General features: G+C 41.5%; 2 protein-coding genes and 2 pseudogenes across 4 annotated transcripts; 1 reads left to right on the top strand and 3 right to left on the bottom strand.

Annotated features, from left to right (window-relative positions):
• Positions 1 to 13570: 13570 nt before the first annotated feature.
• Positions 13571 to 35712, bottom strand: LOC141502145 (uncharacterized). Its single transcript, XM_074206740.1, has 6 exons — positions 35650 to 35712; positions 34590 to 34850; positions 33750 to 33817; positions 30402 to 30528; positions 28685 to 28780; positions 13571 to 17566 (listed from the first exon to the last, which is right to left on the bottom strand). The coding sequence occupies exons 2-6, from the start codon at positions 34621 to 34623 to the stop codon at positions 15477 to 15479; spliced, it is 2415 nt and encodes an 804-aa protein (XP_074062841.1). The 5' UTR covers positions 34624 to 34850; positions 35650 to 35712; the 3' UTR covers positions 13571 to 15476.
• Positions 35713 to 77068: 41356 nt separating this feature from the next.
• On the bottom strand, positions 77069 to 78678 carry LOC141498656 (DET1 homolog pseudogene; annotated as a pseudogene).
• Positions 78679 to 88214: 9536 nt separating this feature from the next.
• Positions 88215 to 136390, bottom strand: ZNF185 (zinc finger protein 185 with LIM domain). Of its 3 annotated transcripts, XM_074202679.1 has the most exons (19): positions 136284 to 136390; positions 118870 to 118922; positions 117684 to 117804; positions 116951 to 117019; positions 115262 to 115300; positions 114086 to 114160; positions 112854 to 112940; positions 112335 to 112403; positions 110704 to 110787; positions 110416 to 110496; positions 109371 to 109448; positions 108704 to 108796; positions 104011 to 104103; positions 101708 to 101806; positions 95333 to 95482; positions 92548 to 92652; positions 91756 to 91855; positions 90888 to 90986; positions 88215 to 89898 (listed from the first exon to the last, which is right to left on the bottom strand). In XM_074202679.1, exons 2-18 carry the CDS (start codon positions 118895 to 118897, stop codon positions 90888 to 90890), a joined length of 1470 nt encoding a protein of 489 aa, XP_074058780.1. In that variant the 5' UTR covers positions 118898 to 118922; positions 136284 to 136390; the 3' UTR covers positions 88215 to 89898. The 3 variants fall into 3 exon arrangements, with proteins under 3 accessions (XP_074058780.1, XP_074058782.1, XP_074058781.1); XM_074202681.1 differs by lacking the exon at positions 92548 to 92652; XM_074202680.1 differs by lacking the exon at positions 112335 to 112403.
• Positions 136391 to 139490: 3100 nt separating this feature from the next.
• LOC141498655 (small integral membrane protein 20-like) lies at positions 139491 to 139716 on the top strand (annotated as a pseudogene).
• Positions 139717 to 144179: the final 4463 nt, after the last annotated feature.

Raw genomic sequence — 144179 nt, 5'->3', positions numbered from 1 at the left:
GTGGAAAAATATGGAAGTCACTTTTATGATGGACTTATCATAAAGAATGGGATCCACCCGAGACAGAGCAGATGGTATCAGAACACAGACTGAAACACATTTTTTTTCTCTTTCTTTTACTTTATTTCTCATGAGAGTCTATATTTTTTGGGGGGGAGGGAGTATTATGTTTACTCTTAAGCAAGAATATTTTAGTAATGCATAAAAAATCACTTGTACAAAAATTAAGAAATTAATTTATAAAAAGTCAAAAGTCCCGGATCTATCTCTTGAGGTTAATTTTACTTCAATCCCGGGTTTCTTTAATAGTGGGTTTTTTAAAGGGAGCAAAAGAATCTATAGAATTGAATAGTACCATTTCTATATTGGGCTCTGAAGAATAGATGTGATAGAGGGGAATGAATATATATACAAATTAAGATATATATATATATATATATATATGTGTATGTATGTATGGCTATACCTAATTTTTAAGACCTTAGAAAACATGATTTAGGACAATATTAGAAAATTTCAGATGACCTGATAAAAATATTCTTTTTTCCAAGGTAATCAGATGAGAAGAATTTGAGCAGACAATTGGAGAGACAGCACTTTGGTATTTGGTAGACATTAGAAGGCATCTGATATATTAAAATTCACTAAGAAAAAGGTCAAATATTTTTAAAACTCACATAGATCACATAGATCTTAAAAAAATCAAAATGAAAAGGTGCTGATAACTTCAGTTTCTTGTTAGTTTGGTCAAACCTATTTTCTATTATGATGGCATGGGGGGGGGGGGCTGGGAATTACACTTGGGACAGGGTTAGAAGCAAGGCTGTCATGGAAATCTAAACCATTACAAATAACTCTGTCTCTGCCATCCTGTGCCCATATTGTGATTGCATTCTACTCCATTGATGCCGAATGTCTGACTTCTAAAATAAAATGAGATATTAGAGATTACCTTTGGTATGTAGGCTTCCCTGCTTCCTTCTGCTACCTGAGATCCTAGGTTTTGCAATAGCAGGGATATTAAGTGGCACTTAGGATTTCTTCTGTATAAACTGACAGTCTCCTGGGCTGACTGATTTGTGGTTTCCTCCTGTGTGATTTTTCTTTCAGGTTAAAGTTCAAATTGCCTACGTTTTCTTGATCACTGGAAGGTAGGTTCCCAGTTCTACTATATTTATAACAAATCCTTTTATAAATTACTTTTAATAAAAGTTCCTGTTGGAAGTTTGAACACTTAACAAGAATGATCACAACAATAGTTGCTAGAGATTATAGATATTTTATTGCAAATCAAATTTAGTGATTGATAAAATCACAGGTACCTTAGACATTTGCAGATCATAGGTTCCATAAGTCTGGAAATAGGGACTTTTCAAGTACCTATAACAAAGGAGTGGGAAGAATTGGGAGGAGGCCAACCTAAGGAGTGACACAAAAGTATAAATCTGGCTTATTCTGGGGTTGGGCAGCTAGGTGACACATTGATTAGAACACCAGGCCTAGAATTGGGAAGACCTGAGTTCAAATCTGTGTGACCCATGCCAAGTTACTTTACGCTGTTTACCTCAGTTTCTTCACCTGTAAAATGAACTGGAGAGAGAAAAAACAAACTTCTCCAGGATCTTTGCCAAGAAAACCCCAAATGAAGTCACAAAAAGTCGGACGTGACTGAATAACCACAAGTCATCTGGAGCATGTTCTTTCTCTTTCCCATCTCCCTAATTCCTGTTCATTGCATAGTGAATAACCCTTCAATGTGCCTGACATGAAGGTATAAAATAGGGCTTACTTGAACTAGATGCCTCATCTCAAAGAATGATTTGGAAGAGATTTCCAAGTGGAGTGTGAGGGTGAGCCATTTAGGAGCAGAAGTTGGTTTGTTGCTCCTAGTGTATCCAATTTGGGAATGAGAAATCAGAATTCTTGGAAGTTTCCTGAAATCACAAGTCATTCTGCATTTTTCATAACATTTAATAATAGTGACTATGATAATAAACACTGATAGTCTTAGTGAAAGTTTCAGCTGTTTCCTATTAAAAATTAATAAATAGAAAGCTGAATTTGAAGATAAAATATGGTGTAAAATGGAGTCAATAGAAAAAAGGGAAATGTAATGGGAGAAAGAAAAAGGAGAGGGGGGATAGGCCAAGATATTTCATATAATAAGATTTTTCTTTATTACAATGAGCTATTGCAATGATATGGAAGGGGGAGGCAAGGGGGAATGAAGGAACCTTTGCTCTCATCAGAGGTGGCTAGGAGAGGAAACAGCATATATGCTCAATGGGGTATAGACATCTGGAGTAAGAAGGAGGGGGGAGCAGGGGGAAGGGGTGGGGATGTGAATAAAGGAGGAGAGGATGGACCATGGGGGGAGAGTGCTCAGATATAACACATTTTCTTTTTTACTTCTTGCAAGGGGCTGGGATCGGATGGCCTGTCCGGGACCATAGGACCAGGTGGATGCTGGGCCTAAGGGGTGGTATGGGGGCTCAGGGCTTCTTGGCCCCAGGACTAGGGATCTGTCTGCTACGCCACTCAGCAACCCTACAGCAGAGTCAGAGTGAAAGGAGAGAGAAAATATAGTACACGGTAGTGGAGAAATAAGAAAGGAGGGAGTTGCGATCAGCAATGGCAACGGTGGAAAAATATGGAAGCAACTTTTGCGATGGACTTATCATAAAGAATGTGATCCACCCGCGACAGAGTTGGTGGTGTTGGAACAAAGACTGAAGCACATTTTATTATTATTATTATTATTTTTTGGGGGAGGGTGCAGGGCAAATGGGGCTGGGTGGCCTGCCTGGGGCCACATAGCAGGGTGATCTTTGGGTGTCTGAGGCCGGATTTGGACCCGAGGGCTCCTGGCTCAAGGGCCAATGCTCTGTCCGCCACCCAGCCACCCCTACTATTATTACTATTTTATTTTATTTTGGGTCTTTTTTTTCTTATTTTTTGGTTTTTGCAGGGCAGTGGCGTTGGGGTGGCTTGCATGTCACATGGCTGGGTGATTGTTGGGTGTACAGGGCTGGATATCAGCTTGGGTGCTCCTGGCTCCAGGGCTGGTGCTCCGTCCACTGTGCCACCTGGCCATGCCTACAATTATTACTATTATTTTTTTTCTCTCCCATATATATATATATATATATATATATATATATATATATATACTTTTCTCTTCCGTTTACAGTCTATGTTTTTTTGGGGGAGGGGGTATTTTGTTTACTCTTAAACAAGAATATTTTATTAATGTATAAAAATTATTTGTACAAAATGAGAATAAATATTAAAAATAAATAAAATATAAAAATTGAATAAATACCTGATTTATTATGATTAATAATCAATGCATTGTACCAATGATCTAAAACATCTGGTAAAGAATTGACTGATTGCTTTTATCTTTCCAAGATTCTTCATACTCTACTCATCATCATGGATATAAATAGTGAGTTTAGTAGTATTTACAAACTGTAGCCTTATAGAGAATTCTCAAACATTACAAAACATCAGAAAACATTAGTGGGTTTAGTATTTTAATAATGTAACATTCAGATTTAGCAGGATTAACAGCATTACGAAGAATCATCACCAATCAAAGGGCTTATTCTACTTCTAAAACATTTCTTTTAATACCACCCATAGGATTTGCATAAAGTAAGGATATTATATGTATTAACTGATTAATTTATATATTTTATTTGGAAGAATGACTCCGGGGCAGCTAGGTGGCACAGTGAATAGAGCGCCTTGGAGTCAGGAGGACCTGGGTTCAAATCCAACCTCAGAGACTTAATTACCTAGCTGTGTGGCCTTGGGCAAGCCACTTAACCCCATTGCCTTGAAAAAAAAAATCTAAAAATCTGGAAGAATGATTCCTCAGAGCCATGAACACACCAATGATATGACAACAGTTCTGAGCCAGACCTATTACATGACTTCTCTCCTGGAATTGTTTACCTTAACTTTTGACTCTGCATGGCAGAATTTCCTGCTAATGCTTTTAACATGTATTCCTTTGAACCAGTAATATTTCTAAGCTGATGAGCCTTTAATTGTCTTGGGAGAATCACAATACTTTCCCCTAATTTCTTAACTGATTTTTTTTCAGAAATTGAGATTCAGAAAAACAGGAATTTTCCAAGAAATTCTGGGGAGGAATTCCCACACTAGTTGCTCCTTGCTTAATTCAGCAACACTTGACATCCATCTGTTTCATGCAAATTCAATCCAAACCCAAATCCATGTTTGGAATCAGTATGGCTCAGCAGTAGGACAGAGTAGTTCCCATTCATCTATGCTTCCTCATCCTTTTTTTAAGGTTTTTGCAAGGCAAATGGGGTTAAGTGACTTGCCCAAGACCACACAGCTAGGTCATTATGAAGTATCTGAGGTTGGATTTGAACCCAGGTCCTCCTGACTCCAGGGCCGGTGCTCTATCCACTGCACCACCTAGCTGCCCCAAGTCATATCTTTTCACTCAACACTGTTCAAAAATTCTGAGGTCATGTCATTTGTAGGATATAGGACTGTATTGTTCCATCTTTCAGAGCCTGTTTCCAATACAAATGGCATATGGGAATTCTGTGTCACACCCAGAGATTCCGCTAGCAACAGTAAAGTACAACATGAACTTTAGTGGAGGGCATTAGGAAGATAATTGCTGTAAAAGCAAAATTTAAAATATTTGGAGTTGGCCATTATAATGCCATTTCCTATGTCATGAACCAGTCTGTGCTCAGTTTTGGACAGATAGTGCAGTGTCCTTTTTTTCCTTCATGAGATGAAAAAATTCATCTTCTAGGACTACAACCTGCCATATTCCCAGACCCTTGAGTGCCTTTGGCTGACTTACCAACCTACTTAAGTGTGCAGCTCATTTAAGTATCTGGACACAACTTTTCACACAGACACATTGTTCAGAATCAAAAAAAAATATTCTTGGGCTGAACCAGGAACAAGAGGTGGAAGTTCCAAAGAGGTAAGTTTGGGCTTGATGTTAGGAAAAACTTTCTAACGATTAGTCTATAAGACAAATGGACTCAGGAAGTGGTGGGTTTCCCCCACATGGATGTCTTCAAGAAGAGGCTGGATATGTTGAATGGGGGTTTATATGGGATGGATTACATTATCCACTGAGACCCCCTATAAGTCTAAAATTCTGTGATTCCCTTATTTGGTGAACTGAAATTAGATTGTGATTAGTATTTATTTGCAAAAACTTAGCTCCCTTACTTTGAACAAAGACCAAAGACTATTACCATCAAATTAGAAAAAACCCATTATTTTATTATTTAATTTGACTGTATCATAATTTATTTTTCTTCCTTAACGATATGATTTCTCTCTCATCACATTCAATTCGGATCAATGTATACCGTGGAAACAATGTAAATACTGGCAAATTGCCTTCTGGGGGGAAGCAAGATTAGGGGGAAAAAATTGTAAAACTCAAAATAAATAAAAGCTTTCTTGAAAAAACAACTCCTTATATAAAGTTTCAAACCTTCGACAGTGCACTTCTGAGAAGGAATAACTACATCCAATATACTTTTGAACATGAATATCACTTAAGAAGGATGAAAAATATAATGGTGACTTCTACCCAGTAGCATTTCTCATTTCTGTAGTAGACCTCTCAGAAAGGTATATGAGCTGAAGAAGCCATCATCAGCTTTTGGTCTGAACCTCTGCTTCAGGAGAAAAGTTTGGTGCTATAGGTGACATACTGCTGTGAGTCCCTCTGGATGTCTGTCTGAGAGTCCATCTGTGTTTGTGTGTGTGTGTGTGTGTGTGTGTGTGTGTGTGTGTGTGTGTGTGTGTCTGTGTGTCCCTGTGAGTGAGAGAGGGACTCACAGACAGACAGAAACAGAGGGACACACAGAGGAACGCACAGACAGACATCCAGAGGGACACACAGACAGACACACACAGAGGGACGCACAGACAGACAGAAACAGAGGGACAGACACACACACACAGATGGACACATAGACAGAAACAGAGAGACACACAGACAGACACACACAAAGGGACTCATAACCACACAAAGGGATATATAGGCTGACAGAAAGAGAGGACAATCAGACAAACATCAAGAGGGACTCACAGACAGACACCACACAGAGGGATACACAGAGACAGAAACAGAGGGACAGACAGCCAGAAACAGAGGGATACACAGACAGTCATACACAAAGGGACACACAGACACATAATTGCCTTAAATAAATAACATTTTTAAATTTATTTTTATTAAAGATATTATTTGAGTTTTACAATTTCCCCCCAACCTTACTTCCCTCCCCCCCCCCCCATGGAAAGCACTCTGTCAGTCTTTACTTTGTTTCCATGTTGTACCTTGATCCAAATTGGGTGTGATGAGAGAGAAATCATATCCTTAAAGAAAAGAAGTCTAAGAGGTAACAAGATCAGACAATAAGATATCTGTTTTTTTCTAAATTAAAGGGAATAGTCCTTGCACTTTGTTCAAACTCCACAGCTCCTTATCTGGATACAGATGGCACTCTCCTTTACAGACAGCCCATAATTGTTCCCGATTGTTGCAAATAAATAACATTTTAAAAAATATGAAGGGGTTGGGTGGAATCACCTCTAGGGCCCTGGATGCCAGTTCTGTCTGTTGATTACTTGTAGAAGTCACCCTCTTTTCCACATTCATGAAAAACTGAGCAATTCCCAGTAATCTCAGTGACACTCCCAGGTCTAGTTATTCAAGCAATGAGGAAAGGATGAGTCGAGAATCAGCAGATGCTATAAATAGCTCCCTTTAGATTTTAGAAATTATATTCTTCACAATCTTGCAAGGTCGAGTCGTACAAGAAACTGAGTGAGAGAACACTTAAGTTACTTGCCCATGGTCACATGCTAATAAATGTCAGAGGTGGTCTCCTGACTCCAAGTCAACATTTTGCTGCCCCTTAGTATCTACATACTCTGGCCATTTTATGTAAACTACCAAGTGATCTGAATATAAGCCGAAATCCCACCCCCCCAAAAGACCAAAAAAACCCCAAACCTGATTGATATTGTCTTGGTCACCTATCTTCCTATATTCAGGAAAGCTACCATTGCCAGAAGCTTCTGTGATCATCCTAGGTTCCTCATGAATACCCACAAGCAAAGAGCTTGGTGATTCCTACAGATAGACTGAACCAGAGCTGGGGCACCAGGGAGCAGAGAAGGCTTCCAAAATTGCCCTCCAAATGTCCACTAGGGAATAGAGGAGGCTTCCAAAATTGCCCTCCAAATGTCCTTGGGCAGAAGTCAGTTTAAAAAGGGGGGTGGCTATCAGGGGAACTTCTGGTGAGAGGAATAGAGCCCTGGGTGTAGGATTTCAAGGACCAAGATTCAAAGGCCACAGTCAGTTCTCCCCTCCTCCTCGATGCTGCTTTACTTGTCTGTAAAATGAGCATGGTGATTATATTCTATGTTATATTCTACAATCCATTCCCCCTTCTTCTCAGACATTGCACCCATCATCTTGTGTCTTGATTTTCGCAATAGCTTCTGGGAAAGGTCTGCCTGCCTCAAGTCTCTCCTCACTCCAGTTCACTCTCTACTCAGCTGCCAAAGGGTTCTTACTACTAAGGCCAAAGGCTGACCATGTCACGTTACTTCCCTTTGTCACTCCACAACCAATCTGCAGTGGATCCTTATTACTGGCTGATCCTTTCCAGCCTGATTAAGCACATTATTTCCCTTTGCATATTATCCTTTATGCTGTTCTTGAACCAAGACACTTCATCTCCTTTTTCATGCCCTTGCTTGCCCTAAATATCTCTATTTGTGTGCAGACTCGAGATGAATGGGAATCATTTGTTGAGCAGTCCCACCAAGTTGTGTTAGGTGAGGTGTTATTATTTTTAAGGTTTTAAATATTTGTTAATATGAACTTAGGCTTTTATATTTTTAGCATTTTGTTTGTGGTAGAGGAAATAAAGTATAGATTTCCTATACTTAAGATCTACTTGGTCATTCAGTAGCTTTTTTTTTTAGTTTTTGCAAGGCACAATGGGATGAAGTGACTTGCCCAAGGCCACACAGCTAGGCCATTATTAAGTGTCTGAGTCCGGATTTGAACTCAGATCCTCCTGACTCCCGGGTCGGTGCTCTATTCACTGTGCCACCTAGCTCTCCCTCAATATCTTTTCTTGAAGAAAGCCTGATTTGAGCAGCTAGATGGTACATTGCATAGACCAGCCTTGGAGTCAGGAGGACCCGAGTTCAAATTCAGTCTCAGACACTTAACACTTACTAACTGTGTGAAGCTGGGCAAATCACAATCCCGATTGCCTCATCAAAAGAGAGAGAGAGACATTTCTAAAATATACAGAGAATTGAGTCATATTTTTTATTAAAAAAAAGCCATTCCCCAGTGGACAAATGGTCAAAGGATATGCAAAGGCAATTTACAGATGAGGAGATCAAAGGAATCCATAGCCATATGAAAAATTGCTCTAAATCATTAATTGTCAGAGAAATGCAAATTAAAGCTTCTCTGAGGTACCACCTCACACCGCTCAGACTGGCCAATATGACCAGAAGGGATAATGATCATTGCTGGAAATGGTTGTGGGAAATCTGGCACACTATTACACTGTTGGTGGAGCTGTGAACTCATCCAACCTTTCTGGAGAGAAAAATGAGTATACCCTTTGATCCAGCAATACCACTACTGGGTCTATACCCTGAAGAGATGATGAAAAAGGTTAAGTGGCAAAGAACTGGAAATCAAGTAAATGTTCTTCAATTGGGGAATGGCTTAGCAAACTATGGTATATGTATGTCATGGAACACTATTGTTCTATTAGAAACCAGGAGGGATGGGATTTCAGGGAAGCCTGGAGGGATTTGTGTGGACTGATGCTGAGTGAGATGAGCAGAGCCAGAAAAAACACTATACATCCTAACAGCAACAGGGGGATGATGATCAACCTTGATGGACTTGCTCATTCCATCAGTGCAACAACCAGGGACAATTTGGGCGCATCTGCAATGGAGAATACTATCTGCATCCACATAAAGAGCCGTGGAGTTTGAACAAAGACCAAGGACTATTCCCTTTAATTTAGAAAACAAACAGATATCTTGTCTGATCTTGTTCTCTCTTATACTTTATTTTTCTTCCTTAAGGATATGATTTCTCTCTCATCACACTCAATTTGTATCAATGTACAACATGGAAACAATGTAAAGACTGACAGATTGTCTTCTGTGGGGGGGTGGGGGAGGGAAGTATGATGGGGAAAAATTGTAAAACTCAAAATAAATAAAATCTTTAATTAAAAAATTAAACAAGATTTGGCAGCTAGAGAGAGAGAGAGAGAGAGAGAGACCTGTTCATTCATTTTAGGGGAGACCCTAGACACAAACCATAATTAAACTTTAAGATTGTCCCAGTGGGGTACAATGAATCACAGTGTAAGGTGGGGAAGAAGTTGACTGCCCTTTTCTAGGGTTCAGGATCTCCCCCAGGATTGGACTCAGTTTGTTTGAGCCCAAAGCTATAGCCTCGTTTTTGGGGAAACAGTCAAATGGGCTTCAGGCTAACATCTGGAGAAAAATCCCCTGCTCACATCATTCAAAAGAGAAAAAACCAGAACCTTAGTTTTCTCCTTTTATAGCCTGTTGAGTGGGTGGCTCTTTCTGATTCGGTCACCATATACACCTTTGGCACAGTTTCCTAGTCACAAGGACCCCAAAATGCAAAGTCCTTAAGGGATGAGCCAGAGCTTGTTTTACATCACCCAGAGCCAGAGAAAATGCCTATGCCCATGCCCATGGAAAGTCTCTGCAACTACCTGTTAAATGCTCTAAAATTTTCATTGTTATCCTTTGTTTTTACATCACTCTTATTTTTATAATTTTTTAAGCCATAAAAATCTTCCTCTTCCCCTCACCTTTCTCCTGCTCCCCACCCACTCCCTACCAAGTGAAAAAGAAAAAAAATTACAAAACAAATCCCAAGATTGGCCATGACTAAAAGTATTTGTAACAAACTGTACTCTGAGTCAAGAGGCAACCCCTTTACGAATATATCCCTTCCTATTCCTCCCCAGCAAGTCATCCTTTGTAGTATTTTTAAAAGGAAATGGAAAAAAATAACAGTTTAACAAAAGCAGTCAACAATAACATGCTTATCTTCCATCTCTGCAAAGAAAGCAAACTCATTCTTTCAGTACTTCCAGGGCCACATTTCTTGGTCATTATGATTCCAGTCTTCAGGGGTTTTTTTTCCCCATTTTTCGAGGCAATGGGGTTAAGTGGCTTGCCCAAGGCCACACAGCTAAGTAATTATTAAGTGTTTGAAGCCGGATTTGAACCCAGGTACTCCTGACTCCAGGGCCGGTGCTCTATCTACTGTGCCACCTAGCCACCCCCTAGGTAATAGTCTTCTAATGCATCTCTGAATTCTTCATAGTTGTTTCTTTTTAACTTTTTTATGGCCTAGTAATGTTTGACAATTTGTTCAGTCATTTCCCAATTGCTGGGCATTGGCTTTGTTTCTAGTTCTGTTCTCCAAAAAAAAAAAAAAAATTGTTGCTGTGAATACTTCTACAAAAATGGATCTTTCTGTTTGCTTTTGATCTCCTTGGAGTATATTTCTATTAGTGTGATTTCTGGGTCAGAGGATATGAATATTTTCGTTACTTTTCTTTTAGGTTTTTGCAAGGAAAATGGGGTTAAGTGGCTTGCCCAAGGCCACACAGCTAGGTCATTATTAAGTGTCTGAGGCTGGATTTGAACTCAGGTACTCCTGACTCCAAGGCCGATGCTCTATCCACTGCACCACCTAGCCGCCCCAACCCCTTATTTCTAGTTCCTTCTCTGTTAATTACTTCCTATTTATCTCGTATAGAACTTATTTGATTTTGTCTCCCCTATTAGACTGTAAGCTCATTGAGGTTGATGACTGTCTTTTGCCTCTTTTTGTATCCTCAGAGTGTAGCATGATGCCTGGTCCCTAGTAGTGGATTGATGATTTCACCAGACTGCTAAATTAGAGGGTCATTATACAAAAAGAAAGACCCCCCTGTGCTAGGAGGATGTGAACCTTTGAGAGCAGGACCTACTTTGTTTTTCTGTTTTCATTTCCAGCATTTAACACTACCTGCTGGAAGGGCCAAACTGCACCAGCACTGCCCATCCATTGGGCCTGCCTCACATCTCCTCATCTCTCCACATGAAGAACAGAAGCAGCAAAAGGACCAGGATGATCCAGATCTAGTGCCATCTCAGCTGTAGCATCACTTGTTTCCCACTCCACACATACATTATAGGTAGAGCAGGGGAGGGTGATCCTTCACTGGAGATTCTGAGCTTTACTTGCCATCTGTCACCCATTACTACAACTATGGCTACCAATTCCCCACTCCAGATCTCTGTATTTAATCAGTCGCCGACCACACAAGAACCAGCTACCTCTAATCTCTCATCTCCATCCTTCCCAATCCTACCCCACCCATATCTTACTCCAACCCTGTCCAGCCCTTCATTGTGCCCTGTGGAATTCATGTTCCATAATAATTTTCTGCGTTCCTGGACCTTTCTTTTAGTCTCCTTCTACCTGCCAACCCTCACTTCAAGCTGGCTCCTTTCTCTCACCTGCCCCTCCTTTCCATCACTAGCTGGACCTTTTCTTCTTCCCACCTCCCTTCTCTCCCCCTAACACACAGATACATATCCTAGAAGAGTTGTAATGCTTCTTACTGTGGGTATATTTGTTCTTTTTCAGAGGCAGTGTGGTACAAAGGATAGATAGCTGGCCTTGATGCTGGAAAGCTCTAAGATCAAATCCTGACTCTGACAAATAATGGCTGTGTATCTCAGGGGTTGGACAACTCTCAAAAATGATACATTGCATCAAAGGTGGAGGTAGTTTCCTTACCTGAGAATGTTCTAGTCTAAATCAATGACATTGCAGGTCAGTTTCTAACTCTATCTCTCTTGATATTTATTCCATAAATATGTCTACCAGCAAGAATGTAATCTACTTGGGAGTAAGGATTGTTTCATTCATTGTATTTGATTCTCAAGCTGTTATTGTAGTCCCTTGCAGAGACAATGCTGGTTTAATATATATTTATTCATTCATCTTTTGCCCATTTGCTAGTTTTGATGTTAATTTTTCCAATTATGAGTGCTTTGGAGCCACTTTTCATATGGTTACTGAAGGTTTGCAATTCTTTTGAGAACCAGCAGCAATGGATGGAGATTGCAGAGGCAGATCTAGGTTTGATAAAAGGCAAAGCTTTCTAACTATTAGTGCTGCCCCAAAATGAAACAGTTCATTTCTCATATCCTTTCCTACTGTGAGATTGGGATGCCTAAAGGGACAAGGGAGGAAGTAGGTTGACAATTTCTGTTTTGCTATGCTTTTTTTTTCCTATTGCCAATGACATATACAAAACCTATTTTCATTTTCTTTCCTTCTCTTACTTTTTGAAAATCTCTTCATGTTGTTGAGGTGGGAATAGCTTTTTTTAAAAAACTGTAATTGGGGTCCAGGAAGGCATGAGGTAAGATGAAAGGTTGGTGGTTTGGGAGCCCAGAGAAATGTGAGTGGAGAGAATCAAGAGATTCCCTCAATACTTTCTTTTCTCATTCACTGTCATCAAAAATATCAAAGGTATATATACTCCCTCAGGATGAGTATATCTATCTGTCAATATCAGAGGTATGGGATCTGAAATATTTCTGGTGGTCACATTTTATAAATGGAATAATAGTAATACAAGAGAAAGGGATGCAGTTTGAAGTACAGATTTTGTTCTGCTTATTTGAAATGGTGAGAGCCTAGAAGTGGTTGAGTCTGAATGGCACCAGGACATTCTGTGGAAGTCAAAGACAATGTTGCACCAAACAACATCCAAGGGAATTCGACTTAGGCAAAAAGCCTAAAAAAAGGCAAGAAAGGGTATTTACAAGGAGTAGATCTGGACAGGTGAAAATCAGAGGTACACAGACATGGTGTGTAAGAAAAGCAAAGCTGGGCAGACAAAAGTCATGTCACTAGGAGTATCAGTGGCTTTGAAAAGTTATAGCCAGGACCTGGAGAGAAAAGAAGCTTATGGCTTTCATATGGGATGGCAGTTCAGCAAGGGACGTTCAGGTCATCATCATTTAACTTGATTTTCATCTGATAGTGCAATGCATCTGCACCCTCTGAGGCAGAATTAGTCTCATATTCCTACCACTTCCCCTTCACTCACCTGCAAAATGGCTGGCTGTAAATACCTCCATTAATGCTGAAGGAAGATGTGATGTAAAATTCCTACATTGTCTTATCCTCAAGAGGATGTTCTTTCTCGGAACTCAATTGCAATTCTGCTTTGGTCAGAGACAAATTATAATTTCATAAAATCCCATGATAGACAGGTAAGAGAAATCCACTGAATAGGTGTTATGGGATTGTTTCTGGTGTCAAGATCTCTGGCCCAAACATGCAGGGAAGATCTGAAGCTAATTCACAGACACCTTCAACTATCTAGAAGCTCAAAACTGCTAAGGAAAAATCAGGTCAACCCAACTGCCGTCCAAAGTTCCTTGTGTATCACCAGAATATGTTGCCCTCAGGGAGTTCAAACTTCAATACTACTGATACTTCATTAAGCAGGATAGATTCAAGCTTATCCTTTTGGAGTCCCTTAAAAACCAGCCAAGTCTTCCATGTTCCTCCCCTTCCAGCTCAACAAGGCAACTCATTCCCTGATCCGTGTTTCCCTCCTCATGTTCAATGATATAATTCTGGGTAAGAAGGACTCTTAGTCTGGTGGATTTTCGGCACTAAAATTGTTTGGGGATGATACCATCTGTTGAGTGACTAGGAGAATCAAGGAGACAAAGACTGGTTATGGAAGCTGAGGCACTAACCCTTTGCAAAAATCTGAGCCTTCTCCAAAAGGGTATGGAGAACAGATCCTGTTAAAAAATATTCATTATCGATTCTCAGGAGGGTCCATTCTTTCTTCCTGCTACAACCAAGAGCAGATTAACAGGCAACTCACACCTGATAACCCTTGTTTCCTCACCCTGAGCCAGGGACATAAAACCAGGGCAGGGGGTATGTGACCTCTGCTCTAGGGTCAATGATCGCCAGCCTGTCTTTAATACAGCTTGTCCTGTCTGGGCCAAACTCCTGCTCCAGCTAGCCAGTCCCATGATTCTCGGGCTCCTGGCTCCTGCTGACTAATCTTTCTGAGCCTGGGTTCAGGTCCCTTACATATATATGTATTCTCAATCTGATCTCCTTATCCCTTCAGATCCTAAACAAGTCTATTTGCACTTGCTATCTGCCTACTCCTAAGCTTGGGGTCATTCTAGTTTCCTAGATTTCTGGACCAAACCTTTCTACTCCTTTTCCACCTTGCCTGCAGGGATATGTAGAATTCTGTTGCTTCACTTGGGACTTCAGAGTATGCATATAAATACTCTCCATATCCTGTGAGACCCATCAGAGTCCTTTAATCTAACTGGTTACCTAGTCTCAATCTCCCCTACCTTGCTTCATCCTGTTGCCATCCCAAACCCGGCACCAGAGTACACTGAGCTGACACACTGGAAGGCAATGGAAAGATAATTGGAATCAAGTGCTCTGGATGCCAAATGAAAGAAACACACTGTTTATGTGAGTGAATCTCAACAAAGTTTACTTCAAAAGGTGAGTTTCAAAAATACACATGTAGCAGATTTTCCACTAGTTAGTATTAAACTTAGAATACAAGGGGAACTTATATCTGTTTGAACACGATTCAAGTTAAGGAACATAAAGATATTCAATAACAAATCCCCAAATTTCCATTCTCAGTGTTACTAATATTTACATGATTTAAACTGTACCACTTGAATCAAGGTTCCATAATTTTTTTTTAATATAAAGTTTCTGTGAGTTCAAAAAGTGTGAAAATCCCTGAACTTAAAGTTCCTTCTCAAAGCTTAGAATTATGATTTTCTCCACGCTCCCTTGAGTCTCCTCAAAAGTGCCCTTAGAGTTTCACCAACTCTGCTCCATGAGCACAAGCCCACTTGGTAGAACCTCTTGGCAGTTCCCTCTCCTTTGCAAGGGATTCCCAGGGATTCAGAAGTTCAAATACACATTAGTATGGAAAGGATACACTGCTTTTGGAAATTCCCACTGTCTTCCATTACAATATTCAGAAATATACTTAAGACTCCACATTTACAACATTTAATTTTTTTAACCACCTAACTCCAATCCCCCCTCCCCCCACCCATCTAGGGTCATCCCTCAGTCCACAAGAACTTTTGGAGGAAGGACATATTTTTGTAAGAGTGCCTAACATTTCCCTGTGTAAATTAACTATGTAACTTTATGTACATAGTAGGTGCTCAATCCCCATCTGTATTAACTGAACTCGTAAAGCAAGACTTCTGATGCTGAATAAAGACTGAAGGGTCATCCAATCATGAAACTGAAGGCTTGGCCACATTCTTTACATACAGTATTCCTCTCCAAGATGAATCTTCTGGTGTTGAATAAGAGATGAACTCTGGCTGAAGGCTCTCTCACAATAGCAACATTTATAGGGTTTCTCTCCAGTATGAGTTCTCTGATGTTTTGTAAGATGTGAGCTCTGACTGAAAGCTTTCCCACATTCTTTGCATTTGTATGGTTTCTCTCCAGTATGAGTTCCCCTGTGTTCAATAAGGTGAGCACTCCGGCTAAAGGCTTTGCCACATTCATTACATTCATAGGGTTTCTCCCCTGTATGAGTTCGCTGATGTTGAATAAGGCCGGAGAGGCCACTAAAGGCTTTCCCACATTCGTCACATTTAAAGGGTTTCTCCCCAGTATGAATGAACTTATGTCTAGTAAGGGACGAAGTGTCACTGAAAGCTTTTCCACATTCATCACATTTATAGGGCTTCTCCCCAGTATGAACTCGAAGATGTTGGGTAAGGTGTGTGCTCCTGGTGAATGCTTTCCCACATTCGTTGCATTCATAAGGTTTCTCTCCAGTGTGAATTCTCTGGTGCTGAGTGAGGTGTGTGCTCTTGTTGAATGCTTTCCCACATTCATTGCATTCATAGGGTTTCTCTCCAGTGTGAATCCTCTGGTGTTGCGTGAGGGACGAGCTCTTGCTAAATGCTTTCCCACATTCGTTACATTCATAGGGTTTTTCTCCAGTATGAGTTCGTTGATGTTTCGTAAGGGATGAGCTCTGGCTGAAGGCTTTCCCACACACGTTACATTCATAGGGTCTCTCTCCAGTGTGGATTCTTTGATGGTCAATAAGGGATGAAGTTCGACTAAACGCTTTCCCACATTCTTTACACTTGTAGAGTTTTTCTCCAGTATGAATTCGTTGATGTTCAGTAAGGTGTATGCTCTGGCTGAAAGCTTTTCCACATTCATTACATTTGAAGGGTTTCTCTCCTGTATGAGTTTTTTGGTGATGAATTAAGGATGAGCTCTGGCTAAAGGCTCTATCACATGCATTACATTTAAAAGGTCTCTCTCCAGTATGGAATCTCTGATGTTTTGTAAGGGATGAACTCTGGCTGAAGGCTTTCCCACATTCCTTACATCCATATGGTTTCTCCCCTGTATGAATTCTCTTATGCTGAATAAGGCTTGAGAGGCCACTGAAGGCCTTATCACAATCACCACATTTATAGGGTCTCTCTCCAGTATGAATGAACTGGTGTCGATTAAGAGATGAAGCATCCTTGAAGGCTTTCCCACATTCGATGCATTTATAGGGTTTTTCCCCAGTATGAATCCTTTGATGCTGAGTAAGATGTGTGCTCCGAGTAAAGGCTTTGCCACATTCAATGCATTCATACGGTTTTTCTCCAGTATGAGTTCTTTGATGTTGTGTAAGATGCGTACTTTTGTTGAAGGCTTTCCCACATTCAGTGCATTCATAAGGTTTCTCTCCAGTGTGAATTCTCAGATGGTCAATGAGGGATGAGCTCTGGCTAAAGGCTCTATCACATTCATTACATTTAAAGGGTTTCTCTCCAGTGTGTGATCGCTGATGTTTCAAAAGGGATGAGTTCTGCCTAAAGGCGCTCCCACATTCTGTACACTTGAAGGGTCTATCTGAACTATGAATTCCCACATGTACAATAAGAGCTGAGCGGTTCCTAAAGCCTTTCCCACATTCACTACATTTCCAAGCTTTCTTTACTCCATACAGTTTCTGAAGTTTAGCTAGGTCTGAATTCTTTTTGAGGTTTTTTCCACGTGCATCACAATTAAGAAGGTTGTCTTCTGTAGGAGCTTTCTGCTGTGTAACAAGGATTGACTTCAGACTGAAAGTTCCTTCAAATTCGTTACATTCGTGGCTTTTGTCTCCACTGGAGGTTTTCATGTGTGTGATTGTCATTTGTCTCATGTGGTTCTCCTGATGGCCCTGTTCTCTCTCGAGCTGTCCTTTACAGTCCCAGCTTTCTAGAAACATAGAATCCCAGGGACCATCCCTTGTGAATCTCTCCATTATCTCCCCATGGGATGATCCTTCTTCAGAAAAGTCATGCTTTGGAGAAGACTGTTTCATCTCAGGCTTGGGCTCCCAGTCTGAAAGACATACAAAATAGAAAGATTTCTTATTTCTCCAATTTTTTTTTGCAAGACATTGGGATTAAGTGATTTTCCTGAGGTCACACAGCTAAGTAATTATTAAGTGTCTGAGGCTGGATTTTGAACTCTGGTCCTCTTGGCTCCAGGGGCAGTGCTCTATCCACAAGGTCTATAAGCAATAGCTTATAATAGAAGACAGAAACTGTTAGAGTGAAAATGAGATAATGAATTTGAAAAAAAAAACCTTCACAATGTAGACAGCTTTAATATCTCTAAGTATAGCACTGAAATTAGAAGGAGAAACAAGTGAGCAGGAAAACAGCAGTTGCAGAAGGCAAAAATGGTCCAATATACACAGTGAATAAAGAAAATGAAAATAGCTTATCCAAAATTATGGGAACTGGGAATACTAACTTGGTGAAAAGGCAAGGCTCCAATTCTGTCTCTGACACTCACTAGCTGTGTGACTTTAGAATTCATTTGAACTCTCTTGGCCTCTATTTCCTAACCTGCAAAATAGGGATACTATCTATAGAACTCAAAGACTTTTGGGAGGCTTAAATGAGGATCTATTTAAAACACTTTACCAACTTGAAAACTGAAAGTCAGAATGAGAAGAATGAACATCTGGTCATAGAGACTTCATATCAAACAGGAGGATATGTTCACTGTTTCCCACATCTCAGAAACAAGAAAATATGTGTTTGGCAAGAGCGCTGATCTGAATAAGAAGGTTTTAGACTGAATTATGAGCTGGAGAGAAGGAAAAAAACTTAGTAAAACCAGAAAGAAAATGAAGAATGGTTATGAATGTAAAGCCTATTTCAGATTGTTTTCTGTTAGAGGGAGGAGAAAGGAAAGGAGAAAAATTGTAAAAACTCAAAACTTTGTAAAAAAAAAAAAAGACTGGTTAAAAACTACCATTGTATGTAGTTGGAAAAACAAAATATTTCTTTAAAAATTGCAGAAAGAAAAAAAGAAATCGGATGAAGCAGCATAATGGCGGTGGTGTCCAGAATTTGGAGATGATGATAGCAGGGAGGCAGACTGATAACTATACATAATATGTCAGGTGTACATACCAAAGCAAAAGTCAAATGATTAGCAAAACGAGGTTTAAAAATTGTAATAGAATTTAAATATGATTTCATAGATATCTTTGAAACTGAGGGTTATAGACTAGGCTATAGAAATAGAAGCAAATAGTTCAAAACAAATGATTCTAATAGAAGGGGTGGGTAGTATTGATATACATTTGAAGGGTATACATGTGAACAGAAATCCATGAACCTGGGTATACAAAAATGATAAAAAGCTTTGGTGGATCTTTCCAATATAATCAGGGATAGAGTAAGAAGGTCTATTATCACTATTTCTATTCAATACAGTGCAAGAAATGCTAGTTCTAAAGTAAGACGAGAAAAAGAAATTGAGAGGACAATCTCAAAAAGGAAACAAAAAGATTGCTTTTTTCAGATAATAAGATGGTTTATTTAGAAAACTCTAAAGGTTCAACTTAAAAACAATATCAAACAGCTAAAACAGTAACTACAGCAAAGTTGTATGACATAATACGAACCCATATAAAACATCAACATTACTGTACATTGCCAACAAAGTCTATCAGGAAAAAAAACAGAAAGAGAAATTTCATTCAAAATTAACTACAAACAGGGGCAGCTAGGTGGCACAGTGGATAGAGTACCGGCCCTGGAGTCAGGAGGACCTGAGTTCAAATCCAGACTCAGACACTTAATAATTACCTAGCTGTGTGGCCTTGGGCAAGCCACTTAACTCCATTTGCCTTGCAAAAACCTAAAAAAAAATGAACTACAAACAGTATAAAATCTTGGGAGGCTACCTGACAAGATACACATAGGAACTTGAGGAATGCAATTATAAAACTCCCTGTATACAAATAAAGACAGATTGAAATAATTGGACAAATATTAATTGCTCATGGGAAGACTGAGGCAATATAATAAAAAATGGCAATACTACTTAAATTAATTTACTTACTCATTCCAAACCAATCAAATTACCAAAGTATTACTTTATAAACTAAAAAAAAATAATCTAAGAAAATTCCTATGGAAGAACAAAAAGTCAAGAATCTTAAGGGGAAATGAAAAAAAGAGTGAAGAAAGGGGATCAAGTAGTACACCAAATCTCAAATTATTCTACAAAGCAGTAATCATCAAGATAATTTGATGCTGGTTAAGAAATAGATAAATCAGTGGAACAGATCAGGTATACAACATACAGAGAAAAACAACCACAATAGCCTAGTGCTTGATAAACCCAAAGATTAGGCCTAGCTACTGGGATAAGAACACTTTCTTACAAAAGCTGTTGAGAAAAACAGGAAGCAGTGTACTAGAAACTAAGTATAGACCAACATCTCACACAATATACTAGATAAGCTCCAAATGGGTATGTGACTGAGACCTATAGAGTGACATCCTAAACAAATGAGAAGAATCAGGTTGAAACTACCTGTCAGATCTATGGACAGGGGAAGAGCTCATGTCCAAACAAAGGCTAGAAAGGATCCCAGAAAGTAAAATGGGCAATTTAAACTACATAATAGTAAAGAGGTTTTACACAAATGAAATCAGAACAGCTAAAATCAGAAGAGAAGTACAAAACCGAAGAAATCTTTGCAGCAAGTTTCTCTGACAAAGGTCTTATTTCTAAGAGATACCAGGAAGGGATTCAAATTTCTAAGAATAACAGCCATTCTTTAATTAGTCAGGGGTCAAAGGATTTAAAGAGGCAGTTTTCAGAGGAAGAAAACCAGGCTATAGCTACATGAAAAAAATGCTCTCACTTGGGGGGATCAAACTCAAATAGAAACAGATCCCTATGAACTACATGCTGACTGAGAAAAATCACACATCAACATTACCTATGTTGTGAGATGTATTTTTATTTATTTTGTTAAACATTTCTCAATTACATTTACATACCATTTGTGCTGCATTGCACCTTTGCTCCTAATTACTAATAATTAGAGAAATGAAAATCAAGCAAGTCTGAGGTATCACCTTACAACCATCAGATTGGCAAAACTGGCAAAAAGGACAATGACATGCTAGAGGGATTGTGGGTAAACAGGGACATTTTGTTGCTATTGATGGAGATATGAATTGGTCAAGTCATTTTGAAAATCAATTTGGGACAACACCCCAAAAGTTCTTAGAATTGCATGCATACTTTTTTACTCAGAAATAACATTACTAAGTCTCTATCCAAAAGAAAAGGACTCATATATCAACAATGTTTATGGGAGCTCTTTTGGTGGTGACAAAGACCTGGAAATTAAGGGATGCCTATCCATTGAGGAATGACGAAGCAAGTTCTCACATATTAATGTTATGGAATACTATAATGCTAAGAAATGAAGGGGTCTAAAAGAAAGGGGGTAGCTAGGTGGCACAATGGATAGAGCATTGGCCCTGGAGTCAGGAGGACCTGAGTCCAAATCTGACCTCAGACACTGACTAGCTGAGTGCCCCTGAACAAGTCACTTAACCCTAATTGCTCTCCTCAACCCCCCCCACACCCTCCCACCCCCAAAACAAAACATATGCAGAATAACAAGATTGATATTACTACTCAGATTGTTCAGAGGAAGGATACAGGTGACATTTTCCTTAATATAGATGATCAAAATGGCTTCAAAAGACAAAGTGACTTAATGGATAGCCTTGGTAACTTGAAGAACAATGTTTTTGAAGAATGACAACTGTGTGACTGTAATTAAATCACTTAACTTTGGGGGGGGGGCGCCAGGCAACTCTCTTTAATTTACAATTCTGTCAAAGCAGGTAATTAAAGGTAATCTGTATTAGAGGAGGGAATTTTGATACTGGGAATTCCCTAGGTGGATGAACTCAAAAGGCCAGAACCTCCTCTCTCAAAGCAACAAAACAAACAACATCATCCCAACCACCACCATAACTAAAACAAACTGGTGCAGAGGCAAGGAAGAGGGATGGGAGTTTCAATTCTGACCATCTTCTAGGAGTCTCATTCTGCAAAAGATAGTTATCTCAAAGTCTCCCTTGCTGACAACTTCATCTCTTAAAGACAGAAGAATCGGGGAGAGGAACTAATACCCTGGATCTAATTCCTACTAACAAGGAATCAGTCTTTGTTAATGATGTGAAAGTAACTCAGAACTTTTGTGGGTGATCTCAGTGAATGGGGGGGCAGGAGGGCTTTTCTCTCATGCCCCTTTCATTTCCCTCACCCTTTCCCCCATAACTCTACATTCTTGGTGCTTTCCTGTGCTATACCTGCTCTCATACCTCCCCTTGCCAATGATTCTGGGGGGGGGGGAGGGGTATAACTCTTTCAAATTCCATCCAACAGGGCAACTCCTTGAGGGGTCTGTTGTCTTGTGGCCACCCCCTCAATTTCACCCTTCTTTCTCAAGGAGTCTAGTTCTGTTTTACTCTTTATCCCAACTTCTGCCCTCATACCAGATGGTTAGGGTTACATTACTAAAGCTCTGTCCTGGGTCCTCTTCTCTTTCTATACTTTCTCCCTTGGTGGGGGGGATGGGGAATAAAGGAACAAGCCTTTATTAAGGGCCTTCTATGTGTCAGCTGCTGTGTAACTGCTCCTCTTGACCCTGGGAGGTAGGTGCTATCATCACCCCCATTTTCTTGTAAAGTGAGGCTGACTGAGATGAAGTGACCTTAGTTCTATGGTCACCAGTAAGTAGGTGAATTTGAACTCAGTTCTTCCTGACTCCAGGCTCAGCACTCTACCTACTGTAACAGCACCTAGCTTACCTCCATGGTGAGCCCATCAGCTCCCAAGCTTAATGATCATCTTCACACAGAGGATCCCTTGAGCTCTATGGCCAACCTAAGTCTCTCTCCTTAATAAGAACCACCTCATGAACACCATGAAATGACTAATCTATAGGCACCTCAAAGTTACCATATCTAAAACTTCTCCTTCCCCCAAACAGACTCATCTTAATGAATTGTTCATTTCTGTTGAGGGTCTTTCCACCTTTCTAGTCTCCAAGGTTCAACAACTTGGGTTTTTCTTGCCTCACACTCTCCCTCACCCTACAAAGCTACTTGTGAAAGGCACATTTTGCTCTTTCTATCTTCCCAGCAACTTTATCTCCTTCTCTTCACCACTCACAATTACCACCTTAATTCTTAGTTCATCACCTTTTTTTTGGCAAGGCAATTGGTAGTTAACTGACTTGCCCAGGGTCACAGAGCTAATAAGTGTCTGAGGTTAGATTTGAACTCAGGTCCTCCTGACTTCAGAGCTGGTGCTCTTTTCTCAGCACCGCCAAACTTCCCCCCCAGTCTATCAAATTCTTTTTTTTTAGTTTTTTTTTTTGCAAGGCAAATGGGGTTAAGTGGCTTGCCCAAGGCCACACAGCTAAATAATGCTTTGGCAGACAAGTAGACAAGTCTGATTGTAGCTGTTAGATGAAATGCATCCTACCTAATCAGCATGGCATTTTGTAAACACAGAAAAAAATGAAAGCATACGAAAGTCAGGATAAAACTGAGAACTGAAATGTAACTTCTGATATTGGTATTTAATATGCATGGAACAGAGAAGAAGAGTCTGTTCAGTCAATGATCTAAGAGTATATAGGATTAAGAGTGAACATTGAAGACTATGTACTTCCTTCTGAATGATGCTAAATTGACTCCCTAATAGCAGCAAGGTTTTGCTCCCATTTCACTGGAAAAACTCCACCTTGGTAAGATTCTTTGACATGACCACAAATAGCAGAGGCCAACTGAGAAAGAATATTGAGCATACTAGGAATGTTCCTGCTTGAGCAGAGGGTGGGTGGCTTAAGGTCTTCCTTGCAATACTATGAGTAGTCCCCCAATAAAGGAGGTTTAGCCTGATCATGCAAGACTCGCAGCTTCTGACTATTCCATTCTCCACTCCCAGAATTCGCTTTTGCCTTTTCTTCATCTAAACTCATCCTTCAAGGTCAAGGTCAAATCCCATCATTTGCACCAAGTCTTCCCCAACTACTCCAGTTGACACTGTTCTCCTTCAAAATCTTTTCCTACTAGCTGCCTTTTTCACTTTGATACTTACATATATCATTTTGCACCATTATTAATTCTCTTTTTAAGAAAAATTTTATTTATTTTTGAGTTTTACAATTTTCCCCCTATTCTTGCTTCCCTCCCCATTATTAATTCTCTTTACTATATGTTTCCTGTCTATATAAAAAACTATAAACTTCTGGAGGACAGAGACCACATCTTAAGATTAATTCTGTCTCTGTCATAATTGTTGGTTTGGAAAGATGAGACAGAATAACTGGTGGACAATATATAATAACAAAACAAATGGGAAACAGCAACGTTCTTTCATCTGTCTGACACCTTAGAAATCAAACAGACAAGTATTTCCTGAAAGCCTGTTTTTGGGAGAGGTCTTATGCTCTCTCTAAGTTTGTATTATATGGGAAAGAGTGCTACATTGAAGTTAAAGGACACAGTTCTAATGTCTGTTCTGCTGACCTCTTATATGGCCTTGGGCCAGTAACTAACTTCACTGGGCCTCCGTTTCCTCTCTTATAAAATGGAGTGGCACCAGATGATCTCTAAAGGTCCTTTCCAACCCCAAATCATGATCTGATAAGAATAAATGTTGGAGAAGCTTTCAATGTAAACAAGAACATAGATCTCATACATGAAACAATTATGGAACACCCCAATGAAACAGGTAATTGCAGCATTCTATGTATACACAAGTGCAACAGGAGCATGGGGAAAGGTACACTCACTGTGTTTGGGGGAGTAGGCTCAATATGGAGGAAAAGGAAGCATTGAAATGACTTTGACATAAAGACAAAAGGCATTAGTAAGACATTTTTTTAAAAACCTGACAAAGTTGGGGCAGCTGGGTGGCACAGTGGATAGAGCACTGACCCTAGAGTCAGGAGGACCTGAGTTCAAATCCAACTTCAGACACTTAATTAGTAAATAAGAGAACCTAGGAGGCTGTTACAAGCAATCTAAACCTGTAGTAATATTGGTCTCCACTGAGTGTTATCAATGAAAGTGGAGAAGAAATGCCAAATCAAACATTTCAAAGGAAGAATCAACAAGACTCAATAGATGATTTTATCAGGAGAGAAAGAGAGGAAAGAGCCAAAGGGAACTCACAGTTTCCTTGCTGAGAAAATGAGAACAACAAATGGAAGGAAAATTAGTTTGGCTACAAAGATGAGCACAGCTTTGAATGTGAAGAGTATGAGGTAAGTGTGAGTTATCCAAAGATCTCTAAATAGATAGAAATATAGGACTGGAATGCAAATGAGAGGTGAGAACTGGAGACCTAGATTTGAAAGCATGAGAAAAAGCCACTTGATTTTTCTAGATTATAAAAATATAATTGATGATATGGTCACTTTGATAGTTAGTTTTGCTAAGCTGTCTTTCTTTATTGCAAGGGAGGGTCCTGTAGGCTGGAATTAGGGGATTGAGGGAAGGAAGAATAGTATACAGGAAAACTGTGGAGTGTAAAAAACAAAAAAGCATTAATAAACCTTTTTTTTCCCCTAAAGTATCTAATTCCTTTGAGAAATAGGCTACTAACTAGAAAGTCCGTTCAGACACATGTGCCTTATTTATCATATCAAGTAAAGGAGAACCAGAGTGAGGAAGATTGCTGAACAAGAGAAATGGCAAGGCCAAGCAGAGGCTAGTTATTGTGATAAAGAAGAAAAAAAGTCCTCAATGAGTTCAGAGTCAGAAGAAAAGAGGCTCTTATGGAGTAGCAAAATGTTTCTTCGCTTATGAACTGAGGGTAAGCAGAGCAAGAGGATCAAAGGGCATGATGAGGCCAGAAGGAAGCTGTAAACTAGTAGGAAGAAATAACAACATCCACTTTTTTAAATTCGAAATTTTTTCTTGGTTCTATTTGATATCATATAATTTATCCTTTATTTCAAGTGAGTCATTTTTTCTTTTGCTTCTGGAAATCCTTTTTATACATGAGCATAAGTGTGAAGTTGTATACTCTTGCCACTTAATTTTTTTTTAGTTGTTTTTTTTTTGCAAGGCAAACGGGGTTAAGTGGCTTGCCCGAGGCCACACAGCTAGGTAATTATTAAGTGTCTGAGACCGGATTTGAACCCAGGTACTCCTGACTCCAAGGCCGGTGCTTTATCCACTGCACCACCTAGCCGCCCCTCTTGCCACTTAATTTGTAAAGTTCTGTGCCAACTTTGGTGGCAAAGAGGTCATTGTAACTATTTGGTGAGAGGGTGTCATCAGCATCTATGAGAACAAAGGTGGTGAAGAATGAGAGCAGAATAAAGAGACTAGTTTTGAGGAATATGGCGATGAAATGAATGAAAAAGCTCCATCATAACTACTGCTCTAGCTTTCAGAGCATAAGCACAATGGGATTCAGGCTAGAGGAGCCAGTGTCTGGGCTGCTGTTCTTTCCCTGGGTAACTTGGCACGGGACCAGTGGGTAGCCACAGCCATTGCCTTCATCTGAGTAAAAGTGAATGTTGGAGTTTCCCAAGATGAGTAAAAGCCAAATACCAGAGCAAAGAGCAACAATGGTATGTGGCTAACATTTGCATCTGGGGTTGGCTTGCTTTCTGTTGTCTTGCTCATTGTTCCCTTCCTTAGAATTCCTGTTGCTCGGAGCTTAAGCAATCTACATCAGCTGGGAAGATATGTCCCACTGCAAGAAGTAAAAAGGAGGAATGCCTTTTGGAAAGAGTGAGCCTTGTGGGGCGGATAGGTGGTGCAGTGGATAAAGCACGGGCCCTGGAGTCAGGAGTACCTGGGTTCAAATCCAGTCTCAGACGCTTAATAATTACCTAGCTGTGTGGCCTTGGGCAAACCACTTAACCCCGTTTGCCTTGCAAAAAAAAAGAAAGAGTGAGCCTGGCTGTTAACAACTTGGGAACAGCTACCCTACTTTGGAGCAATTTCTAGAACAAGCACAGTCTTACCCACTTCATCTCAAACAGTTTCTCTCCCAAGAACGCTGATGGCCCCAAGCACTCCAACCGCATAGTGTTTGCATCTGTGGTCTAAATAAATGCTAAGCTAAAAATGGAAAACAGATCCGTCCTGACCACAACTTTAGGCAGTCACTGCTTCTTCTCTGATACAAGCATAAACAATATAATCTATGCCATTTATACTGTACTGTACAATGGGAAGCTTTGCCATTCAAGGTTTAATGATTGCCTCATTGTCTGCTACCTGGAAAAGCAGGTAGCTTTTTTGTTGTTTTTTTAAAACAAGAAAATGTCCCTAAGTATTTGGCATGTCTGGAAAATGTCTTTTTTTTTCTTTTTTTTAAAAAAATCTGTATGCCTCTTGTTGTTTATATAACGATAATAGCTACAGCTCATCTCTCTCACAATATGCCCCCCCAGTCATGTGATACGGTGATCAATAACACAGGAGTCTGAAGAAGTCACTTACTTTATAATGAATGTGTGCTATCCTCGAAAGAATTATCCAATCATTCACAGTAAAACTGAAAAACATTTCGATATGGATCAAAATAATTATGCTTTTTTGAAAAGAGATCTGATATCCTATTCTGGAGGCCTCCTGTGGCATTAGAAGTGTTGTATTTGTTTTCTTGGCTCGGTGTTCTTTATCTTTATGTGATTAACTTCAGGTATTTCAGAGTAAGGATATACTTTCAGGTCTCATCAGGCACAACTTCTTCCCACAGTTTCCTATTTAATCTCCTCAAGCTTCCAATATTGATTTGGGACCCAAGAAGTATTCTGATTTTCTAGATAAAAGGCTATCAGTCATTTTAAAATAATGCTATTCTAAGAAGTCAGATGTAAATTGCAATGCATAGTTCTGGTATGTAACTTTAATCATTTTTTTTGTAGATGTAAAATAAGTATGTAAACTTAAGACACATGTCTGAAAGGACAGAGTTCTATTTTGTGACTATGGTACTCTACTGTTGACAGCATTTAAAAACTTTAGGAATAGTGACTTAAACTTTTGAAAAAACCCTATAATGTCTTTACGTGTGATTGGAAAAAAAAGTATTATTAAATAAAACAGAAAAAGAAATGTAGCAAAAGTCATAACATAATTACTTAATAGAAGTGTTATGGTGTTATGAAGTTACTTCCACTGGGGGTGGAGGGAAGAAGAGGAGTCACTAAAGTAGACAGAGAAGTGGCTGGAGGAGGATCAAGCGAAGCAGAAGAGTCTGAATGAGGAGGGCTGAGCTGGGCACGATGGCACATGCCTATAATCCCAGCTCTGGCCGGCTGATCAAGAGCTTGGACATTCTGAGCTGCAGTAGGTTATGCCAAGATGTCGGCACTGAATGAGGCCTCAATATGGCAAGTTCGTGGCAGTGAGAGTCACCTGCTCAAGAGAGGGTCAGATTGGCAATGGAGCACGTCAAATGGCCTTTCCAAGGGCAGTGGAAATCAGGTCCATGAAGAGCTTTTGTACATCCAGTCTGGGTGAGATAGGGAGACCCAGTCTTTCAATAAATAAAAGGAGGGGGTGGTCCATAATCTCAAATAAAATGGAGGAAAGACACTGGACTGATTAACAGGAAGTCAATGATGTACAAGAGTGCCATTTCACAAGATAGGAGGACAAGAGGCAGCTTTTAGGCATTTCTTAGGTCAGAGTATATGCAGTAGGTATAAAGCAATGTTTGAAGAGTCCTCAATGAAAACAGACATTTGACAAAAAGTCAGAAGAGGGAGCAGGGTTTTTTTTAAAAGGAGTTTGAATGATTTCAAATAGAAGAAATCTAGGTAAGTTTGAAGGAAAAAGAGAATATCTGTGAGAAGGTGGGAAGGGTTGGAATCTAGAATACAAGTATAGGGATTAGCTTTAGGGAGAAAACTCTACAGTCCTTTGAAATGGGAGGCCAGGTGCCAAATCACTAACATGTCAAAGTAGTCTGAATTCTATATGGAAGCTTGTATCAGAAGACCTCAAGACCTCCTCCATAGGCCTATGGGGATTTGAGGTGAGGCCCTTCACCAATACATCGAAGATATCACCTTTCAGTGACCTCTCAACGACCAACAGAAGCTGTCAATGCTTCCAATGATCACTCTCCGTTGTCGCTCACCTGAATAGGGGTCTCCTGAGACTTCTCTTTCCAACATCCATGGGTCTTCTTTTCTCTCCAACTGTGAGATTACATCAGGTTTGGAAATTGGAAGACCTGTTCATAGAGAAATAAATAGGATTTCACTATTTGTTTTTTATTATTGTTTTCTTTTTCTGAGTTTCTATTTTTTTATTTTTATTTTTTAAAGATTTTATTTATTTTGAGTTTTACAATTTGTCCCCTAATCTTACTTCCCTCCCTCCACTCCCCGCACCAGAAGGCAATTTGTTAGTCTTTACATTATGTCCATGGTATACATTGATCCAAATTGAGTGTGATGAGAGAGAGATCATATCCTTAAGGAAGAAACATAAAGTATAAGAGATAGCACGATCAGAAAATAAGACATCAGTTTTTTTTTTCTAAATTAAAGGTAATAGTCCTTGGTCTTTGTTCAAACTCCTCAGTTCTTTCTCTGGATACAGATGGTATTCTCCAATGCAGACTGCCCCAAATTGTCCCTTATTGTTGCACTGATGGAATGAGAGAGTCCATCAAGGTTGATCATCACCCCCCATGTTGCTGTTAGGGGATACAGTGTTTTTCTGGTTCTGCTCATCTCACTCAGCATCAGTTCATGCAAATCTCTCCAGCCTTCCCTGAATTCCCATCCCTCCTGGTTTCTTATAGAACAGTAGTGTTCCATGACATACATAGACCATAGTTTGCTAAGCCATTCACCAATTGAAGGACATTTATTTGATTTCCATGAATTTCTATTTTTTATTATATAAACATTTTAGTTATTTTCCCAACTACATACAGTGGTAGTTTTTACTAATTTTTTTTTTGCAAGGTTTTGAGTTTTACAATTTTTCTCCCTTGCTAAACATAGATTGAAATTGAATGTGTTGTGAGAGAAAAAACAGATTGAAAAGGAAAAAAAAGATTAGAGATAACAAAATGACCTAATACATAAGACAACTTTTAAAAATCGAAGAAAATAAGCTTTGGTTTTCATTTAAACTCCACAGTTCCTTTTCTAGATATGGATGGTTATTTTCCATCACAGGACTTCACTATTTGTGCAGAGAACACAAAGGCATCCTGCACATCAGACTCTAAGAATTATTTATTAAATATAACCAATCACAAATAAAAATTCTTTTTCAGATAAGGACCTAAAGCCCAGATACATTAACCTGAGGCTGCTTGGCTGGTAGGTAACAGAACAGGTGCTAGAACCCCAATTTTCTAACTCATACTCCATGGTTCTTTTAGCTATACCATTCTATCCCAAGCTCTTAATATTCAAGGAAAAGGGGGCACATTGGAAAGACACAGGAGGAAGGAAAATGGCCCCCAAACTCATGCTTAGCAACAAAATCCTACAAAGAGTGAGTGGGAGATGGGTCCATGTGAATTCAGAAAGATCAGTCTTCAGATTGGATGGTTAGGAATTTCCTACTATGTGGCTATAAGGAATTTTCTACTATGTGGCTCTAAGCACTGGGACCTAATAGAAACTATAGCCACCAAAACTACTTATTTTCAATTCAACCAATTGTTGGACTCTTCATTAGCAATAATGAATAGGAATTATGTTTTTTGGGGAAAAAAGGCTTGGAAATGTTGATTCCAGAATGCCAAGTTGAAAGGCCTCATATATACTAAATAAGGAGGTAAAAAGAATCGAACGGGAAAATTCTGAATTATAAAGGGAAATCATTCTTACCCATTGAGACTAAGTGTCTATACTTTTCCAATAACACATCTCTGTATACATCCTTTTGAGTAGAGTCCAGTTGACCCCAGTCCTCCTGGCCAAAGGCCACAGCCACATTCTTGAAGGTCACTGCCTCCTAAAAGAAACAACAGGAGAGACTTTGTTAAGTGCTTCAATGAAACCAAGAATTAATGAATTACTTAATACTTATAATTTAAAAATCACTAATACTTAAAAAAATAAATCTAGGGAATGAAGCAAGCAGAGGCATTCTGGTTTTTCTGGTTTCAGGCTATTTCTTAGAAAAGCAATGTGGTATAAGGTTAATAAACACATTAAACTTGAAGTCATTAAAAAAATGAAGATTGAAAGCCTAGGTTCGAGTCTTAGGTCTACAATCTATTTGCTTTGTGATAATATGAAAATCATTTAACTTTTGTGTCTCAACTTCCTCATCTGTAAAATGGACACAATACTTGCACTACATGCTTCAGAGGGTTGATATGAGAATAAAATGAGATAAAATGTGTATCTTACTTTGCAAATGCTAAAGGGTCACCGGTCAGCCAACAAGTACTTATGAAATACTATGTGCTAAGCATTGTGCTTAGGATAGAAAAGCAAAAATGAAAGTGATTGTCTTCTAATTTTATTGGGGGAGACAACATAGAGGTAGGTATTTAGTACAATAGATTATATATATATATATATATATACATATATATATATATATATGTACACATACAGACATATATATATATCACCTACATAGATACATAGAGATATAAATCTAAGTCAACTGGTATACTCTATGATACATGATATGTCAGATATATACAAGGTATATTGTATTTGTATCACAGATTACTACTCAGATACATAGATAAAGATACAAATCTACAGCATCTGTCGTATTGTATGATACATAATATATCAGATATATGTAATGTATATTATGTATGTATTACACATATACACACACACACACATAAAAAAGCATGTTCAACATGAAGGTAGTCTGGGGAAGGAAGGCACTAGCAGAGGTAGAGATCAGGAAAAAAAGTGGAACTTGAGGTTCAGCCTTGGAGGAAGGTACACCAGAGGTTCTCCCCTTCAGAGGTGAGTAGGAAGCACATTCTAGGGATAGAGAACAGAGCACAAAGGAAAGGGATGGGAGATGAACTGGTGCATTCCAGAAATACCTGTGGCAGTTTGGCTGGACAGAAGAGTGCATATAGTGCATTAATACAGAATGAGGATGGAAAGTGGGTTGGCATAAGATTAAAAAGGGCTTTAACTGACAAACAAGTGTGCATTATTTGAAGGCACAAGGACAAGTACCTTGAAAATATCTAGAGGCAGCATTCTGATTTTCCTAATGGACCCTAAATACACATGAAGAATTTTCCTAGATTTGTGAGGCAGTGCGGTCCAGGGGACTGATAACTTTGGAGTCTGAGATGTATGAGCTCAGGTCGTGCCTCTGACACATGCTGACTCTGTTGCCCTGAGACTTTAACCTCTCTCTACTCCAATTTGTAAAGTACAGAGCAGGGTCGAGGATGTCCTCCAGGAGGGCACCTGCACACCAACAGGAAACCACAGGCCCAGACACACCACATGATGGAATACACATATATATTACTTACACAGATACATGGATATATAAGCGCATCCTTGCTAATGCCTTTCCTGAGCTATGACATTTCTTTTCTTCATATTTATTCTGTTTAGACTTCAATGTGTAATTGTCTCTTCCCTTAGAACATAACACAATGCTTCCTGCAACTACAGAATTTTCATTCATTGTATTTGTATTCCCAGTGGCTATAATAGAGTCTGGCACATAGTAGGAACTTAATATACCATATGATTGATTGAGAGAACTGAACTAAGTAAGATCTTCAAACTAATGGAAACTCACACTAACTTTTCTGATTTTTGCCATGTATTAAAGAACCACTTCCAGAGGCCAGGTGGGCTTAGATTTGCTGTGGGCCCCTACCCTCAATGATCTTATTTAATCTACTATCACAGAAAAGTAGAATGCATAACACTGAATACATTGACTTGAGAAGCAAAACATGTTGTATGTGAAATTTGAAGGGGATTTGAACATTATCAACTAGTCAAGGTGGGAATCAGAGAAGGCTTAAAGGAGGAAATGATATCTGAGTTGGACTCTAAAGATTAGCAAAATAGGATAGTGGTAGTCCTTGGAGAGCCAGGCAGAGGAGTGTGAACTCTGTTGGGCAGACACTGAGAGTCAATGAACATTTGTGAATGACTAAAACCAAACATAAACTTATTGTGGCATTGTTATGAAGAATGGATTGGAGGGAGAGAGCAGAGATGGGCAAACCTTTAAAAAGGACATTAGAGTGGCTCAGGAGTGGTAAGGAGGGCTGATCATTGGGTAGCTGCAGTGGGAAGAGAGTAGGAGCAAGATTACAGAAGTGGAAATAGCAGGGCGTGGCCACTGATTACAGATGAGAAGAGAGAGAAAGCTAGGAGGCTAAGAATTCTAAGGTTATAAAATGAGGGAGTAGGTGACTGCTGGCATTACAGACAGAAACATTTAAGTCAGAAGAAAGAGCAGGTTTCGGAAGGGAAAGACTGAGCTCATTTGTTTTGTGTTGAGTTTTATGATTCTGGTGGAACATCCTGAGGGATCTTAAAGATCAAAGGGGTCAAGCACACCCACAACACTCCAGGGACCTGCTGAACTAGATGAAAATGTAACTGGCAAATATTTAACAAAAGAAATAAAAAGTTCAAGTGGGTAGAATGTTAATATAAGGTTTTATAAATTAATAGGGGTTCCCAAGGATCTTTATGCACAGTGCTGGGGTCTGAGTTGGACACCATGGCTGTAGGAATCTGAATATAGATCTCAGAAATCAGCAGTAGAACTATAGATCTGGGGAGTCAGATTCATGGAGGTGGCAGCTGAAAGCTGTGTAGGATGTGATTGCTGAGAGATGTCAAGAAGGTTCAGGACAGACTTTTAAGGCTGGGGGGGTGGGGGGGGTGGGCAAAAGAGTCCTGGAAACAATTAGGACACAGAGGGAATTATCTGAAAGGTGTGTGTGTGTGTGTGTGTGTGGGGAGAATCTAGAAAGTACAATCTCTTAGGTTAATCTGGTGAGAAGCATAAAGGGAGGAGCTGTTACCTGTATCCCATGGGGCAAAAAAGATGAGGGGGAAAAAAAAGATGACAGAACTTAGCAATCCAGAGCCTAGGCTTTGAGGAGAGTGCAGAGAGGGCTGGGTCACATAGCTGCAGGGTGAGGGAAGGATCAGTATCTGCTGAGAACGAAAACGGTGTTTGAGGAAGGAGAATTGAGTGTGACTCACCTGGGGCCCAGCTGGCAAGACCATAGCAGCCATGTCCTCTGGGTGATTCTCATCCTGAGAAGGCAGAGCTGAGGAATAACAGGGGGCACGAGGGGAATCAGACTTGTCTTGAAGCTCCCAGATCCACCCGTAGGCTAGAAATTCCCACACTCCAGCTGGGTGTGCTCCTCCAGTGGACAATGACTGTGGTAATACGGGCCTGGAGAGGCAGTGTGAGTTCAAATCCTGCTTCTGACACATAGTGACTTTGGGTCACTGGGTGAGTGACTTAATGTCTCCATTCCCCAGGAAACTCTCTAAGACTATAAGCCATAAACATGATACTCATCTCCATCAGTGAAGGGATTCCACACCAGAAATTCCCGTACTAATAAAATCACAGGCCCAGATGCGCACTCCTACAATTCCCAGACCCAACCTGCCTTATTGGCTCTCTTAAGGCTGAATAAGATCCCAAGTTTGAAAAGGGTTTGAGAAATGAACAATGTCAATATAAAAAAGTACAGATTTAAGAACCTTTTGAAGGGAAAAAAATGGTTTGTTAGGGAAATAGGACAGTGCTTCCCACAGGTGCAACAATTGTAGAATGCATTTTTTTGAATTGTGGAACTAAATTCAAGGAGTACCTTGTTGGGTGTAGCAGAACTGGAGGAGAGCATTCATGTGGATGCTGGAGGGGCTTCATGATGAGCTCCCAAAGGGAATCCCGGAGCCTACCATGGTGCCCTAATCCATACCCAAAGTTTTGACCTCCCACCAAGCCTTCCAGATAGCCTTTTCTGCTTTTCCTGCCTTGGGAAGAATGAGACCTCTACTCTCACATCCTTCTGCAATTCTCACCTCTCTCTCCAATCATTTGGGTCAAATCCTCCATGGTTAGCCCTTCCTCACTGTCTTAGAGATGGTCAGGAATTGCCAAGGCGCCAGCAGTCCCAGGATCTGTCCTCTGTCTCAATCTCCAGCCTCAGCCCTGAAGCTCTGGTTGAGAGATCTCTGGTCAGGTTTGTCTCCTGCGAGGCTGGATTCGTACTTACTGGGGTGGGTGGGATTCTTCTCCACTTTCACTCCCAGGAGCCTGGGAGGATCCCGGGGAGCTGGGATCTGGGGAATGGGGAGGGGGGGGGGGGCTCAGGAACCAAGTCCCTTCAGCAGGGAGGGTGGTTCTGGGGCTCCAGTTTCTGTCTCCCTGGTCGGAAGCCCACCTTCTGGAGTCCCAGGGTGGGTGCCTGGAGACTCGGTGGGCAGAGACAGGCTGAAGTCAGCGCGAAGACCCCAGAAGCCTTAGTCCGACCCCAGGGCTCTCCATAGAATGCCCAGCGATCCTGGGACACAGGGCTGGGTGACGGGGCGAGGAGCGTCCGGCCGGCGGTGGTGGGGTTGCCTCCCACCGACAGGGCCACAGGGCTCGTCTCGGAGGCCAAGAGATCTGCGGGACTTGGCCCCCGGCCCGCTAACGGCAGCCAAACCCCAACAGCCCCTGCCTGGCCCTGGCTTCTTAGGGCTCAGCAGGCGGAGGGGAGGCTCTGCCACCCAAAGGAGCTCGTCCCTCCGACAGCCACCCAGCCGCGCCCACGCCCACGCCCCTCCGGCTGCCGGGGTCGGGAGGGGGGAAAGGGAAACCCAGGCGCGGCGCCCCCAGCCGCGGCGCCCCCAGGCGCGGCTCCGGCGGCTCCCGAGGGTGTGGTGGCAGGCGCTCCAGCCGGAGCCGCCCCCTCGCGCTTCCTCGTGCCCCTCGGACTATCCTCCGTCCGAACCGGCACACTCCCCCGAACCCCGGGCTCGGCCGCCTCCGCGCAACGGCCGGGACAGCGGCACGCGACAGGCCGGCGGCTCCCAGGGCGACCTCGAGCCTCAGCCTGAAACGCCCCGGGGTGCCGGGAACCCTTAGCTTCCGCCGTACCTTCCCGAGGTCTGCAAGCCGAACAGCGCTGCCAGCGAAGAGGACGCACCCGCCAGGCCAGGCAGCTTAGTGCGCCTGCGCAGGCGCGGCTTCCGGACCGCCCATTCGAGACGTCCGCGAGTCCGAGACATTCCTGCTCCTAGACTTCATTTCCCAGAATGCCTTCTTCGTCGAAGTTCTTACACCTCGTTTATCGCTACCTTCCTCGCTTCCTCCCCCTTCCTCGGGTGGCCCTGGAGGTCACTGGCAAAGAAGCGCCCCGGCTACTCCAAGGAATTCTGGGAATCGTAGTTCTAACGCCCGCCGAAGGGGAAAAGCGCGGGTCAGAGCCCAGTGCCGGAAATGTCCCTCAGCTTCCAAGCCCCACGCCCAATATCGCTCCCAAGAATTTAGGGGAGCAGGGTCGGGCTGCGCAGGCGCATTTGCCTAGCCTGCCCTCGCGCACCCTGACCGGAGGTGTGAGGTGGCTGAGGGCAGAGGCTGGAGCCTAGGCCGGGAGGGCGAAGAGGGCAAGGTGTTGAGGCACCCAGGAGGCACCTCTCCAACCCCACCTCCCACGCCCCCAGCCCAGGAATGTCGCTGCTGAGCCTCTTTGTGGGGGGTGCCGGCAGGGCCTTGTACCCATCAGTAGCGGGTGGGGAGCACCACACACGCGAAAGTAGCCTTGCTCCCCACCTTCCCACCCGGCCCCTGCCTGCTATTCATCCTAGCCGAGATTTATGAACACCCTTATGTACCAAAGCATCTGACCCTGGCCACCACCCTAGGGCCATTCGAAACCCCTATTGACAGATGAAGAAACTGAGGCAGACAGTGGTAGAGTGACTTGTCCAGATTCCCAGAGCTGCTAAGTGTCTGAGGGGGTGTTGGAGCTCAGGCTCTCCTGATTCAGTCCATGGAGCCTCCAGGCTTCTCACAAGCCCCAGGATCTCTGAAACCCCTTGGTTCAGAGGCTCACAAACGTTGAGCTGGAAGACCAAACAGCCAAAAGTTGGAAAGTACTTGCTTTGGGTCGAGCACTTAGGGGACACAAAGGGGCAAAAAGGAGCAACTTACATACGGGATCAAATGGAAGTAATTCTTAGTAGTAGAAAGGCTCTGCAATCAAGGCAGTTTGGGAATGCCTTCCTGTAGAAGATGGGACTTTAAAATGGGATTTAAAGGAAGCCAGGAGGGCCAGCAGGCAGAACAGGGTATTCCACACACAGCACACAGCCACAGAAAAAGGCATGAGCCCGCACATGGAGGGTCTTGTTCCTGGAACAGCCAGGACACAGCTGTCAAAGAATAGGGGAGGAAGAGCAAGGTGTAAGAAGAATGCAGAAGTAGGAGGGGGCCAGAAGATTTGAATCTGATCCCGGAGCCACTGCAGTTTATTGAGTTGGGGGAGAGAAGGCAAATGAGTGTGGGTGGTGGTGTGTGTATCTGGGTGTCTGTGGGTTTCTGGGTGTTGTTCAGACCTGAGCTGTAGGAAAATCTCACTTTGCTGCCTTGAGAGAAGATGGACTGGAATAGGGAGACACTTGACAAAGGTGCAGACCCATCAGTAGCTACTGCAATAATCAAGACATGAGACGATGAAAACTTGCATTACATTGGAGCAGCTTCAGAGGACAGGAGGAGGCATATTAGAGAAATGGTGGAGAGATGAAAGATATGAGCCTTAGTAACAGATTGGATATGGGGGTCAGGAGGGTGAGAGTGTGAGGAACCCAGAAGAGCCCCCAGGTTGTGAGCCTGACTACTCAGAATGGTGTTGCCCTCTACAGCAGTGAAGCTCAGAGGTGGGGAAGACTTTGGGGAAAAGACAATGAATTCTGGGTTTTGATGTCTACTGGACGTAAGATTTAAGGTGTCTGAAAGGCAACTAGAAATGTGAATTTGAAGGTCAGCAGAGAGTCTGAGAGCAGAATAGCAGATCTGAGATTGGTCAGCACAGATAAGTAATTAAATCCATGTTAGCTGATGACATCCCACAAGTGAAGTACTATAAAGTGAGAGGAGAAAAGGGCACAAGACAGAACCTTGAGGGACACAGCTAGAGAACATGATCTAGATGAGATTCTGGCAAAGAAGATGAAGGAACTCTCAGATAGGCAGAAGGAGAATCAGGAGAGAGAGTTGTCCCAGAAACCTACAGAGAAGAGAGTATCAAGATCAATAGTGTCAAAGACCGCAAAAGGTCAAGTCAAATAAGGATTTTAAAAAAAATATTGGATTTGGAAATTAGATCATCAGTAGTTTGGGAGAGAACAGGTTTAAAAGCATGATGAAGTGAGAAGTAGTTTAGTCAAAAAAGACAGGAGATATAGGACGAGTTAGGGAGACAGAAGGATAAAGTGAGGAGGGTTTTTTTCAGAATGAGGCACACATGAATATTTTGTAGGTAGTAGGGAAAGAATTAGTAGTCAGGGAAATATGGAAGATAAATGGAGGAGTTGGAATGGCAGAGGGAGCAATCTGTTGTAGGAGACTGGATAGAATGAGATCAGTTGAGTAGGTAGACAAGATAGCCTTCTTAAAAAGTAAGGCTTCCTTCTCATGTGAGATGGGCAGAACAAAGAGAAAGTGGTAGAAGGAATCTAAGTGAAATGAGATGAGGAAGAGAGAAGAGAGAGTTCATGCAAATGCTCTTAATTTAGAAGCCAACCCCATTTTATAGAGAAGGAAAGTGAGGTCCAGAGACTGAAGTGATTTACCCTAAGGTAGGAAGGAGTTAAAGTGAGCATTTAAAGCCCAAACCCCTTACTTAGTATTAAGAGACCAGAGGTTCTTAAGCCCTTTAAAAGTCTGAAGGTATTTGTGTATTCTGTTTCCACATCAAAGGTCGGAAATGAGCAGCTTCCTTATGCTTTCTTTAAATTTGCATCTTATGAATGAACTTTGAAAGCCCTGGGGGGGGGGGGGGGAGAAGGACTCTTTCCTTTAAATGTTCAAGTGTAGACTATTCATCTCCCTAATGTAATTGAGGTAGAGGACTTTCTAACCTGCTTTCTGGTCTGCAGTTCTCTAACTTTGGAACATAGTTTTGAGTCTCCTTTATTGGTCTCTCACATCTCCATTTGGTAGTTTCCATCTGGATGTTTTCTTCCTCCCTGTAAACTGTAAAAGCTCAGAATTTAGCCCTCTGGATTAGCACAAATAACTAAATCTCTTCTCCTTTCCACAAATAGGATGAGCTACCACCTGGAGTGAGGGAAAGAGTTTTAGATAGTGGATTTAAACCAAATGGAAAAAAAGAGAAGAAACCCAGAGACTTGTCCAGTTGAGTAACTGATCTACACAAAAGAAAGTCATTAAAAGGAAAAACCTAACCTAACCGATCAGTTTGGTGAGGGTATCCATCCTGTTTAGGGATCCAGTCAAAGCCTCCCACATGGCCTGAGGAGATGTTTGCCATAGAAATGGACATAAGACAGATTCTTTAGATAAGACTGCTTCTTGTGGAGCCATTTCCAGTCTCCTTTCAGTATCCCCAACTACCTAGCCTTCTAAAAGGTTCTTATGATTCCACCTTCTTGACTACCCATCCTTTATTATCTTAACTCTTCCCCATCACTTTCTTTTCCTCATTTAAAATTATTTTATAGCTGTTGCAATAATATTTATATTCTACTTTACAGATTCATAATCTCATTTGACCTTCACATCTATATATGGTAAGGTGTTTAAAATATTTATATATCATTTTTGTTAATACTTTTTGGGTTTTTTTTGCAAGGCAATGGGGTTAAAGTGACTTGCCCAAGGTCACACAGCTAGGTAATTATTAAGTATCTGAGGTCGGATTTGAACTCAGGTACTCCTGACTCCAAGGTCAGTACTTTATCCACTGTGCCATCTAGCTGCCCCAATACCTTTTGTTTTTAATGTGTTACCAATATAATATTTATTTCAAAGATATTCTTTCTCCCTTCCCAACCTAGAGAATTGTCCATTGTAACAAAGATTAAAAAAGAAAAAGAAAAAAAACCCTCCTTCAGCAGAAGTAACCAGTACATTGACCATATACCACAGTATATATGATGTTTCCCATCCATAATTCCCCACTTCTACAAATGAGGGGAGGGAGGTACATTTGCTCTACGTTTTCCTGGGGCCAAGCTCATTAATTCTAGTTAGCCTACCCCCCACCCCACCCCATCAGCTTTCTCTGCCTGGGTAGATTTGCAAGATTCTTTATAGATATTATCTCATTTGATCACCACAACCACAACCCTACAAGATAAATTTTGCTACTGTTACCCATTCTACAAATGAGGAAACAATGAAATTCAGAGAGGTTCAGTGATTTGCCTTGGATCAGATAACTAGTTAGTATCTAAGGATTAGAACTCTGATCACCCTAACTATCAAGCACTATCTTGCTTGCCAGTAGAGATGAGTTTATTACATTGAACTGATATAGTCACTAAAAGAGAGGCCTAAAACTATATGGGAAGTATGTGGAACAGTGAAATAACATATAAGGAAACAGAGGGGATGGGGAAGGGATGGAAATCGAATCACATCACATCACAGTAGTTTGCCATGGGATTTATTGAATTCTCAGTAGAGGAAACCTTAGAACAAACTGAAGTCTCTCTCTCTCTCTCTCTCTCTCTCTCTCTCTCTCTATATATATATATATATATATATATATATATATATATATATATATGTGTGTGTGTGTGTGTGTGTGTGTGTGTGTGTGTGTGTGTGTGTGTATGTATCTGGCAACCTGCTCTCCCTTAATACTCCCTCATACTTCATTGTCCCAGGTAAATCACAGTCACCCCCTTGACCCTCCTCTCCATCCAAACTAACTCAGTAACTGCATGTTCATTAATGACAATATACTCACAGCATTTTAAGTCTTTCTTAAAGCCCTGTCAGAATTCTTTCTTTACACATTCTCGTAGGCTATATGATTGGCATTTTTCATGTACTATTGTTTTTCTTCTGCCTTTTTCACTTTGCATCATTTTTTAAAAAATTTTTGCAGATTTTCTTTGTTTCTCTTACGCTTGTTGGTCTTAAATGTATTATAGTATTTCCTTACAAGAATTTATTTAACTATTCCCCTATCGATGAATGTTTAAGCTGTTTCAGTATAATACTTCTACAGCAAGCTTTGATTTCTTGCTTTCTTTCTTCCTTTCCCCCTTTCTTTTCCCAATACCTCATCCTCTTTCCTTCAGGTTCTATTGTTGTCCCTCCCCGGTTTTCAATTCATTGCTTTGAGGTATGTGTATTTCGAAAAGGGTCTGGGAAAAATAAGAGGGAAGAAAAGAAAGGCATTGGCTCAGCTTCAGCAACAGGTGTCTGAGAGATAGAGGCTATTTTCTTCAAACCAGAGAATTCCGGGAAAGTTGAGCACAGTAAGGTCAGCCCCACCCCCTACAGTTTATTTGAGTGCCCCAGACATCTTGTCATTCCTGAGACCCTTAGCTTTTGCACTATCTGAAAGAGTCTGAATACACAAATAGGTAGAAATCCTTCAAAAAATGAAGGAATAAGATAAAGAGAGTTCAGGTCAATGAAGCTTCTTGAAAGGAAGGAATGAGATAAGCATCTGAAACAGACATAGCCAGGGAGAAGAAAACTAATCTGTAGACAGAGGAACAACACAGTTATTCAGAACAAGACTTAAAGTGGGCTCCTTGACCTTTAGCTGCTGAAGACTGAATGCCCACATTTCCCTTCTTCCCTGGCCCTGCTTCCCTTCTACCTCTGTTTTCTTCTCTGCCAATGTTCATAGTTACAAGAAACTGGAGGACTTGGGCCTTAATTAGTATAATCCCAAGAAGAATTTTAACTAAATCTACTCCAAATTCAAATCAAAGAGACTGTTTTTTCTTTGGACCCAGATGGCAGAGTCCATTGATGGATGTTTCAAAGATCATTTTAGACTCAGTCAGGACAAATTTCCTAACAGAGCTGTCTAACAAAGGAACAGCCTGCTTCAAAAGGTGGGGGTTCCCCTTCAAATGTAGCGGGGACAGTATGTTTTGTGTGAATTGAACTAATCTGCTTCTAACTCTCAAATTCTGCTGTGAAATCAGATTTTCCTGGAAGAGGTGAGTGAGGAGTAGTATAGTGTTCACCCCCAAGAGAAGAGAAGAGAAAAAGTAGCTACAACTCGGTTCTATAAAGACTAGCTCCAGCTTCAGCTGCATCCATTTTCTGACTGGCTGAGGCCTGATCCTATTACCAGTGTCATTAGCCAGTATAGACTTCTTTCATGAGGTTGACTGTGTAAGGAATACTACAGGTAGGTAGAAATTGGGTGGCAGTGGCCTTATCTCCTCACAGATATCAAGTATCCTCCTATTGGCCAGCTAACTATTTGAAATACTTCCCATTAAAGAGCCATCTCTAGTCTTTTCTGTCATCACCTTCTAAATACACTTTTGTTACTTAAGAATAATGAATAACCCATTCTCCCCCATAGCTATACTCTAGTCCTATTTAGTCTCATGGGATCTTAGAATTGTAAGGGACTTTGGAGACCTGTGCCTGAACTGAAATTTCTGTAACATCCCATCACTTCCTGAGGTAGCCTATTCTTTATGGTTCAATTTCTTAGGAAAATTTTCCTTATATTCATCCACAATCTGTCTCCCTGGCTTGCTCATACCAACAGGGCAGCAGTCAGGCACAATTTGGGGGTATCTGTGACTGAGAATGCCATCTGTATCCTGAAAAAGAATTGTGGAGTTTGAACAAAGACCAAGGACCTTTAATTTAAAAAAAAAAGTTATCATTATGTAATTCTGCTACATCTCATACTTTATGTTTCTTCCTTAAGGATATAATTTCTCTCTCATCACATTCAACTGAGATCAATGTATACCATGAAAACAATGTAAAGACTAACAGACTGCCTTCTGTGGGGGGAGGAAGCAAGGTTAGGGGAAAAATTGTAAAATTCAAAATAAATAAAATAAAATAAATAAATAAAATCTTTCTTAAAAAACTCTGCCTCCCTGTAACTTTTACCCACTGCTTCAGGGCAGCTAAGTGGTACGGTGGATAGAGCACTGGCCCTGGAGTCAGGAGTACCTGGGTTCAAATCCGGTCTCAGACACTTAATAATTACCTAGCTGTGTGGCCTTGGGCAAGCCACTTAAAAAAAAAAACAAACTAAAAAAAACCCAGACTCAGATACTTGATGTACTAGCTGTGTGACCTTGGGCAAGTCATTTAACCCTGATTGCCTCACATTCAGGGCCTGCTCCAGTCGTCCTGATTCCTATCCGGCCACTGGATCCAGATGATTCTGGGGGAGAAAGTGAGGCTGGTGACTTAGCAGAGCCCCTCCCCCACACTCAAATTCAATTCACGTGCTTGTCATGGCATCACCTCTCTGGATGTCATGGTCTTCTTTGAGATCAAAGGACAAACATCATCACTCACTGCCCCTAGTTCTGCCCTTTGAAGCCAAATAATGTCTAATTCCTCTGCACATTTAAGTATTTGATCTCTCTTCCAGTACTTAAAGATTGCTATCATTCCTCCCTTCCCCAAATTCTCTCTAATCTAAGCCCTTATATAGTGTGGTTTTGAGTTTTCTCATCATTCTGCTTGTCCTCTTCTTGGAGTGCCTCCAGTTTATCAGGGTTTTGATTGATCTCTTATCTCAACGTTCATGCTTCTCTAGCAATGTTGATTATAGCCCACTTGTAGATTTTAATCTGGAGCCTTTTCAAAGTCTTTCCTAAAATATGGCATCCAGAACTGAACATGACGTTCCAGATGTGACCTGGCCAACAGTGTACAATAGCCCCGGACCTCCCCTGTTCAAGACACTGTGTTTTCATTGCTGTAGGCTGATTACATTCCTGTCTAGTGGAAGGCCTGGGTCTTTTTTCACATGAGCTGCTTTCGTGTATAATTTTAGACTAGTCACTGAACAGAGAGAATGATCACAGAGGGGAAGGGAAAGAGATAAGATATCAGGTTCAGTGAGGGGGGGTGAGGGGGGGGAGCAGAAAAGTTTCCTGCAACAAGACATAGAAGGGAAATAATAGGAGAGTAAGTGACTGTCACCTTCAGCCTCCCTTTATTTCAGTCTCTAGGGAGAGTCCTCAGAATAAGTCATATATGAGCACATTTCTCCAATACCAACAGGCTACATAAAATCCCTGCCCCCCCCCCCCCCGCGCTTTTGTAGTTTCCTTGGGAATTTCCAGAAGTTTCAGCATTACCTGAAATGCAAGATATCGATTCTCTCTCTTCAACCTAGTCTTTCTCGATGTTTGTACCCTATTATTTTTTCCTAAGGGCACAAGGTTTTGCTGGTAAATATTTCACTATTGGCTGCAAAATATACTTTTAACTTTAAATTGGATCTGCACTATTAGCATTTTCTCCATCCTGCTTATGGAGTATGAAGGAGATATTCCATCTCTCCCAATTCCAGACCCAGAGCTAGATCTTATTGTATCTAGCTTAATCCTCTGCTCCGTCCTCTTTGCTTTTGTTTATACTTTTGATTTGTTTTGTATTATAACTATCACTAAAGTTTCTACAATTAATAATTTTTTTCCAATTACATCTAGGTAGTTTTTAACATGCATTTGTGTAAGATTTTGAATTCCAATTTTTTCTTCCTTCCTCCCAAAAAAGTAAGTAATCTATACTAATATTTCTACAACTGGTAGAAGTTGGAAAAGGAATCATCCTTCCTTTACCCCTGTATTTTGGGGAAAAGCTTGTAGTGTTTTCTCATATATATGATACTAGCTCTTCATTTTAGATATATCCCTTTTATCATATAAAAATGGTCCTTTACTTTATGTAGCCTATGCTTTATAGGTTTTTTAAAAGCATAAACGAGCATTGTAATCTGTCAAAGACTTTTCTATCTTTATTAATGTAATCATGTGCTTTTGGATGTTTCCAGTTTTAATATGACTAATTATTTTAATTATTTTCCTACAGTTGAACTATTCCTAATATAAACACGAGCAATTTTTTTGGTATTTTGTTATACTGTTTTGCTATGTTTTTATTTTAAAATTTTGAGTAAATATTTTTAATAATCTTATCTGTCTTGATGTGTTCCCAAATATTTTGTTATTGCAAAGGATATTTCAATCAGTTTCTCTTGATTTCTTTTACTGGCTGTATATAGAAATGCCAATGATTTTTGTGGATTTTAATTGTATTCTTTCTACGATTTTGATAGTTGTTTAGTTCAGGTAATTTTTTTGTTCTGAATGATGAGTTTTCTAGATAAACAGAGATATTGTTATAGCTTTATTGCCAATGCTTATTCCTTAATTTCTTTTTTCATGGCTTATTGATATTGCTAATAGTTAATTGGCAATAATGAAACTGAACACTCTTGCTTTAGTCAAACTACTTCAAATATTTCCCTAATACATTATACATAATAATATTAGTTCATGATTGAGACTATATAAATTTTTATCTTAAAGAGAGATACTTTTAATCTTATATTTTAAGATAAATGAATGCTGTATTTTAACTACACATTTACTGCAACCTTTGTGTTGATTTGTTTGACTGAATTGCTTTTTACTCTTATCTGGAAATGAAGTTGATGCAAGAATAAAAGTTAGCAATACAATTTTTTTTCTTTACTACTCCAAAAAATGTTGCTATAAATAATCAAATGCAGACGGGCCTTTTCTTTTTATTATAATCTTCCTTGGGATATGTGCATAACCATGGGATCTTTGGGTCAAAAGGTATGAACATCTTACCTACTTGCTTAGCATATTTTCAAATTGCTTTCCAGAATGGCTGGATCAATGCATAACTCCACCAATGGAGCATAATTGTCCCTGTTTTTCCATAACCACTCTGCCATTGACTACTCTTATCACTGCCAATTTGTTGAGGAGAAATCTTAGAAATGTTTAGATATGTATTTCCCTTAGGTAAAATTTGGAATATTCATATTCTTTTGAGAGTTATTTATTGGAGAATAGCCTTTGTTATAATTTATTTGTGTTAATTCATTATTAATTTTGAATATTAATCCTTATCAGATATGTGATGCAGTTTTTTGTTTTATTTCATTTTTTGCTATTAATTGATAGCTTACCTTATAGTAGTTCTATTAATCTGATTCATGTGTAATCTTTCCAATTTCATGTAATCAAAATTATCTATTCTATACCAATTTCTCCATTCCAGTCAGTTGCAACATCATTTTTTCAGTCCCTCAGGCTGGAAACCTGTGGCTTTCCCCCCAGTTTAATCCTCAACGCAGCAATGTCAGTGCCAGCTGGCTAGTGGTTTTGGCTGAGTGACACAACACAGGCTTAAGGTCATGAAAATTTAAGTACTAAGTGCATACCCCAACAAACTAGGTTGGTTATTATATATTCCATTTGCATTTAACATAAATGCATGTTGCTCTTATCATTTACGAAACATAATTTGGTGAGGATTACCATTTTTACTGTTTGATTACATCTATCCACAAATATTGAAAACCTTTCTATTTATTTATCTCTTCCTTTAATTCTGTCAATACAGATTTATGATTGTCTTTATAAAGGTGATGTATATGTCTGACTAAGCTAATTCTCAACTAAATAATGTTTCTTCTTGTGTGTGAGATTACTTTTTTCTTTTTTAATTGATCTTTTTCCAATTATATACTATGGTGGTTTCTTAACATTTATCCATTTGCAAATTCATAAGTTACACATTTTTCTACCATCCTCCCTTCCCTCCCTCCATTCCCTTGATGGCAAACAGTGTGGTAAAAATTCTACATATACATTTGGGTTTAACATATTTACATATTAGTCATTTTATGTAAGAGGAATTAGGACTAAGGGTAAAGGAAACCATGAAGTAGAAAGAAAAAATGTAAGAGAAGTTTTTAAAAAGTGAAAACAATATACATTCAGATTCTGTGGTATTTTTCCCCCTCTGGATGTGAATGGCATTGTCCATAATAGTTCTCCCAGGGTTGTCCTTGATCTCTGAATTGCTGAAAGGAGCTGCATCCATCATAGTTGATCAACTCTCAACGTTGCTGTTAAGTATACAATGTTCTCCTGGTTCTGCTCCTTTCCTTCAACATTCATTCATGCAATTCTTTCCATGCTTTTCTAAAGTCCGAGCACTCATGGTTTCTTATAGAACAATAGTACTGCATAACATTCATATGCCATATCTTGTCCAGCCATTCCCCAACTGATAGGCATTTCAGGATGCAATTTCTAATAAATATACATCAGCAATACTCTCAGTAGACATATTACAGTGTAAAGCTAACTTGACAAGCTGCCTCTAAACTATATGCAGGATATAATAAAACATTTGAAGTAGCAATACCTGTATATCCAAAGAACACAGGCAAATATGCAAAGCAGTAAATGTAAATCAATAATATTCCTAGAATACAGAATAACAAAATATGAAGAAATAGAATGTTTGTGCAAATGAACAAGTAATGAAACTATGTGCAGTTTACTAAAGGCATCTATTAAATAATATGTTTGATTAGGATTGGGTTTGGAACTGTGATTTCAATGGCAAAAGGAATTCCCTTGTAAAAAAAAAAACCTACAATTGCAGGATGGTACTTTCTTTGAACAGATAGCCTTTGAAAACTAGGTGGTGCAGTGGCTAGAGCACCAGCCTTGGAGTCAGGAGGACCTGAGTTCAAATCCTATCTTAGGCACTTAATAATTACCTAGCTTTGTGACCTTGGGCAAGTCACTTAACTCCATTGCCATGCAAAAATAAAAAGAAAAGAAAAAAGAAAATTGGCTAAAGGTCTGAAACATTTAGGGACTCGTTCAATGTCACACAGCCAGTATGTTTTAGAGGTGGGATTTGAACCCAGGTCTTCTTGGTTTGGAACTGGATGAGGTTGCTTTTTAATGATGTTTTGTAATTTTTTTGTAAGTATATAAGAATTCAAATGAGTTTTATAGTTTTATCTTAAATCTTCCAATCTTGCTGAGCTCTTTCATTGTTTGATACATCTAGATTTTCTAAGTGTCCTCCTCTGTTAACTGCCAATAATATTTTGAATTTTTTGTTTGCAGTGTTAATCCCTCATCTTTCCCCTTTTATTTTAGTTGCCAACATTTCTAATACAATGTGAAAACAAAAGTGGTGAAAATGGCACCCTTGTTTCTATTTGGAATACTTCAGCTACTACATTTAATGCAGGATCTCGGTTTTGAGCAGATACTTCTTGTATTGAGCGCAAATATTTTTACTCCTATTTTAGTAGTTTTATTGGGAACAAGCATGAATTTGATCAAAGTTCTTTTCTATAGCTATGGATATGTCAGCTCTAGATTTTTAAGGTTTTTGAAATATGTCTGTATGTGTGTATAATCTTTAATGATTTTTCTTATGTCAAATCAACTTTGCATGCCTTGTTTAAATCTTGTTTGTGCAGGATAAATAATTTTAAAAAACTATAGTTATATTCTCTTAGCTACAATTTTATTTAGTATTTTTGCTTCTATATTCATTAGGGAATTTTTTTTCTATCATCTTTTTTAGTATTACCTTTTCAAAATCACTTAAAGTTATTGGGTCACCTTTAATATTGTCACATAAATATATTAAAGGAATTATTTCCCCTTTGAAAGTATGAAAACATTTACTCATGAATCTATATAGTGCAGGTATTTATTTTTTGTTGATTAAATTATTGGAGATTTGGCTTAGACCTGGAAGGGACCTTGGAGACTTGATCAATTCAACAAATATTTCAATTCTCACATTTAAAAAATAGGAAACTGAGAGCTGGAGAGATGAAGTCACACACAAGGATGATTTGTCTAATTTTTATCTCTGAAATTTGTTCCTTTTTTCAGTTCTCAATTTCCTATTGTGACAAATTTTGGTAATTCATAGTTTTGCAAATAACCCTCAATTTCAATGATGTTCTTTAATTTGTTAGCATATTACCATGTATAAACTCTTATTATGATCTTGATTTCTTTTGTTTTTGTTGTGAACTATCCTAATTGACTTCAAATTTTGGTGATTTGTCTTTTCTTTCTCCTTTTTTGATTGCTCCCTAGTTGTCTGTACATTCTGTTGACCTTAAAATCAAAAGCATTAAAAAACTTAATTCTGATTCTTCTCCATTTTTTAATCCATTTGTGCTCTTTCTTTTGTGATTGTGGAAACAGAAATTGAACCTATGCCTTCTCAGATACAAATTGAGCACTCTTTCTACTTCATCACTCACTTTTCTGATATCTTCTTTAACTATTGCTTGCTAGGTTGTTTTTTTAAATGTCCATGTAGTCTTGTATTTTTTACTCAGGTTATTGTTTATCTCTTGTATCACATTATGGTTTAAAAATTCACTATGTGTAATTTTTGCCTTTTGAAATTTACCCTGGGTTTCTCCATACCCAAGTGTTTCACCAATTTGTGTGGAAATTCTCTAAAATCACATTTTCCTTACTTCATTTAGTTAGTTCTCTTTATATAGCTGTTATTTTTTAGCTTTTAAAATATGTATCAATTCAGGCCAATGACTTCTTTATTTGATTGACCATATTAGGATAGCAGAAAGTTGAAAATCACCAACTACTGAATTTTTGTCTACTTCTTACATTGCTTTAACCCTTTGTATGAAATTAGCTGTCATTGTTACATAGAAATTAAAATTTATTAAATATTCATTATTTTTATTCCTTTTACCATTATGTTCATCTGAGTTCCTTTTATGATTAATATTAATTTTGTTGGGTATCATATTATATACTTTTTCATTTTTATCCTTAAATAGTCTTGATATGGCTTTGCATAGTTCCCTCACACCATGCTTTCTTTAAATTTGTTTTATCCTACACTGCTTCTCTTTGTTTTATGAGGCAATAGTGCTCATAAACCATAACCTTTATTCTCTATAAAATCTTACAAATGCGTTAATACTCTAAAGGATGGCTGTCTTTGGCTTTCATATTTCTCCACTTATCAAGTAAGACACTTTTTGTCTTTGCTAAGGTGTATTCTAGGATTCTTTTGGTCAGGGGCAGCTAGGTGGTGCTAGGAGCAGCTAAGTGGCACAGTGGATAGAACACTGGCCCTGCAGTCAGTAGAACCTGAGTTCAAATCTGACCTCAGACACTTAATAATTACTTAGCTGTGTGGCCTTGGGCAAGCCACTTAATCCCATTTGCCTTGCAAAAACCTAAAAAAAAAAAAGGATTCTTTTGGTCTCCAATTTATGGCAATTGAACCACATTGGTTAAACATCTATGTGACATTATTATTTTATAATTATTATTATATTATATTATATTATATTATATTATAGTCTGTACTGTACTATCCAGGTCTCATTTCTCATAATCAGCAATTTTTTCTAGAATTGAGTTGTTTTGATTGCAATGCTATCTTTTCCTCATTTTTATTGTTTTATGTTTCTACTCATTTTTCTCTTTTCTCCAATGAGTTGTTTGTCTGACTGTGAACAAACAACTGATTTAGTAATGATTTCCACATCAGTATCAAGTCATCTGTCTGTTAATATATAATGAATTTCATATTTTAGAAGTTTCCTGGTGCATGCCATGTCAAGTGCCTTTTCACCCCAAACCCATCCCTCTTCCTAATTTTCTGTTTTTGCCCAGGACATAATAATCCTTTCAGTCACCCAGTTTCACAACCTCTGAGCTATCCTTGACTTCACTCTCCCTCATCTCCCATTAAACACCAGCTGCCAAATCCTGTTGATTTTACAATATCTTGAACACATCCCATTCTCTTCTTCTCACATAGGTTCCATCTTAATTCAAGCCCTCATTACTTCTTATCTGAACTTCTGCCAGAGTCTCCTAATAGGATTCCTCTCCTCTAGTCCCTTCTTTTTATACTTTGTTTTCCTCATAGCTATCAAAGTGATAATCCTAAAACCACATAGCCACTCCCCTGCTTAGAAAACTCCAGTGGCTCCCTTATACTTCTAGAGTAAAATACAAATGCATTTAAAACCCTGCACAATCTGGTTCCAGTCTACTATTCTTTATTACCTATTCTCTTTTGTGCACTCTGCATTCCAGCCAGATTGACTTACTCGTTATTCCTAGGACATATGTTCATTTATCTTCTCTAGCTTTGCATAGACTGTCCCCAAGGACCTAGAATATATTTCCTTCTCACCTTTGCCTCTTGAAATGATTTCCTTAAAGCTCAGCTCACCTTCTACAGGAAACGTTTCCAAATCTCTACTCCTTTCACTGCCCTTGACCTTAACGTCTAGTCCCTCTCCTCCTCACCCGAAAAGGTCATTTATTTCCATTGTATGAGCTCGTGTGTACATAGGATGTTCCCCAATAGGACATGAACTTTTCGAGAGCAAAGACTGTTTCATTTTTGTCTTTATATCTCCAGCACCTGCCATAATGACTGGCACGGTAGGTACCCAATAAAATGCTTGTTAATTGACTGAGTCTGAATCTTTTCTTGAAGGAAAAATTCATGAAAAGCATCCTTCATGAGGCTTCTTTGTAAATCTATAAGCCTTTGGTAGCGCACATTCCTTATTCCTAATTCATAGTGTCAATGTCTTTTTTCCATTCCTCATTTATTTTCCCCTTTGCATTGAAATTACTGAGTAAACTTATAATTTATTTTTCTTCCTTAAGGATATGATTTCTCTCTCATCACATTCAGCTGAGATCAATGTATACCATGGAAACAATGTAAAAACTAACAAACTGCCTTTCTGTGGGGGAGGGGGCAGTGAAGCAAGATTAGGGGTAAATTTGTAAAATTCAAAATAAATACAATTTAAAAAAAAGAAATTACTGAGTAAAAACAGTATATATTGATTTAACTTTGAGAGAGACTCAATGAGCACTTCATAGAATTTCTCTTCCTCTTAATCTTCTGCAACTGATATTAGTGCCTAACCTGCACTTAGTTTCATGGTGACCCTTTTGCAAATGCTTTTATGAGTACCACAATGGAAGAGATCCTAGTGGATAAAGCACTGGCCTTGGAGTCAGGAGTACCTGGGTTCAAATCCGGTCTCAGACATTTAATAATTACCTAGCTGTGTGGCCTTGGGCAAGCCACTTAACCCCATTTGCCTTGCAAAAACCTAAAAAACAAAACAAAACCAAAAAAACACAATAGAAGAGATCCAAATATTCCATGAAATATTTCTTATTACTTTTGAGAAAGAAAGAAACCCAATCCCCCCATCTCTTTCATTTGGCTAAGGATAACCTGTGATTTATCTTTCCACTTAACCACAACTTCCTTTTTCTTTCTAGTTTCATTTATAGCAAGAATGTCAATTGTTATGATTTAATTCCTTTAGAAGTGTGTCCACTGGTTGATCACTGGACAAGGACTTCATATTTAGAGTGCTATCAGCTAAGCCAAAATAGAAAGCCAAAGAACTTTATGATTCACAGAGCAGTCTCCTTTCAACTACTCTGCCAATGTCATTGCTTTTTGCCTTTTTGGCATCTCTTTGGCACATAGTAGGAAGCTTAATAAATGAAACGGTCACTGCAGAAGTCAGTGAGGTCATTTTTTATTTTTCCAAATTTCATAGATTCCCATGACCAAAGAATTCATTACATTGTGGCCATCTTTCAGTTGAAGACCTAGGCTGATTCTCAGGAAATAGTTTTAGTATGTTGTCAAGATAACACTCAAAACCTTTCTAGTGTAATATAACATGCTGGAGAATACAGTATGCTGGCATAGCCTTCAAGAACCTGGGATCACCTCCACCAAATTGTAACCCATTTGTATATAATAAACATTTAAGATTCTTTGAGAAATATCTCAATAGAGAACTTGGTTCAACAATTGATTCTCTGTTCATAAATATCATGTAAGGAATAAAATACAGAGACAGGTTTTCTAAAGGTGTTTGTGACTGTCATGAAGGAGAAGCAAATTGAAGGAGCATGCCTATAGAAATTGAGATCTTCCAGATTCTCTCCTTTGAAAATGACATATTATTGGCTGTTTCAGGGTTAGGAGCATTATAGAACCTCATAAAAGATGTTGGTAGTCACTCACCCATTTTCCTGTATGACCATCCCTATAGGAAAAACTAAGTGAATGAAGGATATCTGTGGTTCAGATGATGATATACACATACAGATGTATGTATTCACACACATATATAATCAAGATATATATATATATATACATATATATATGTATGTATGTATTCACACATACACAGATACCAGGACATATACCACAAATGCATAAATTGGTTCCAGAAATAAACAGAAAGAGGAGGAGAGTGAGATGGATTACCTTTAGGAAATTGCAAAACTCATTTAACAACTCCAAACTTTTCCTCAGAAGCAATGACCTATACTTTTAATAGGTGGATAATATAATTTCTATACTAAGTGAAAGGACAGAGAACAGAGATGGTTTTCTAATCTAAATTTGCTATCTCCCACAGTAGGTACTTAATACATACTTAAACTGAATTGGTAATAGGACACAAAGAGCTGTCTTTAAATAACTGAAAAACTGTCATATGGAAAAAGGATTAAATGCTTGCTTTATGCATTTCCTAAGAGCAGAACTAGGACTAGTGGATGGAAGGTCAACAGGAGGATGATTCTGGCTCAACCTAAGGAAGGCAGAGCTATCCAAAGGTAATATGAGTTCTTTGTAAAGTAATATGCATGCATTGCAGTTCGAGTGGTGATCTGATGACCATCTGTCAGGGATCATATGGAGGAGATTCTTCTCTGGGGTTGGACAATTTTCTTTTTAGTGTTAGAGGTTTATTAACCATAAGAAAAAAAACCAGCAAATATATCAGAAATATTAAACATTTTAACTAAAATTAACTAATGATTCACAGAATCTATAAATTAAATAGAGAGACAATTATGTTTTTCTAGTTTCTTAAATTCCATAATCAGATTAGATTATGCAGTAAAAATATTAATCTGAGAATTAGTTGAAGTGGTATAGGCTACTGTTTGTTTACAAAAAAAGCAGAGTTGATTTCTTTCATTGGTTTAAAACAAAACTATATAGAGATACATGTTATTTATTTAATAAGTATGTCTGTGACACATAGACACAGTAATACACGGTTGGTTGGTTAGTTGTCCGTGCTTGAACAGCACCAAAAGGATATCACTATGATAGAGTCAAACTAGAGTGTGTCCAACTGTGGCTGATCAGAACAATACAAATTCAAAATGCTTTACCACAGATCAGGCACAAATAGTTCATGTGAACATTTGGGGTCGATTCTCTAAATTTTCTCATTTCACATTTCTTTTGAGCTTCTACAATTCTGCTTTGCTCATTCAGCACAGTTTCTTCTTTAATGAGGGCATACCATGCTGGATTGTTCTGTTCCAGTATCTTCCATGTCATGCAATCAATTTCAAAGTTCACATGCTGTAGGGTAGTACATAGAGAGGCCTTGGGATCAACTGGACTTCAAGTTTTGCCTCTGAAACATACTGGCTATGTAACTTTAAGCAAGGCATTTTAAGTTTCTCAGAGTTCTAGGTAGCTCTATATGGCTTATATTTAGTTGCAAAGTAGATGCTGATCTGAATTGATAGATGATAATTTTCCCTCAGGTAGGTTGCCATACCAGTGACATCATGTGTCCCAGAAACAATAAAAATACATATGCTTTCCAAAGGTGTTATAGGTTCTAGAGCAACCAGGATAAATAATGGAAGGAATGATGACCCTAGAATCAGGAAGGCTGGGCCAGAAAGCCCTCTTCCCAAGCCTACCATCAGTTTAACACTGGGTAAGCCAATATCCCTAAGCCCCATCCTTCTAGTCTGCAAAATGACAATAACACCACCCATAGTACCCACTTCATAGAGTTTAAGGAGGCTCCAATGAGACCTACAAAACAATTCCTCACAGACACCAAAGCCCACACCAATGGCAGCTATTGTCACTTATTTTCATTGGTTAAAGTCCTCTTAAGGTGGTTTCCAACTTTTCAGTTTCTGTGATTCTTTGAAATCTAAGAGTTGTAAGCAGAATCGATAGCCTGACGACTGACCACATTAGCCTGAAGCATACTATACACTTGTATTAACTTCTGAGATCAGCCTTGCCAACTTTAGATGTTGAAGCCTTCAGATATATAAAAGATCGAAGCATTTTGCTTTACCTGGAGGTTTCAAATCAGCTGAGGCTGAAGGGTATTTATCAGATGATTTTGGGCCAAGTTTTTGAATTCATATGGGTAATACTTCAAAATGTGAATGAGATTCAGATCCCCATTTGGTGCCATTTCCTATTGTTGAAGTCTTCCAGCTGACACACCAGATATATACCACTTGTTGGAAGAATTAGGAAGTGAAGGACTTGCTTTTAACTCAAAAGAGATTCAAGTGAAGATACTTGGTGATATGTTCTGGTCCTACTTTGATTCTTGAAAATTTTGGAAAGTAAAAGGTCCAGATGAAGCTTCTTCCACCTTCATTGTATTTCTAGGATTATTTGCTACTGTGAAGTTGCTAACGTTTGATCGAGGAGCTAAGTTTACATTTTATGTTCTGTAGTCATAAGAATTTACTCTAGCATGAGTTCTCCAGTGTTTCCTGAGGTGTGTGCTTTGGCTGAAGGTTTTTCCATATTCACTGCACATTCCCACAGTTTCCCTTTAGCATGACTTCTCTCATGTTTAGTAGAGGATGAGTTCTGTGGAAGATTCTTCCACACACACACTCTATTAATATTGTTTCCCTCCAAAATAAGTTGTCTGATGTTTAGTAAGGGACAAACTCTGGCTGAAGGTTTTCCCTTAATTTCATTGATTACTTTCATTAGAGTTTTTTTTTTAGTATTCAAGAGGCAATGTGGTATATTGTGAAGAATGCCCTAGTTTCCTCATTTTTAAAATGGGAATAATCATACTAAGACTCAGTTCATAAGGTTATAAAAAGGATCAAATGAGATCCTTTAAATGAATAAATATCTTCCATTGGTAAATCTTGATTGCAATCCTAGCTCCTTTGCCTTCTGGAATATTACAACATGGCCTTCCTAACTGTGGCACCATGGTATTTGAATTATTTCTTTCTGACTGCTTTCAGCCAGAAAGAAATAATTTAAATACTTATAGTATTTTCTACTTGATTTAAAAGCTCTGGAATTTGACTGAATATTTGGGAGTTTCCATTTGGAAATTTCTTTCAGGAGGTAACCAGTAGAATCTTTTGATTACTTCTTTGCCCTCTGGTTCTAAGATATTTAGTTTCTTCATATACATACATATATATATATATATGTATATATATATATATATATATTCACACATACATGAAATGTATTTTTTATTTTATTTAAGGCAGTGGGGTTAAGTGACTTGCCCAAGGTCACACAGCTAGGCAATTTTTAAGTGTCTGAGTCTGGATTTGAACTCTGGCACTCTTGACTCCAGGGTCAGTACTCTGTCTACTGTGCCACCTAGTTGCCCCCATATATTTGGTTTCTAAGATATTCTTTATAATTTATTGACATAATTTCCTAGGCTTTTTTTGATTCACTAGTTTTAGTTAGTCCAATGATTCTTAAATTGTCTCTTCTTTATTTTCCTATGAGATAGTTCACATTTTCTTCTATTGTTTCAGTCTTTTGACTTTATTATTTCTTGATTTTTCATAGAGTCATTAACTTCAGGTCATTTCTAATTTGTAGGAAGTTTTTTCCTTTAGTAATGTTCAGTACCTCTTTTATAAAGTTGTTAATTCTCTTTTCATAATTTTCTTTCTTAGCTCTTATTTCCCATTTTTTCCTCTACAGCTCTTATTTGGTTTTAAAAATAATTGTTTTTCTCTTGAAAAAAGCAAAACCCCTAGGAGGGATGGGTAGGTGGTAGGAAGGGCGGCTAGGTGGCTTAGTGGATAAAGCACTGGCCTTGGAGTCAGAAGTACCTGGGTTCAAATCCAGTCTCAGACACTTAATAATTGCCTAGCTGTGTGGCCTTGGGCAAGCCACTTAACCCCATTTGCCTTGCAAAAAAAAACCCTGAAAAAAATAAAAAAAGAAAAACCCCAAAGCTCTTTCTTTATTTCTTCTAGGAATTCTTGTTGGACTTGCCTCCAGTCTTCATATTACTTTGAGGCTTTGATTGTTCTCAAGACATGGCCTTTTTTTCTGTGTTTGTCTTGAGTTTCCCTGTTATCATAGTAGCTATTTATAGTTGGATTCTTCTTTTGTTTGCTCATTCATGCAGGCTACTTCTAAACTATGGACATTATTTTAGAGTTGGGCTCTGTTCCTCTCTGGGGGGAGATGTCTGGCCTGAGCTTCTGTATTTTTATGTCTTTGTGCTGTTTTCACAGCTCATTCTAGGGGACTGCAAGTTTTTGGTGAATCCAAGGTGGTATGATCTGGGGAGAGGTTTGCTCACTGCCTTCCAGGAATGTATGAGCTCTGCAAATTCCTGTCCCAAGTTTAGATCTATTGGCTTTTGTGCAATTGAGTTTCCATAGATTGTTGCTGAACTCAGTCACAGTAAGCCTGTTGGGAAGTTCTGCAAGTTCAGAATGACTGAGCTACTTTATTCAGGCTAAATGTTGGCCCACTGAGTCACCCCTTTGCTCTTGGGCTGAGAGCCACATTGAACTCAGAGTTCAAACTCAAAGTTAAGTTTTTGGAACTTATTCTTTGCTCTTGAAACAAAAAAGTCTTGAAACAAATCTTGTAATTTTTGTACTGTTAAAGTGTTCTCAATTCTGTCTTGGCTTTTAGAAACCACCTCCAGTATCCCTATGTTTGGACTTGGTGGGTGGTCATGCATTTGACCTTGGTCATGCCCTGATGCCAGCGGCAGTGCAGTGTATACTACCTTATGTCAGGTATTAACCACTTCTGAAAGACCACGTCTGTGGCATGCATAGGAAAACCATGCCTATACTAGGTGTTAACCACTCCTTAAATGCTGCCTTATGTTCCTTCCACCACAAAGTGTATTTAAAGAGGATCTAGCCCTCTGGCCCCCACTTCTTCTCATGTGACTTGGCTGGGCAGCTGCTGCTTGGTTTCTTTTCCACTTCCTTTCTCTAGACTGGATCTATGTGATCCCAGCCCCATGTGGTTGGATCCATGTTGATCTAAGTGCAGTGAATGTCTCTTCTTTCCCTTTTCCCTTTTTTCCCTTTCTTAATTGTCTTTGCTATTCTCCCTCAGCTATCTCTTCTTTGTTTAACCTATTTTCTTTTCTTTCATTTTTTTTTTTAGTTTTTTGCAAGGCAATGGGGTTACATGGCTTGCCCAAGGCCACACAGCTAGGTAATTATTAAGTGTCTGAGGTCGGATTTGAACTCAGGTACTCCTGACTCCAGGGCCAGTGCTCTATCTGCTGTGTCACCTAGCTACCCCTTAACCTATTTTCTTAAAAACTCACTTTCTTTAACCTAGCTTGTACTTTACTATCTTCTAAGAAACTCACCTTCTTTACCTTGTTAATGAACTAAAATGTGATTCCTTACATGATTACTCTTTTTCATTAGGGATCAGTGATTTCCTGCCTTCACTTTAGCCTTTCTCTTTAGCTTATAGCAATAATGAAACTTACTGTCCTGCTGCTGCTTCAAAGAACCTAGCTTGTGAACTTTTTGTAGTAACTTTTAAACCTTTTGTACAACCTGTGAATGGAAGTCTGTCTTTCTTACTTCCCTGAGTCAGAGCTTGGTGATTTTGTCACCCCAAATGAATAACAGGTGTCCCTCTCAGATTTCCCCACCCTAGTTACTCTGGTAGCATTTGGCCTCCAGTGCTTCAAGTCCTGGTGATTGGTCATAGTATCTTTACCTTTCCTGGGCACTAGAATGTTCCTCACTGCTTCCCTCCTGCATCCTCTGCTGCTACTTATAATGCTGTTGTGCTACTCTCTTGGTCAGCCTCCCCCATGTATGCAAAGCTTCTCTGTCTTTCTAAGTTGCCTTAAGTTGGAAAAATGATTCACAGTGACTTTTTTAAAAAAGTTTTTGCAAGGCAAATGGGGTTAAGTGGCTTGCCCACACAGTGACTGTTTCTTGGGTTTCTTGATCAGAATTTGGTAGAGTACATTTTCTAGGTTGCTATGGGGGAATGTGTGTTGGGTAAGCTTAGGGAAAATGCTTGAATCTTGTTCCACCATCTTGACTACCCCCCATTCTTGACTTCTCAATAGGTGTGGAAAGGAGAGGAGGGAAGGAGAAAAGTTGGAACTGAAAATTAAATTAAATTCAATTAAAATTTTAAAATATCTACTATTGTTAATATGGTTTCTTTGATGGTTGGGTAGAGCTGGACAGGGCCTTAGAGGTCACCTAGTCTAGTCTCTCATTTTACAGATCAGGAAACAGATTCAGAAAGGTCATGTGACTTGCCCCAATTTAGTATTTGAGTTGACTGAGGCTGGATTTGAACCCAGCTCTTCTAGATTCCAAGTCCAGTGCTCTATCCACTATTTGATTTGCTCCATTTCCCACATGGGCTGTTTCATTTCTCCTTAAGCAACCTGGTGACTCTTAGCTCCTTTAGCTCACCATATTGTTGCAGGTCTAAGTACAAGCATCCAATCAATTTAGGCCAATGCAGCTTAGAATTCCAAGCTCAAGAGAGCCACCAGACTTCTCTTTCTGGTGGCAGAGACTTCAGGTATGGACTTCCATGCTTGACCTTGTCTTTTCGTTGGTTGTCTTCCATGCCTGGCATACTTTCCTTCCTTACCTCCTCATTCTCTCTCTCTTTCTCTTTTTAGTTTTTTTTAACAAGGCAGTGGAGTTAAGTGACTTGCCCAAGGTCACCCAGCTAGGTAATTATTATGTGCTTGAGACCGAATTTGAACTCAGGTCCTCCTGACTCCAGGACCAGTGCTCTATCCACTGCTCCACCTAGCTTCCCCTACCTTCTCATCTCTGGCTTGCTTCATGTCTTAGCTAAAATGCAACCTTCTTTCCTGGCTCCTGCCACCCCCCCCCCAGTTAGAGCCTTCTCTCTGATATTAACTCCATTTTATCTTATATTTAACTTTCATGCACATTGCTAAATATAAATTATTACTCCCCCATCAAAAAGTGAAATCCTTGAGGAGAGAAGAGAAGAGGCCTGGGTCAGTCTTGGTGAACATCCATATATAATGGCTGGGAGATGTATGATGGTCCAGCAAAGGAAATAAATTAAGACAGAATAATGGGGAACAAAGGAAAGCAGTAGCTCAGAAGCCAGTACAGAAGAGAAGAGGAACTGGGGAAGGCTGCTGGTGGGAGTAACTTGGGGCTGGAATTTGAAAAGGATGATGCAAGACAAAGCATTCAAGAGTAGAAGACAATATATAGTCGAAATGATCAATTATGGTTCAGAACTTCTTTTTCAGGGTGTACTCAAATCCTGGGCAAAATTTATTTGTGATTCATATAAAATATGCAAACGAAGCAGACCTTAAATTCCTCAACGAGCCAAAACCCAACTTTGAGTTTAAGTAGATTTTAAGTCTGGTGGAGGCAGAGGGCATAATCTGCCTACCATCCATTAAGATCATTCAAGTGTTGAGATACTGAAATTCCATGTTCTGGAATTGGATATTCAGGATTTATGCTAAGCATTTCTAGAAGTCATTCATAGGCCCCTGTAGATTTCTCTATCTGTTCCTTTAAAATTAGATACTCTGCTGTTGCTCAGGAGGCAGCATAGCAATTTGGTCTGTAGTCAATTAGAATCCTTGAATAATCAAAGCAACCTTTTCATGATTTTCCTGAGAATTAAATTTTCCAGATTTGCCTCTGCCTCACAGACCAGCTCTCTGCATGCCTAGGTACCATGAGTCAGATGGATGTGTGAGAATAGAGCAGAGTGAAAAGGCTAGAATTCAGTGTCATAGTGAGGATGGAGAGAAGAGGTTTAGGAAAAATGAGACAGAGGAAGAGATTTGGAGGATTGGAAGTTATGATTAGAGAGGGAAATTTCAGAACTCCAAGTCATAGAAGTTTATGAGTGATGGTAGGGTCAAGAGCATGACCAACCCTGTGGGTGTCTGAGTCATGAGAGGGGAGAAGGTTGGTGTCCTGGGAATCCAGGATGCTTGAGTGTGGATGACTTCTCATTGAACATGGCAAGGAGGATTGCCTATTCCTCTGACCAGTATGTCAGGAAACATGAAAAGTTAAGTCCATGAGCATTATTAGGCACCTACTATATGGTAAGTGCTGTGATAAGTACTGGGAAAAGAGGACCTACTACTGAAGAGGGTGGTCAGCACTGCATCTTCTGTTCGTACAACAAATGTTAAGAGTGAAATGAAATTGAGGAAAACATAAAGCAAGTTTTCTAGAGGGCTTGGTGGAACTGGAGAGCAAAGGGGATTCTGGAGGAATAGGACTGAGATGGCTAGAGATGAAAGTCTAGGGTGAGAGAAGGCTGATTTTCTTCTGTGTAGATGCAGACTCTGGTTCACTGTAATTTTGCCTGCCATAGTATGGAAGGAAAACCAGTTGATCCTCCTTCTCTCCCATCCCCAACTCCTCTCATCCCCTGCTACCTATGATGGGTTGTATGCTGACTGAATATAGCATTAACTCAGGGGCAGTGGTGCCAGCTTTCCTGACTGATCACCGCAAACTTGGGAATTGGGAGTAGAGGCAGCAGGGACTTATCTGAATGAGAAAATGACTCTCATTTCTTGTTGGACTGAATTCACAGTGGTACCAACCCCATGTTGCCTCACATGATGGTACATCCACTTAGAAAGCAGTTTTACATGGAAGAAGCATATGTGGATTTTGGGTTCCCGTAATCATAAACTTGCTTTGGTGCCATGAGACAAGATTTATTTTTAAATTTTTAAAAAAAATTTAATTGATTAATTTATTTTTCCAACTACATGTAACAGTAGTTTTCAACAATCTTTTTTTTATATTTTTCTCCCTCCCTTCCCTCCCCCCTCCCCTGACAGAAAGCAATGTAATAGAGGCTCTACATCTATAACTATGCTAAACATAGATCCATATTAATCATATTGGACTCAAAAGATTTCTCACACATACCATTGCCCTTCTAAGAAGCTTTCTCTTGCTCCTGATTCCTGAAGAAGCTCAGGATCTGTCTTACTTCTGAGACAAAAGAGTGACAGATGGTTGCTAAAGTGATTGAATCTGAAGAGGTTGGACTGAACTCATGAGAACTGGGCACCAGCTCTGCTTCCTCATTCCAAGATAGCAAAGGATGAGCTATAGGGGATGAGAGATAGAAGACTTCCTGTGGCTGAATAATAACCTCATTGCTTTAATCTTCAGCAAACTGAACTGAATCACTTGATGACTTCAGTTGTTCCGGAAATTCATGACCTTCAAAGGTTACCACCCCACATACATGAACTCACTGTGATTTTTTCTCTATCCATTATCGCCTCAATAAGATTCCATTTCATTTTCACAAGAACTTTATAAAGACATAACTGCTTTTCAGTTTGAAAGTCACTGCTGTTAGGCCCTCCCTCACCATCATCCTCCTATGGCTATCACAACCCCCACTCCCTCAACTCCCTCCCCTTGTAAATGTAACCTCACCTGAGACACTACCTTGGTACAGTAAAAACCCAGGAGTGACCAGATGGATGTATTAACATACACACTTGCTTATCTATTCTTATTCATGTATTCAAATACTTATACATGTTATTGGAAAGCAAAATTTATCAATAAAAATAAGGAAAGGGAAAATCATGACTAAAATGAATGTATAACATGAATCCACATTCTTAATGGCTTTTCAAACCAACCTTGGAATATGAGAGAAGGATAAAACGTCAAACAGGACAAAGGAATGGAGGAGAATGCTTTCCCAGTGGGTCCATTCAGCAGGGTGGGAAGGGTGACCATGGAAACAGACCAAACAGAGATGGGTATGACTAAATGAGTGGAGGAGCTGGAAATGGTCAGGAGAAACTGTTAAGGAATGTATGGCTAAATGAGGAGGGAAAGAAAAAAACGGCTGGTAAGGGTTGGAGGTGAGCAGGATGACTGTTTATAAGATCATTATTAGGGCAAAGGTGACCCCAAACTCGAGGGGCAGAAAAAATATTTATGACTTAAGATTTCTATCCCAAAATGCATAAAATAAACTATTGTAGAGGGAGCTTGGGTGGGCTCCTGTTGCTATTGCAGCTGTTGTGTCCACAGCTGGTCCTCCCAACCCCTTGGCTCAGCCTTGGCTGGTTTGTTGTACACCTGGTGGTTTGAATTATAAAAAGATTAGCCTGAGGGTGGGGAAAGTGGTCAGAAATCTTTTTCTGAGCTTAAACAGCCTGCAGATCCCCTTCCTTCACTTTCAGACTCCGTGATTGTAGTAGGGGAGTTGTGTTTTAAATCTTATTTTATTCCTGTATTATGTGTTTCTTTTATTAAAGTATATTTAACCTTGAAATTGCTGAACTAATTCAAATTAGATGTCACCCACAATAACTAGACTTCCTGAACTTAGAAGATAATTTTTACGTCACAGATATCTCTTAGACATGGAGGACAATAGTTTGAATGCAGCCTCAGATTCTTACTAGCTGTGTGACCCTGGACAAGTCATTTAACCCTGATTGCCTTGCATCCAGGGTCATCTCCAATAGTCCTGATTCCTATCTGGCCATTGGATCCAGATCACTCTGGAGGAAAAAAGGAGGCTGGAGACTTAGCACAGCACTCCCGCACTCAAATCCAGTTCATATGCTTGTCATGGCATCATCTCCCTGATGTCATGGTCTTCCTTGAGGATGAAGGGCAAAGGGAAAGGATAAGGCTTGTGACTGGAGAATGTTAAATAGAAGGGTATATACTTTGTTCAGATAAAAGGCGTGATAAAATAATATTGCATATTAGTATTGATAGGTATGGGACCTGTGATTTCATCAGCATAGGGAATTCTCAAGAGGGAAAATGACCAATGCAGGTTAGGACCTTTTCTGGCAATTTAGTCTCCGAGGGCTAAGAGCCTTGAAATGGTTTGTGACTTTCTCACAGTCACACATGTAAAACATATCAGAGGTAGGGCTTGAACACAGATCTTCCAAGTTTTGAGGTCAGCTCTCTATCCACTCTATCACACTGCCTCTCTTAGCATTGCAATACTACCATAAAGAAAGTCACAAGGGTGGCTAGGTGGCACAGTGGATAGAGCTTCGGCCCTGGAGTCAGGAGTACCTGGGTTCAAATCCAGCCTCAGACACTTAATAATTACCTAGCTGTGTGGCCTTGGGCAAGCCACTTAACTGCATTTGCCCTGCAAAACCTAAAAAAAAAAGTCACAAAGGGAGAGTGTGTGGCATGAGGGACATAGTGAAGAGTAGTTAAGAATCAATGCACTATATAGTGTTATTTGTAAGTAGTCCAATTGTCTAAAGAGTATGCTCCACAGGCCTTCCCAGGCATGAGGAGGAAAAGGATGAGGAGTTCCAGAAGCCTATCAAAAATTCAGTACAGTATATGGAAACGTTTTGTGAAATTTCATATGTATAATTGATATATTTCTTGCCTTCTCAAGAGGTGGAGGAGAGGCGGTAGGGAGGGAGAGAATTTGAAACTTAAAAATTTTTAAAAAATAGTATCTTTCGGCGTGGCTAGGTGGCGTAGTGGATAAAGCACCGGGCCTGGAGTCAGGAGTACCTGGGTTCAAATCCAGTCTCAGACACTTAATAATTACCTAGCTGTGTGGCCTTAGGCAAGCCACTTAACCCCATTTGCCTTGCAAAAAAAAAAAAAACAACCCTAAAAAAAAAATTATCTTTCAAGACAGACAAATGCTTTGCATAAATCTCAGTATCTTTGTGTATATGTATGCATATATGCACCCACATACTGAAAACTAAAAAAGAGCAACACTCCAGCACAAAAAAATCGCGATCTCAGTGACAAAGGGGACTCAACTATCTGGATTATCTGTTGGGACTTTCTCTTTGCTCAAAGAAGAGTACCTGATAAAAATTGTTGACTTGATCATTTTATTCTTTGAAAGGTGAAGGAAACAATGAGAAATGTTATTCTGGCCCCGATCCAGATCTGTAAGGAAGAACTAGCAGCCAAGGTAGAAATGACTGGAATCTTGAGAAGAGGTGACCACACCTTAGAGTCCAGGAGAAGGAGGAGGAAAGTTAGGAATAGTCTGATACTTGTCCTTGATGTTGAGAAGACAGAGTTGGAAGAATTGAGAGAAAATGAAAGTAGGAGCCTCTTAACCAAATTAGGAGAGAGGATTCTTTCAAGAATGAAATTTTAGGGGAGGCTAGGTGGCACAGTGGATAGAGCACCGGCCCTGGAGTCAGGAGGACCTGAGTTCAAATCCGACCCCAGACACTTAATAATTACCTAGCTGTGTGGCCTTGGGCAAGCTACTTAACCTCCTTTGCCTTGCAAAAACTTAAGAAAAAGAATGAAATTTTGCTGACACAAAATGAATAATTTCAATGAAGAGAGTTAGGAGAAGGCTATGAAGACCCTAATGGGGCCAAACAGATTTCCGGGCATCTAATTTAGATTTTAAAAAGCCATATACAGAGGCTGAGATACAGAATAGTTAAATTCACGTTGAAATAAAGGGTGGTTAACAGAATGAGCTAGTGTTGAGGAAGAGAGCCTTGCATAGGGTTACTTCTAAAGTAACAGCCTCCCCTCTGTCAGTGGCAGTGAGCCCCACTGGAGTGTCATATTTTGTTATTTTTTTCTAATTAACAAGCATTTATTTTATCTATCTTCTACCCCCTCAATAGAATAACAATTTAAGAAAAAACCCCTCATTACAAATATGCAGACTCAAGTGACAAAAATTCCTACTTCAGTCCTGCCCCCAAATAATTTTAAGGTCTTCATTTTAAGTTCACCACCTCTCTGACAGTCAACTAGTCAAACATTTACTATATGCTTATGACTTGCTAAGAACCATGCTAAGTCCTGAGAATATAAACACAAACAGGTTGTGTACTTCATCTTCAATTCTTTGGAAGTGTGGTTTGTCATCGTAGTGTTCAAAGTTCAACGTCTTTCAAAATTGTTGTTCTTTATAATCTCATTGTATAAATTGTAGGTTTTTTCACTTCACTCTGCTTTAGTTCATGGTGATGGTCTTCCTATTTTCTCTGAAACTGTCCATTTTGTTATTCCTTATGGAACATGAATATGTACCTGTTTTTCTACAGCCTTCCAGAATTGCTTATTCCTATCGATTGTCATCTTTACCAATAGAAGGTAGAACCTCAACTGCTTTGATTGGTATTTCTCTTATATTTAGTGAATTGGAACATTCTTTCATATGGGTGATCATAGTTTTCAATCCTTTGGACAACTGTTCATATCTTTTGAACAAGCAATCATCTATTCTGGAATGGTTGTTGGTTTTATATATATCTTGGATATCAGATCCTTACCAGAGATATTTGATACAAATTTTTTACCTGTTTATCTCTTCCTATTTTAGATGTATTAGTTTTGTTTGTGCAAAACCTTTTTAATTTCATTTCATAACAATTATCTACTTTCTTTTATAATTATCTCTAGCCAGAGGTATGCTGGAGACAGCTTCTACATTCTTGTAGAAGCTAATGTTTAAGTTTTCAATGTGAACATTTACATCTTGGTAATCTGACGTTGCACTTAATATAAGAGTTGGGCTTTGCACCCTTCCGGAGAAAAGGTCTTGGCTGGTCTAGGCAGGGGAAATATGAGTGCTGTTTTGTTTCTGGCTCTCAGGGACAGCTCAGACTGGCAACCTGCAAGCTTTTAGTGCCCTGGTCCAAGTGGTTCGATCCAAGGCAAAGTTTGATTACTACTCCCTGGTCTGAGCTCTTCAAGTTCTTGTCCTGTGTTTGGTTCTGAGCAATTTGAGATGATTGCTAGACTCAACCACCCCATCAACTATGTGGAAAGTTCTGCTGATTCCGAGTGACTAAACTGTGGGCTTCTTTTTGGTCTGGGTCTGGGACCTCATCTTGCCTGGGTCTTTGAGTGTTCCACACATGGGCACTCTTGGCCAGACGCCATCCCTGGAATCTAAAGATTTCTCATCTTTCTTCAGATGCTGACCTGAGCTGGAAAAATGACTCACTGAGACATTTTCTTGGATTTTCCCATCAGGATTTGGTCTGATATGTTTTCTAGATCTGAATTGAGAATTTACTTTGAGGGTTTGGGGAGCTCAGTATATTGCTGTTTGCTACGCTGCCATCTTGGCTCCGTTTCTGAGCTTATATTCTAATGGAGGAGGCGAGTCCATATCAAATAATAAATATATAATGTACCTTGTGTCCCATAGCAGTCCATCCTTCTCACTCCAATGCAACCAGAGAGGAAAGAAAGAGAGATCAATTTTCCCTGGTTAATGTATCTTATATGCATACTCAATTCATGTTCAGTATCCAATCAAAAGGATCCTCTTTGCCCCACAGTAAGCAGACAGGAAACAATTATAGAATACCTTTACATGCTCAGAAGTCCACATGAAAGATTCATTGAGTAGAGCATGTTGCATATGGTCATAAGAATTGGGTTTTAATTGCCCAGTCCTCTGTTTCAAATAAAGTATATGTAAAATAATAAGTAATTAACAAATACAGTAAAAATAGTATCCAGAAGGAGGGGTGTTGATGGTCCTCCTGTCCTACTCTGTCTAAAGCATGGTCTTTGGTTCTGTGCCCCACACTTTTTAGTGAGGACATTCAGAAGAGGGCAATGATGCTGGTGACCATGTCAGACAGAAATCAGTGGAAGGAACTGGAGATGTTTAGCCTTGATAAGGAAAACCTCAGAGGACTCATGATAGCTGTCTTTAAGGATTTGAAGGGTTATTATAGAGGAGAGGCTAGGCATGTTTTAATTGACCATAGTAGACCAGATTGCTTTATCTTTAAATTAAGAACTCCTTGAAATACTCTTCCCATCAATGTGTGCTTCTTTTCCACATGTTCCAAGAGTCTGGTGGACTTGGGCAGTAGTGCATCTTGGTCGATTTGACTCAGCACCACATTCTTCCAGGTTTTTCCTTTTGAAATAAAAATATAAAACAGGAAGAACAAAAATCTACACTGGAACAATTTTATCTCAAAGATAAATATAGAAATCATTGTTCATCAAAATAGGATTAGATGCAGTCAGATAGTATAGTGCCTAAGGGACTTGGCTTTAGCAGCCCACATTAAATTAAATACAGACCATCTCTGGCAGAGAAGGGAGATGAACTGGACTAAATGAGAGAAAGAAGATAACTTCCTTGAAATAATGGTGACAGAAATGGAGGCTACAACTTGGAAAAGTGCAATTGAGCATACAGGACAGAGCAGGGAGGAGAGATTTCCTAGCATACCCTTGGATGGTTCTTTATGAACCATGGTGAAGTTCCTGAGTGGTTAGAAATAGCAATCATCTGAGCCTGTCAATCCTTAGAAAGCTACAGAAGGTGAGAGCAGAACAGAAACCCCATTGAGTTCCTCTTCAAGCCAGGAAAAAAAAAAACAAAAGACAAAAACTTTGAAAGACTACCCTTCCCATAACAACAAGCAGTGAACGAGGGAAGAGGAAATAAAGCCTGCTCTTACTCTTCAATTTTCACAACTGCAGAGTCTGCAGATGTCATTGTTACCACCTTCTTTCTCATGGATAGGGACTTTTAGGGAATATATCTTGTACCAGCCACGGTAAGACTCCTCTTTGTTTTTCCAAACATTTGTTTTTTTTTTCTCTACAAATAACATAAATATACAAGATTGAATTATAGGTTGGGTATTTATTGAGGAATGGGGAAAAAAGGACATCCTATGGGGGCATTCTGTAGATAAATCTATCTTTATTTCCTTTATTTCCTCTTCCCTCGTTCACTGCTTGTTGTTATGGGAAGGGTAGTCTTACAAAGTTCTTCATTCTGGTCTGGGAATTACAAATTGACTTTTCATGGTTTTGCTAGGTCTAGTTTCTTAAAATCCTATTTTGATCTTGGGTAAAGTTCGATTCTAGAATTGTCATTTCATTCAGGATGATTTCATTGTTATCCAAGGGATGTAACTGGCAGGTTTCTAGTCAATCCAGTAGGGGCTGCCCATTCCAAAGTTAGAAAACAATAGAGCCTTGAGAAAAATCCTTCCATTACTTTCATGAGGCAGCTCCTCTAAAATTGAATACTACTTCCTAGATAGTCATTTGTGGTTATTCCAGCAGTCAAACATGGCACAGCAAGCCATTATTATGGCTTTAGCTTGATCCACAAGCACTTGGAGCAATGAGAAGAAGTTGCAAAGGCAGATCTCACTCATAATAAGGAAAAACCAGAATAATGAGAGTTTCAGAGTGGGAGGGACCTCAGAGGCCCTCTGGTTCAAACTCCTACCTGAACAAGAACCTCCTCTACAAACATGTCAGCATCTAACCTTTGTCACAAATGGGGAAGGTGGGCAGCTTTGAGGCCTTCAAGTAAAGGTTGAATGATCAATTTTCCATTATCAGTAAGAAATGGGAAAAAGAAGGATCTCTGCTTCTGATTGGCCAGGGCAATAGCAAAAGCCATCTTATCATAACTGGCAGACATTTGAGAGACATCAACCCCTTACTAAACAGTCAGATTGTCACTTCCTCTAAATTTCACCTGCCTAATTCTCACTAGTTCACTTGGACAGATGCTCCTGAGGTGGAGCCAAGATGGCGGCAGGAGTACAACCTTTCTTAGGCTCTCTCTCCAAAATATTTCAAAACCTTAAAATTATGACTCTAGCTAAATTTTCGAGAGACAGAACCCACAGAAAGATCCAGTGGGGCATTCTGCAGTCCAAGGTAACCTGGAAAATAGTGGGAAGACTCTGTTCCATGTGGTTGGAGGGTGGCAGCACACTGGAGGGGAGGAGCTTCAGCCTCCCAGAAACAGCCCCAGGGCACCTAGGAGTGCCTGCTCCCTGCAGCAGAAACAGTTTTCTGACCTGCGACCCAAAGAACACCAAGCACAACTTGGAAGATCAACAGGGAGACCTCTGCCAGAGCGAGCATGAAGCCTAGGCCAGCGTGGCTCTCCCCAGCTCTCAGCACAGCCCAGGTCCCAGAAGGAAGCAGGCCTGTGGAGCTGACCAGCAGGAGCTGCCTGGCAGCCTCGTCCTGAGTGCTCAGTCCACAGAAGGTAAGGGAGTGGAGAGAGACTGCCGAGGTCTGTCCTTTGCCCCTGGGACAGGATTCTGGAGATTTAACCATATTCAGACCCTGGTCGCAGTCTGGGCCCCCTGTTGATCAGGGAACCCTCCTCACAGCCCTGAGTCAGAGGGGTAAGCTAGGGGTCATTCAATAGACCAGGAGAGCAGTCAGAACCTCACATGCTGAGGTTCTTGCGGGAGTGTTCCAATAACACTCAAAAGCTCAGGAAGCACCCCCAAACCAGGCATAGTGTAGGGGAATGAATAAACAGGAAAAAAAAGGAACCTGACCATAGACAATTACTTTGGGCCCAAGGAGGATCAAAACACACAATCTGAAGATGAGAAAGTCCAAGCTTCTGCATCTAAAGACTTCAAGAAATATAGAAGTTGGGCACAGGCTATGACAGAGCTAAAAAAAAGATTTTGAAAATCAAGTAAGGGAGATAGAAGAAAAATTGGAGAAAGAAATGAGAGAGATGTAGGAAAAACATGAAAACGAAGTCAGCAGCTTAGTCAAGGAGATCCAAAAAAAAAAAATGCTGAAGAAAATAACACGTTAAAAACTAGCTTAAGTCAAATAGATAAAAACAGTTCAAAAAGTTATTGAGGAGAAGGATGCTTTAAAAAGCAGAATTGGCCAGATGGAAAAGGAGATAAGAGAGGTCTCTGAGGAAAAAAAAATCCTTCAGATGTAGAATGGAGTTAAAAGAAGCTGATGACTTTGTAAGAACTCAAGATACAATAATTCAACACCAAAAGAATGAAAACTAGACAGATACTCCTTATTCCCTCTTGCTTTTTGGCTCTCTGCAGATTCAATACCCGTGACTCTTATTTGAGATATGTAACTTTGGGTTGGAGAATTAGAAGGCCTGTACTTAATTCAGGAAATGAGACATCCTGGTTATCTCCTTCCAGACAAGGCCAAACAAGCCAGAGCCTTACCACTTGCCTTTGCCTTTACTGAAAAAGTTCAGCCATTAATCAGAATTCCCTTTTCTCCCCACTTCTATTAATTCAATCTTGGGGCCCACTCTCTTCTTTTGTACTAATCTTAGGGAAACAAGGCAATCCCTCCTGACAGATGATGGACTCATGATGTAGAATGAGACATATTTTTTAGATATGGTCAGCTTAGGAATTTGTTATTTATATTTGTTATAACAGTTTGATTTTTCTTTTTCTTTTCAAGGCAGAAGGAAGGGAGGAGAGAAAAGTTGTTAATTATTTCAACAAGTTATTTTTTTAGTTGATTCTCCAACTTTCTCTAACTGTACCATGATATCATTTGCAAAGAATGATAGTTTTGTCTTTTCCTTTTCTTATTACTATAGCTAGAATTTCTAGTATAATATTGAATAATAGTGGTGATAATGGCTATCCTTAATTTACTCCTGGTGTTTTTTGAATGACTTCTAGCTTATCCCAATTATAAATAATGCTTGATGGTTTTAGATAAATATTACTTATCATTTTAAGGAAAGCTCCATTTATTCTTATGCTTTCTAGTGGCTTCAGGAGGAATAAGTACTATAGTTTGTCAAAAACCTTTTCTGTATTTAATGAGATAATCATATGATTTGTGTTGTCTTTGTTATTGATATGACTATTTATGTTGATAGTTTTACTAATATTGAACTAACCTTACATTCCTGATATAAATCCTATGTAGTTATAGTATATGATCTTTGTGATATATTATTGTCATCTCCTTCCTAGTATTTTACTTAAATTTTTGCATCAATATATTCATTAGGGGAGTTGGTCTATAGTCTTTGTTCTCTCTTTTTGCTCTCTATGGCTTAGGTATCAGCACCATATATGTGTTGTAAAAGGAATTTGGTAGGACTCCTTTGTTTTTTCCAAATAGTTTATATAGTTTTGGAATTAATTGTTCTTTAAATGTTTGGTAGAATTCACTTATGAATACATTTGGTCTTGGAGTTTTTCTCCCTTAGTGAACTTATTTATGACTTGTTCAATTCCTTTTTCTTTTTTTCTTTTAAATTTATTTATTTATTTTCATCCATTTGTACATGCATATTTCCAAGTTACAAAATTTCCCTCCACTATCCCTTCCCACCCCCCTACCCCCAGCAGGAAATAGTCAGGTTAGCATTTTACATATATATTTTGTCAAACATATTTATAAATTAGTAATTTTTGGCATGAGGAATTAGGATTAAGGGAAAGAGATATACATAAGAGATAATTTTTATAAAGTTTTCACTTTTAGAAGGGTTATTTTTTATTTCTGTGTGTTTTGTTTTGTTTTGTCAATTCCTTTTTCAAAGATAGGGTTATTTAAGTATTCTATTTAATCTTCTTTTAGTTGGGGTAATTTATATTTTTGCAAATATTCATCCATTTCATTTAGATTGTTAGACTTAATGGCATACAATTAGACAAAATAGCTCCTAATAATTGTTTTAATTTTCTCTTCATTAGTGGTGAATTCACCCTTTTCAATTTTGATACTGGTAATTTGTTTTTCTTCTTTTTTTTCTTTCTTTCTTTTTTAAATCAAATTAACCAATGGTTTGTCTATTTCTCCCCCATAAAACCAGCTCTTACTTTCATTTATTGAGTTCAATAGTTTTTTTTACTTTCAATTTCTTTGAATTCATCTCTTCTTTAATTTTCAAAATTTCCAATTTGGTGTTGAATTGACAATTTAAAATTTGCTCTTTTTCTAGCTTTTTAAAGTTGTATCCCTAATACATTGATATGCTCTTTCTCTATTAATGTAAACATTTAAAGATATAAATTTCTTCTAAGTTTTGCTTTGGTTGTATTCCCTAAATTTTGGTATATTGTCTCATTGTTGTCATTCTCTTTAATGAAATTATTTATTGTTTGTATGCTTTGTTCTTAGACTTATTCATTGTTTAGGATAAAATGATTCTATTTCTAATTAATTTCTGATTTATGTCTCCATGGTACTTTACTGAAAGTAATTTTTATTGCATTATGATTTGAAAAGAATGCACATAATATTTTTGTTTTTCTGTATTTGTGAGGTTTGTGTGCCCTGATATACAGTCAATTTTTCTGAAGTTGCCATGTATCACTAAGGAAAAGATATATTTCTTTCTATACCCATTCAATTTTCTTCAAAGATAAATCATATCCAACTTTTCTAAAATTTTATTCATATCCTTAACTTCTTTCTTCTTCATTTTTTGGCTAGATTTATCTAGCTCTGAGAGGGAAAAGTTGAGGTTTCCCACCAGTAAAGTGTCGCTGCTTATAGAATTATACTACCTTCTATAACTCATCTAACTTTTCCTTTAAGAATTTAGATGCTCTACCATTTGGTGTGTATATATGTTTAATATTGATATTACTTCATTGCCCATGGTTTATTTTAGTAAAATGTAGTTTCCCATCTTATCTCTTTTAATAAGATCTATTTTTGCTTTTGCTTTGTCTGAGATCATGACTGCTACCCTTGCTTTTTTTTTAACTTCAGTTGAAGCATAACAAATTCTGCTCCAGTCCCTTACTTTTACTATGTTTGTTTCTCTCCACTTCAAGTGTATTCTGTAAATAGCATGTTTTAGAATTCTAGTTTTTAATGCACTCTACTTTCTGCTTCAATTTTGTTTTGTTTTCAGACACTTAATAATTACCTAGCTGTGTGGCCTTGGGCAAGCCACTTAACCCCATTTGCCTTGCAAAAATCCTAAAAACAATTTTGTTTTGTTTTGTTTTGGCAAGGCAATGGAGTTAAGTGGCTTGCCCAAGGCCACACAGCTAGATAATTATTAAGTGTCTGAGGTAATTTTTGAACTCAGGTCCTCCTGACTCCAAGGGTGGTGCTTTATCCACTGCACCACCTAGCTGTCCTTTCTGCTTCAATTTTTTTTATAGATCTTTTTTTTTTTAATTTTTGCAAGGCAAATGGGGTTAAGTGGCTTGCCCAAGGCCACACAGCTAGGTAATTATTAAGTGTCTGAGACCGGATTTGAACCCAGGTACTCCTGACTCCAAGGCTGGTGCTTTATCCACTGTGCCACCTAGCTACCCCTCTGCTTCAATTTTAAGGATAAATTTATTCCATTCATATTTACAATTATTATTCTAGTTGTATATTTCCTTTCATCCTATTTTCCCTTTGTTCATCTTTCTCTCTTTTTTCCCCTCTCCCTTCTTAAAAGTGTTTTGCTTCTAATTATCTCTCTTTCCTTCTACTTCCCTGTAGGGTAAGATAGATTTCTATACCAAACTGAATCTGTATGTTATTCCATCTTTTAGCCAGTTCTGATGAGAGTAAGGTTCAAAAATTGCCTGCCACTCCCATTATCCCCTCCACTCTTTATTCGATTTTACCTCTCCTTTTCCATTTCTCCCAGTATATCCTCTTCTCACTCCTTAATTTTATTTTTTATATCATCCCATCATCATTAATTCACAACCATACTCTGTGTATATTCCTCCTCACTGCCCTAATAATGATGAAATCTTTGGGATTTGTGAGTATTATCTTCCCTTGTAGGAATAGAAACAGTTTAACCTTACTGAATTCCTTTCAATTTCTCTTTCCTGTTTTATGCTTCTCTTGTATCTTTTATTTGAATGTCAAATTTTCTATTCAGCTCCAGTCTTTTCATCAGTAATGCTTGAAAATCCTTTATTTTTTTAAATGCCCATTTCCCTCCTGAAAGATTATACTCTTTTACTGCATAGATTATTCTTGGTTGTAATCCTAACTTCTTTGCCCCCTAATATCACATTCCAAGCCCTCCAATCCTTTAATGAAAAACTGCTGAATTTTGTGTTCACTGTAGTTCCACAATTTTTAAATTGTTTCTTTCTTGTTGCTTATAGTATTTACTCCTTGATACAAGAACTCTAGAATTTGGTTGTAATATTCTTGGGAGTTTTCATTTTAGGTTCTCTTTCTGGGGGCGCCTAGGTGGCACAGTGGATAGAGCATCGGCCCTGGAGTCAGGAGGACCTGAGTTCAAATCCAGACTCAGACACAATAATGACCTAGTTGCGTGGCCTTGGGCAAGCCACTTAACCCCATTGCCTTGCAAAAAACCTAAAAGGGAAAAAAAGAGGATCTCTTTCTGCAGGGGATGGATGAATTCTTTCATCTTCTATTTAACATTCTGATTCTCGAATATCAGGGCAGTTTTCCTTGATAAAAAGTTGCCAGCTTCTTGGATCAGGAAGAGCTGGGGTCCTGCCCTAGCCCAGTAGGAAGAAATGGCCCAGTTTATGCATCTATTTTCCAACTTTTTCCCATGTGACGAGTGTACTGAAGATATAAAGAGAAGTTTGAGCAGAAAGCAACCAGATACCAGCAGTCTGAACAAGTTTACCCAGTGACTCCGCTGCCTACACAAGGAGGTGAACTTGAAACTAGGGAAGTCTGTGTTTGACTGTGCTCTTGTGAATGAGCATTAGTGGGATGGCTAGAGGGAGGACTCATGATTAGAGTAGCAGGCTCCCAAGGGAGGAAGGTATAAACCAGATTGTAACTCTTCCTTCCGGACTTGCTTGGTGTGAGATAATTAAAGGGCTAGTGTCTTGGCTGATGATGTCTGTGAGCTTCATGGGCTGACAGATTTCCAAAGAACCTCATTCCGTCAGTTACTTCTTCCTCTTTTGTTCAGAAAGGCACCAATCCTTTGATTCCCCCCTCTATTGAATCTGGTTTTTTGTTGCCAATGGTTAGTGGCAGCCCATACTCAAAGGCCTGACTGGAATCTGTGATAACTTATAATAAGCAGAGCCTCTTCCCTCAAGGCTCATCCCTCTCTGGTGTCTCATCCCCTATTCACCTCAAATAGGGACCACTACAGATATCGATGACCTTTTGCCCTTGTGTCTCCTATCCATGTCTGCAGGAGGGACCTGGGGAGCTCTAGGTTGGGATAAATATGACTGATAAATAAATGATAAATATGACTTTGACAATTGCCAGACTCTAAGTGAGCCTTCTTCAGTCTTTGTGTATCTGAAATACAGGTCTACTGTAATTTGCTTTTCTGGAGAGAAGCCTCAGGTGAAAATATCTTCATTCTATGTTTTTTTTTCTTCCTTAAACCGTTTCACATTTTTCATGTCATGATTTTCTCATTGCCTGCAGAAAGTCTGGCTGTCATGGAGCTGAACATGATTTATTTTGTATTTAAAAAAAAGTTATTGGGAGACTTCATGATCCTCATCCTTCCTGACTTCTCTATAGCCTTTGATACCCTTTTCTACCTAATACCTTTCCTCTCTAGATTTTTGTGACACTGCTCTCTCCTGCTTTTCCTTCTACCTGTCTGGCTAGAGTTCCATCTGCTTTTCCGGGTCTTCTTCTATGTCATGTCAACTAATGATGAATGTCCCCGAAGCTCTATGTCTTGGGCCTTCTTCTCTTCTCTCTTTATTCTTTTTGCCTGGTGATTACATCAGCTCTGTAGGTTTAATTATCATCTCTATGTAGATGATTCTCAAATTAATTTATCTAGGTCAAATGTTTTACTGACCTTGTGTCTTGAATCACCAGCCGCCTCTTGGACATCTCAAACTGGATGTCCTATAGACATCTCTCAAACTTAACACACTTAAAAAACTTAAGCACTCCCTTCTTCCTAATTTTCCTATTACTGTCAAAAGAATCACCATCCATTGATTCATCCAGGCTCAAAATCTAGATGTCATCCTCTGCTCCTCACTTTCTCTCTCACCTTCTGTATTTCATTTCTACCTTCACAGCATGTCTCTTATTCACTCTTTTTTACCTCTGACACTGCCACCACTCTGGTCCAAGTCCTTATGAGCTCATGCCTGGACTATTACAATAGCCTGCTAATTGATTTCCCTGCCTTGAGTCCCTCCACACTCCAGTTCATCCTCCACTCAGCAGTCAAATTTATCTACTTTTTTTTTTAAAAAAATAAATAAATAAGAAAATACATCTTTATTTTTACTTAAAAAGAAAGACTTGCTTTTTGGCTAAATGAAAAGAAATGAGCAGGGTCTTGATTATTAGGTCTGGTCACAATGGCAACCAATTGCTTCATTTCAGGCTGTATACCATTATCAAGAAAAGAGGAAAGGGGGAAAAATAGTGGAAAACTCTCATCTACAGCTCAATAAAATATATACACACAGAACTCTCCTCACTCAAAATAATGTAAGGACTCATTTCTGGGCAATCTCTTATGGAAAAAACAGGAGACATTTAAATTATTTGATAGCTAGATTTGTATTTTCTTTTAAAGTAAGTTATCCTGGGTCCAACTCCTCTCTTTTGACTTATGTTTGATTGACTATAGATCAACCAAGGTTCTCCCCCATAGACCTTTGTTCCAAAGGAATGATACTGGAACCTGAAAGATTCTGATTTCTAATCTAGAGAGATAGGAAGGGGGTGTAAGTCTTAGAAGAAAAGACAACTTGGCTTTGGTAGATCCCCAGTCTTTGGGCAACACCCTTTGTGCAGTTGTGTCACATGTGGAAGTTGATAATATCTTCAGCATTAGTCCTTTTCAATGAAATGGCAAAGGATTCAAAAAGGGTAAAAGGTGTAGGTTGATGGGGTGACCCAGCAGGCCAACCTGGATCTCAGACTTGACTGGGTGATCCTCACAAGTCTTAGGCTGCTCCATGAGTCACTCCCATTTATCATCATAGCTGAAGAGAGACAGATTGAGGTAGGAAATGCCACTGTGTGATTGGGCACTGATGGGGGGCTGACCTAGCAGTTGTCAAATTGTTTCTGTGTTCTCTCCACCATTTATCATGTACGATAGTTTTTTTTTAATTTTCTTATTTAAAGCAATGGGGTTAAGTGACTTGGCCAAGGTGACACAGCTAGGTTATTATTAAGTGTCTGAGGTCACATTTGAACTCAGGTCCTCCTGACTTTAGGGTCGGAGCTCTATCCACTGTCACCTAGCTGCCTCAGCAATAATGTGTTTAAACTGGTGTTGGATTTGCATCACAAAGTTGTTTGAAGGTGAACACGGGTGCAGGGTAGCATTACAGAAAAGGTGACAGAAATTCTCAGAGCTCCAACAACTCATTGGGAGCTGTTCTCCAACATTACTAGCACCTCTGTCATTACCATATTGTACACAACATAGAAGGAAGTCTCTGATGGGTCTGTGACCCGTAGTGTCTTGTTATCTTCACTAGTATATTTGAGAAAGAGGTGATTTTCATTCTAGAAGCTGCACCTTTCACATGTGCAACTGTCAAAATATTGGAAGAAGCACCTCTTGGCCATGGCACTACCGTCTTGTTCTACCCGGTGCCACAAGCATACCAAAGGTTAGTGCTTTAGGGACTTAATGAAGGGCTCCTTGAAGGGGTTGTCCATTCCATTTTTGGCTGTCTTGCTTATCTCAAGGTAGACAGGGGTAATTGTTACCAATGGTATGCACATCAGGAATGACCTGGAAGACACAAATGGTCTGCTGCCATACTGAAAGAATGGTTAGTATATTCTCATCTAAGTCCTCTATTGCGGAACAAGATCACTTTATAATATTTGAACATAAAGCATAAACCTGCCAATGTAAAGAATAATGGTATGAAGGGAATAGTCCTCCAGAGAGGAGCAGGAATTTGGTGTCACTGACTCATTCTTGTGATATACTTTATAAAAAGGGAGGGTAAGGCTCTTCAGGGAGGTGGGCAGCTGAGCCCACAAGGATCCAATGGCAGGCATCTGTGAAGAAGCCACACTCATGATTTAGGTATTCACCAGCAGCAGCTATGTTGGTCATATGCAATGAGATGAAGCATTTAAAGAGTCAGCCTCTGATTTTGACTGACCTCTGGTCGTTGTCATTGACCAAAATTTCACCCTCATAATTCTGCAGTAGGTCCTCTTTTGCTTGGCAGCCCTGGTACTCAAAAATCTCCAGTGATGTCTGGTCTGAAGAAAAGGCAATGAGGTAGTGCCCATCAGGTGAAAATTTTTGCAGGAAGCAAGGTGACTTTCCCACCTTAACCATCATCACAGCATCTTATTTTCATCTGCCCCCCCCCACCTCGCACACGCTCAAGGCTGCCATAGCCACTGCCATGTTGCCAATGCCATTGGATCGCCTCCCACATTTATCTTCTAAAAGCCCAGTGTGATCATGTTACAACCCTCCACCACATAATCAGTGAACTTCAGTGGCCCCCTATCCCTTCCAACCCTAAATAACACTGGGAGTCAGCTCTGTTTTGGGTCCCTTAAGCATAGTGTCCAGTATGCAGTAAGCTCTAAATAAGTGCTTGCTGACTGACTTTCATCTCTTTACCATCCTTTTTCTTCTCTGTCTTCTAGAAGTGTTCTTGGTTTTTAGCATGTCAGAGTGAGAATGAATGACCGAGCAGTGGGAAAGACCATGGGAGAAGGAAATTCCCTAGTGGGGATGTGTGTGTGGAGGTGGCGGGTGGTAGACACTGGGACAAGGCCAGCAGCAAACAAAAGAGCAAAACAAGTGAAATCCTGTCTCTGGACATTTCTTCCTCTTGGCATTTTTTCATGCTTGGTGCATCCTCTTTGACTTAATATCCTCATTCCACCACCTTCCATTCCCCTGTCCCCTTGATATTGACATGTTCTTTTTAAGGCACCCCATGGAATGAGTACCTCAAATCCTTTCTGAGTATCAAAAGAGAAAAGAAATCAGATGGCATCCATTTAAATGTCCTAGACTTCCAACACTAGCATAAATCTCTTAGTGTTACTTCAGATGGTTCATTTTTGTCTAATTCTTGACTAAAAGGCTTCGTCCCCAGCTGAAGTAGGGACTGGTTCATTCGTATCTTTGTCTTTTGAGAACTTACTGAATTCTTTATCAATTTAATTTAATCAATCAAATTAATAAATTAATCAATCTGAGTGATTAAAGGAATTTCAAGCTTCAGCAAACAGGTGAGGAAGTTGGGGGGGGGGTCTGGTTGTAGAGGAGGAAGCTGAAGGTAGAGGCCTGAAATCATTCCATTGCTCCTTGGAAGGCTATCCCAGAAGATAAACCTGCTCAACCAGCTTTACTACAAGTGGTTGGGGTTGGGGGGAGAGAAGAAAGGGAGGAGCAGAAAGCATCAGAAGACCTAGTATTCAGTCTTATCTCAACTGACTCCACACTTTTCTGGGACTGGGTTCACTCAGGTTGCTTCAGCAGCCCCAGTTTCTTCCAGGATCTTGGAGCCTGGTCTGTGCTAGTGCTTAGCACACCCCCTTCCCTCAGTTTCCCTGCCATCTGTAGACAAGCCTGGCTTCCTTTTCTTCCCCTCCCCTCCCAACCTCAACAGCTAGCTTGATTATTTTAGCCAGTATTTTCTTATTTCATTGTATGTCATTCCCTGCTGAGAAACTGCAATGGTTTCCCACCCTAAGATCCTAGATTTCAAGCTAGGAGGAACCCATGACAGGGTAGTAGATTGAGAGTCCAACCCTCTCCTTTTAAGGAGGAGCAAAGTGGGCCCTGGAAAGGGGCAGGGACCTGCCCACTGTGGCATTGGTAGCAGATGCTAGATAGGAGGCCAGGCCCTCTGGCTCCCAAAGCAGCATTCTTGCCATTGCTATGTGATGACTATATTCCCTCCACCAATTGTATTGTCATAGAGTGAATCCTGAAGCCTTATCTGAGGAATCATTGTAAAGGGACTTAAGGCAAGAAGCCTCCCTTCCAGGACTGGTTATTGGCTGGTGCCCAGCTTGTCAATAATCCTGAGGTAGATGAAGCCCTAGTTTTAAACATAAATATTTAAATTATATTTATATATACACACATGTGAATATCCATATCTGTTTATATGTATTCCATACCCCCCCACACATACACATTTTCTTTGCTTCCATCAACAAATAAAGGTATTCAAATCAGAGGTTCCTACACTGGGGTCTGAACTCATTTGACTATTTCATTAGAATTGGTTTCTTTTGTAATCATCTACATTTTATTTTATGCATTTAAACACCTGATTCTGAGAAGGGTTCTGCAGTCTTCACCAGACTACCCAAGGGGCTCAGGACATGTCCAAAAGGCTTCGTCCCCTGAAACAGAAGAATTAGAGCTTTTTTGTGAGGGCTGAGGTAGAGTGTAACTCCACTGACCCAGGGACCTCCCAAGTAGCAATTCGGATTAGCAAATCACCTGTCACAACTCTAGGCATCTCTATAAGAGAAAGACCAAAATAAAAGAAGAAAAGCAATCCAATAATCTGAGCTCAGCTAAAAGACCAAAAATCTGGAAGAGATGGTAGATGATTGGATGGGTCTGTAATTTCTTGATTCCTTCCGGAACTTCCAAAAGATTTTTTACCAACTCTTTAATAATATTGTTTTTCTTCTCTGATCCTTTAATTTTTTTAAATAAAAGAAATATTTTTATAAATTATGAATTTTACAATTTTCACCTAATCTTCCTTCCCTCCCCCCACCCCAGAAGGCAGTCTGTTAGTCTTTACATTGTTTCCATGGTACACATTGATCCAAACTGAGTGTGATGAGGGAGAAAACATATCCTTAAGGAAGAAAAATAAAGGAGAAGATAGCAAATTACATAATAAGATAATTTTTTTAAAATTAAAGGTAGTAGTCTTTGGTCTTCATTCAAACCTCAAAATTCTTTCTCTGGATACAGATGGTGTTCTTCATCGTAGAAAGCCCAAAATTGTGTCTGACACACTATGGTTCTATTAGAAACCAGAAGGGATGGGAATTTAGGGAAGTGGGGAGAGATTTGCATGAACTGATGCTGAGTGAGATGAGCAAAACCAGCAAAACACTGTACACCCTAACAGCACCATGGGGGTAATGATCAACCCTGACAGACTCGTTCATTCAATCAAGGCAACAATCAGGGACAATTTGGGGCTGTCTGCAATGGAGAATACCATCTATATCCAGAGAAAGAGCCATGGAGTTTGAACAAAGACCAAAGGACTATTACCTTAAATTTAGAAAAAAAACTGATGTCTTATTGTCTGATCTTGTTATCTCTTATACTTTGTTTCTTCCTTAAGGATATGATTTCTGTCTCATCACAGTCAGTTTGGATCAATGTATACCATGGAAACAATGTAAAGACTAGCAAAGTGCCTTCTGTTGTGGGTGAGGGGAGGGAAGTAAGATCAGGGGAAAAATTGTAAAACTCAAAATAATAAAATCTTTAGGTAAAAAAATACCAAAATTATGCTTGATTGTTGCACTGATGGAATGAGCAAGTCCATTAAGGTTGATCTGATCCTTTGATTTTAAGAAAAATTGTTATTGACTTTTTTAAGTCACTATCTTCCTTGTAACAAAAAAGTATAGTTAAGCAAAAGGAAACAAATAGTCTTGATAGCTAGTTCTACAATCTTCCTTGGGAAGGAAGTAATGCTTCCCTGATAGTCTTTGAGTTGGCAAATATCTTTTTATAATTTTTAATATTTTTATTTATTAGTTATTTCCAACAACAGGCAACAGTTTCATCAATCATTTTTTTTTCAAGATTTTGAGTTTTACATTTTTCTCCTTCCTTTTTCTCCCTGGCCCCCTGACAGAAAGCAATCTAATGAAGGCTCTACATGTGTAATTATGCTAAACATAGATCCATATTAAGCATGTTATGAAAGAAGACTCAAGTACAAATGGAAGGAACATACTCATGAGAGGAAAAAAATACAATATATATAAGGCAACTTTTAAAAATTGAAGATTGTAAGCTTTGGTCTGCATTTAAACTCCACAGTTCCCTCTCTGGAGTTAGATGATATTTTCCATCATAAGTCTTTTAGAATTGTCTTTGATTATTGCTGCTGAAGTAAACAAGTCCATCATAATTGATCATCACCCAATGTTGCTGTTGATATGTACATTGTTCTTGCAGTCCTGCTCACTTCACTAAGCATCAGTTCATGCAAGTCTTTCCAGGCTTTTCTGAAATCCCATCCCTCAAGATTTCTTATAAAACAATAGTGTTCCATCACATTCATACACCATAATTTGTTTAAGCAACCCCCAATTGATGGGCATCTGCTCAATTTCCAATTCTTTGCCAGTATAAAAGAGCTCCTATAAATATATTTGTACATGTGAGTTTTTTTACCCTTTTCCACAATGTTTTTGGGACACAGAAAAAATAGTGGTATTGCTGGGTCAAAAGGTATGCAGTTTTATTGTCCTTGGAGCATAATTCCAAATGAGCTGGCAGGTATCTTAGAGGTCATTTGGTCCCACCACCATATTTTGCAGCTAAGAGTAGTGAAGTGATTTTTCCAAGATTGCACATAAGGGAGTCAGAATTTGAACTCAATTCCTGTGACTCTACAGTCAGAATTCTGGCCAGAGTACAAGATTGGTTGCTGCCTTGATCAGAATTCTGATGTCCTTGAGTGTCCTTTTTCTTTATGATACTGTGGCTACTGTTTTTCCTGATCCTTTCAAGTAGAAATCCGATTAGAAGAGCTAATTTTCTACTGAGAGTGATCTAGAGATACATGCCATTCTGTCTTACTTTGGCCTTTAGGAATAATGATTTCCTTGCTGTCATTTCTTCAGGGGATATATGACTTTATTTCTAATTGATCTAAATGAAATCCTTGAGAACTGCATTAGCAATTACTAATTATTGTACTAGGCAATAATATTTGGATTACATAGTGACAGAGTCTAAGAATAGACTGTGTATCTCCACAAAACTGAAAATTCAAACATTTATTAAGTGCCTACTTATAAATAGAAAGAAAAAAAGTACTGAAACCGGTTCTATTATGGTTTGAAGAAAGGGGAGATGAAAAGTTGAGTAAGGTGGGTGACGGAGAGCAGGGAGCTAAGGAGGACTCCAAGGTTGGAAAGATGGTGGTATCCTTGACAGAAATAAGAAAGTTGCTTTGGTTTTTTGGATTGGTAAACAAATGATTTTGTTTTGGGAATATTGAGTATGAAATACCTGTAGGACATCCAGTTCCTTCAAAATGCTCATTAGGCAGTTGACAATGTAATGTGAGAGTGAAGCTCAGGAGAGAGAATAGGGAAGATATTTCAATGTGGGAGCTAAGAAGGTTGTCAAAAGGTAGGAGAACCCTGGGGGGGAGGCAGTCACTGAGGAGAGAATATGGATGATGATCTAGTAAAGGAAACTGGAGGATAAAGGGCTGAATCTTATTTCTGTAGCATGAAGTCAGTCAGTCAATAAACATTTATTAGGTGCCTGTAGTATAGGCCTCTGCACAGAAAGGCAAATCTGTGCTAAAGTCTTTACCCTAAAGGAACTCCAAGGCTAATGGGGGAGATGATATGAAAAACTGTAATCAAGCCAAATACAGAAGAAAAGGAAATCATCTACAGAAGGAAGGCATTAGGATTAAGAGCGTTAGAGAAAGACTTCTTGTAAAAATGAGAAATTTTGGCTAGAATCTGAAGGAAACCAGGGGGCAAAGATGAGGAGGGAGAGAGTCTTCTAGGTACGGGGATAAACATGAAACATCTTTTTTGAGGAACAGTAAGAACAGAGCAAGAAGAGTAACAATTTTGAAGTTAGAGGCTTGTTGTTGTCTGGTTGTTTCAATTGTGTCTGACTCTTTGTGACCGTATTTGGGGTTTCCCTGGTAAAGATACTGTAAATGATTTGCCATTGCCTTCTCCAGCTCATTTTCTAGATAAGGAAACTGAGGTAAACAGAGTAAAGTGACTTGCCCAGGGTTGTATAATTAGTAATTGTGTAAGACTAAATTTGAACTCACAAAGATGGCTATTCCTGATTTTAGGCCTGGTATTCTATCCATTGCAGTATCTAGCAGGACCTGCTTCAAATCTTGCCTCTTATACTATGTGCCTTTGGAGAAGTGAACCTCTTTGGGGTCTTGATTTTCTTTACTGTAAAATGAGGGCCTTGTCAGATGTAATCTGAGGGCCCTTTCAGCTACAGAACCACGATTCTAGGGAGCCAGTTTTGTCTTGGCACAGCCTATGTACTTCATTGAAACAGTTATGTTCTTGTGAGGGGCTTGGGGGCCCCTGTCCCATAAGCCTACCCTAGAACCCTGCAGAGAGGGCCAAGGGATCTTGGAACAATGAGGCAGGTGCTATTGTCAAGCAAGATGAACTAGCCAGCCCATTCAACATTGCTTTCTAGGAAGTTCTGGCAGTGGACTTACATGTATGTAAGACACACAGATGCTGGCCTGCCATTCTCCCCTCCCTTGAATTGTCCTCTTAGCTAAATGAATGTGTAGATGATGTTGGCCTCAAACTTGCCAGCTTCTAAGCTGGTATGGTCCACTTTGCAATCCCCTAATTCTTCTTATAGTGACTGGCTTGTTTTTGCATTTATTTAGGCAACTTGCCCAAGGTGCCACAGTCGTCCTGGCTCCAGGGCCTGTGCTCTATCCACTGAGCCACCTGGCTGCCCCCTCCTTATAATGTTTTCACATCAGACATGTTTGTCTCATTTCTGTTTTATTCCCCATTTGCCAAGTCGCTTTGTCACCACTGCTTAAGTAGGTTTTCCACCTAATTTGCACATTTCTAGATCTCAGCGTGTGAGTTTTCTTGAAACTTTATACGTCCACAAAAAACCAATCCTTTGGGGTTGGGCACTTAATAAAAGCTCCATCACTGACTTAACCCCTGGGCCTCAGTTTCCCCTCTCTGTTGCAGGTTCCCTGGCAGCTGCAGAGCCCGCGATGCCTGTGCTGGTGAGAGGCGCAGGCGCCGCGGCCGGATCGGCTCGTGTCTGCGGGTTCTCGGGGCGCCCCGTCTGGGGGCTCCCGGTCAGGGTCGGGAGGGGCGGGGGCGGGGGGGGCGAGGCTGGGCCCGTCCCGGGGGGGGGCGGGGCGGGGGCGGGGGCGGGGGGGGTCGTGGGGCCGCCTGGGCGGTGTTTCCCGCGGGCCGGGCTCGGGAGGGGATGTGGGAGGCCGAGGGGGAGGAGGCGCCCACCCGGGAGGCTCGGGGCGCCCAGAAGCGCCCGCACAGAGCCACGGAGCGCGCGCTCGGGCTGGCGGCCGCTCCTGCCAGGTGGCACGCGGGGCAGGCGAGCCGGAGGCACGGCGGGGGGCAGGGCTTGGCCCCTGGCAGCAGGCGCCCGAGGCAGGGTGCCCAGCTGACTGTCCCCCTCCTCCCTTCCTGCCGCTCGTCCCCGCCCCTCGCCCGCCTCGGCGACGTGGTCTCGGCCTCCCCCTAGAGGTCCGGCCAAGCTAAAGCAAGGGGGAGTTCCGGCTCCAAGGGCCGCAACTGGGAAAAAAGGGCGATGCCAGCATCCCGCCCCTCGGCCTACTTAAGGATGCGGTCTCGGCCTCCCCCTACAGACCCATCCAGGCTCAAGCATGAGAGGATGTTCCGGACTCCTGCGGAAGTCATTACGAGGCCTGGGAAATGGTGCTGGCACAGGACTCCAATTCCCAGAATCCTTAGGGTGGCGAACTGCGGCCTACGGTTTGGGGGATTCTGGGAAATGTAGTCCCGTTGGTAGGCGCCGAGGCTAAGGCCCCGAAGCGGGGACAAACAGAATTTGAGAGTCGCTGAAGAAGCCTGAAGACTCTGAGCGCGGCGGCTTCGCGGTCTGCGGGGGGGGGGAGGTAGAAATGACTAATTTCTCTCCAGCTTCTCCCCAGAGCCGGGAAGACTGCGGTGACGCAATGATGCGGCAGATGCGTGCGCAGCCTCTCCCCTGCGGCCACCCAGTGAGCGCGAGGGTTGTGCGCATGCACCTCAGTGTCCCCTAGCTCTGGGAGCGGGGCTGAGCGGGAGGGGCAATGGGAGGGAGCTGGCGGGGGCGGGCGGTGGCTTTGAGGGGAGGGCCGTGTGTAAGGTATGGCCGAACCTTGCAGTCTGCAGAGTCGCGGGTTCGAGGGCCCCCAGCGACGCATCCCAGCTGTCCCCAATCCGGCGACAGTAGTACTTGGGGGAGGGGCCACTGCGGGAATAATGCCCATCGAGTCGCAGTGGCCGGAATGGGCCTTGTGGATTCCCTCTGACAAGAGTGGGGGCCCCGGCACCTGGTGCCCCTCCTCGACGCCCTCCGTGTGTCTCCCAAGCCCCTTCCCCGCGGGAGAAAGCTTAATGCAGGGGTTCAAGAGATGAGGAGGGAGCAAGGGGCACAGCCTGGTGCACAAACTTGTTCTCAGGGCCCCACAGCAGCGGGCAGCTGACGCGGCTCTCCGAAACCGCTACCTCCCCGGTGGGCCTAGAAGTCACCTAAAGCAACAGGCCCACCGTGCACAGTCAAGCTGCAGCTTTGGGCTCAATTCGGGCCATCCTTTTAAAAGGGGGGACAGCCACGGACTCGGAGCACATAGAATCCTAGCCCGGCTCCCTAATTTTACAAGAAGGGAAACTGCAGCGTCAGTAAAAGTTAGTGGTTTGCCTAGCGCAAGACAGGTCAGGAGAGCATTCCAATGGGACATCTCAGCAGCTAAGACAGACATCTGTGCCCAAGGAACTGTGGGGTTTTATCCCGAAGAGACAGCTGAAGGCAAACAGGAGTGCAGGAGTTAAATGAAATGTTGCCAGTTAGAGGAAAAGTTACATGTGTGTTCCTCAAGGCGGCTGCTTTGGGCAGCATAGCATGTATAAGAACTTGGTAAAAATTCAAGCTGGCATGGGCAGCCTGGTAGGGAGCTTCCCGCCCCCAGTTACTCAAGAAGAGACCCGAAGAAATCCTTGTAGGACTTGGTGTTAATTCACTCTAGCTGATTTCTAAGGTCTCTTCTGATTTAGACACACTAGGATTCTAGAACATCCCATTTTCTTTGCCTGTTTAGCAAGTAAATCTCTTTCCCTTTGTTCAGGCCAACCCTGACTGCTTCTGGAACCCTATTTCTGAGATGGTCCCTCTCCTCTGTATTAAAAAGCTTTGCAATTAGACTGGGGCTTCTTTATCTTTTGGGTGTCCTGGGCCCTTTTGGCAGTTTGCTAAAGCTTATGGACCCCTTCTCAGAATACTATTTTACATTTATAATATATATGAGAAAGGAAAGAAATTATATGGAAATAGTCATATATATATATATATATATACACACACACACACACACACACACATATATATATGTGTATATATATATATATATATATACATATATATATATATATATATATATATATATATATTTAAGCCAAGATCATAGGTCCCAGGTTAACAACCTCTGGATTAGAAGATCTCTAATGTTTCTTCTAGGTCCACATCACTTGGATTTCTTCCTGGTAAGGCTCTTTACGGAGTACTAGGGGGGTTCTTTGCTTTTTCATGGGAAATTTCTTCAGATCATTTTTGTTCTTCAGTCATTTCAGTTCTGCCCAACTCCTCTTGACCCCATTTGAGTTATTTTGGACAAAGATACTGGAGGGGTTCCCCATTTCCTTCTCCAGCTTGCTTTACAAATGAGGAAGCTGAGGCAAACAGGGCAAAGTGACTTGTCTGGGGTCAGAATTGAAATTAGGAAGATGAATCTTCCTGACTTCAGGCCCAGCTGTCCACCTTCAGATCATAGGGGAAATCAAGCCACAAAAGCTTATCATATCTAATTAACCCTTTCAAAAATAACAATTAGAGACATAGGCCAGCAATAAACCTGAAACCTGAATATTTATTAGAATTGTGATACAATAAACAAACAGTAAATTTTATAAGTAACCAATTTAAAAATAAAGGTCCCCAGCTGATTACAGGTATATGTGTCCCTAAAAACCAAAATGCCAAATTGTGATGTACCCATCCTGGCCAAGCCAAGCACTTTCTGCACCTATTTGAAGAAAATACACTGTCAAGGCTCAGACACCAATGCTCTCCACTCCACAGACTGCTGCTTCAGAAACTTCCTGCCAGAATAATGCAAGCCTCTTGGTAAGCACAGACTTAGACCTCTTCATCCCTTGGCAGATAAAAAATTCTTCAAATGGATCTTCTGCTTATTTCTTCATCAATGTGATGGGGTGAGAAGAGAAGAAAGTATACTACATTTGGGAATCATTCTGAGATACCCTGCCCAACTGTCCACCTTTCACTCCCTAATTCCATTCTCCCCTTAAAGGATTCCAAGGGAGGTCAAATTGGTGAAATACAATATACTGAGCTCAAAGAATGTCTGCTATGAAGGGGGCTGGTCATCCTCTGGTGTAGGATGACCAGGCAAAACATGGAGAATTCTGTGAAGGTGGCTGATCATCCTCTGTTGTGGGATAACCTTCAAACATGGAGAATTCCGTGAAGGGGGCTGGTCATTCTCTGTGTGGGATGACTTATCAAAACATGGGGAATTCTGTGAAGGGGGCTGGTCATTCTCTGGTGTGATGACCAGTCAAAACATGGGGAATTCTCCCCAGGCACGTATTTTCATACATGCTGCTCAGAAATTGTTTTTGCTCTGGGCTGATATTGTACGGGAAGGCTGTCTTTCTGTCATGAAGGCACAGGAAAAACAGCAATAGCAATAAAGACCATGGTGGCTCTTGGGCTTCAGGCTTTCTTTAGCAGGCTGGACAAGATGTCTCCACTGTCCAGGTAACAGTAATAATTATAACCCTTCATGAGGCACACTCCACACCTCTCTCCCTTCTCAGGGTTTCAACTTACTAGAATCCTTCAGGTTTCTGCATCTATAAACTACTGTAGTAAAAATCCAAGCTAATAATCGAAATTAATGAAAAATCCAAAGTTACTAATAAAAAGTTGGATAATTCAAAAATTTATCACTAAACTAACAATTCAAGTTAATGAAAAGTTCATTAAAAAGTTAATTTTTAAAGTTAAAGTTACTTAAAAGCTGAATATTGCAAAATTCAACACTAGCAAAAAATTGGATAAAGAGAAAACCCAAGGCTAATAATAATCTAGATACTAAAAATACCAAAGCTAATAAAAACTGGATAATTCAAACAACAGCTAATAAAAAGTTAGATAATGCAATACAAAAATTGAAACTAATGATAAATTGGATAAAGAAACATTCAAAGCTTACAAAATGCTAAATAATGCAAAAATCAAAGCCGGATAAAGGGAGAACCTACAACTCATAAAAAGCTGAATAATATAAAAATATCAAAGTTAATAAAAATCTGGATAATACCAAAAAATCAAATCTAATAACAAGGTAAATAAAACTAATTATCTTTTTGAAGCATTTTCAACTGAATTAGATAGGAAGAGATGAAGGAAATAACTGGAAATGAGTAAGAACAGGAAAGAGTAAAACTGGAAATTTAAGAAGATGGGTCCCCATCTTCATGATGACTCTTAGCATGCTGATCAAACCTGAAAGAAAAGAGTGAGATCTGAAATGTGGGGACGGGAGGAACATACTTCTTCCTCCAGTCATCAACAAAGCCCAGGGATTGAAATGGAATGAATATTATGTCTTGGGTGAAAAAAACCCCTAATAAAGCACCAGACTAGTCTTTCACTTAAACTTACATTATACAAACTCTACCAAATTTTGTGCTTGGATGCCCACAAAGAAACTAAAATGGCTTCATGTAGGAATGCATGGATTTCTTAGGTCAATAATCTCAAGGCTGCTCTAGGAATGCTTGGGATGAAACTGTCTTTGTCTATTTCATCCCTTTTGGAAATATCTGGGGTCCTTCCTTCACTTAAATGCTGTTCTCATAGTTTGATTGTTTAATGAGCAACTTATAATAATGTGCTTTGGGTGATCCAGATTAGATATCTGGAATTGGAAAGCAAGGGTGGTTACATCTGATATTATTTGTATGTGTAGGTGAATGTGTGTGTATTCTAGCCCGCTGTTCTGTGATCTGTTCTCAAAAAAGGGAAACCTGACCTATAAAAATCCAAACTAAGCAAGTCATCCTCAATCATTTATCTTTAACTGATGTATGGGCAATGGGCATGCATTCCTGCCCCCTCCGATGGGAAATCCAATTAAAGACCCAAACAAAGGCTCACTACTCTATAAGCTCATCAAGTTTATTAGGGGACTTCCTTAGCTTTACCCCTTATAGTAAGATTCACTTCAAATGAATGACAGCATGTAGAGAGGCTGAGGGATGTACATTAGTGGCCCCAAGCTACTTCAAGGAAAGGAAAGGCTGGGTAGATTTTCTATTGAGATTTAAGGGGAAACATGATTTGGGATCCCATGGAATGAAAAGGCCCAATCAACATGGGGAAAGGGAGCATTCACACTAATTATGCATGATTCTTGCATCCAAAGTACTCCCCAAATGACTTCAAAGGAACCTTATGTTTTGGACTCAAAGAATAGGGAGGGGCAGACCCACCTAGAAGAGTCTTGAATAGCACTGGACACAGTGAACGATTCCATTGTGGATGTATACTTGGTTTAGCATAGTGCCCATGGCCCTGTTGCAAACCCCACACTGTAAATGAGATGAAGAAAGGTTATGAGGTTAGTGGAAATCCAGCCTTAAGTAAATAAGCACAGGGCAGACCAGAATCAAGGTAACCAGATGAGAAAGAGCCAGCAATTGGTTGGTGCTGTTATTCCTCTCATTGGAAGACCATGGCCAATATAGGGACAGATAATCCAAAGTCCATTTGTGGGATGAAAGGCATTTCTGACTCGGGAACAGGAATCTAAAAGTGTTTGCAGATTGTTTTCAGAAGTCCTCATAGCCCAGTCGACTTCTGTGACTAAAAGGACCTCTGAATACTTTGGGTTCCATCAAAAGTTGATTATGGATAACACCCCTAGCAAACATCTTGCCTTTCAGGAATACTTATGGGTCCTATCTTGTTCTCTGATCCTTATTGTAGGGAGACCTTAGCTCCTTAAGAGCAGGCACCGTGCCTTTCATTCCTGCAATCCCCATAAGCCATCCCCATCCCCCCCTCACCCCAGACACAGGGATTGATTCATGCTTGCTGACTTTCTCAAATGCTTCATCTTTTCCTCTCATGGCCATTATGACTTCCCCACTCTGTGTCTTGGTTTCCTTCTATGTAAAATTAAAATACTATAATCTAATGGCTGCAAGTCCTGAAAATTCTGAAAAAAAGTCTGTGGATCTACTTGAGTGAATCCAGGGAAAATCTTAGTGAGACAAAAGGCCTCAGCTTTGGATAATCTCTGGAATTTAAAGAATTACCATTTTTTTCCTCAAGGAGAGGGGAAGAGTAAATCCTTACCTTGAAGCAATGCTCATGACAGCAGATGTTCAAGTGCTCCAGAATAATTTTGGGCCCAGATATGATTGCTTTGTAGCAGTAAGTGCAGATATCATTTTTTCTAGGGAGAAGGAGATCTTGGTGAATGGCTAAGGGACATGGGCAGACAAGGCCATTTTGGGTTACTGACTCCAGATGGTTTGGAATCTGTTATATCAGCTGTAGGATCAGTGCCAGGATCACAGACAATCTACCTACTTTCTCACTTTAGAGATGGTCTGAGGTCAGTTTCCTGCAGCAAGATTGGTCAGGATTTGACAAAGGAATTCCTTTTTTTCTTCCTCTTTTTTTTTTAGGTTTTTGCAAGGCAATGTGGTTAAGTGACTTGCCCAAGATCACACAGTTAAGTATTAAGTATCTGAGGCCTAATTGGAACTCAGGTCCTCCTGACTCCAGGGCTAGTGCTCTATACATTATACTACCTAGCTTCCCCTACCATGGTTTTTCTTGTATAACTTTTCTGCCTGGAGTGAATCCTAAGGGACTATCATGGACAAGAAGTAACCACCCTTCTACCAAGCCTACCCCAGGTTAAGCCCACAGGCCTCGGAACTAAACCAGAACTTGGATGAATCTTCAAGTGGGTGAAGTCACCAAAGAGTGACTCAGTAGTCTTCCCAAAGCAGTGGCCCAGCCAAGAAAAGAAGCTAAGGTATTTGGTTCTAGGCAATCACGAGAGGAACAAGATGGCAAACTCCTTTCCTTTTTTGTACCAGGAGAACGAGACACTGACCAAACCTTCTCCTTCCTTACATGATAGATTTAGTACGTTGGTTATTGTCCAAGACTGAGGCACTCTCTTGAGAGTTGTCAATCATATCATGTGTGGATTTAGTCTCCCCGAAAGCAGAGACACACCTGAGAAAGGAGAAGAGGTATTTGTGAGCACAGAAGCCAGGCTTTCCACATGGCACAAGACTCCACAGCAGCAAAAGCATAAAAGCCTCAATTTGATGGTTCTTTGGAGGTTTAAAGATAATAGTAGCCATCAGATCAAGTAATACCATATCCTGTGTAGGTAACATGTCCTCTGGTTTTTACCTGAAAGATTTAAAAATCCTTTTTAAGAGTCTTGTGCTGAGGGCAGCTAGGTTGCACAGTGGATAGAGCACTGGCCCTGGAGTCAGGAGGATCTGAGTTCAAATGTGAACTCAGACACTTAATAATTACCTAGATGTGTGATCTTGGGCAAACCACTTAACTCCATTGCCTTGCAAAAAACAAACAAAAAGAGTCTTGGGCTAACCTTAGGAAGATACTGCAGAGGAACAGTTGAGGCAATGGACTAACATCCAAGAACCAAAAGAAATGGAGGCATCTCTACACTTCCTGTCCAGAGTGAAGAGTCCTCCCTGTCTCAAGGAACTAGCAGAACAGTAAAAAATGAGATTGAGCCACCTGAGCTGCATCATCCCAACTGAGCTGTTAGATTTTATCTAGAGAAGGGACACCCAGAGAAGCCACCAAAAGAAGCTAGACAGCTCCCATATGGACCTCTGAGATGGCCTTGGTGTTAGGGAGGTGCTTAGCATGGTGCTTGGTACATGGTAGACACCTAATAGATGCTTTCTCACTATTGACTGACGACCACTTTGCTGGAAAGTAAGTTATTCACTGCTTCAACATGCCCTTCTCTTGCCTTGGAAGCCATGAGGGTTTCCTGTGATGGTTCTCCGTCCCTGGGCATTAACACCAAATGGTTCTAACATAAGGAGGCTGGTTTCTTGATAAAGCAAACAAAATAGAAATACCTTTTTCATAGGAAGTCTGCTCTAGCCATTGTTTCAATGATCTCTATGGAAAAGACCTTTAGGGTCTGCAACCCATTCTTTGGAATTTCCTCACAAAGGTCAAAGGGCCATCTTTTGAGAGTGGACTTCATTTTGGACATAGCCAGAAATTATTTGGAGTCAATTCTGGTGAATAAGTTTGGCATTCAAGCTCCAATCAACAGGAATGTTGTCATGGACAAGAGGCCAATGGCTAGATCTCTAGTCCCCCCTTTCTTTGTTGAGCCTGGGCCCTTGCAAATGATGATGCTTGTCCTTTGTTTTTGAAGACTATGAAAAGCCAAGACAAGCACATGATCTGAATTTGAGTGAGGTGGTGCTGTTCTGTCACCAGGCTCACTTTCTCCTTCAGAGTTATCTGGGTCCAGTGACCAGAGACAAATTGGGATGACTGGAGATAACCCTGGATGCAAGGCTTGCCCCAGGTCACAAAGCTAGTAAGTGCCTGAGACTGGATTTGAACTCAGGTCATCTTGACTCCAAGGCCACAGCACTACCTAGGTGTCCACTCTTGTTTTTTTTTTTTTAGTTTTTTCAAGGCAAACGGGGTTAAGCGGCTTGCCCAAGGCCACACAGCTAGGTAATTATTAAGTGTCTGAGACTGGATTTGAACCCAGGTACTCCTGACTCCAGGGCCGGTGCTTTATCCACTGCGCCACCTAGCTGCCCCTAGGTGTCCACTCTTGCAAATACTTTGAAGCTGAATGACTGAGGATGAATTCCTCAACAACATTATCTGATGATAATGTTAAACAGTGGTATAATGTCCTTTCATCCCATTTGGTAGGATTCACATTCTTTTTCTCACAAACCCAACTTTCTACCACAGGCAGTAATATTTTTTGGTTCTCCATTTTAACACCATGTCTTATGTATCTTATCACTTGATCCTGTTTCAAAAATTTCAATTTTTCTGCTTTTCCTTAAGTTATACTTCCTGCAAGACTGAAGCCTGGCTCTGGTCTCAGCAGTACTAGGGATTCATGTTCTTCCCCTTCAAGGCCTTACCCCACAGATATTACTTTCTCTCTATCCCCTCTACTCCCTGACACAGACTTGATGGTGTTCACTTTGATGAGCATGGAAAGGACATTAGCTGTATAGCCAGAAAAACTAGGTATAAATACCATCTCTAGGGGCGGCTAGGTGGCGTAGTGGATAAAGCACCGGCCCTGGAGTCAGGAGTACCTGGGTTCAAATCTGCTCTCAGACACTTAATAATTACCTAGCTGTGTGGACTTGGGCAAGCTGCTTAACCCCGTTTGCCTTGCAAAAACCTAAAAATTAAATAAATAAACAAACAAACAAACAAATAAACAAACAAATAAATAAATGCCATCTCTGACACTAAGCACCTGTGATATTGGGCAAATCAGTTAGTCTCTCTGGGCTTCAGTTTCTTTGTCTGCACAGTGAGGAGGTTGGACAAAATGGTCTCTGGGGTCCTTTCTAGCTCTACTCCTTTGATGTTATGAGCTTCCCAAATGACCTGCCCCATCCATTACCCTCGGCAGATCTCTCTGGGCTCTGGGTCCTGTAGCTACCCAAGGCCCACCATAAAAATCCAATGAGACTCTTTCCTCCTTTGCTTCTGTGGGTCATATGAGAAGAACAGTACCATAGAAAGGAAGTACAACTACATCTAGGGTGGGAAGAAGCAAGTCCTTAGAGAAGATTTTTTGCTTAAAAGCACCCAAAACCTACATTTCAGTGATCTTTTAGTTCACCAGTCTTGTTTTATCTCTTACCTTTTGGGGCCAGTCTCTTGGCTGCTCAGGGCCAGCTGTTTGGCAGCATCTGGAGTGTTGTAGCGAACATTTGCATCTGAGTGGGTACCTCCTTTGGCTCCAGCATATTTAGTATTTTTCCATCCAGCCTCCTCATAAACAGGGAAAGAGCTAGGAAAGAAGGAAACCATCCATTGAACTCATTCCCCACACTACATTGAAATGAATTTAAGATTGAGTTTACAAGCTAAAACCACTATTTTCATAGTTTTAGAGTGCATGGGCTTTCAGGGAATCCCCTCTTTTTGCCACTATTCATTTTGCTGATCAAATGAATAGAGTCCCTAATGCTTCAGGCTAACCTCCCCCTGTTCAGATGTCATCATGTCATTCATGCGGGACAGTTTCCTAACTGGTCAGTGGAGCTGATAGAGGATGGTGCAACTCTAAGAACAGAACAGGATGTGAGATCCAAAGGGACCTCTGAGACCATTTAGACTAGCCCAGTCATTGTACAGATGAGAAAACAGAGTGCCAGAAAAGGGAAGGAATTTGGCCCAAAAGTCCACAGGTAGTGGACTGAAGAACTCATGTAGGTTAATTGTAATTCAGTTGTTTCAGTGGTGTTCAACCCTACATGACTCCATTTGGGATTTTCTTGGCTAAGATAATGGAGTTGTTTGTCATTTCCTTCTCCAGCTTATTTTACAGACAAGGAAACTGAAGCAAACTGGGTTAAGTGACTTGCCTAGAGTCACACAGCTAGTAAGTGACTGAATTCACATTTGAACTCGGGTCTTTCTGACTCCAAGCCTGGTGCAGCACCACCTAGTTGTATCTAGGTTAACTTCTACCCTAAAAATAATCCCTTTGCCAAAGCAGTTGAATGGGATCAGAATCCCTCACATATACCCAAGTAGTTAGATGGAATAAATTTTGTGATGAATTTTATTATTTTTTCTAGCTCTATAAATAATTTTTTGGCAGTTTGATTGGTATGACACTGAATAAGTAATTTAATTTAGGAGAATTGTCATTTTTATTATATTAGCTTGGCCTAACCATGAGGAACTGACATTTTCCCAATTGTTTAGGTTTAGCTTTATTTGTGTGGAAAGTGTTTTATAATTGTGTTCAAATAGTTTCTGACTTTGTCTTGGAAGGTAGATAGATTCTCAAGTATTTTATGTTGTCTACAGTTACTTTAAATGGAATTCTCTTTCTCTTGCTGCTGGACTTTGTTGGTAATATATAGAAATGTTGATTTATGTGAGTTTATTTTATATCCTTCAATTTTACTAAAGTTGCTAATTGTTTCAAGGAGTTTTTTAGTTGATTTTCTAGGGTTCTCTAGGTATACCATCATAGCATCTACAGAGAATGAGAGAGTTCTGTTTCCTCATTGCCTATCCAAATTCCTTCCATTTCTTTTTCTTCTCTTATTGCAAAAGTTAACATTTCTGATACAATATCGAATAATAGTGATAATGGGCAGCCTTGTTTCACTCCTGATCTTGTTGGGAATGTCTCTAGTTTGTTCCCATTATATATAATGCTTGCTGCTAGGAAAGCCAGCTCTCAATCAGTGATCCCCTCATAGATGATGCTAAGCTACTTCATCTCTGAGGCTCAGTTTCTTCTTTTTCTCATTCTGTCTTCCTCATAAGGTCTATTTTTGAATCAGATGAGATCACCTCTCCACTACCTTTGAAAAACTGACTTTTAGAATGACAAATTTAGTTTAATCCACTCCTTCTACAACATTCCCAGCAAGTGGTTATCTAGCTTTTGCTCAAAGGCCTCCAGGGAAGGGAAAGCCTCTTAGGGCATGGGGGAATTTTTACTTCTCCCAAACCTAGATGAATCTCTCTATAACTTCTATCCATTGCTCTTAATTGTACTTCTGGGTGTAAATTGGAACAGTTCTTGAGATCCCTTGACACCATCTGGATGGGGAGCATCAGCAATACCTTTGCTGGGACTCATCTTTTACGTAGGATCCAAGGCAGGTGGAAGAAGAAGGGAATTGGGGAAGGGACCCCTGGGCAGCCTCCCTCTGCTAGCACAGCGACCTTAGCCTTGGACTGCTTTTACCATGGAGGTTCCAACTCACAGACTTGGAAGGAGCCTTGGGCTTCCTACCCTTACTTCTGCCCCTAAATCTCTGTGTATCCTGGTCAAATCACTTATATATCCCCTCTTTGGACCTCAATTTCATCTTCTGTAAAATGGGGATTAGCTTAAATGATCTTGAAAGTTCTCAAAGTTCTCAAAATGGATGCTCCAAATGGATAAGGCCTCCCCAGCCTGTTCCTTATCTGTAGAATGGGGGAGTTAGACTAGACAACCTCCAAGATATTACATATTCTATGGGCTGATCAGGTAGATTGGCAGAGTAGAAAGAGCACTAGACTTGAAGTTGGAAAACCTGGTTAGAATCCCAACTCTGTCACAAACTTTGTGTCCCTAGGCAAGTCACTTCCCCTCTCTGGGTCTCAGTTTCTTCATTTGTAAAATAAGAGAGTAGGAATAGAGGGTATCTAATACTTTTTCTGACTCTTACGCAAAGGATCTAAAATGAATTATATCCTTTGGGGGAAAGAACCACGCATGAGAAGTCTGAGTCACTTCTGCTTATGTACTACCTCAAAGACTCTGGACAGGTCTCTTGTCCTTTCTGGACCTCAGTCTTCCCAGCTATAAAATGGGGATTGAGGGTGAAGGTGGGACCAGGTGGTCTTAATAAATGTCTTAAATATCTTTTCCTTAATTCTTTCATCCCTTGAATCCCCTTTACACTGAATGAAGAGTTCCTAATTTAGAGTCCACGAATTTGTTGTTGTTTTAAATAATTTGTCATCCTAGGCTTCGTCAGACTGTCACAAGGGGCTAGGACATAACAAAGGCCGGGGAGCCCTGTATCAAAATACAGGATTGTTGCGCAATTCCAATTCTTTTATGAGAAAACAGTGCCATCTAGTGTCCAGAAGAATGCCTTACATCAACTAATGCAACATGGCAGCAAAAGGGGCATTCCTCATGCTGGAGGAATTGTCTATATTGGTGGTCCATCTCCAAGGGGAGGCTAGCCTAGATATTCTAGAGCCCTGCCTTTAGTGCTGTCCATTTCTCTCTGTCTCTCTTTTACTCTCTGTCTGTCTCTCTCTCTCTCTTTCCCTTTCTCCCTCTTCCTCTCGCCTTCTCTCCCTTCAATCATCTCTATTTCCTGCATTGTCTCTCCTTTTACACAATCAGCAGCTCTGGACTCATTGGTACAAAAAAGGACCTCTCATTCCTGATGACCGCTTCTTCTCTCAAAGGTGGCATAGTTCATAGGAAGCAGTGACAAAGGAATATCAGGATATAAGACTAGGAGATGGAAGTTGTTGAGTCTAGGCCCAGCTCTGCCATTTAAGTCTGGGTAAACTTGGACAAGTCTCTTTCTTTCTCTGGGCCTCAGTCTTCCCATCTGTAAAATGAGGAATTGGACTTCCAGTTCATGATGATAAGTCTGTTTGGTCCCAGGTCAAAAGAGAAGGTAGTGGCGAATGTGGAGAAGACCCTGCACCTAGAATATCCTCCCTTTTCCTCTTGGCCTCCTTCTTAGACAAAGCCTTTCCTCAACCCCTCCATTCTCCTGCCCTCTCCCTCTCTAACTTCCTTGGTATTATTCTGGAGATCCTTAAAGAAAATACTTAGCTATCTCTCCCAATAGAGTAGCAGTTCCTTGAGATCATTTTTTATGCTGTGTGACACCTAGGGAACCTTTGACAAATACTCGAGGAGACAAGTGCTGAATTTGGCGGCTTCCAAACCAGGTTCTGCTAGACTGGCAGTATGTCACTACATGCTGTGGCAATGCCATAGCTGTATTAGGAGTCAGATGACCAGGCTTTGATTTTCAGCTCTAGCCCTTACTGCCTGTGTGACCTTGGGTAAATCACTTCTACTCTCTGGCCTCTGGTTTCATTATCTGTAAAAGGGAAACCAGGTTAACGTGACTTCCAAGGTCCTTTCAAGATATATATCTATTGAGTATTGTGTCTTACATTTGTGGAACCTTGACTAAATTTTCTTAACCTCTCTGGGCCTCAGTGAACTTTTCTAGGCTAGATTACATCTGAAGTTCCTTGGAGCTCTACAGAGATGATTCTATCTTGCCCTTCCCCTCCAACAGAGGCCAGTCTTGATAAGCCCTCCTTGTTTACCTCCTGGATTCAGATGGCATAGTATTACCTACACTGGCTGAAATTCCATATTTCTGTTCAGTTTTGGTATCGGGGAGGCAGAAGCATACCTGCAACTACAGAAACAAAAATCCTCTGAGTCTACTCCTCTCACTTGGTCTCATTTTGTATGTGGGGAACACTAAGACCCAGAGAAGAGGGACTTAGTCATAGGCACACATCTGGGGGAGTCTAGCTCTGGAGTCAGGAGGACCTGAGTTCAAATCCAGCCTCAGACACTTAATAATTACCTAGCTGTGTAGCCTTGGACAAGCCACTTAACCCCATTTGCCTTGCAAAAACTATAAAAGTACCCAAAAGAAATAAAAAAGAATTGATCATCTGCATCAATCATCTGCATTTGGGAGTAGTATAGTTTTTGCAAATGAATTTGTTTGAATGGTTGCATATCTCTATATATTTGTATTTATGTCTATGTATATATATATGTATATATATATATATATATATATATTTAACTAAAGAACATAGGATTTGAATCAAAAGGCTTGTATTTATTCAAATCCCAATTCCATACTTACTAGCTGTGTGATTGTGGATAAATCAGTTCCCTGGTCTAGTTTCAGTTTTCCTTATCTGTCTAGTGATGACAGTCTTACTTGCGTTTAGGCAGTTCAAAGCGTGGTTGTAAGGGGCCAATGGGACAATGAATACTAAATGATCTGTAAGACATAAGACACTCAAACCATGTGAGTCAACTGATTTGAATTTAAGGGGCTAACTACTAAGGCTTTCTTAATAGTTGGAGATTGTTTGATCCAAATTCCTCATATTATAACTGAACTAAGGCTCAGAAAAGGAAAATTATTTGTCTAGGTATTCAGGAGTTCAATTCAGCAAGGATTCATATTAAGCACCTACTAGGTACAAATCACTGTCCTAGGTGGTAGTGATACAAAAACAAAAAGGAAAGAAAAAGAAACAGTCTCTTAGGGAGCTAACATTCTAGTGAGTGTCCCCATCAGGAATACAGATAAGGATTCCTGATTATCTCTACAGTGGTAAACTTAAAGGAATGAATCTCTAATAGTTAAATATCAGGCACTGTGACAAGTTAGGTTTGAGCTAGAATGGTTTTTTAATTCCTCAAATCACACCAGTAATAGCAATGCCAACTCTCACCCCCAGCTGCCTTATTGAGTTCGGTATTGAAAATTGGCTATTGGGGGCAGCTAGGTGGCGCAGTGGATAAAGCACCAGCCCTGGATTCAGGAGGGCCTGTGTACAAATCTGGTCACAGACACTTAATAATTATTTAGCTGTATGACCTTGGACAAGTCATTTAACCCCATTGCCTTGCAAAAACAAAAAAAAAATGGTTATTAATGGTAAACTGTGGAGAGGACATGGAGGAGGAGAATAACATGGCATGGGCAGTCATGTGATCTGTGTCATTAGCAGGAACTCCCAAATCAAAGAGACCCCAGATCACTTAATTGTATTAATAATCACATTATAGAATGACCTCATATCTGAGCAGAGCTGGCAAGCAGATCTCATCAAGTTGGATAGACCCAGGGAGGTCTAGATAGCAAGTTTTAGAGGGAGGACTTGAACCCAGGCCCTTCTGACTCCAAGTTCAGTGCCCTTTCTACCACATCCCATAAGCCACCAGGCTTCAACTGATTTTCCAGTTGAATCTGAAATGCTTTTCATGCTCTATAGCTCCTGGACTTCATGATGCATGGTGCGACCATAAATCATTGCTGCTGCAAATGCCTGAAAGAATAGTTTTCCTTCAGAAGAGAATGATGCCTGTACTGTATGGTTAGAAAATGAGAGCATCCTCACCGTTCTGCTGTCAATGGACCATGAAGAAAGTTGCCATTGTAACAGATATTCTGTCCTGATGCAATGAAAACAATTACAATGACAATAGACATATATATTATATATATATATATATATGTGTGTGTGTGTGTGTGTGTATACATATATATGTGTATATATATATATATATATATATATATATATACATACATATATACATATTTTTGCTCTGGGTTATAGTCCTGGTTATCCAGTAGTTTTATTCTATGACCTTGGGTAAGTCACTCGCCCTCTGTAAGCCTTTGTTTCTTCCAGAATAAAATAAGGACCCTGAACAGGCCAGACTCTACTGATGCATGGAGTCCTAGGACTCCCTTACCTTGGTTCTTTGGGTTTAACGTGTTTCTGTTTGTTGAAGCCCTCATAGAATCCTTCCTGATTATTGCTGATGAATTTTTCTCTGTTGCTGAGGCCAGATCTGCATGGGAAGAGAAGCATGCTTGAGTCTTTTCAGCAGGCCTTGGGGTCATTGAAGCCTATGCTGAAGAACCAGGATGTCTGGGTTCTGGCAGCAGCTTCCATTTAGGCCTGTTGTGAAATTTGCAACACAACCCATAGTCTACTGTGGAAGGGCAGAAACTCGGGAGCCAAGGAAACCAATTGAAGAGCCCATGGATTTCTACTGCTTTTTGATCAAAGGTCTTTACGAAATCTGCTCTCCCAGTTCCTCTGCTGTGCCTGGACTGTTCCATGTGCTCCATCTCCCCTGCCATGAATGCTATTATATACTAAGGCTAGCATTTCCTAGGGAGAGGGCAAACTTATTTATTTTTTCTTAGAGGTGATCTCTACTTCATCCAGATCATTTTGTGAACCAGTGGAGGCATGATTACTTTCACTTGACCAGGTCAAAGGCAAAGGACTCATTAAGAAAGCTCAGGGCTCTGCATCTGGTCTCCCCTAACCACAAGTACCCACTGTTAAGGCATTAAACTTGAGAAGTTAGAGATTGAGTTCCTTGTGGCAGCATTCATGAAGTATCTCAGTTTTCCCACCTGGAAACTGGGGGTCATGCTAGAAGAGAATCTGACCACATGGAAATTGCAAAGCCAGATTTAGGCTCTATATCAAGTCAGGAGAGATGTTAGGGCTGGATAAAGAGAATCATCTGCTTTGAGATGATAATGAAACTCATAGGAACTGATGAGGTTACCAAGTGAAAAATAGTAGACAGTATGAGAACCCAGAGCAGAGCCTTGGAGAATACTCAGAAGGAAGGATGAGATACAGATGCTGAGCCAGCCAGGGAGAACAAGAAGGTGAACCTTCATTTCTCCAGCGAACCCAAGTGTACTTTTGAAGCACAACCCTTAGTGGACTGTTTCCCTCACTTCTGTAAGGAACACCAAGATGAGTTCCCAGAGACCAGCTCAGAGCAATGGGCATGGTGCAGAGTAACCCTGAAGCTGGGCTTGAATTTAGGATAACCTAGAAGGGACAGAGGATGCCCCACAAGCCTCAATACCTGTTGGAATCATAAGGGAGATACTTGACTTCTTTTCCTTCTTTGGGAATGCCCTCTCTAGTGCTGGAAATTTTACTTTCCTCATACCCCAAGGAATTTATAGAGAGGAGACAATTTGCTTTCTTTTGGGAAGCATCTGCTACTTTTGCATGGGCAATCATTCTTCCCCAAGGAACTCAAGAGTCCCTCAGCCTTTGTTTTTAAATTATCAGTCATCTCCTTCTACACACACACACACACACACACACACACACACACACACACACATAACAAATAATACCACTGAAGTTTCAAAAGCAGAGGGCATGAGGTGGCTAGGTGGTGCAGTGGATAGAGTACTGGCCCTGGAGTCAGGAGTCCCTGAGTTCAAATCTGGCCTCAGACACTTAATAATTACCTAGCTGTGTGGCCTTGGGCAAGCCACTTAACCCCATTGCCTTGAAAAATCTTAAAAAAAAAAAAGAAAAGCAGAGGACACAACATCTGGCAGCATATATCCCACTCCCCAACTGCAGTGTGTTTGCTACAGATCTTTTCCAAAAGTCTCAGTGATCCTCTTAGACAAGTCTACTCTGTTAGAGGAGCAGAGATAAACATCAGGGCCCATCTATCTATTTTACACTGGAAGAAACTGAGGCCCATAAAAGATGACTTGCCCAAGATCACAGTGCAAGTGAGTGGCAGAGCCAGGAGTAGAGCCTTGGGCCCTGGGCCTTTCCCACTCCTCCTCAATTGTCTTCTAGGGGAAAAAAATGACTCCTTGAAAAAAATGTACTTGAAAGTGAGAACTTCACGGAGAATCTCTCAAGCAGAACCAGCATTGTCTTTAGCCTGGAGCTGCACCTGCTATAGGAACAGAACTGTGTGCTGCTAGGCCTCTCTCACCACTCTTGGGGCAGAGGGGCCACCAGGGAAGGAATCCAGCAGAATCTGGAGAGGTTCAACTGTCTCTTTTCCTGATAAACCCTCCCCATTTCTCCATACAAACATGTGCACCCACGTGTGTGTACGCATGAGGCAAGGAGCAGGCAATGGTCAGCAGCAAAATGGCTGACATGCAGGAGGCACATCAGAGGACAGACATGGGCCTTTGCTGGACTCTCTGGCTCCTTTATGAGTGCCAGCTCAGAGCCTCTGCCCAGGCAGCAGCATTTTACCTTTTCGTTTTGTTCTCCAGGGAAAGGTCAAGAAGGGCGGTTGCCACTTTGGAATCACAGCTTGGCGCAGTGTGAGTTTCTCTTCTCTTCTCACTAAGGAATAAAGAGAAAGTTTTATTCAACCCCCTTTCAATCTATCACAAATTAGGAATCACTGAGGACCACAAAGCATAGATTCAGGACTGGAAGGAATCTCAGAGGTCACAGAGGTCTCAGAGACCCAAGGAGTTAAAGGGACTTGTGCAAGATCACATAGGAAGTAAGAGTCAGAGTTAGGATTCACACCCAGGTGTTTGATCTCTAAATCCAGTGCTCTTTCCATTGCACTCATGTGTCTTTCCAATCTGCTTTGAAAACATGGTATGGGGCAAAAGCATGGGTCCAGAGTCAAATCCTGCCTCTGATTCTTTTTTCACTTGTGTAGCCTTGGAAAGTTGCTTCATCACCCTTGACCCCATTTCCTAGTCTGAAAAAAGAAGGGGTTGGACTAGATGATCTCTGCAGTCTTTTCCAGGTCTCTGGATTTCTGCTTCCAGAATTTCTGGCTACTTTTGTCTTGCTCCTCACCCATCCTATGTCAAGGCTAGCCTTGAGAAATCAACTCTTTTTTTTTTTCCATACTGACTTTTCATAAATGTTCCTTTCTGAGTGTGGCTCCAACTAGTTGCTCTACTCAGAAGACTAAGAGAAGTCAGTGCTATCATTAAGGCAATAGAAAATCCAATTACCTCTCTATTTTTACCCTGTGAAAACCACTCATTAGTAAAGTGAATGCTGGGTCTGCAGTCAGGGGAAACTGGGTTCAAATTATGGTGCGGCCTGGATGACTTCAATGACCTTGAATAAGTCACTTCCCTTCTCTGAGCCTCAGTTTTCTCATCTATAAAATGGGGATAAGAATATCTATACTACAAACCTCTTCGAGTTGTTCTGAGGAAAGAACCTTATAAATTCTTGAGAGAGAGTCATTCTTGATTATTCACATTGGTCCTTTTCACTCTATACTGTCTTTTTTTTTTTAAAAAAAGGTTACTGATGATGATGATAACATCCCCACTAAAGCTACTCCAATTACTCCCTTCTTTTACAGGCACACTTCACTCTAGTGTAGACAATTTGTTGTGCCCTGGTCAAATTTGTGTAAAATTTGGTTATTATTCATTAATATTGGTTATTATTACAGAAGAAATAGAAAAAATGTGGGAAACCTTTAAGAGGCATATCTTTGCCAAATGATACCTTTCTAATAAAATAATGTAATGATGCTAAGACTAAGAAGTCAAACTCTTTAACTATTGCATAGAGCCAAAGATGTCCAGCATCTGAAATCACCATGGAGATTGGGGGAATTCTCAAGAGGCTTCATCCTCCTGGAGAGAACAGTTAGCATTTTCCCTAGACACATGTCAACATAACTATTTGGAATAACTGAACTTTCCATACAGTTTCTGAGAATGGACTGTCTGGAGGCAGCATTTGGAAGTATCCCTAAATTCAGCATTCCCTGTATTTTCTGGACATGAAGATTCTCAGGACTTGGTGGGGGAAGAATGTGTCAGCCAGAGAAATAATGCACCTGCCTGATTTCTAATCACAACTGGTTCTTTCCAGGATTTTCTGATAGATCATCAGGGGGTCCCCCAGCTATCTGGGGCTGACTTGCAACAGGGGCCCCTTGTCTCTTCTCTGACCTAGGTTCCAATCACGTTTTCAAAGGAACCCTGATAAGGCAGAGGACCTCCAGGTAGAGGAGGCTGACATGGATGGGGAGGGGACCAGAAACCCTGTCATAGAAGAGCCTGAGGAAAGGTTAAAGAGGATATTTAACATAGAGAAGGGAAAACCTTGAAAGAACATGAGAGTTCTCTTGGAACTTTCCAGTTGAGCTCAAGAAGGCAGAATTAGAATCAACTGGTCGAAATTTGAGGAGAATGAATTTCAGCTCAACAGAGGGCATGGTTGCTTGGTCATTCATTAGACCTGTTCACCAAAGGAACAGGCTGTTTTATAGAATGGCGATATGCCCATCCCTGTGATTATTCTAACAGAGGTTGAATGACCACTTTATTAAGGATGTGGTAGAAGATATTTCTGCATTAGGAAGCTAGATTAAGGCACTTTCAAGGTCCCATAGATTCTATGATGCTTGATCTCACCCTTTTTCAAAATCACTACCAAGATGGCCTAAACCTTAGAAGTAGGCAGGTGGAAGGGAAGAATGAGCCTTTTGCAAGATAGAGGCAACATAGGCATTGAATTGGGAGTCAGAAAACATGATTGCACTACTGGTTTGGCCCTCAAATAGCTGTGTGATCTTAAATGACCACTGTCCTTCTCTGGGTCCCATTTTTTTTTTACTCAAACATATAGTATAGACCTGCCTCTGGCTCAGCCAGTTCTACCTATTACTATCTGAGTCTAGAGACAGTTTTCTATCTCTATGGCAACAGCTCGACAGTAGCTGCTGGGACTTATCAGGCGACCACAGCTCGATAAAAACATCTATTGAGCCCATCCGGCTCCCTCTGCTCTGATTCTTTCCTTGTCACGTAGCCGCCAGGTTTTAATGTGGCTTCCCTGCTGGGGTGAGAACAGGCTGGCCATTCGACAAGAACATCTTGGTCTGCTTGGCAATTACGCTTATTTTTGGAAATGAATAAATTGGCTTTCTGGACCACATCAGCCATATCTGAGTCATTTCCCCAGAGCCTGATCCTTAGTGGGGGAGCTCAGGAAATTAAGTCTCTCTGCCTATCATGCTGAGGGGCCAGCCTCTGCACTAAAGATGAACCTACCAGGGGTCCAACAGGCTTGGTTAAGCTTTCCTCAACACTATCACCCCTTTGTGGGCCTCTCTCATCTTGTTCCCCTTCTTGATTTTTCTTTTTTTTATATGTGAAGGTGGGTAAAGGCAAAGGAACATGTCTGTTTATATGTTTATATATCTACATGGGTAGATGAGGGGGGCTGTTAGGAATGGACCATGAGTACATAAGTATATGTGTGTGTGTGAGGAGGGTTAAGAGGTATCAGCATGGTAACTAGGGGAACCCAGAAGAGTCACAGGAGTGAGGGGAAAAGGAGAAGTATGCCATATATAAATGTATGGCTATTTAAGCATGTGAATGTAACACATGACTAGAGAATTAAAGGGGAAGGGAGAGTGACGATTATTGCTGGAAGATGTAAAGTCAACCATTATTTAGGTGTGGCAATAGTAACTGACCCCAAGCCTTTGTTATATGGAGGGAAATTGTTATGTGGGGAACCCAGTCTTCCCCTTTGTAAGGGTTTTGGTTGTACTTCACCAAAGCACTGACCTTCTGGGAAGAGAACGGGATAATTGTGGTGCTTTTGACTTTCCCCTTCCCCCACTCCTCCCAGACACCTTGTGTACTATGATTGTGCTTGTCACCCCAAAGGTAGGATCAGCTCATCCAAAGGATGAGTCTACAATGACATGGTAACTTAGAATCGGCCTAGCTGCATATTTCCATAGAGGATCAATGGGAGATCCTGTCCTGGTCCCCTAGGATCCTGTTTGAGAACGTCTGGTGTTCCAGTTCTACCAGCAGAGGTGTGTGCAAACCCTCAGTTTTCCTCTGGCACCCTGGAGGGTGTGCTATCAACTATCCAGAGGCTTAAGAAATAGTTGTGTTTCAGAAATAGACTATGTCTTCTAGGCTGGGGCCCAGCAATGGGGGTCCACTTATATTAGAATGACAATCTTTCCAGTGCTACTTAATGTGCAGGTGGGTTCCCTCCCCTAAGCCACCTACAATACCACTGCACATCTTTGAATGAATTTCATGGCCAGTGAAAGCAAACAAAGAAACCATGGACTCTCTCTTTTGACAGATCAGGTACAGGTAGTCCTTATGGGATGGGCAGCTACTGCTGATGGAGGATGGAAGCTGCCCTAGGGGAGCTTTCAGCAGTATAAGGTGGGCTACTGGATGGTTTGAGGCTAACCCCATCACAACAGAAGGGAGACCATTGCAAGAAGATATACCTATAACCTGTCACCTATAACCTATAACCTATATCACTGATCTTGTATTGTCAGGGTAGAGGGGGTTACCTAGGTCAGGTTCATCATGGATAGCATCTGAGCTGGAATAGCTTGGCCAGAACAAACCCAGTCTTAATTAGAGTTCGGGTAAGTCTTGAAATTGGGCCCCAGGGCTGGGTTGGACCCTCAAATCAAGGAAACTAAAGCCAAGAGTCAGTTGAAAATATGGTAGGCCAGAAGACCTGGGACTGGGGAGGGGACAGAATAGGGGAGAGCTCCTGGTGGCCAAGCCTTTTAAGTCTAAGTACCTGGCCGAGGTTAAAAAGGCTCAGGACAAGAAGGTCCAGTCTGGTTCTCTGACCCCACCCTTGGCAGAACCTGCAAGGTACAAGGAGGGATAATAACATCTCAGGGTAGCCATGGGCATCAATCAGAAAGGACATATAGGAGGAGAGTATAGGGAGTCCTGGATGCAGAAGGACACCCCTGATACCATGTCCTGCTCTCAAATGATACCGAACAGTTGGTGATTCTGGGGACAATAACAACTGCCTTTCTAACCACACCATGCTGGACCCGCTTCATTTTCTTTGATCCCTAAAAACACTCTGGGAAGGGAAGGGAGGCACAACGTACATTGCTATTTTCATTTTAGATAAACAAACAGAACAATGCTTTTACCTCATCTCTTGGTGTCTGGGAGATGAAAAGACACTCACGGACTCATTTCTAGCCCATTCTGGGTACCTTGCTTTTTCTTTGCCTGAAACTGAACTATAAGAGAGAGAAAAAGGCAGAATCATATACCTTTAACAAGTCCACATCCATATGCTGTTGGAATAGGACTTGTTCGAAGCCTGGCTAACCCCTAAACCATTGGGAAGTGCTGAGGAGGGCACAGAGGACAGGAATGGGGAAGAGATAAAGAAACCCCTCTGGAGAGTCAGAGACAGCTCTGCAAGGAAGGGCCATGCGAGAGAAGAAAAATCTTTTTGAAAATCATTCTGAATTTCAATTTTTCTTTTTCATTATGAATTTAGCAAATGCCGACAAATGCTAACATTTCAATGTACAAAGAACCAAAAAGAGAAATGTATCAACTGTGTACAGATTTTCTATTGTGTACAGATTTTCAAAAAGTGTATAACAATGTAACACAATAGTAGCGAAACTGTCAGAGAGAGTGGAAGGTTCCAGAAGCATTTAGGAAACTCTCTTCTCTAAGGTGATAGAGATGAAGGAGGAGAGGTAGAGAGTTAAGGCTGCTGCCTCAGCAAGAGATGGAAGGAGAGCCCATTACTCTTAGGAACATTGAGGTTGGCAGGGGAGATCAGGGCAAAGTGTATACCGGTTAATGCCAATAACATATTTGGGAATAGGTGTCATCTGACTCCTCTCAGAAGAATCTTCATCCTCTTCATTAACCCTTCAAGACAGTAACACAAAGATATTCTCAGTAAGAAATGCGAGGGGTCACTGTACTAGTTATCCCATTTACCTCATTCTCTTTAAAGCCAAAGGCTAACCCAGAAGCAACCCCCACATCCCATTCTGGGCTCTCAGAAGGCACCCTCTTCTTTCTTGCCATACTTCTTTGGATGGGGAAGAGGCTGGTCAGAGCTCCGCATGCTGGAGCTCTTTGTTCCTCTAGGAACTGAAGGCTTAGTTAATTCATTCACCCATTTCACTATCCCCACCCTCATCAAGGGCGGTCCCTTTCCTCATCCTCTTCCAACCATCTGCTTCAGAATTGTAGAAATGGCTTCCTAGCCTCCACTCTTCTAACACAAGAGGCTTGCCTAAGCTGGCTCCAATTTACTTCAAGGTTTTGTGAAGCCCTTTATGGACATTAGTCAATCCATCAGTGAGCATTTATGAAATCCGTATGTGCTTATTTGCCCTAAGGTAGGTGCTATCATAAGCTCCGTTTTTAAAAAGAGGAAACCAAGCTTCTTGCCTCCAAGGAAGTCGATCTCCCTCAACACTCTGTCTTCCCAGGAGAAAATGAGAAAATGATATTTTCTGAGAAGGCAAAATGGTTGACAGTTCCTCCATTCAAGTGTCTTTGAATCTTTGGTCAAAAGATGCAGCATCCCCATTTTTTTTCCCATGGAAAATTGAAGGGAACCTAGATCTGTCTGTGACTTTCAGTCCTACAGCCCTTCAGGTTTAGCCTTGGTCTGAGAGAAGGGCTCCAGACCCGCCTCCTGAGGCTCTCCCAGTTTGGGAGACTCCACCCATAGAGCAGCAACAACTGCCGCTCTCCTGGGTCTTCTCTGCTCTAGGAGAGCTCTCCTGGCCCACCTCACTAGTAGGGGAGGAGAGCCCAGAGAAGACCTTCTCCTTGACCCAAGGAGAAAAGTGCTAGCTAGAACCCTGCAGCAAAACCTTACCTGCTAAGCCTAAAAGGAAGTGTTAAGTCCGGGGCAGAATTCCTGGAGGGAGGATACAAAGATGACCTCTTAGGTGTTGATCTGTAGGGTCACAAAATAAGATATTTGATACAGGCCTGACAATTCCTTTATCACCCCCAGATCAAATTCCAATGCACCAAAGGGAGCAATAATGTTGCACCCTTTAAGTCATCCCCATCCCACCTCCCAGTCTCTACCCACTGGTCCCTTTCTTTTCCCCATCTCCATCCACTCCAGCCTCCTTCTCCTCTTAGAATATACACTTACTCTGGGGTCTTCTTGACAGCGGAGAGCACATAGGAGTGTCCCCAGGTGGTGGATTTCTGAAGCACACTTCTTGAAGCTTCAGTTCTAGAAGGGCAAGAAATGGGGAGGCTGAGCAGGAGGCAAGGTCAGAGGCCATGGCCCTGACTACATGTACCTCCATCTCCCCATCCACTCCCAAGGGGACACGTAGCAGGTTCTCTCAGCCTGCCCTCCTGGCTTCTGGCTGCAAGCTGTCTGACTTTCAGCAAGATTTGTGTACTGGGTGGCTTGTATGAAGGAGCAGGCTTGTCCTGATGTTCTGTCTACTACTACCAGCCTAGTCCTGTTTCAGTCAGGGAAGCAGGGAGAAGGGACTTCTCACCTCTATACTTGCTAAGAGTTCAACTCTTCCGAAGGGGGGAAACTATTTGGTTCCTGAGGGACATCTCCACCACTTGAGTTCAAATGACCCTTTAAGAATTACCTCTGTCCTTCCAACCATCACCACACCAGACAGGGAGGACAGGGGTTGTTACAGATAAGGAAACTGAAGCTTCAGGAGGTAAGCTGACTGGCCTCAGACCCACACAGATAAGAACAGAAGCCTGGGCTCCCTCTTAGAACTTCAGACTCCCAGTTCAGGAATTCTTTCCTACCACACTGAGTTACCTCTCAATCACATTAGTGTCTGGATAAAATCAGCTTCATTAGATGGGAAATTATTTAGGGGCATGGGGAATGAAAACGGAGAACAAGAGAGCCTGTATAAAGGACCCCCTGTCCATTGTCCTTTCCATCATTCCTATCATCTTCCCTTTCTATCAACCCGATTATGTTTACACATTAGTGATACAATGAGTAGGGGGAACCTCCCCAGACTTGCAGTCCAAGGACCCTGGGTTAAATCTCATTCCTTCCTTTTACCTTTGGCAATTGCTTCCCAAACCTCTTTCCTCATCTGTGAAACAAGGTTATTTCCAAGCCCTAAATCAATTTCTGTAAGATTTGACAAGTTTTTTTTTTTAACAGGACTTGATTTCATTAGCAAAGGGTACTCTTAGTGAGTAAACACCCTCTCTCAGTGAAGAGTGGCACCTCTAGGCACCTTCCAGACTTGGAGTGTTTACCTCATGGCTGCCATTAGCATCTGGGATTCCCCAGAATGGATCCCTCCTGGCTTCTTCTAATTCACTTTACAATAAGCATTTGGATAAAATCAAGGCAATCCTAAGAATCTTAGCCCTCTTGGTTCAGTCAAATAAGTCCTGGTTAGTAAACGAGCCAGAGATGGAAGATGTAGAAGCAACAGGCAATAAGGGAATCTAAAGCTTGTGGGGTTTTGGTATGCCAGCCAGTTTCTCTACTTTTACAGAAGAGCAAGGTTAGGCCTGGGGAAGGTGACTTGGCCCAGATCACACAGGTAAGTAGGTAGGAGAGTTGCACTATAAAGCTGAGCTTCTCAAATCTTACCCCCAGCATCCAAGTACCATGTGCTGCCTAGATAAGAAAAAAATCCCTGTCCATCCCCAAAGGGGGCACTATGAGGTATGACACCCAGTGGCACCGATAGGATTTCCTGGGCTGCTTCAGAGAGGAAAGGAAGATGGGAAAGATATTCCTCAAACCTCCTTCATCCTTTCTAGGGATTGTACCTTTTTGGTTGTTCACAAACAGGAAGAAGAAAGGTTTCCTCATCCTCATCCATGGGGCTCTGTTTGATCCTGAGGGGTGTTTTACATGAGAAGAAAAAGACTAAGTTTTGCAGGCCAGCCTCTGGATAACAAACCGCTCTGTCTGGCATTCAAAAGCCTTCTGCAAACTACAACCTCACCTTATAGAGCTGAATTTATTTTACCTCATAAAGTGATCATAGATGATAATAAAAGATAATAATAATAATAGCTCACATTTATTAAGTGCATACTGTGAGTCAGGCACTGTGCTTTACAATGATCCCACTTGATCCTCACAACAACCCTATGAGGGAGGGACTATTACTATACCCTTTAAAGATACACATCTAAATGAGTGCAGAAACAGAATTAGAACCCAGTCCTCTGACCCTGGATGCACTGTTCATCATAACATATACTAAGCAGTGACCCCTAAGGTGTCTTCTAGTGCTGGCATATAAGAAAAAGAAAAGAGGGTCACTTCTGAAGAACACTCACGTCCTCTTGTAGTCATCAGGACTGGTTTTGTAGCTAGGAGCAGAGTGTTGGGGCAGGTTGATAGTGACTCTTTTCGGAATATTGGATCTGGGAAAGCAAAGTAAACTCAGTCAGCACCCCTAAGCTGCAGGCCTGTGGAGCTGTCCAGGGTCACAAACATCTTATCAGATCCATAAATAGATCTGAGAGTCTTTCCTGCTTTTCCTTTGCAGACTCAGCCAAGTCCACAGAGGAGGAGTACTCACAACAAGGCCCTCAGCTCAGGTTTTTGTGGGTGGAGATCATTTGAATCTGGGGAGTGGGGTGCAGGGTTGCCAAAGGTTGATTTCCCAAAGGCTAAGGATGAGACACCTCCCTAGGCAGACCCATTTTGGGGGTAGCACTTTGTAATCATAAAGTGCTAGAGAAACATGACCTCTTCTGCTTGTGGCTCCACTAATGGGCTTCAGGAGGCCACCTGGCTCCCTGGGTCAGATCTTTAAGCTCCTGCAGGCCTGAACCACGAAGATAAGGCAGCCTGTTTTTGGAGGACCAACCTTAGCTATGTTTGGACAGGCTCATCACCAAAAGGAGGGCTGCTAGTGGAGGAATTGGATGGGCCCTACCTTCTCTGTGAAGTTTCTATGTGAAGCCCTTCGGGCACAATTCTAGGGATGCTGGAAGAAGTCAATTAAAATGCTCAGAAGAGGATGCTCACTACAAGGAAGGGGCCCAGACTGAGCTCCAGCATCTAGTAGTGTCTGACACACAGTTGCTGCTTAATGAGTGCTCGTTGACTGACTGATTGATTGAGCAAGCTCCTCACAGCAACAGCCAGCAATGCCTGCGCTGGTGTCGTCATCCCTCTGGCCAGATCAGTTCACAACTCCACTGTTGTGATGAGACACCCAGTCTCAGAGTGTCTCCAAATCTATCTCAAGCCTATGCATGTGGAGGGGAAAGGGTGAAGAGAGAAGTTGGCTGAGGAATTCCTAAAATACAGTTAATTTGATTCCACCTAAATTCATTGGTACAGATTTTCTATAGGTCAGAATTAGCCATCTCCACCCAAAAATCTGTGGGCTGCTCCCCCCCTCCCATCACTGCACACCTAACAGTTGCTGAATGAACTGGGAAGCACCCCTCAGCAGGGCACACTGGAGGTCATGCTGGCCATGGGCAGCAAGACTACTTGGTACTCATAGTATGCACTCTTATTTGTGGCTTCTTCTAGTGCCTCCCACCAGACCAACCTTTTGGAACTTCCAAAAGTAACTGATTTCTGAGTCTTTGGAGTTGCGCTGTCCACGGGCTTGGTGAATATGCCCCTGTATGAACCCAAGGAAGAAACATCTCATTAGTGCCCAAGGTCACTTCGAGCAGCTGGCAGAACAAATCTAATGAAGGAGAGCAAGCTGACATGATCCCGGAGGTAGGCTGGGACAGGTTTGCCAGAAAAATAAAACCATTACAATGCCTTACAGAGGTGATAATTAGGCCTGCCTACTCACCAGGATTCTAGAGAGGGCATCTCTTCAAATTTGACCAAGCTCATATCAAATTAACCAAGAGAGAGCCTCCTTCCCTATGACATGGCATTTTGCCTAGCTAGACTAATCTCACAACCTCCTGGCTGTCACACTGCACTTTGGAGATGTTAGGTATATCTTGGATCCCTCCATCTCAGGGGTTTTACTTACAAAAGATCCCTCCCTGCCAGGTACTCACCACCCTGGAAGTGTCTGCTAAGGTCCCAGGTTGCAGCATAGTCTTTTTTTTTTTTTTACAAGGTCACACAGTTAAGTAAATATTAAGTGTCTGAGGCCACATTTGAACTCAGATCCTCTTGACTCCAGGGTCAGTACTCTATCCATCGTGCCACTTAACTGCCCCTAGCAGCATAGTCCTTTTTTTTTTTAGGTTTTTTTTAGTTTTTGCAAGACAATGGGGTGAAGTGACTTGCCCGAGGCCACACAGCCAGGTAATTATTAAGTGTCTGAGGCAGGATTTGAACTCAGGTCCTCCTGACTCCAGGGCTGGTGCTCTATCCACTGCGCCACCTAGCTGCCCCAGCATAGTCCTTCTTAACCAGCAATCTTGCTCCCAACTCCGGACTTGTTAGAAGCTGACCTTCTAAACCTCGGGGGAGCCTTCTGAGGCCCTCTTAGGTAGACCATTCTGAAATGGACCCTGTACAGATAAGGGCCCCAGTCAGGAGGTGTGTTACCCTCTTCTTAAGCTCCAAATGAACTGCTTCAAATTTGACCCGGTTGTTTCCTTTGCTTCAAAATCCCAGGAGGGAGGTTAGGAATGATTTTGCTAAGTATGCTATCAATTTCTAGGCTAGAGTCTATCACTGACCTTGGCAAGCGTCCAGAGTTCCCCCCAGTCCCCTATTGTTTTCAGCTCCTCTGCCTGTTAATACCCACCTGATAATGTACCCTGATGAAGACTTGGATGCTGGAGGCCTGCATAAGGAGGAAAAACAAGTCATGAGTTGCCAGTTTCAGCTTCATCAGGGAGGCCCAGCAAGGACAGTTAAAGACTTCAAAGGAGAAAAATGAAAGGAAATATGCAAGCCCTGTTCATAACTGACACCATTCTTGTTCAAGCACTGCTTCTTGGAATAGTGACCCTGCCTTCTGAGAAGGGAAAGTGATGGGAAAGTTGGGGAGCCACCTGGCACCAGGCAGTAGAGGATCTGGTCATCTGAGAGGCCTTGAGTAAAACACTAGTCTGCTCTGGGCCTCAGTGTTCTCCTCTGTAAAATCAAACTAACATATGCTAAGTATTGCTAAACAAAGTCGAACTGAACATTATAGTTAATTTCTGATCCTAGTTTCTTTTTTTTTAAGAGTGAAACATTTTTATTTGTTGTCTGCTGTCCCCAAGTCAAGGCAAGTACAATGTCTGTATGTTGGGAGACTCTCAGGACTCACAGCTGCTGCCCCTAGTTAATAATACATTTTTCTGACACCCTTCTAAGGAAATGTTAAGCACTTTGAAGATGTCTTGCAGGACAGCAGCCTTGCTACCATTTGTAACTGGCATACACCATGTGTGCCCCCAAGAGGTCGAAGGGTCTCATGTAAGAAGGCCAACTTTCAGGAGTGTGTAAGGATGGGGGCCTCTACAATTTCCAAAGTCTTTTTACATATCCCCTCATTTGATCTAATGAAGGAATGAAGGAATGAATGAGAAAGCATCTATTAAGTGCTTACTGTGAACTATGCTAAATGCTGGGGAGGCCAAAAGAAAAAGCAAGACAACCTCTTTCCCAGGGAGCTCATATTTCAATTGGGGAAGCAATGAATTAGAGAGCTCAGCTTCAGGGGGCATAGATGTTCAGTTCATTAGCAGGATAGATGGTAAGGTCCAGGAGTCCTTAGGATACACAAGTTGCTCAGATGACAGGCTCCAGGCATCTGGCCATAAAAACCTTCAATTTTACGAAAGTGGAAAACTGAGGCCCAAAGAAGAGAAACTAAGATCCAACGGCTACTAAATGGTAGAGCCAATTCTTTGTTTTTGCAAGGCAAATGGGGTTAAGTGGCTTGCTCAAGGCCAGACAGCTAAGTAATTATTAAGTGTCTGAGGTCGGATTTGAACTCAGGTCCTCCTGACTCCAGGGCTGGAGCTCTATCCACTGAGCTACCTAGCTGCCTCTAGAGCCAATTCTTTAATACAGTCTTCTACATGTCCAATTTCCTCCTTACATAGCTCATTTCCCTTTCAAAATCAAGACAACCAGTATAGGCTAACAGGGAAAATCTCCTAGCATGGAAAATCCTTCAATGCTTGTGACTGGTGACTGATCAAGTCCATTACTCTGGGTCTAACAATGGCAGGACAGAATTAACCATATTTCAGTGAGTTCGAATCTCTCACAATGCACAGAAATGCATTGACTAACACGGACAATCATGGAACTTCTCTTGTGGCATCTGACCCCACTGCCCAGAGGGCTCCCCAAAACATCCTTATCCCCTGCATTGCTACCATCTTTGTGTGGTGAGAAGTACTGAGCTAGATGAGAGGGTTACCCTCTATCTAGTGGGCCATGTCCCTGCCTCAGTGGAGAATGAGCAAAGCAGTTTGGAAAGGTGACTTCATCATACTTGCTCTGTTGGATCATGTGGAGATCTGAAGGTGGAACTGAAGGGCACTCCTTTTTGGTATGAAAATCCCTGTGGGAAAAGAAGTATAACTTTGGTGAGGGTCCTAGGCTATAATGTCCCCTTCAGAGCTAGTCCCCCAAAGGGGAAAGCATCCCCTTCCCATGTCCTCACTTCATGTTACTGACCCAAATCTGCTTCATATACCCAACCAGACTGCTCTCTCCCTAGTTGCCACCCTCTTCAACTAAGTGCTTCTGTCTGATATACCTGGTGATCTCTGGGGCACATTGATAGAAATCCTTCCTCCCTTGTTCTAGCTAATGGGTGAATGAGTGACAAAGAATGTGTGACCTGATGTAAGATGCCTGGCAACTCACCCACCATTAAGTCAAGAGGCAGGAAGCTAGCTAGGCTGACTACCTGAAACAAAGAGACAATGTCTCTAGCCACCAATAGGATAGGGAAAGGGGGTATTGAAGGACAGCCAGGGATAAGGAGCACAAGGAGTCAGTTGTGGGCATGCCTGAAGCTCTGTACCTCCCCCTCCTACTACCTTGGGCTCGGCATTGGCATACTAGTTAGGCCCCAGCACTTGGTCAAACCAGTCCCTCTCACCATCTCACATCAGGGTCCCTTTCCTTCCTTGCTCTTTTCCATCCCTTCCCTACTTCATGAAGGCCGCTGGGGATGCAGCACTGCAGTCAACAACCAGAAGTTTCTCAGGAGTACTTACACGCTCTGGCTTTCTTTCTCATTTGGTTTCTGAATCCAACTTTTGTCACTTTTTATGGTGGCTCGAATTTTCGGTTTTTTGATGGCATTTGTTCGTCCATCTTCTCCAGATTGAGGTTGTCCTATAAAGAAAGTACGGATCACTACTTTTGAAAGGTAAGTAAGTATATTGGGAGCAGGGAGAGGAGAAGCGACCATTGTTATGCTTAAGGATGAACTGGAAGAAGGTTCTTCAGTAGGCAAGGCTGATGAACCCATTTGTTTGGTGGGTCCTACTCATCTGTAAGATAACTAACCATCTGTTAGCTAAGGAAGGTCCTATGCCTGGGTCATCATCATCATTGGGGGTGAGGGAGACAATATTCAGTGATTCTAGATGGTAAATGTATCATCCTCCAAATGAACTGTACTCAGTTTTTTCAAATATTTCAAGTATTAGCCCTGCCCTCTGATGGGCACAAATGAATATAGAAAACCAAGGTTTGCTCAAACCAATGGTTTACAGTTGAAGACCAAGGTCTTCTTTCCTGTTTCTCAATTATATATGAGCTCAGTCTTTATCTGTGACAGATTTGTCCGCTGTCTACTCCAGGGGATAGAAATGGAGGCAGTTTTGCCCATATCCATTCAAGAGAATATCTGCCTAAGCACCATTTTAAAGCTCAAGAAAAAATGGCATAGAGTGGGCCGTGGTTCTAACCAAGTCTGCACAAGGAGTCATGGACAAAATTTTAGCAGCAGCATCACCACTCAGGACTCGAAGTCCTGAGCTATGCAAAGAGCTAGAGAGGGCAGTTAGGAAACCTGTTATCACAAGCATGATGATGCAGACAATGGAATTCCAGGGAATGAGTTAAATAGGCAGTTGTGCTTCGAAATCACCAAGGTACTCGTTTAGGAAATGGGTAAGAGCAGAGATGACCTGAGCAGGTCATGTATTGGAGGAGAGAAGAGCCCTACTGGAGCCAGGGGAAGGCCTCCTGGTCTGGGGCAGCCTTAGTGGAGAGAGACAAAGAATCCACAGGCTTCCTGGTCCGGTCATCAGCCTGGGAAGCTGGCCTACTTGAAGGACATGGAGTCCCAAGCCTAGTACTTCATTTTCAGCCCAACTCTCTTGACTGAAAGTTCTCAGGGAGCAAAAGAGAGGACCAGAAGATTGAAAGAAAGGCAGGACTCAAGAGACTTACCTCTGGAAGGTTTTCTGAAGGGCATCATATTGTCGTTGTGTATTCAAATGGTTCTGGAAGAAAAAAGATATGGTTGTTATAGCCAGTGGCAGAAGTTGGGTCAGTGCCCCAAATCCCAGCACTCCCAGAAAGTTCTGCCAGGCAGCAGTGGCTTCTTTTCTATATCTTTGAATAGTTAGATGAGGACAAATCCCACCTGCAATGACTCTCAGAAGCTTTGAGCAGCTGAATGTACCCAGCAAACTATCTTAATCCAACAAAATACCCCCCAAAATTAAAACAGTTCTTGTCCTCAAGGAATTTACATTTTGCCGGGAGGAGAGGGGAGCAGTGGCTTGCAAACAGTTCAGTCCATACATGATGATTGAGGGAGGAGGGAGAAAACACTAACCACTACAGAAAAGTCTTCAGGAGCCCAGCCTTGAAGGAAATCTCATGGAAAATCATGGGATAAAAGTTGGTGAGCTGGAGGACATCTTAGAGATCAGTTAATCCAACATCTTCATTTTACAGATGAGAAAAGTGAGGCCCAGAGAGATCAATTGGCTAGTCTGAAGTCACACACACACACACACACACATGAAATAAAAAGGATTTGAACCTAGTTCTGTTGGCTGAAAATCTACTCTCTGTCACTAATACAATGTAGCTAGAAAATATCTTTTCTCCTCCAGGCTCTTTGATTCTAGACTTAGGTTAGCCTTCAGAAATCATCCTGTCCATCCCCCTAGTATTACAGATAGGAAAACTGAGGTCCAGAGAGGTAAACTTAGGGTCAAGTGTCAAGTCAAGGCGGCAGCAAGTGTCAAGAATGATAGGAATTTTTTTCTTCTGCCAGATCCTAGCCTGGCATGAAGAACACCATCAGTATTGTGCCCCATAGAGATTGGAATAAGAATCAAGGATTCCAGAGGTTTCAGTTCTCAGTACCCTAGGAGCCTACAGAGGTTGGACTAGGGCCCAATGTGGTGGATTAAACTTGGAATTGGGCTGGATCTCAGGGGACTGGGACCTCTTTTGCTCCTGTCTTATTGAGAAGGGCAGCTTATTGAATGATAGTTCCACAGGCCAGGCCTCTAGGTACTTGAAGATAACTATCACACGATGACTGTGCCTTTCAGATCCAGTCATACCTTAATGATCCCCTTTCCTCCCCCGCAACTCATCTTTTCTTCAAGTCAAATATCTGTAGTTGTTCCAGATGATCTCAGCCAATCCCCTCATGCTTGGTTGCCCTCCTCTGGACAGTCTCCAACTCATCAATAGCCTGAGCACATTTACCCCAGACATGACATACCCAGGGCATTTCAAGATGGCAAGATCATCAGCTTGTGAGTTTTGCATCAGAACCTTTTTTTTAACACAGCCTAAGATTATGTGAGCTTTGGGGTTCATCTTTCCCAGTGCTTCCCCATATTTTGGGCAACCAGACCCCCCAATCCTTCCTAATTTAAAATGTTGAAGAATAGAACACAGGTCCCTGGAGAATTTTTTCTAAGGAGATATAGCCCTATGACTGTTCTTTGGATGCAGCCATTTCATGCTCTCCAAATTTATCTAACTGCAAAGGATTGTGTCCTAGCTCACATCTCTCCATACTATTCACACACAGAGCATGAACAACTTGGGTAATGCTTTGCTAAAACCTAGGAAAATTCATATTCACAGTCCTCTCCTCATCTATCGATCAGTTGGACAGTCTGTTACAATCTTTTTGTGAAGGAATCATGCTGGCTTTCTTTGATTAAACACTCTCTTTTCTAAACTTCATAAATTGTTCCCTTGATAAGATGTGTGAGATGTTTGTGAGGAATTGAAAACAAACCATTGGCCTAGGAGTCTTCTCTTATTTGGAATGTGGGACATTTGCTCTTCTCCAGTCTGGGGCTAACTTCTGTCCTTCAGAATATGGATAGAGGTGTGCTGATTACATCCCTAGTTCTTTCAGAACCTGGACATGTAGTTTTTCTGGGTCAAGTGACTTGCCCTCATCAAAATTCTTTCCTATTATCTGCCTACTTATCATGGTTGAAAGGTCTTTTTATTTTATGCTTTCCAATCCAGAGATCAAAGATACCTGGCAGAGAAAAGAGAATTAAAATGAGAGTTGAGTTGTGTTGCCTTCCCTTAGTCACTGATCCATTCCATCATACCACCAATTCTGTTCCTCAAGCAGCAGTGGTCCAAGGCCCTCTTTCATCTTCTTTTCCCCAAAGGAAAATTAATGAACCTAAGCCTTCAGAAAAAAATAGCAACCTATGTATAGTCAAGTCCTGGTGGGGTTGGGTAGCTGTTAGAGTCAGGGCTTGGTACTAGAATGACCATTACAGGTAGTGTCTTCATCTGTCCATTGCCCAAGAGATGAGACTGATGTGGGGGAGGGGAATGAACTCAGCCTTCTCTGCTTGGTTTCTGGAAGTTTTGGCCATTGAAAGGGTCACTGAATCTCAGCCTATTTGAATCAATGCTATGTGAACTTTAAAAGGCAGAGTGGTTATGATTTTCTAGAAGGATGCATGTTAAACAATAGGTTTCCTATCACTCATTGAATTCTATACTTATCTAAATTATTAGGTATTGCTATAGCTGGGGACAGTGAAAAGTCTACAGGATCTGAAATTAGAGGACCTGTGTCCAAATCCCAGTTTTGATCCTGATTATCTGTGTGACCTTGAGTGAATCACTTCTCTCTAGGCCTCAGTTTCCTTAATTGCAAAATGAGTGGATTTGACTTGATGGTCTGGGGCTCATTCCAGCTCTAGATTTATGATCCTATGATCCTCTAGGATGCTTAAAAATGCTTCTTCCCATCCTCGTTCCCCACTATAGTGGCCTGGGTACTGAGAAACAACATTTCAGATCTGACTCTGTCACTCCTTAATCAGGTGACTGGCTCAAATTGCTTTGCCTGTCCAGACTTCAGTTTCCTTAAGTGTCCAAATGAGAACATTGAGAGGTGCTAAAGCTCTTTTCCCATCTTTTCCATTCTGTTCAGCTTACACAAAACCACAATTCCAGTCATTTCTTCTTCCCCTTCCTTCCAAACACATACCTGATACTGCTTTCAACCCAAACACTTATTCCAGTGGTTACACCTAGCCTCCCTTGAATGACTTATAAAAAGAAGATGCCAAACTTCTGTGGAAAAGCCACTTTAGTACAGGCCACCAGGGAATATCACACAATCTTTCAAGACAACATGAGCTGATCTTTGGCACATAGGTGTCCATTGGCTCACATATTTTTCAGCTGGAAGGATCTTTAGAGGTCCTTTAGTTCAATTCTTCCATTTTACAGATGAGAAATCTGAGGTTCAGAGAATGCTCAAGATCATACCCATAACAAAAGTGGCACATGAGGACATTAGAATCATAGCATTTGAATGTGAGAAAGGACCTAAATGACCATCCAGTTGAAATTTATAGGAAAAGAAATTTCTTTCCAACATGCCTGGTGAATGGTCATTCTCCCTTGGCTTGCAGATCTCCAGTGAGGGGAAAATCCACTTCCACCCTTGGCAGCCTATTCCACTGGTGCCATAGATGGTAAATGGCAGAGATCAGACTTGGGTCTTGTCCCTCTTATGCCCAAATGATTTCTGATCCTTGAAATGGGCCTCCTAGAGAAGCCAGTCTCCTTGCTTCCTGAGTCTGACTCCTCATATTTCAAATAAGACTCACACCTCTGCCTGTGACAAGGAATGTCATGAAGACTTCCTGAACTAAACTATAGCACAGCTTCAGAAAGCAGAAAGGGATTAGCTCCTCATTATCACCCTCATCATCCCCAACAGGAGGGTGCCTTCTCTGGGCCTCACCCCAGGCCCATCCTGGTAGGGCTTGCTGGGCCTGGGGCATGGTGGGGCCTTTGCAAGTAGCCTCTTGTGTGCCCTGGTGGGGCTGCTTAGGAGGGGTTGTGGGAGGCTGCAGTAGTTACCCTTGGCTTGTTTTTACAGACCTGAATCACTTGGCTCTGGTTCCCCCAGCCAGTCAATCCTAGCCTGTCCTGTCCTAACAAAGCCTACTGGTTCCTTCAGTCTCCTAGCTAGGTGGGAACACATGGGCTCATGGCTCACCCAAGCTAGAGAAGAAAGGCAGATACCAACCACCCCTAATGTGCCCAGTATTTTCTAAGCATCTATGTACCCCCAATGGGTGTGCAAGCTTGCACAGTGGAATGGAGGGTCTGGAAGGAATCCTTTCTCTGCGCTCACTAGGTTATCCTCCTTCAGGGCTTCACCATCTCTTATGGGGACTATCACATGGCCCTCCAAATCAAATTCCTGGCTTCTATCATCTCTCCATCTGCCAAATCATTTTTCTAAAGCACAGACCTGACCACATTACTTACCTTCCTCCCCATCCTCATTCGCTATTTAGCTCGAACAATAAGGTCCCATCTCCTCTCACTATACAGCAAGGTGGAGGCCAGTTTTCTTAAGGAAACCTCCCCATCTTCCAAGGTCAGATTCAAAGACCACCTCTTCTGTAAGTTTTATTGCATTGTTCTCTATCCAGGAGGAAAGAAGGAAGGCATTCTTACAGTTTATTTATATCCACTTATATAGCAATAGGCCTCTCCATCAAGTAAACTAACTCTCAACCACATCCTTCAGACTTTGCTTCTCCTCTTGTCACATCTTGTCTTTCTTGTGCTCAAAGTGTTTTTGCACGTTTCTCATCTTCCTCTGAGGGAAAGAGCCCTGGAGTCCTGTTTTCTGTCCTTTCCCCAAAGCCTTGTAGAGAGAAGGGGCTCAGTAAACCCTCAATCATACATGCAGGATCGAATTCTGGAACTAAGAAGGAGGTAGGGAGCAATGCAGAAGAGGAACATGACAAGGATGTGCCTGGGTTGGAGGGTGAGGGCTAGTGCCAATGGCCCAGGGCAGCCTACCTATGCCAGAGTGATCTCTCTTCCCCACAGCTCCTGCCTTGCTCCCTCCTGGCTGGCTAGCCTTTCCCCTGGGGATCTTGGCTGCTGGGGTTGAGGAAGAACAATAGGGCCCCCTTGCTACTGGTTCCATTGCTCCCTGTCACAATTCAGAGTAAGGAATTACAGCTCTTGGAATGGTACTGCAGAGATGGGCAAGTGGAGACTGCTGCCTTGGTGGGGTTTAAAAACTATCAGGCTTCAGAGTGAAAAGGTTATTTCTAGCCAGGGGATAGGAAGAAGTATCTCCTTCCCTGGCTTTCATCCCACCAAGTTGGACAGACTCTGGGAGCTGATGTCACCTCCCTCTGAATCAACTCTGGCTAGCTGTCTGTCCTGATGCTCTAAGCTTACCGAGAGGTGGCACAACGGAATTGGGAAGACCTGAAAGACTTTTACTAGCTGTGTGACCCAGGACAAGTCATTTAACTTTTATAAAATGAGGAACCTCCCAGGGTTGCTGTGAGGATCAAATGAGATGATATTTGTAAAGTGCTTATCATGGTACTGGCACATAGTAGGTTTTTTTAAAAAATGCTTATTTTCTTCCTTTGCTCATATAGGCACCGGGCCTCCACCTTCCTATCCAGTTATACTCTTGTCTTGGGAGCACAGGGGATTTGAAATGAGATGCCATGAAGCCCAGGCCTCTCATTTTTCTACTGGGCAGAGTGAGACCCATTTGGGTGCCAAGTCCCACAGCTAGTTTAGGGCAGGGCCACAGCTGGCAGGCATGCCTCCTACTTCTTCCCCCATTGTAAGCACAGATTCCTTCTCTTAGGGCTGGGATTGGGAACCCTCCACATCAGCCCTTCCTCCCCTGCAAGGAGAATCATTGAAATTTTAATTTAGGGTTGGAAAGTGTCCCTTACATATTATGAAAAGAATTATGATTTTCATATTAATTGGTAGGCTATGTGTAATGAATAAGCTACTCATTTGGATTTCTCAGAGCTTCCTTTTCACAGGTTGAGCACACGGATGGCACAGGCCAATTTTTCTCCACAAGAGCAGTAAGAATCCTCCTCCTTTTTTCCTAACATCATGATTTGACTTACTGGTGTCAGAGCTGGACAAACTCAGCAGGGGATTATGGAAAGAATGCAGACCTGGATGAGGTTAGGCACTTCAGATGATGGCTTGGGACTCAGTAGTGTTGCATTTATGCTACATTAGGATCTTATGGGCTGTTTTAGGTTGGAAGATCCTGAGGTCCTAGTGGGCTTGGCTCTTTGATATTCTGGGGGTCAAGGGACAGGGATTGTGAGCTCCTGTCCCCTGGAGATTAATTATTGTTTCTAACTGTAGTGTCCTCATTCCTTAGAAGGTTGACTTGGTTTGGGTTTCTGGAATTTATTTGTATCTCCTCAGCATTCTGTGAGAAGAGGCCAAACTCTGTCACAGATTCATCACAAGGGGAAGGAACCTCAGAGATTGTCAACTCCACTCTGCTCCCTAAACAAGAATCCCCTCAGAGACATCCCCTAGGAGTAAAGAACTCACTACCTACTGGGGAGATCATTCTTCCTGGAGGCAGCTCAAATTGTAAGCGAGTTTTTTTTTCTTGATTCACATATCTCTGAGTAACTACTGCCCATTGCTTCTCCTTCTGTCCCTGGGCCAAGTAGACCCATGTGGAGGCCCCTCAAAAACTTGGAGCACTATCATGGTTCCCCCCAAGTCTTCTCTTTCTGACTCACTTCTTTTTTTCCCCAGTTTGACCTGTTCATCTTTAGCCTTTTGCTATCGTCAGCTCTCTCTTTTAAATGCATCCCTCCTCAAATGTGGTGTGTAGAAATGAACCCACTATTCTAGATGAGAGCCATAGTCCAGGCCATTCTTCTTTTACTATGCTCTCTAGCCTTTTTGGTTGCCTTATCAAACCAGTAACTAGTTATGGGGGCAGATGATGACAGAGACTATTTTGATAGCCTTTCTTTGGATCCACAGAGTTTAGCACAACGCCTTAGCAAATGCTTCCTGACTTTCTGTGTGACCTTGGGCAAATCACTAAAGCCCTCTGGGGGCTAGTTTTCCTCATCTGTGAAATGAGGGCAGGAAATGAGATGGCTTTTGTGGGCCATCCAGCTTGAAATCATTGGTGTGGTCATGGAGGTTGAGATGTCTTTTTTTTTTTTTTTTTAGTTTTTGCTAGGCAATGGGATTAAGGGGCTTGCCCAAGGCCACACAGCTAGGTAATTATTACTATTAAGTGTCTGAGGCAGAATTTGAACTCAGGTCCTCCTGACTCCAGGGCTGGTGCTCTATCCACTGCGCCCCAGCATAGTCCTTCTTAACCAGCAATCTTGCTCCCAACTCCGGACTTATTAGAAGCTGACCTTCTAAACCTCAGGGGAGCCTTCTGAGGCCCTCTTAGGTAGACCATTCTGAAATGGACCCTGTACAGATAAGGGCCCCAGTCAGGAGGTGTGTTACCCTCTTCTTTAGCTCCAAATGTACCTCCTATAGCTGCCCCTTGGACTGTCTTTTTCCCAGGACAGTCACAGCCCCTATTGCAATGGCCCTTGGATCTGAACACTTTCCTACTGACTTTCCTCCCAGGTGAGAGGGGGGCACAAATGTATGACATGTTCTGGTAGCCATCTACCTTGCTTTGCCTTTTGACTCACTGCCCTTTGCATTTGCCCCTCTACCAAGTAGCTCACTTTTGTCATCATTCTTTCTTCTTTCCTTTTGTTTTGAGGCAATCAGGTTATGTGACTTGCCCGAGATCACACAGTTAGTGTATGTGTCTGGTTCCAGATTTGAACTCAAATCTCCCTGACTCTAGGACCACTCTGTCCACTGAGCCACTTGCACTGCCTCCATTCTTCCTTTCTTTAAAAGCTTTCCATGTCTGTCACTCCATGCAAGGACCCTTCCTCACCCCCTGAACCCTATATCTGTGCTCAGAGCTCTAGCCTATCTATGTTTCTTTGTTGAAGCCTTTGTTAGACCTTTCTGGGCTTTCTCAGGATCAGGTTTCTATGACAATAAAAAGCAGTAGGAAGTCACTTGGAAGGAAGAAATGTCTATGGCTAACAGACACCTGCTGATATTTCCTACTTCAGTGTTTCCCTCTGTTTCTGAGTGAGTTATCCTTAGCACTTGGATAACCAAATAAATAGAAATAACCAGTTTAGTGAGGATAGTCTTGGGTCTGAGTCTCTAGTCCTAACTCTTCCCCTGCTAGTTATGTGACCTTGGGCAAATTGAATTCAAATCCAGCCTCAGACTTTTAATAGCTGAGTAACCCTGGGCAAGTCACTTCACCCTGCTTGCCTCAGTTTCCTTATCTGCATAATGAAATGAGGAAGGAAATGGCAGTATCTTTGCTTGAGGAAACCCCAAATGGGGTCATGGAGAGTTGGTCAATATTGAAAATTACTGAACACAACACAAACACAGCACAACAACAAAGTCCTGGATACTAGACTTCTTCATGGAGCCTGTAACTGAATCAGCTTTCTTGGCTGCCATTCTTAACTCAAGAAGTCTGTATTAGTCTACTAACCCCTTCCCCTTCTCCTCCTCCCCTTTATAGGCAGGATGGAATCATAAGTTCTTGTGTGAATTGTCTTATGGCCAGTAACCCTACCAAATCTCTCCTCCAGGTCCCAGAAGGACATTATGTAGGCAGAGATTCACGTATTTGCCAAGTATAAGAGCTAGAGGCCACAACCAAATTACTTGATGAAGCTGGGTCAGTTTATTAACAACCTCTGTTTGGGCTACAAGCCCTTTCTACAAAGGGATATACCAGCCCGGTAGTCCTATGGTCCCATTTGGCTGCCAAGGACAAGCCCATTATCAGTCCACAGAAATATTACCCCCTCCTGCCCTTAGTCTAGCTGGTATGTGAGTAGTAGTAGTAATAGCAGCAGCAGCAGCAGTAGTAGTAGTAAAAATAATAATGATAATTATTATTATTACAGCTAGTGTTTATATTTTGCTATGGGGTTTGCAAAATATCTATCAACGTTATCTCCTTTGATCTTCATAATATCCTGCCAGCGAGGCACTATTTTTATCTCTATTGTATAGGTGAGGAAGCTGAGACAGAGAGGTTAAATCACACAGCTAGGGACTTTTTGAACTCAGATCTTGTCTCCAAGTGCAACGCTCTCTCTACCGCACCACCTAGCTCTCTATTAGTAAAGCATATAATATCACAAAGTGTACTAGACTGGAAGTCAGAAGCACTTGGATTCTAGTCTCCCAACTATGCCACCAATGTATCCATGTGCTCTTGGCTAGAAAGATGAATAGCTTCCATCTGTGTTTTCAAAAGCACCTTCCTCTCCCTAGTCCTGTGATTTGAGTAGATGAAGCACCCAAGTCACGGGAGGGCTGGGTGAAAATCCCACCTCTGACCCTCATAGACTGAGAAGCCATGGGTAAATTCTCTCAGTCACAGTCATCTGGAAGAAGCCAGCTTCCTAGTCTCCTTCTACTGACAGATAAGGAGGGTGCAGTCACTGCCAGGTGAATAGTCACTGGATATTTTTGCCTCCTGGCCTAGTAGGCAGTGGCTGGTCTTTTGGTCAGAAGGCCAAGAAACCCAATCCCATAAGCTTGGGGAGTAAAGATTATTTGAAAGTCATATGCTCATTCCGTAGGCCATTGGGGTTTTTTCTAATGGGGCTCTGGGGCATCTTCCCAAGTGCTGTATTCTGAGCTTGAGCATTCCAAAGCCCTCAGGTCTGGGTCAGATCAGCAACATATCTGGAATGCAGACTCTTAGTGAGGAGTTCAAGAGATCTGCCCAAAGGCAAAGAGATTCTCTACTGCAATAAGATCAGAGCTGTGGACAAAAATATCGTTACTTCTACTGATAACAATGACCATGATAAGCTGCTCTTTCTATATAAGTTTGAAAAGTGCTTTATGCATATCAGAACACAGGTTTACATATTACAGCTTGCAGATGAGGAAACTGAGGCTGAAAAAGGTTTGAGTAACATTTCGTGGTCTGACATTAATTGAAATGTAAATAGTTACCAAGCAAATTTATGAATTATACTGATTTTGGAAATTAAAGCATCTTGTCTAAAAAGGGTAAGGCGTGGCCATTCTGAGAGGGCATGGTAAGGTTTATTGACACAGGAAAGGAAGTTTGTTTTCTACCTAAACTGGACTGTGATAAAAAACAAAGTCAGACATAGTCAAAATTGAAAGGGATCCTGGGACCCTATGGTCACAGATTTAAAACTGGAAGAGACCTAAGAGAGGTCCTGAAGTCCAAGCCTCCTCATTTTATACATGAGGTCCAGAGAAGAAGAAAGAAACTTGCCTAAGGTCACACACAGGAAACCAGCGGAACTCCATTCTTAATGTACTTTCTGTGACACATTACTGTTTAGCAACAGCAGCAGCTTGCCCCCCCCCACCCCAAGATACATGTTCCTGGCTTCCTATTGACTGGTAGGAACAGGGTTGAACTGCAAAGTTGGGGGATGTTAGCCTCTACCTTCAACCTGTGGAAGAAGCCCCGAGCTCTGTGTGCTGGGCCTCAGTCTTGGCCCAGAGGGCGATGCTTGGTACTCCTGTGTGGCACTAAAAGCCCCCAGGGAAGCCCAGGGAAGTCCCTAGGATTGGAGTCAGAGGCCTGATTCTGCCACTCTCTGTGTAGGCTTGGACAAGGAACTTCCCCTTTCAAGGCCTCAGTTTCCCCCTCTGTGAGACAGGGAGATTGGACTAGACACTGATGCTCCTCCCCTTGGCCCCCCATCTTCCTGCTCCAGTGCTGCTGGCCTTGATCAGGTGTCTGTAGTTTGGATGGGATTAAGGGCTGAGAATCTAATTACTGTGGTCCTAGAACAGGCACCAAAGCCAGGGTAGATCCTGGCAGAGGGGCCACACCCAAAGGACCCCACTGTCAGCCCTGGATTTTTCTCTCTCCCTTGACTCCAGGGCTTACCTTGGGACCCCAAAGTTCCCTGCCCCAGTATGAACCAGGGAAAACAGAGACCACCTAGGCCTACTCTACCCCCTTTCACCTATGGGGAAGTAACTTGTCCAAAGTCACTCAGTTCATCAATGGCAGCACTGGGACTATAGTCCAGAGTTCCTAGTGGTTTTAGGAAAGCTGACTTCTCTATTTATTTCAGCTGCTGTGGAAGTGCCACTGTCTCAATTACATTCAACCAACATGATATCTATTAAGTGCCTACTATTTGCCAGACAGCGTGCAAAAACAAGAAAGAAACCTTCCTTTACTTTACGAGAGATATAATATATGGACAGGAAAGACAAAATAAATTCAGGAGTTAAACAATGATAAGCCAGAGTGAGAGTCGGGGGAGGATGGGAGGTACAGGAAGGTTTGGAGTCAGACACAACCTGGAACAACTCCTACAGTTGGTTTGGCTTAGATGTAGAATAATGAAGGCAAGGTGTGCGTGTGTGTGTGTGTGTGTGGGGGGGGGGGGGGATCAGGATATCAGACCTTGCATGATTCTCCCCCCACCACATTCTTAACTGGGGCCTCACAGAGGGCAGTGAGTCAGAAAAGTCACAGGCTTCACAGCTGGAAGGCACATTAATAGTCAACTGGTTTAACCCTCTCATTTTACAGATAAACATACTGAGGCCCAGAGAGGCAGAGAGCCTCAATGGTCTAAGTTTTCATGGTGGCAAAGAAGAGAGGCACAATCCAAATCCAGGCCTTCTGGCTTCTTCTCAGGACAGTATGAAGAGGCTTCAGAAGGCACCTAGGCTTTATCTGAATGAGGTCACCCAAGAATCCCTCCCCTAAACCACTGTGGAGAGGACCCTTTACTCTTCTGAGTATGTACCACTCCATCTTTAGCTTCCATGCCTTTGCCTGGAATGAACTTCCTTCCTTGTCTCATTCCCAGGCTTCCTGGCTTTAGTCTGGTGCTATTTCATCTGAGGGACCATCCCTGAATCTCCCCTCCAGGGATGGACTTTCCCCCACATCCCTACCATTGTTCTGCATTTGCTCTGGTCATGGGAATCAGCAGAGTGGGGAAGCAAGAGACTGAACCTTGAGGAATCTGTTTGCTCATGTAGAATAAGGTTCTTTCTACCAAAGTCTCACCGAGAAGGTGTGTAGAGTGGTAGTAGATTTGGAGGATGTTGGGGCTTGAAAGTCATCTCTTCCACTCATCAGCTTTGTGACTTCAGGCAAGCCACCAAACTTTTTTGGGCCTCAGATTGTTCATCTGTAAAATGGGGGGGCACCCTCTGAAGGCCTTTCCCCTCTGAACCCACAGCCCTTGAATATTTGGCATTAGATAGATGGCAGCTATTCTGATTCTAGGCTGGTGGGACAGGGGTGCTACTTCCAAGACAGCAAGGAGAGGGGGCAGGTGGACCTTTCCTTGCGGCCTAGTGTCAAGTTTCTCATTTGCCATCTTCCCACTGCCAAGGTTATGCTAAGGGGATGGGGAAGGTGCTCTTGGGAGGCTGGGCTGGATGCTAATATCTGAGCCATCACCCTCACCCCCACTCCTAACACACAGGGTCAGGCCAAAAGCACCGAGGACACCCTTCTCTTGACCTGGAGGCTGGAGGGCCAAGCACAACTTAAAGCAATTATGAAGAATACTTAGTCTACCCCAGCTTGAGCACCAGTTTTAGAAGTCATGGAATGCTAGCAGCTGGAAGTTCTCTTCTAGGCCATCATTTCATTTCAGCCCATATCCTTTGATAAATGGGGGCAACCAAGGCTCAGGGTGAAGGACCTTGTCCAAGATCACACTTATTGAGCTAACAGTGGAGCCTCTTGACTAACTGGGCAGTCCTTTCCTTTCTTCCAGTCCAAAATTCCATAGGATTGGGAGAGTGGGGGGGAGTCCCAACTTGACAGAAAGAAGGATAAGGGGGAGCGCAGATAAGTGTTGTAGTGGATAGAGCACCAGTCCTGAAGTGAGGAGGACCTGAGTTCAAATCAGACCACAGACATTTAGTAATTACCTAGCTGTGTGACCTTGGGCAAGTCAGTTAATCCCATTGCCTTAAATTAAAAAAAAAAGATAAAAAAAGGATAAGGAGGAAAGTAGGGTGACTGGGGTACATCATCATTATCACAATAATAATAATAATAGTAATAACTTTTATATACCATTTAAAGGTTTGGAAAATACTTGACATATTGATTCTTATAAGAACCTTGGGAGTTAGGTGATATTGTTTTTTTTTTATTTTTTTATTTTTAGATTTTTGCAAGGCAAATGGGGTTAAGTGGCTTGCCCAAGGCCACACAGCTAGGTGATTATGAAGTATCTGAGGCTGGATTTGAACTCAGGTACTCCTGACTCCAAGGCCAGTGCTTTATCCACTATGTCACCTAGCCGCCCCCTAGGTGATATTGTTAATCCCACTTTACAGGTTAGGAAATTGAGGCTAAGAGAATTTCAGTGACTTGCTCAGGGTCACACTCAGGTCTTCCTGACCCTAAGTTCAGCACTTTAGCCCCTTTGGCCCCTAGTTCTCTCCTGGTCCCTGAGAAAAGACCTTGGGGAACAGGTTTCTTGGGCACTCCGAGCTGGAAGGGACCTTATAGGTTAGCTTAGTCTAGCCCCCATTTTACAAATAGGAACACTGAGGTGAAGGGATATGCCCATAGTCATCTATTTGAGTCTGACCTAAATTCTTTGGCCCTAAAGGTAGCACTCCTTCCCCTGAACCATACTGCTCACCTTCTTTTTATGGTAAACCGATGGAAGAAAAGATTCCAGATAGACCATAAGGCAGAGACTCAGGATTACAAACTGGAAGAGGTTCTATAGGGTTAGCTAGTTCAGCTTCTTTATGGCCTTCTAAAACCCAGTTGCAGAGAGGGGAAGGAACTCACCCAGGGTCACCCATTGACTGAAATGGCAGCGCCAGCTCTAACCCCTAATCTTCTGCCTCCCAGCCTGGTCTGTTTTCTACTGTGTGTCATTGCTTCCCACATCCCATGCTGCCACTGAGAACTGAGTTCATTATTAATGACAAGTGCTCTCCTTCTGCTCTCTGGATCTCTAGCACCCTGTTGATACTCTTGGAGTGTAAGCATGGAAGTGTAAGAGATAGGAAGGTGACCTATTGAGCTAAGGCCCAGCCCCCCCCCCCCATTCCACTACTTTTTTATGCTTGAGGGCAGAAAGTTAGCCCAGCCTAGGAATTCAGTTTCTCTTTCATCAAGGCTGGCCTTGCCTCCCTCTTCTCCACAGAGATAAGCCTACAGCCAACTTTGTGGAGCCAGGGCTGAACCAGGGCCAGCCCGAAGTTTCCCAACTAGTAAGCAAAGAAGCCCAGCCTGGAGCTCTGAGTCAAGGGGTCCCATGTTGCACATGGCTCCTCCTGGCTCCTCACAAAGGGCCTGTCCTTCATGTTCTTCCTCCTCAAAGTCACTCTAGCTCCTTGTATTAATGAAAAAACACCTAACACCACCACTACCACCATCCAGAGTTTCTGGACTGAGGATCTCAGAGAGCACTTTAGATTTTGGGGGGGTCATCCTACCAGATTTATAATGACTAAGATACCAAGTGCTTCCCAGGTGCTCAGAAGAGCTTCCTGGGATCTGAGTCATACAGGCAAAGAAGACCCAGTCAGACAAATCAGAAGAAAATTGTTCCCTGTCTTCAAGAATGAGTGAAGGGAAAGGTGATGAATACCCAAGAGGGAGCCAGCTTATTTAGTGTAAAAAAAAAAAAATATATATATATATATATATACATATATATATATGTATATATGTATATATACATAGGTATAGGCAGAATTTGAACTCAGGTCATCTGACTCCAGTCACAGAATTCTTTCCAGTAGACCATGCTACTAGAATACATCTATGGAGGCTGCTTTCCTTCTTAAGATTCCCATAATGTTAAAATTGGCCTAGACCTGTGAGATCATGTTGTCCAATTCCCTAGCTTCAGTACTGGGAACTTCAGTAGGATTTTGACTTACATTTCTCTAATTAGTAATGGCTGGAAACATTTTTTCAAAGGAATGTTTCTAGCTTGGGATTTAACTGAGAACTGCTCTCTCTGCTTATCAGTTGAGACATGACTTATTTAATTTAATAATGCTTTATTAATTTGTTCATCATTGTTGTTCTTATCGATTTGAATCAGTTCCTTATAGATCTTGGAAGTGGAATGTTAAGCAGAGAAACTTTCTACATATTTTTTTTTTCCCTTCTGTTAACCTTCTCCCTTTCAATTTTAGCTGTAGTGGTTTTTTGTTCAAAACCTTTTCAATTTTGTGTAACCCAAACTGTCCACTTTTATCCTCTGTGATGTTTATGCCTTGTTTGGTCATGAATCTGTTCTCTCCATAGTTTTCAAAGGTAATTTCTTTCTTACTTTGTTATTTCTTTTAACTTTTATATCTAAATTATATATCTTATATCTAATTCATACATCTTTCTTATCTACCATATATCTTAGTATTGTAAACTATGTGTTATGTTATGATACATATTTACATCTAACTTATCTGTCTTCCATCTAAGCTATGTAATACGTACCAGGTGCTTTCCAGTTTCCCCAGTTCTGGTTACCTAATCTGTTCCCTTGATCGTTTTTTTTAACCAGGATCCCTGAAGAGTTCTGGTCAGGGGAAACCCCCTTTTGGTTTATAGGGTCACAGCTTCATAGGTGAAAGGGACCCAAGAGCCCCCCCAATCGGAGCCTCCCTCATGTGACACATGAAGAAACTGAGCCCCCAGAGGAGATTGCATGATTCGGCCAAATTTGAATCCAGGTCCTCTGATGGGAGGGAGGGGCACACAGAAGACAGAGATACTGAGAGGAGATTCAGAGAAACTGAGGCACGGAGAAGGGGGCACAGCGGGAAGCATGGTGGAAGAGAGGGCACAAAAGTGAAGAGGCCCCGGCCAGGACCACTTGGGAGGGGGAGAGCAAGGAGAGAAGATGGCAGAAGGGGCGGGGCTTCATGCGGAGATTGCGGAGCCCAGCATCGAGATTGCGGGAGAAGAGGGCTAAAGAGCGCAGGGTTGCGGAAGTGGCTGAGCACGGAGGAGGAAGGGGCGGGACTAAGAGAGTGAGGTGAAGGAAGGGGTGGGGCCTAGGGCGGAACTGAGGTGGCGGAAGGGGAAGAAGGAGTGAAAGGGCAGGGAGAAGGCCTAGGCCGGGGCTAGTGGGAGCGGAGATGGGAGGGAAGTGGAGGAATACAGGGGACGCAGGGAGGAGGGGCTACAAGGCCTGGAAAACGAGGAAGGGTCTAGCAATGCAGGAGAGGAGCTGGGAAGGAAGCGGGACAGGAGAGGCCGGAGGGCGGGGCTCGGGAGGGAGCAGTGGCCCGAAGTGCGCAGGGTTGAAGACCAGGGCCAGAAGGGACACTAGCAGTGGGCTGCTATTGGCTGCGCGGAGAGTGCTGACAAGTCGCTGCCTCACTAAGCCCGCCCCAGAAACTGCCAGGCCCAATCTTGCCCAACGTCTCCTGGCCCTCTCATGGCACTCCCTCCTCCCCCTCCCCTTTCCTCCTCCTCTTCTCTTCCTCCTCCTTGTCTTCCTCTTCTCTTCCTCCTCCTTGTCTTCCTCTTCTCTTCCTCCTCCTCCTTTCCTCTCTTCCTTCTTTCCTCCTCTTCCCCTTCTCTCTGGCTTTTCCCATTCTCTCTTCTTATTTTCTTCAAGAGAAAACTGCCAGGCTAAAGAAAGCCTTTGGGCCCGCTTTGCCTCAGTTCCTGACACAGCTGAACCAAGACCAAGTCTCAAAATCAGTTCCTGCCTTGAACTGCCAGTAAAATTCCTACCCGATAACCAAGATGGCTCCCCTACTGAGGGCCAGGATGGCTCCCCTATTGTGCACCAAGATGGCTCCCCATTGAGGGCCAAGATGGCACTCAGCAGTGGGCCCAAGGGCTCTACCAAAGGCTTCCTCTACCAGGTCTCTGTTGTCCCTATGCCTCTACTTGTCCAATGTCCCTAGTTATTTTATGTCACAGAAGTGACTAGACCATAGAACTGGGCAGACCAGGATCCAGAACAAACATAGAAAAAGTAATTCTTAGAAAATCAAGGAGAAAAAGCTGTTGCTGACATTTTGGTAGCAATACATAGATTTACAAAGCATTACAACTCTTTTAATTTGCACAGCTCTGAGGTAACTTAAGTATCACCACAAACACTTTACAGGTGAGAAAATGAGCAGTATAATAACTAAATGAGCTAGAGGAAGGATTGAAACCTAGCCCTCTCTTCCCTTTAAGCCCATTGCCCTGTCTACTATTTTGCCAAAATAAAGTTTAGTACCATTAACGCTTTTGCTGAGAGCTGAAGCAGGAAAATAAAAACCAAAAGTAATCTAGCAATAGGCCTTGGTATTTGGGAAGCTTTTGAAAAGCATCCACATCTTCCAAGGCAGACAGCCTCTAAATAAAATACTTAACCCAAGGTCCACCAAATTTAACCTAAGATCCATGAAGAATTGAAAAACCCACATTAAAAAAACTCCATCTTGCCAAAGAGAGAGAGAGACACAGTCTAATGTATCTTTTCACTGACCTGCAAGAGTCCAAGTTGGAGAGAAGGTGGCAGAGACTCCCAAATCAAGTTTGCAACTGGTTGAGGCACAAAGTGGACAGTGGCTATTTATTGCCTGACATGAGGAATTCAGTAGATCCTCCCCCTCAGGCTCAATGGCTACTGATCATATTCCATCCTGAGGCTTAGATACAAAGGGACCTTTTCCCATCATTGGAGACACCCTATTTTTTGAGCAGAAAAGCAGAACTGGGACATACAAGAAAACTTAGTTTCAAATCCATCAAAGTTACCAAGGTTGACCATCATTCTTTCTACACTAGTAGAAACATGGTTTCAAACCAGTGGCATTGTTTGACCAATGTTTTTTCCGGACAAAAGAAAATGGGGTCCTAGAGATTATCAACTCCAACTCCCTCATTTTAAAGATAGGGACAAAAGAACAGCACAGAGATTAAAAATGTTGGCCAAGGCCACTAAGACATATTTTTTATCTGAGAGGCAGCAATGGAATTTTGACCCCAATTCCTCTGTCTGCCAAGGTCAGTCAGTTTACCCCTGCAGCAAAAACTGGAACTTCAACTTCCCACTTAGAATTATCTAGTCATTTCAAAAGTCAGTTTAGCAGGTGAAGGTGGAGAAAAATGAATTCTAGAAACCCTCTGGCATGTCTTACACATGGTGTTTACTTGCCCTAAACTTTTTTCAATAGTCTCTCCTTTCCAGTTTCATATACCTTCTCTCACTAAGGCTCTCTGCCACTACTTTATTGTATCATGGGGATAACTTCTGAAAGGCAAGACTAAGCCCAGAAGGTCTCCAACACAGCCTTAGTAAGTTTGCTGACCAAGAAAACATCCCAAAGCAAAGACAATAGTTGAAATTTTCAGAATACATTACTTTCTAAAATTACTTTGCATCTATTGCTTTTCATTTGGTCCCTCCAGATGCCTTGCACAGTAGGAGTGCCATTATCACGTTCATCATCCCTGTTTACAGATGAGGACAGAGTCACAGAGCACTTAAGTATAAGTGTATATAAGTATAAAATTCTTGTTCTCCTAGCTCTGGTCCCTTTACACCATTATCAGTTCTTAGGTTTCTCTGAAGCCACTTTTTTGATCATTTATGATACAATAGTATTCTCTTCTATTCATTTCCCATAATTTATGCTGCCATTCTTCAGTTGATGGGAATCCTCTATTTCCAGCTCCTTGTCACTACAAAAAGTTATTTTTTTTTTCTTTAGGGGATATAGATCTCATAGCAACATCACTAGGTTAAAGGGTGTGCACATTTTAGTAATTTTTGTGGCCTCATTCCAATTTGCTTTCTAGAACAGCTGGACCAGTTTGTAACATTATCCACAAAAGTGCATTAATGTACCTTAGTTTTCCACAATTTATCACTTTCCTCTTTTTTGTCATCTTTACCAATCTGATGGGTATGATGTGGAACCTCAGAATTGATTTAATTTGCATTTCTATAATTATTTAGGATGTGGAATATTTTTCTTTGGCTATTTATAGTTAGGGTGTCTCCTTTTAAAATATGCCTATTTAAAGAATTGGAAATCAAGTAAATATCCTTCATTTGGGGAATGGCTTAGCAAACTGTGGTCTATGTATGTCATGGAACACTATTGTTCTATTAGAAACCAGGAGGGATGGGAATTCAGGGAAGCCTGGAAGGATTTGCATGAGCTCATGCTGGGCAAGATGAGCAAAACCAGGAGAACACTGTACACCCTAACAGCAACATGGGGGTGATAATCAACCTTGATGGACTTGCTCATCCCATCAGTGCAACAATCAGGGACAATTTGGGACTGTCTGCAATGGAGAATACTATCTGTATCCAGAGAAAGAGCCATGGAGTTTGAACAAAGACCAAGGACTATTCCCTTAAATTTAGAAAAAAACCAAATATCTTATTGTCTGATCTTGTAATCTCGTAGACTTTTTGTTTCTTCCTTAAAGATATGATTTCTCTTTCATCACACTCAATTTGGATCAAGGTACAAAATGGAAACAAAGTAAAGACTGACAGATAGCTTTCTGTGGGGGGGGAGGGAAGTAAGATTGGGGGAAAAATTGTAAAACTCAAATAATATCTTTAAGAAAAAATAGTATATAAAAATAAAATATGCCTACTCAAATCCTTGGATCATTTGTCAATTGGGAACAGCTCTTATTTTTTTTAACATTTCTTTTTTTAAAAATTTATTTAAGGCAATGGGATTAAGGGACTTGCCTAAGGCCACTCAGCTAGGTAATCTTAAGTGTCAGGTTGCATTTGAACTCAGGTCCTCCTGACTCCAGGGCTGGTGCTCTATGCATTGCATGACCTAGCTGCCCCAAACAGCTCTTATTCTTATAATTTTTTATTGGTTTCTCTATGTAGCTTAGAAATGAGACCTTTATCAGAGAAATGTTTCCCCCAGGTACCTTTTCCCCTTCTAATGCATTGGTTTTGTTTGTGTAAAACAAGTTTTTAATTTTATGTAATCAGAATTATCCATTTTATCTTCTGTGATCCTCTCACTTGTTTGGTCAAGAATTCTTCCCTATTCATAGATCAGAAAGATAATTTCTTTCTTATTTATGAAGTCACCCTGTATATCTATTAATTTGAAGTTTATCTTTGTTTATAGGTTATACCAACCTTGTATTAGTATATGAGTTACTGGCCTATACCTATTTTCTACAAGATTGCTTTCCTGTTGTCTCAATTTTTTTCTAGTAAATGAATCCTTCCTCCAGTAGCTGGGATTTGGGGGTTTTCCAAACACTAGGTCCCTCTGTTTGCTTCTGTATGTTGTATGCCTAATCTGGTTCAACTGATCAACCTCTTTTTGATGCAATATCAAATCATTTCGATTATTACTGCTTTGTAGGACATCTTGAGATCTGGTATTATTAGGAGGGGTCTCAAAGAAGCTAAAACTAAAAGGTTGTAATGGAAATAAATAAACTGACTTCTGGAAGGCAGACCGAGCAGCACTCACTCTCTTAATTAGGTAATATTTAAGCTCTGAATTCTAACAAGCATGTCATCAAGAATGCAAATCCTGAAAGAAATGGCTAATGTATACCATAGTGAGGTCTGTCCTGGGGTCCTAGACCTTTATTAAGAGTTATCAGAGGCTTCCGGTGCCTGGCTAATGTGATGAGCACGACTGAGGGCTCAGGGTTGGCTTCCCTGGGGTCGGCTTCCCGAGCTCGGGTCATGTCTTGCAACCTGCGCACAGCGATGATTTTCGGTTGGCTTCGCCTTCCTCCTGGGTGCTGCCTTCTGCCCCATCTACTTCCGGCCCCTGATGCGGACCCAAGAGTACATGCTGGAACAAGCCATAAATCGGGCTGGCATTGTCCAAGTAAATGTACAGCCACCAGGATTAAAAGTGTGGTCTGATCCATTTGGAAGGAAGGAAAGAGACTTGCCTCTGATTTGAATGGGAAAACCAACATCTTATCCTCTGTCCTGTAATAAATATAGATCATCTCTGGAGTGAAAACTGGAGGACAGGATTTTATAATGGAGTAAATAGTAGTGGTTCCCATAAATATTAATTCAAAGAATTAATATTCATTTTTTTCTGAAGTTTCAAAACACCACTGATGCAAGTTAAGACTATTAGGAAGTTGGGCAGGGGGCAGTGTGATTTTTTTTTTTGCCTAAATCTCTTCATTCTTAGTAGGGAACAGACATAATTCTTATTTAATCTTTACAATTTAAGTTATGATTTAAATATGAGAAGTATAGCACATTTGTGTATTGCCATTTCTCAAATAAGTTACTGAAATGAAGATTTCAATAAACTGTGTCATGGGGTGTGAAAATGTTAAAACCCAGAAAACTGTTTTGGACTCTACCCTGTGCTGACTAGTAACAAGCACAGTTCATCTTAATCATGTTTTGTTGGAGACTACTTCTCTTTTGAATGTAAATATGAAGTAATGTAAATGAGAGGTAACATGATTTAGTGGAAAGAGTATTGGGCCCTCAGTTAGCATACTTGGATTTGACTTTGAACTTTCCCATTTGCCAGCTAGGTGACACTGGGTCCTCTATAAGATTTGTTTCTCCGCTTGTAAAAAATGGGTGAATTGGACAAGATAATCCCTTCCAGCTCTAATATTCTGTGATTAGGTTACTTTGCGTACATGGTGGAAATAGATGTAGGATTAATAGAAGTGTAAATGTGTACATTAAAATGTGTTTAACTTTGAAAAAAGTTATCAGAGTAGCTATCGAGTCTAATCCATACCCCCAAAGAAACCTTACAATAACATATCTCATTAGTAGTCATCTAGTCCCTGCTTGAAAACCCTCCAGTGGAGGGGACCCCCCCCAAAGCAGCCCGTTATATTGAGTGCCATGAAGCCTTTCCTGATATAAATTAGCCTCTGTTACTTTTACCCATTTTTCTAGTTCTGCCCTATGGAATTTCATCTTAGGATTATCCAAGATCTCTTTGGAGGCTTTCCAGTTTTGTGTCATCAGCAAATCTGATGGCCTTTATATCTTTTTCCAATCATTCATACAACTGCTAGTAAAAGGCCAAGCATAGATCCCTGGGGCCTCCCACTATAGACCTCCTTCCAATACAGCATGAAATACATTATCAAAGGAGTTAACTAGGAAAATGATAACTACCAATTCTTGATTGCTAGTACCATTTTGCAGATGAGAAAACTGAGGCCCATAGAGGTGATAAGCTAGGGGATGTCAAAAATAGGATTTGAGCCCAGGTTTCTGATCAGAAGTCTAGCACTCTGAATATGTCAACTAATTTGGCTAAATCACCCAGCATAAGACTTTGAGAGATAAGAGGACAGAAGGGCCTGGTGTGCTATGGCCTACAGGATTAACTGAACAACTTAATATTAACATAAGACTGTTTCTATCTCAGGAATTTTTTCCTCAGCCTCTCCTACAGGTTTAGAGAAGAGCCCTTTCTTGAATTTGCAATGGATAGAGTGTCAGACCTGAATCAGAAAGACCAGAATTCCAATCTGGCTCTAGATACTTCCCAGCTGTGTGATCCTCAGCAAGTCACTTCATCCTATTTGCCTCAGTTTCCTCATCTGTAAAATGAGCTGGAGAAAGAGATGGCAAAGCACTCCACTAACTCTGCCAAGAAAACCCCAAATGGGTCACAAAGTCAGACCTGACAAAAATGAACAACAAAATAGCCTTTACAGAACTTTCTTCCCCCTCCATCCCTTTCCTAAGGAATATATACTACTTTATGTTGGGCTAACACTCCTCAGTCTGATCCCTACCCAGCTTCATGTTTTATTCTGTCCCCACAAGCAAATGACTTCTTAGCCATATGCAGGTTGGAATTGCCCTGGTACTTTTGTTGAGACAGTTCTGCTTACTTGGAATGTCCCCAGCCCCACCTTAGTTTTGGTGACCCAGCTTGTGTTAACAGTCTTGAAGTCTTCTCTGATCCCCTGAGCCATCTATTGGGATTGATGGACTATAACCCCTACTGTCTCATTTCTTTTCCTGACTTGATAATGTCTTTGATGTCAGGGACTGGGCCTTACTCATCTCTGTTCTTCCCTCCCATCCCCACCCTCTGGCCCCCTTCCCTGTGGCATGCAGCAAAGGGCCCGGTCCAACTGACCTTTGTAGAATGAATGGAAACACACCAGGCAGTAGGTACAGTACTATGAACTTTATTTAGAAGCAAAACCACAGCAGAAAATTTCACTCAAAAGCGCATTGTTCCAAGTATCCCACCAATGAGTAGAAAAGGATGAGTGATGTCATGTAATGGCTCCCTCTTCCACCAATGCCTCATGGGGCATAGGGGTGTGTTTGACCCTAGGGTCTCAAAGGCTGTGGCCGGTGGGCAGAGCCTGAGCTCAAGCAGGCTTAGCAGGCTAGAAGGGCTCAGAGTCTGGGCCCAGTGATAGACTGGGCATCTGTTCTCTGAGGGACTTAGCTCCATAAGGTAAGCCATCAGGGAATGCATTCTTTGTTGGCCACAGCGACTCACGGAAACCATATCCTAAGGCATAAAAAGGCTTCAATCTGCACTGGTAGACGGGAAGAGGGTTACTCCTTGCAGAACACAGAATGGAGCTCTTCCCCTCACTAGGTAACAGAAATAATTTACACGCAGATTGCACTTTACAAAGTACCGTCACACGTTATCTGATATGAACCTCACAACAAAGCCCATGAAGGAGATAGGGCAAATGGGATCATCCCCATTTTATAGATGTAGAAATTGAGGTTCATAGAAGGGAAGTAAATTGCTCAAGGTCACACAACTAGGTGCCAGGTGAACACAAAGCGGAGGGAGGGCAAGGGAGCACAAAACGGAGGTGAGGGTTTGAGCATAAAATTGGGGTGGCATGATGGCCAGAAAGCACAAAATAGGGGCTGTTTGGGCAGTCAGAGAACACAAATTTGAAGTTGGGGTGATCAGAGCACAAAATAGCAGTAGGGGTAGATGTCAGAGAGCACAAACTGGCAGTGGGGGTGGGTGTCAGAGAACACGAAATGGGGGTGGTATAGGAAAGCAGGGATCACAAAATGAGGCTGGGGGAGGTCAGAGAACGCAGAACTGGAGTAGTGGGAAAGGTCAGAGAGCACAGAATGGGGGTAGTGGGCGAGGTCAGCCAGCACAGAATAGGGGTAGTGAGGGTGGTCAGCCAGCACAAAGTGGGGGTAATTAGAAAGGTCAGAGAGCACAGAATGGGGATCATGGGGGTGGTCGGAGAGTACAAAATGGGAATAATCAGACACATCTGAGAACAAATGGGGGTGGTGGGAGAGGTCGGAGAGCACTGAATGGGAGTGGTAGTCAGAGAACACAGACTGGGGGTAGTAGTCTGAGAACACTGAATCAGGATGGCGGGGCAGCTCAGAGAGCCCAGTTGGGGGCTGGTAGTCTGAGAACACCGAATCGGGGTGACGTGGGAGCTCTGATAGCCCAGATGGGGGCTGGTAGTCCGAGAACACCGAATCAGGGTGGCGCGGTAGCTCCGAGAGCCCAGATGGGGGCTGGTAGTCTGAGAACACCGAATCAGGGTGGCGCGGTAGCTCCGAGAGCCCAGATGGGGGCTGATAGTCCGAGAACACCGAATCGGGGTGGCGCGGTAGCTCCGAGAGCCCAGATGGGGGCTGATAGTCCGAGAACACCGAATCCGGGTGCCGAGGCAGCTCCGAGAGCCCAGATGGGGGCTGGTAGTCTGAGAACACCGAGTCGGGGTGGCGTGGTAGCTCCGAGAGCCCAGATGGGGGCTGGTAGTCCGAGAACACCGAATTGGGGTGCCGGGGCAGCTCGGAGAGCCCGGTAGGGGGCTGGTAGTCCGAGAATACCGAATCGGGGTGGCGAGGCAGCTCAGAGAGCCCAGTAGGGGGGTGGTAGTCTGAAAACACCGAATCCGGGTGCCGAGGCAGCTCAGTGAGCCCAGTAGGGGGGTGGTAGTCTGCGAACACTGAATGGGAGTGGAGGGAGAGGTCTGAGAGCACAGAATGGGGGTGATAATCTGAAAACACGGAATGGGGGTGGCGGGGAAGGTCAGAGAGCACGGAATGGGGATGGTAATCTGAGAACACAGAATGGGGGTGGCGGGGGAGGTCGGAGAGCACAGAATGAGGGTGGTGGGGCATGTCAGAAAGCACAGAAAAGGGATGGTACAGGAAGTCAGAAAGTACAAAATGGAGGTGGTCTGGGTGGTCCGAACACAAAATTGAGGCAGGGATGGGTGTCAGATAGCACAAAATAGGGGGGTCAGCTGAGGCCAAAGAGCCCAAAATGACGGTAATGGGGGAGGCTAGTGAATCCAGGATGGTGGTAGGGAAGGTCACAGAACGGTAATCAGGATGTGAATGGGAGATGGGCTGGTCAGAGTGCAAATAACGTTGAAGTGGGCCCAAACAACACCAAAA

Source organism: Macrotis lagotis, chromosome X (assembly GCF_037893015.1).
Source record: "Macrotis lagotis isolate mMagLag1 chromosome X, bilby.v1.9.chrom.fasta, whole genome shotgun sequence".
Taxonomy (NCBI): Eukaryota; Metazoa; Chordata; class Mammalia; order Peramelemorphia; family Peramelidae; genus Macrotis; species Macrotis lagotis.
The sequence above is the reverse complement of the archived record's forward strand: the minus strand, read 5'-3'. Positions and strand labels throughout refer to the sequence as shown.

Coding starts and splice junctions, on each gene's coding strand:
- LOC141502145 (XM_074206740.1), bottom strand. CDS start 34,623: ATGGAGGATTTGACCCAAATGATTGGAGAGAGAG. Junction 33,818..34,589: donor CCAAATGATTGGAGAGAGAG/GTGAGAATTGCA, acceptor GTTATTCCTCAG/CTCTGCCTTCTCAGGATGAG. Junction 28,781..30,401: donor TAGACACTTAGTCTCAATGG/GTAAGAATGATT, acceptor CTCTATGAACAG/GTCTTCCAATTTCCAAACCT.
- ZNF185 (XM_074202679.1), bottom strand. CDS start 118,897: ATGATGCCCTTCAGAAAACCTTCCAGAG. Junction 91,856..92,547: donor CAACGTACTAAATCTATCAT/GTAAGGAAGGAG, acceptor CCTTCTCCCTAG/AAAAAATGATATCTGCACTT. Junction 90,987..91,755: donor GTCATGAGCATTGCTTCAAG/GTAAGGATTTAC, acceptor TCTCATTTACAG/TGTGGGGTTTGCAACAGGGC.